This window comes from Haemaphysalis longicornis, unplaced genomic scaffold (genome assembly GCF_048455015.1).
Source record: "Haemaphysalis longicornis isolate Haplotype H1 unplaced genomic scaffold, Haemaphysalis longicornis Haplotype H1 scaffold_1, whole genome shotgun sequence".
Classification (NCBI taxonomy): domain Eukaryota; kingdom Metazoa; phylum Arthropoda; class Arachnida; order Ixodida; family Ixodidae; genus Haemaphysalis; species Haemaphysalis longicornis.
The window spans coordinates 121,351,459-121,495,637 of record NW_027526203.1 but is presented as its reverse complement, the minus strand read 5'-3'; the positions used below and the strand labels follow the sequence as shown (position 1 = coordinate 121,495,637).

Sequence of the window (144,179 nt, the reverse complement as noted above, 5' to 3'; positions counted from 1 at the left end):
AGACGTCCTAGGGTTGAGGGAGGTTCATGAGTGGAAGGGATGCGAAAACTGGGAGCACACGCAATATTTAGACGAACAACATCGCCAACACGATACCTAGAGTTCATTGCATCCACGTTCACTTGGAATTACAAACGGACCCACACGTGCGTGCATTTTTTCTTGTGCATTCATTGAGCCCACATAATTGTAGCGTCCACTAATGCTCGGGACCGCGAGGACTTTCATTTCCGGGTTCATGCGCGACGAACAAGCTAAGTCGCACAGACGACCGCGGCGACGGCGGGGAGACGATTTAATTTAGGTCCGTGACGCGCCATTTGTGGAAGCTGCGACCAGCGAGCAATTTCCGTTGGCGTCGGAATCCCGCGCGGCTTTCAGCGCTCGTGGCCTGCAGTGGGCACCATTTATTTTCCTCCTTAGTTTCTCGCCCCCGCTTCCTCCTCCTCTTCTCCGGAGCTGTGCAATGGGTAAGAACTTCTTGAGTAATTAGAGGGAAGTATCAGTCGAGGAAGTCAAAGCTAACCAGACTTTCGGGTGGTTCGTCTGGTAGTTTATCCTTTGCGGTAGATGGCTATATCATTTTCAGGGGACGGGGGGGGCATTCGCAAACTTTCACTTACAAAGGGATGAGACACCTTCAGCAAATTCTCATAGTATCCTGCACACTTCCCACCTGTTTGATATGAGTTGCACCGGCTTTATTATTTCAGGAAACTGAATATTCGCCTGCTGTCTCTTCTTACAGGACGTATAGGGCGATATTCCGCTTGTGGATTCTTGGAAGTTGCAAATAGGTCGAGCCCACATATAACGGCCCCACTTAAAACGAACTTTTGCTTACAACGAACAAAATCCGCGTGACCGTCAAAATATACGTTATTTCAATAGCATAAAATCCCACACAAAACGAACGTCTTTGAGCCCTGCCGATCGGTTACAGAGAACGGCCGGCGCTCCAATGTGGGTTGAAATTACGGCCTCTGCCCAACTCTGCCGGTGTAGGAGGACGCGCTAATGAAGTGATACGTCGACGCACGGGCTCGCAACGTACCAATAAGTGACCCAATTGTGCTAGTAAAAGCCAGAGACTTTGCATTCATGTTGGATTTTCATGACTTATACCCAGGCAATGGCTGGGTACATCGGTTGAAGGTGCGGCACGGCATTGTTTTTAAGTCTACTGTCGGCGAGGTGGCGTCCACAAGTGACCAAAATGTTGCAGCATGGCTTGAAAAAAACGGAGAAGTTATTTCAAGCTAGCGGAGCGTGACGTCTATAACGCAGATGAAACTGCGTTATGTTACAGATGTTGCCGGATAAAATGCAGGCTATGAAAGGCGACACATGCACTGGGAAAAAGCTTAGCAAAGTGCACGTCACAGCACTTCTGTGCACTAATATGGATGGCAGCTTGTCGATACATGCTTTGCTCGTACTTACATTAAAGTAGACAGGTGGGTATTCTGTCTCGCTTTAGATGATAACGTGATGTTGCACTCCTCCTTTCATTGGGGCCTGATCAAACTGTCCAGATGTTTAATTCAAGAATTATGGAAAATTTTGTAATTCAAGGGGGGGGGGGGGGGGTCCCAAAAACTAGGGGGGTCTGCACACCCCCTAGGGGGTGTGTAGGGAAATCACTGCTGCCTCGTCGGAGGTGACAGCCACTTGCGTGCGGAATTGTTTCCACAAGGCCAAATTCGTCGACACGCAACCTGAATCCGAGCCTGATGCTTCCGATGGCCAGTCCTGCGGCGATTTGTGGCAGCGAGTCATCGACTCTGACATGGGGGCCATGACCTCGGCTCGGACGATTTCGTTTGTGCCAATGAAGATGCTAACACTGCGGAACCGTGCACAGACAAGGGCACCGTTAATGAAGTGCGGGGCAAGAGCGATGCGGAGGAATCGGACGCGGACGCCGACGAAACTTCTGAGCCTGCGCCTATAAGCACGCCTGTTGTAATGGGCTATATAGAGGACCTTAAACAACTTGTTTGCGCGAAGGGCCTCAGCGAAGAGCACGCGGCTGCTCTAAATAAACTGGAGACCACCCTTATCAAGTCTGCACGGCAGAAACAAACAGCCATCACGGACTTTGCGAAAAAACAAATTGTGTTTTGACTTCTGAGTTTTTTTACTCTGGTTCATTTACTACGAACTTCCGGATTTAATGAACGGAGGCCGCGTGACGCTCAGGTTCGTTATAAGCGGGCTCAACAGTAGTCTTGATGTCAGTTTGTGATTCTCTGCGGCATCCTGAGCCCGAAGCTGGAATTATGCGATGCCAGCTCTTGTGAATGAGTTACGCCCAAAAATACATTTCAGCGAAAATATCGCGCTATAGGCGGATGTTAGTCTGATCTTTCTTTCGCACGAAGTAAAATTTATTCCGTATGTTAACTGATACTTCTAACTATTTTTACATTTAGTTATTGTGGACGTCGTACAAACCAGAATAAATTATAGTTTTAACAATGGGAAGAGGCTCTCGAAGAAGCCCTAATCTGTTAAACACAAAGGATATATCCTCAAGAGTGCAAAACGTAGTACTCGGTTGCGGCCGAGCGGATACGATCGGAATCCGCCGCATTTGAAATAAAACGTGTGAAATATTTTTTTGATAGTAGCGAAGGAAATATTGAGTTGAACCACATTTTTAATCCAAGATGAAAATCGCGAAGTTCAATGCCGTGAAGCTTATACTTTAAACCACAGCGGCAAGGAAGTAAATTGAAATCTCTCTATATCGTTTACAGCGGATGGAATTCATGTCATACCAGTTTCATACCGCACGAAGGCTCAGGAGAAGCCAATCAAAAATGACAGTCGTTCAATCTTCCCTCTGGGTCGATCGTCGCGCAAAACCAATCGAAGCATGGCTCTTTCGTAGATTCGACTCAAGAGAAGATACTTTTCTGGTGGAGGCAAACCGCGAAAACGAGATTCGGGCGCAATTAAAATTTGAGGGTCAGCGCAATGTGCCATGATGATGTCATCGCTGAAGATGTAAAAGGGCAACTTAGCTTCTGGGTCAATGGCTACTACAATGACGGGGATCATTATTTGCCACAAACAGGACGCAGATGGCTTCTAGCCGTTCTGGTTCTAGGAAATGTCACTCCTTCGAAGACACAAGGAAGCATCTCAGGCAATTTTAGGGTGTTTCGGGAACTGGAAAGGGGAACATTTCACACCAAAACAACAACAAAAAAAGACGTGGTTCGAAGAAATGCGCTGACGATTACGACACTTGTCAATAAAAATTTGAGCGGAGCCGTTTTGTTGTTTCGATTTTCTGATATACTGAGGCAAATAAAATAATTTCAGAGACATACCTGTATGTACCATTACAGACCACTTTTTTGTGTGATGATTAAGGGGGTGGAGTAAGTAGCGCAGCTAGCAGGGACGATGTGTTGTGCGCCACTCCCGAAACTGAGCGCAGTGTGGCGTGATCACCTCGCTAATCGGGAGATCACGAGAGAAAGCGCGTGGGTGATGCATGAGTGCGTTTCACAGCAGTCGCCGCAGACAGACCTCCCCTCATGCAGCACTGAGTTTCCACACTCTCCTGCTTCGCTTTTCCCCTCCCGGTCTCTTCGCTATCACCATAAATCACCCCCCCCCCCCCCCCCCCCCCCCCGCCATAGTTTCCACCGATAGATAGCTTTAGGTTGTGTTCATTGGCCGACTAGAAATAAAATCGGTCGGCATATTTTCTGGCTACAGCTCATAATTGCTGCGGCGCTCCTCTGGCAAGTATTTGCAGTGACCTAGCTAGCATCCTTGCTCATCTGATAAACATGAAGCAGCGTAGCATACGGCGTGTACCGCCTGCTACGGAACGTGTAAAACCAGAATTTTCGAAGCAAGTTTGTACGACTACCTAGGCTCGCCGAAAGTGTTGACCCTTTCAATGTGCAATTAACGTAGGAAACTGTCATCCCCTGTATGTGTTCTGTTCTCTTTTTCTGTGCTGTTTTTTCTTCTTTCAGTATGCGAGTTAGACGCTTGCTAGAGATTCCAGTCGCGCTCTTTTGTCTGCCTGCTAGTCACTCATACATGGTCTTACTTTCTGTTAATTAGCGTAAAACATTAGGGGCCAATCCACTTTGACGAGGGGGAATATTAGCGAAGCTGTCGTCGTGCTCCCGAATTGGTCCCCAGGCCATGATTTCAACCTGGTCGGGCAGCAAAGCCATACGACTGCACGAAACAAAACATGACTGACCGGGGCGTAGTCCACAGAAAACCCTTTGTTTTGCTAATTTCGGATTGAGCATAGTTCCAAGTAATGAGCTCAATGAATCTTGGAAAAACGAGTTTCATCCTGGCAGACCAGTATGGGGCGTCTTTTTCCCTCCCGTAGCATGCGGAAGTTCTACAATTTTGCGACTTCACTGTGAGCTAACTATGACAAGTCGTCTTAGTGGCCAATCAATGTATAATTTGGTGGATAGTATTGATAAAACGAGAGTTGTGGCTGTTTTCTACAAGCATTGGCGATATAGCTGACTTCATCGCAAGGCGCTTTTGTTCCCGATACAAACGGAAGTCGCCTTGGATACCCCCCTTCCCCCTGAAAATTCAATAATCAGGTCTGCGACCTAATGAGGGTACCCGATGAAATGTACAGTAAACGCTTTTACTAGGCATTAACTCATGTTAACGCCTCCTCCGCGGCCGCTACGCGCGGCAATTTTTCCGCAATCGACTCCCGCAGGACTTTTACAAATACAAATTTTACAAATACTATCGCGTGTCAAAAGAGAGCCTAATAATGCGCCCTTTATTCTTCTGTAAGGACAGCGCACGACAGCGGAGCGCTGGCTCATGACCTGGTTGCCCATACGTCGGTGAACGTCTCGTTTAATTAAAGCCTCGATCAACTGCGGTGCATCGATAGGTGCCGTCCCGGTCGCTTGAGCCTAAACCTATTTTTTATGATTGACGCTGTGGCAGCGACATCTGTTGTGCACGAAGAGGCATTTCCGCTCGTAATTACGCCCCGTCCCTCGCCTTAAATGTCGGAATCGCGGTTGGCTTTCAAAACGTCATGCTGGCAAGTCGGACGCATACCTCCGGTTTTTTCTGGAAGCGCGAGAGCCGTCAACGAACGCATTTCCACTTGTCCGGAGCTAAGCCACCCGATGCACTGAGGCTATTGCTGAAGATCGCTGTATGGTGTCAAGTACAGGAGATCGCTATCTGGTGTCAAGTACGCGATGGCAAACTGCTGTTGTTACTTCTCTGGCTGAGCTAGAATTTGGGGCGACTTGCAGGTATGCAAAAGGCAAAGAGACGGGAGAGAGAGAGAGAGAGAGAGAGAGAGAGAGAGAGAGAGAGAGAGAGAGAGAGAGAGAGAGAGAGAGAGAGAGAGAGAGAGAGAGAGAGAGAGAGAGAGAGCTTTCACCGGTGTACGGCACCGAAAGTTTTGCACTTCACATTTGTGCCCTTTTCATGGCTTGGTCTGTAAGACGGTTGCTGCAGCCGGTTTTTTTTTTGTGTATGTGCAGCCGTTTTTTGTGATGCACAGCGACGTTTTTGGGTACGCACCGAAAATGAAATTTGAAAAGCGGCGGGGAATCCGCGTTCCCAAAACGTGGTGGTTCGTACCGTTCAATAAGATGTTCCGATTGTGCTCTCACTATAGACGGTAGGCCTACCCAGTACGGCATACGGAAAGCAATCGTCGCACCGGAGCAGCATATTCGAACATTTTGACAAGCTGCGCCCATCTTCCGATGAGGAGTGTGAAGAGGTGTCAGTAAAAAGATGAACCTATACGAACCCGGCAGCGCGTATACGCGTGCTGCACACAATGGTATTTGAATGGAGCCGTCGACCTCTACGGTATCCTTCGACGATAAGAGCTATAAATCCACTCTTCTTACACTTACACTCAAAGAAGTTCCTACTTAGAGAAGAAGTTCACTTACACTCATACACTCTTAGGCAGAAAGGACTAAAAGTTCGTCCTTTTGGGGACTAACGGCTTCTGCCACAATCATTAATCCCTTTGGGGACTAACTGCGAGGGGACGAACGGTTAGTCCCCCACCCGGATGGCCCGTTCCGATACTCCCCAAGGACGAACTGCGTAGAGTCGCAGAAAAAAGAAAAAAAACGTTGGCACAAGCAGGGATCGAACCACCGACGCCCGGAAATATACAGAAGGAACCCGACGCGCTATCTGCTGGACCACGCCGCCGGGTGGTAGCTGCGGTTGATAATATTCAAGTGTACAGCGTGTAGTTCTGTGCATAACGCAACAGACCCATTGCAACTGGTGCCCGAATTTCTATCTGTGCAAGCGAACGTGACCGCGTTTTGCGCCTTGCTCTTAGCGCTTTGCTAGGTTTAGGGACTATTGCTCAGTTCGATTCGAAGTAGAGCCTCACAACCATAGTTTTTCTTGTAAATAACAATCAACTCGTCGTCGCCTAGTTGAGATAGGTAGCTGGGCGATCGGACGACTCATTTGTTTCCGCACAAATTAGCGCAAGCTAAGTGCTTTCTTAGTGTTCGATACATATGTTAAGTGCTCTATGTAACGTATGTGAAAGGTGTCGTCTGTGTGAGTGTCAGAATAAGGAAACATGACATATTTTCCTGCATCGGCGAAAGCGAATTCGGTGTTGCTTAGCTTGAATTCTTCAAATTCGCGTCGCTAGACGATTGCGACTGGGAAATGCAAGCAGGTTTTACAGCAGTTGCAGCATTGTCATAGCTGTGGTGCCCAAGGCAATTATGTACCGAGTGTAAAAGATAACTTCGAGACACTTACCTGTAGCGAGCATTTTTGTTTTGCAGTTGTCATCAGCAACATGCGTTTTTTCTCGTCTGTTAAACATATACATATTTATTACGCTCAGGAATCCACTTTTGCTATTGTCACTAATTTTTGCGTTACTGTTAAGGCGCTTGAAAGCTTTCGTTGGCCGTTATTACCTCGCACGAATCGTATGCAACACAGCGTATCAACATAACCTCGCCGAGAAGCGTATGGCAATCGCGCTTCGCCGCTCCTTGCCATTACCCGCCGCTCTACTAAGCCTAGGCGATTTTCTTATAACTAACATCAATATTTTCTCCCGTGGCACCATCTAAAGCACCCAGTGACTGCAATGGCTTGTGTTTTGGAAATATAAAACTGTTCGCAGACATATGCGCGAAAGGGCAACAACGACGCCATTAGGGGATTAACGGCGCAGCAAAGAGACTAACTGCATGCGTTTCGTCTTCCCGTTACTCCTTATAGATCGGCGGGGACGAACAGTTAGTCCGCATTTATGCACGTACTCTGCCGCAGATACTCCCCTTGAAGATTAACGGTCGCCCGCGAAGACTAACGGCTGTATTTTAGTCCCTATTTTAGCCCCTTTTGCCTAAGAGTGAAGTAGGTAGTCTTTACTAGCGTCACTAGATAACGGACAGAGTACCGCCCTTGCGGCACGCAAGTGAGCAACGGCGGCCATTTTGTTGTTTATCAATGTTGGCAGATTTCCGCTTCTGCTGCCTCACCCCGAACTTGCATGAGGTCATTTGTAAACAACACTGCGGAAGACGCAGCAACACGGCATTTACGGACACACGTCTGCAGCTGAAATGTTGCGACGCGCGTTATGTTTGATTCGCATTCGGAACGACGCTGGTCGCGCGCAGCCGCAGAGCAGGGAGGGCGAGCTGAGACTACCACAGTTGACTGACAGAAAACACATGAACAACAAAATGGCAGCGCCCATGAACCGTCGCAGTGTAAACAAGTGTCACGTAATGTGAACTGTCCAATGATCACGGCGGCGGCACGGAACAACAGAAGAAAAGAGTGCCGATACTCTGTAACCTTATCCAGTGACACTAGTCTCTACCACAGCGCTCCAGAATGGGCAGTTGAAGTGAAGAAGTGTGCAAATTCGGCGAATGACGAAGCCGAACATACGATAGGACTAAAAAAAAAGTGCATGTTTGCCGGGGTAACACGCAAGGCGCGAATGGCGTTTTGCATTGCGCAATGTCCCTGCAGATGCCCTTTTTCGCTCAAATTGAATGCTCGGCCACGTCATTCGGCGAATTAGCCCACTAGGTCACTTCGCTCGGTCGTTTTGGAGCATCGTGGTGAAGACGCCCTATAGCGACATCTTAGAGTGTACCCTCACTGGAAGTGGATTAAAAGATCTGCTATAGCACGAATCTCTGTTCGCTGACGCGTTTTGGTGGGGGCGATTAAAAAGCAGCGGAAAGGGGTTACCAACTTTGCATGGGAAACTGAGAGCTTTTCACTCTACGTAAGAAGGTCACACTTGATTTGATTGATTTGATTATGAGGTTTAACGCACCCACGCCACGCAGGCGATGGGGCGCGCCGTAGTGGAGGGCTCCGGATTGTGTTTGTACCACCTGGGAATCTATAACGTGCGCCGAAATCTCGAACACGCGGGCATCTTCGCTTTTCGCGTCCATCAGAAAAGAGGCCGCCGCCGCCCGGAATTGAACCTGCCTCCTTGGGCTCAGCAGCACAACGCCTTAGCCACCGAGCAACCGCGGCGGGTAAGAACGTCACAGTTGGCACAGATGCCGCTGGCCGCATATCCTAACGATAGCGCGATTTCTTTTGTCCCGTTCAAAAAGCGTTTCAGAACCACTTTAATAATAAATACTCTGCCTATAAAAAGTATGGCAGACAGTGAAACTGTCAAACAGTCTTTCGGCGTGGGTAAATAAACACTATTCGCAGTAGGTTATTTTTTGGGAAAGTACACGAATTAATCTGAAACCTCGAGATGAACTCAGGCAAAGAATCGCCAAGGAGTGAGGCTCATTTGGTAGCCCGTTCAAGTAAGGAGGGACAGCTTGGCATTCTTGCTGAAATGTAAAGCATATGCATACGTCCACTGCTCACGTAAGTGAAAGGAGGTCGCCGTCTAACCAGAAGTTTGAATTTACACCCGTGAGAGCTCAAAGAGGAGGAAGATTTTAGGCTTCAATGTAAGGGATAAAAAGAAGGCATCATTGGTCGCCTTTAGAATAAACAATATTGTGACTGAACCCAAGGAAAAAAAGACGAATTATGAGGGGCGTGTAATTTAATGGACAGGAAATTTGTGAAGGAGAGAAGTGGCTATCGAGGGAGGGTAGCAGAGGCAGACAAAACGCCTGATCAAATAATGGGTTCGACTAACGCAGGAAAAGTGTTTGGAGAAATTATCGGTAAAAACCGTTGCCCTGCAGTCCACCACGTACGAAGACGACTGTAATCAGAATGATAATGATTACGATCATGGCGAGAAAGAATACTACTCTAGATCAGAATATGTGCGTCCGGAACGTCTAACAGCAAAAAAAAAAGGAAACGTAATGAACAGTGCTAAAAAAATATCTTGCCATTCCGGCATAGCGAAAGTGGATGACCTGCGAAGCATTGCGTATGCCATGAGAGCATATCAAACGTTGAAGGTCAATTGATCACTCTGTGCTTCGAGGCGGATCTCGCGTGCTATCTAGGAATGCAATTTATTTTTTGCTCAGCGTAATTGAAGGATGGGATGCGCACCTACATCCCAGCTTCGCAATATTGAATGGTTTGATCACTTCCTGCGTCGTCTGGTCTTTGTGCGAAAAAGACACTTTTGTTTCATTAAACTTCGCTTTACAGCCAAAGTACCAGTAATGCAAGGAAAGGTGCCCCTGCGGGTCATTATCGAGGCTGCCCTTGTGTTCCATGAGGCGCACATTCAAACAACGGCCCGTCTGGCCCACGTACTGACGGCCGCACCTGAGAGGCACGCTGTACACTGGATCCGTTTTGCACTGCAGAAACGGTGCTTTGTGATTTACCCCGCTGCCTTTGCGCTTGCTTCTTGATGGCACGCCTTGTGCTCGAGCACGTATCAGCTCTTTGTTGCATGAATTAATTTTTTGTGTTTTAGCGACCCGGGTAGTATTATAAGCCCGTTGTTATGACATTGGAGCGATTTGCTGCGTAATGTGAGGTTGTTCAGTGCGGCGCAACTTGCGGCTGTAAAGACCCTCCTCCACCCGCCCTATCTTCTGCCAACCCTACGCCGCCCTCAAACCCGCCCACATTACCGGACATCGCTCACCTTAAAAGCCACATTCGTGATATCACCCAGTTCCTCTCGGAGCGCATAGCTGCCCTTGAAAGCCACTCTCTTCTCACCGCTTCTCCAGAGGCGAAACACCGCATCCCGCGGAAGCACCAAGCAGCATCAACCAGCTCCACACCAGTGAACGAACCTGACGATGAGCACTTCTCTCCAGAACAGCCACCGCAGTGAGTGCCGCGCTCCCTGGCACCTTTCTCTCTGGCAATAGAACTGCAGATCATATCGCAACAAGTACCATGTCCTTAATCAATAAGTTCTACCTAACCCTCCCACTCTCATTTCGCTTCAAGAAACGACACAGAAAACCGCTGCCTGCAAGGATATACCACAATCGTCTCCGGCTCTGCCAGTCGAACGGCCATATTACTGAAATCCCACAAGCTTGCCCAAATTCACACCCTTCCCACTGAGGTCGACTACGTGTTTGTGGAACTGCAACCGGGAACTCGCCATCTTAAACGCACTCTTGTCGTGAACATCTATAGTCCACCCTCTTACCTGCTCCCCCCGTTACTCCCCCTCATTCGTTTCGTGCGGCAACGCACCAAAGGCCATGCGCGGGTAACTGTAAGTGATTTTACACCCCATCATACCACATGGCGCAAGACAGCAAGAAGGGCACGCAGGTTCAAAAAATAACCTTCACCTATGCATTGCTCCCGGCACATGCACCCGTACTGGCAGCAGCGTAACTCGTGACTCTTCCCCGGACTTGTCTATGGCTTATAATGTTACAGACCCAATCTGGACATGCCTCGCAGACACACTAGGGGGTGATCAGCCTGCAGCTGCCTTACACAAAAGCTGCAAAAACTCACCTGGGCACTGCACGGTTAGCGGATTGGACACAATTTTGTCACGGAAACCATGTCCAATCTATTCATGACATCAAAGAATGGTCAGCTGCCATCCTGGATACGGCACAGACGTACACAAAAGAAATAATGCTAACTCCTAACACCTACTTTGGGTTGCCCGCCGTGGTCTAATCAAGCGATGGAAAACTCGAAAGACCAATCGGCGGCTCCGCATGCAGATCCCTAACCAAGGAGCCTGCTGATTATGCCCAGCACCTTAGCCCGCAAAATTGGGCTCAATTTTGTACGAAGCTTTAAGGAACGCCAGGGACGAACCTGATATCTCCTGATATCTCTAATGGGTAACAACAAAACCAAAACAGCAGCGGCCCACAAACTGCGCTGCCTCATACAAAACTATCCTGGCACGGAACAAGAACTTCTAGAGGAGATAAAGAAACCATGGGCACGACCAGGCGGGGAATCGTCCCTGCCCCATGCTTCTCACGCAGGCCCCGCAGACGTGGACCTCGATGCGCCCTTCACTCTTTCAGAAATTGATTGATTGATTCTAGGGTTTAACGCGCCGACGCAACGCAGGCGATGAGGTGCGCCGTAGTGGAGGGCTACGGATTAATTTTGACCACGTGGGTATCTTTAACGTGCGCCGAAATCTCGTACACACGGGCGTTTTTGCTTTTAGCCTCCATCAGAAAAGCGGCCGCCGCGGCCGGGAATTGAACCCGCGACCTCGTGCTCAGCTGCGGAATGCCAGAAATTGTGGCAGTCGTGCGAAACCTCGCCCGCATTACCACGCCAGGTAAAGACTGCACGCAGAAAAAATGCCTGCACTACCTTGATACAACCGCCATTGAAGATTTGTTACTGTACATAAATAAACAATGGAATGTAGATTCCGCAACTCTGGAGGCACGCGGGTATAACTCTGATCCCAAAGCGAAAGAAACCATCGACTCCAGGAATCCTTCGCCCCATCTCCCTGACATCATGTGCTGGGAAACTTTATAAACATTTAGTAAATAACCGCTTACTAGCACACATAGAGGATAATGATGTGTTCCCAATGGCCATGTTTGGCTTTCAACCCAATATGTCCACGCAGGATATTTTAATCCAACTTCAGTCGGACATTATTGACCCCCTCATGCCATCCCACAAACGCTGCATACCCACTGTGGACATCAAGGGTGCCTTCGACGACGCGACGACGTTTCAGAGTCGGCAATACTTGCACGACTCACATATCTCGGATGTGGACAGCGCATGTCAGTGCCTTCTTAACGGACCGCACTGCGACAATTGGTCTTGGATATCTTCGATCAACTCACGATTAAAGCGAAAGGTACCACGCGATGCTCGGTCATCTCGCCACTGTTATTCAACATCGCCATGAAGAACCTCTCGCCGAAATTTCAGTCTATTCCGCACATTAAGCACGTATTATACGAGGATGACCTTACCGCCTGTACGCCTACTGGCTCCATTGGAGAGCAGCAAGATGCCTGGCAGCAAGCGGTTACCGTTACCCTTCACTATCTCCAGACACGAGGCCTCCAGTGCGCACCCGAAAAATCAGCTTTGCTGACGCTCCACTCCCTGCCTTCTCACAAATCTCCTCGACATATACCTGAACCTAAGCTGACCATTGCCGGGCAGCCAGTCCAACGTCCTACACCTGCCGGTGTTGGGTCTCACAGTACACAAAAATGGCTCTGGACTGCACACAATTTCCGCTCTACATAAGCTCCTGTCACAACTGATGCACCTTCTGCAACTCATCTGCCACTGCCGTCGAGGCCTTAACAAGGAAGATACCCAAAAAATAGTGCAAGCTTTGCTTATTAGCCGCATCGCCTTCGAAACCCCATACCTTGCTCTCAAAACAACAGAAAAGGCTCCGCTCAACACCATGATTCGCCAAGCGTACAAAATTCCGCTTCGCCTCCCCGCTGCCCCTGCTACCCAAAAACTACCCGCTTTGGGAGTTCACAACACGTGGGAAGACCTGGAAAAAATCCATCATTCAGCTCAACTACGGTGCTGCGGTGCAGCCCAACCTCCATACTGGTATACACTTATCCTGTCCCGTGCGACTATTTTTTAGAGGGTTCCTCATAATAAAGAAAGTGCTGACAGGGACGCGATTCACAGATTTTGATGAGGAAAAAATACCGTTGTCGGCTCGTGCTCGAGTGTGTAGTACTGCAAGTTGGGTAAAGCTGGGAATGTAAAATTAATGTTTCCGGTTACTTCTGGGTCCGCACTCTTATGCTTGCGAAAAATACTCTTGAAGGTTTTTATATTTTTCTTCCTTTTGGGCTCAAGTACATAATCCGAAGTATGATAACCGACAACAAGAAGCCAAAAGCCAGTCAGTGCACTAAAGGTCCGGTATAATGTAAAACCCTCAGACTAAATACACTAAGAAGGGAGCAAGCAAGCGAGCCCTAATAAATGCGATGGCTGCTCGAGTGGACCGGCGGATATGGGGTGAAATGATATACTGAAAAAACTGAGTGTAAGCGTGAAAGAAAACCCACTTCCGAGCTTCATGTTCAGGGAGTATCCTCCACTCGAGTCGCTGGAGGGACAGAGTGAATTTTGGTTTCCGTGTCATCCCGCGAATGCATGGAGTTGTCAGGCACTCAATTTATTCTGCCAATACGTTCACCGATGTGAGCCACGTAGAGCGGAACGTCTCGTGTCGAGTCAATGCAAATGAATGAAACAGATAACGCGTTTCACACGTGGAGTTGCCGTGAGGTAAACAGAACTAAATCTACCGGTCTATGTGCTGGTACCTGGAGATTGGCGCCAAACATCCCATGGAAGAAAGCACCTGTAAACAAACGGCTGAACGTATAAAAACAGGCCAAATATAGCTCATATTGGCGAGAGGCAAGTGCATGTACGCAAAGTGGAGTAGTTGGGGCGAAAAGAAAATCGAAAAAATAGGGCATGGGATTCGAATCAGAGACTTAGCACGCATCTCTAACGCAACCACCGTTCGGTGACTCTAGCTGACTAGAAGGGAACGCAGTGAATGTTTTGTGGCCGTCGAGTTAGAAACGTGTTTTACATACATGTAACAGGGGCTGCATGAGTAACCCGAGCCCGAGCTTGATAATTTCAGACGCAGCAATTGCGGTGGTAGCAATAAACGTTCCTGCTAAATGTGCCCTTTGCTTGGCGATGCGACCGCGTTTATGTGCAGATTTATAGGATCCCAGAGAAAAATGAAAAAGACGCAAAGAGAAAACCACGCTTACAATAATGAGAGTTCCGGAATGGGACACTAATACGATTGCCGTCACTATCTCATAAGGAGAGCTTTTGTGTCCTCGTAATTTTTTCCCCTCCATTTCTGATCAACTTCAGGCTCTGACCAAGAAAGCACAGCGCGGAACACGTGCACCAGCACAGCACCGCCTTGCGTGAAGACGACAGACACCGAGGTCCTTCACTGCAGCGCTTGCAATGAGTGCTGAAGCCCGGCATTTTGTGCGAGTCGATGGGGCAGCTACTTTTATCGCCGGTCCTGTCCTGCCAATATTTATTTCCTCGTTGGCCGGTCGTGCTGCCGATTCCTTCGCGTTGCCTTCAGTCCGCTTGTGTTGAAGTTGCGTGCGCTTAGGATGCAGGAGCAGATGTACGCGAGCGTTCCGATTAAGGTGACTTCCGTCAGTGAGGGTATTCGTTTGACAACAATTACTTCGCCACTGTGAGGAGGGGCCGCTGCAGCGCATGTTGGGCGATAAGTGAACGCCGTAAGAAAGCCAAACGAGGCCCTGAAGGCATTGCAGTGGCCTGCGTGCGAGAAAGGCCACTGTGTACAAAAGGGTAGGAGAGGGGCCGGATTATCGGTTCCCGTGCTAGGGAAGGCAACAGTGGCGACGGACGCTGAGAGAGTGGGTGTTCTGGAGTAGCGGGTCACTGACTCTACGGCGGAATTACGAAAGTACGAGGAAACAAAACGGAAAGAGCAACCCGGCTGCGCGGATGGCGTCTCGGAGCGTCTTAGGCCATCGTCGTCCCTTGTTGGATACTTTGGCCGCCGCGAGCGTAAAAACGGGAAAGGAGGCGTGTGTGCCGAACGGGAACAAGGGCGCACTTCCGGGCGCCTCCGGAAGTGCAGGACGGCCCCCCAGGAGGGGCGCGGTCGGAAGTGGACGCTCGAGGCGGCCATTCCGCCGCATGCGCCGTCACCAACGTGGGGGCTGAGGGCAGTCACTTTCACTGCCGCGCAGCGCCTGCGCAACAAAGGCAGGACATTTTCTGCCCCAACGTCAATGCCTTGGCTATCTAGGCCATCCGACGTTCGAGAATGTCGGCCAATGACAAAATGCTAACGCGAACCATATTCCTTTCCGTTGATGACTCGCGGGTGACGCAGGCATCCAGCAGGCGTCCGAGCGAGGAGGCTGGCAGGCGAAAGGGAAAGTGAGGAACCCAGCCGGGCAAGACCGGCCGGTGTCCTTGGCTCTCCCCTTCGTCTGCAGCGGACTGAGGAGACGTTGGGCGCTCCTTGTGTACTGGGGTCCGAGGCAGCGATCCGATTTGCGAGGCGCGCGCGCACACTGCGCCAGTGCGTGCAGCTGTTCTAAATGGCACGCCCGATCGAGCAGACCACAGCAACGGAGACCCCTCTGCTCTTGTCTTCGTTCCGCTAGCGTGCAACAATCCCAACCACGGCCCAAATCGCTTGGCTTGCGGGGAGAGAACACTGACGCGACGCAGACGTCTGATCAATTCAGAGGTCGGCGGACTCACTCATGAGTCCACTCACTCAAACTCATTTGGGCTCAACCTCACTCGTGAGTTTGAGTTTTAGTGAGCGTGAGACTTGTGTTGCATCATGAATTTAAGCCCGAGTCAATTGGAGCCCAACTTAGTTTGAGTATATTTGAGCCCAAGTGATACTGAGTGAGTTTGAGCCCGCGTGATCCTGCGTCATCCCGATTGAGATTGTACCCGCCTGTGCCCGAGTGAATTTGAGTGCGGCTGAGCCCGAATGAGTTTGAGCCCAATTGACGGCGACTATGTTTGAGATGGAGTGAGTCTGCGTCTAAGTGAGACTGCATGAGACCGCTTGAGACAGTGCGACGTAAGTCCGTGTGAGACTGGGAGAGCTGAAGAAGGTCTTGCCTTCGGGCTAGTTGGTATTCCATAACGTTCATCTTAAGCACACAAAAAACACGGACACAGAAGACAAGGACAGGCGCTTGTCCTTGTCTTCTGTGTCCGTGTTTTTTTGCGCTTAAGATGAACGTTATGTGAGAGCTGAGCCGGCAGTCGTGTAGGTATGGACCTCAGTGAATTTGCGCCGGCGTGAATGTACGCCAGTGTTGTGCACATAAGACTTTATATTAAAGCCCAAGTAAATCCACCAGTTATAATTAACTAATCAGATTATTACATAGACCCCAGCTAGCTGCTGATCGTGGTTATCTCACGTGAATGAGGCCACTTTTCGCCCCGAATGATTTTGGCACCCGGAATGTCATTGCCACTGTGAGCGAAGGCTCGCCTTCCTTGACACCATGTGCGAGTGCGGCAGTGTAATGAAATTGGGTAACGCTGCCATGGCTCACTATAGTAGTTATGGAGCTCTTGATTTGTTTTGCGCTAGGGGTATGAGATCTTTTTCAGGCAGTCCATTTTGCGTTTTCAGCGAGATACGATTGTGCTAGGGCTGTAGCCCCAAAGATTAGGCATGTGCGTTTTAAGTCGTTTGTTACCTGCGTTGCTTCACTTATGTAATTTTTGCGCAAGTGTTTGCGTCAGGTACGAAGCACCTACGGTAGTTTCCTGTTAAGTTGCATGCGGCGTTCTGGGGTTGGAATTCGGGTTACGTGCGGGTGTGGTAGCAATCACGATACGCATGATCAGTTGGGGGGAGTTCTGATCTTCAAAAGATTCTTGTAGAATTGTGATGACGATCAGCACTTGCTCTCTACCACGTTCTAGGGGCTGGGCGTGTGACTGATAATCGAGGGGTGAGGCCATAAAAAAGGCTTATCCCATCTTTTTCTCCCAATGGATTTTCTAAGAAGGTGGGAGAGGGCGGTGGGAGAGCACACGGCGGCGCACGCTTTCGGTTGTTCCCCTGCTTCTGTGAATGGCTAATGATACGCTAGGGGTCAAAAAAGAAGATGTGAGCGCCGGGAGGAAGAGGAGGCGGCGGCTGTCCCTTCCGCTGTTTCAAATACGGTGTCAACTAACACCTCCGGGCGATGCCCACTTAGACTGAATAATGACGACATCATGAGATAGTCATGGTGAGTAGTGGATAAGGTAGAAATTAAAATTGAGGCCGCTAGGACATGTAGGGTACCAAATTAAAGATCTAGATGAAGGGAATCACGTGGGATAAATAAAATAAAATAATTCTTTCGGGTATTTTCATCACTAGAGGCCGGATTTTTAGGCATTAAAAAGCACGGTTTAGGCGCCAAAAATAGGCAGTCAATACAATATTTTAGGCCTCCAACATCGTTATTATAGGCGCATTAAACTTTGACATAAATGCAAATAATTTCACACGTAGACGTGCGTGACAAAGACGCCAACAGTTGAACATGGCCGTTCGGGTTGTCCCACAAAACTGCTGAACTAATGGACATCCATTGGCTTAATTCAACAGTGCTCACATTCATGTTCAACGGCCACTGCCGCTTGCTCGAGTGTCGCATATAGTGAAACAGGCCTAAAAAGAGCACTTGAGAGCTGGGAATACGGAATTGCGAGCCATATTATTGGGATTAAAACTCACCGTTATGCCACTGGGGCGTGTGGGGTATCAAATTAAAGGTCTCCATAAGGAAAACATCATGGAATAAAGAAAGAAATGCGGCCTACTTATCCTCATTATATAGTCACGGAGAGTCAAAGATTCGGTTAAAATTCAAAGTTATGCCACTAGGGCGTGTGGGGTATCAAATTAGAGGTCTCCACGAGGAAAATCTTGTGGAATGAATAAAGAAATGGGCCCTGGTTATCCTTTTTATATAGTCAAGGCTAGTCAAAGATTCGGTTAAAATTCAAAGTGATGCCCCTAGGTCGTGTGGGATATCAAAATATATATGTCGGTGAAGGAAGGTGGATCGAATACAATCATCGGAAATAATGACTAGTTAAGCAAAAAAACCTTATCTGGTGTCCCATAGATATAACTGTGCTCGTGAATTGTTGGCACGCCATCTTGAAAGCATGGTTGGTTCGACACATAGCAGCCCTCAACGTGAAACAGCTTAGCGAGTAATCAAACAGCTTAGCAAATAAAGTGCTGATATATTTTTCAGTTCATAAGGCATCAGCTACGCATTTGAATGGCTGGATTGTTGATGGACTGCGTTCACATTGGACTCTGTGTGCCCTGTGCAGGCGCAGGTTGTGCCGATAATGTTGCAGTCTATATTCTAGACTGACCTGCAGCATCCTAATACTTCGCTGCTGCATTCCGTAAAAGTAATTCATATGGCCCCACTTGACCAGATATGCATCAGCTGTGGAATAACAAAATATGCGTGGAAAATAAGAAGGAGCACGTATGTCCCACCCAAACAAGGTTGTGATTGTTCTTGATATTTTTACATCGGTTTTTTAGTCGCCAAGGCGGTATGCTCATGTGTTTACTACAAATGCGAACCTCCCAAGAGTTAAGTCCCATATTCGGTTTGACATAGCTGTTGAGAAGCGCACACGAATATTATGTAGACACCGAAGTGGAGCCTATATAGCAAGCTCGAAAGTCATGCAAGCTGTAGATGTAGCGTTCCGGAATTACCCACGTTTGCATAGCGCAGCTTATATATCAAAGCTAGCACTGCTACGTATGTCAAATAGGTATAACGAATTGAAAATTCAGGTTTTAATGGGACGAATTTGCCACTGGCCAATGAGGCACGTCGTAGTGAAAGGATCTGCATAAGTTTTGACTACAAGGGTGCCATTAACCTGCGCTTATATCTGAACGCACGGGCGTTTTCGCTTTTTGCCTCCATCAGAAAAGCACCCATTCACCCCGGTTGTGATCATACCCGCCTGCTTTGGCTCAGCACCACAACGCCTCAACCATTGCGGCATCGCGGGGAACACCAACCGTTCGCTGTGCTAATGGTCGGAGAGTATCTAAAGTAATGTACACCCTATATATCTGCTACACTGACGTATTTTTAGATCCAATGTATGCCATTACGAACTGATAAAACAAGAGCTTCTACTAATGTGTCTCGGGGTGACGAAAACACTATACTCGGTCACAGAAACATGATAGTCGCTTTTGTAAGCCGTTTCCAAGCCCGCATGTTGCTCTTTCCATGCGCACAACTTTATAGGAGCGGAGGGATTCAGCCGTTTGAAATGCTTCAGGCGAGGCAGGAAGTATTGGTCAGAGTTACTACGTGATGTTAGAATTGTAGCAACCATGTCTTTGCCAACCGAAAGCACCCTTCCCAATCATCATCAGATGAAGCTTTAACATCAGGACGCGAGTACTCGGCGCGCGATACAAGCTACTCGCCAGAGGACACACTCTCCCTGGTCGCAACCTGCGGGCTGACCAAGGTCCGCGAGGCCGTGTTGCCGTTGGGTTGCAGATGCAGCAGTTATATATAGGCGGTGCCACACTGCCTAATCGGCCACCTATACGAGGAAACTGAGCAAAAGCACCCGGCTTATTTTTACATTTAAACAAGCCAAAAATTCTGTTTCTGCAGCAGACGTGGTCTGGAGACATTTCTTTGGCACACAATGTTAGCAAACAGCAGGTGGAACTACATATTGCATGGTTCTGAGCAGCACCTAGAACTCTTTAAGAGACATTAACTTTGCGTTTTTTATGGCACAGCTTGTGAATATTGGATGCACTGAACCATTTAAATATTTTACGTAGTTTTGGCGGAAAGTACCAGCAGAGTGCACATCAACCTTAAGTCCCCTACGTAAAGTCAATGACAGAATCTGCGCCTGCGAGGGAATGCTCTGTATGTAATGCAGGCGCCGTGCATATTACAGATAATTATTTGCTGGCGCGAACAGCATCGGGTGCAGTGCCAAAACACACTAGAACGTGAATGGCTAAACTCTTTGGGAAATCGCGGATGAAAGGAACTGAGACAGAATATAAAAACAAAAGAATGGCGCGGAATTCCCAGCTATGAATTTCGTTCAGACAACGGTAATATGTAGGGCAAGTGACGCCGATAACTGATAGACACAAGAAATACCAAAATATACAAGTTATACAAGTGCGGTATTATAAACAGTCGGTGGCCGCGCAAGTTGACCCTTCCCGACATTTAAGAAAGGTTTTCGCTATCTCCATCTTCATTTTGCCCCTGTGGTTGTTCACCAGCCTTGTTTTTGGTGGCTACACCGCTTTTCTCCAGACATTGGGAACCGCAATGTGTCGACGAACCAACGTTCTAATGATGCCTGGTCAAACTTCGCCAGCGCGATTGGCGCTCTGAAGCTCCAGGTGAAGGTTTTTGAATATTGCCGTCCATCAAAGCTGAATTCGGCATTATTTACTGGCATGTGTTTGCATTAGTTGCACCCGTCTCCCTGGATGAAAACTACTAATTTTACCGCCCCCACGAGCTTACTGCACAACTCGGAATTTTTACTTATGAAGTGACGGGACATAATTAGCTTCCAATTCAGTCATTGCCTAGATTAACTTTGCGCCCTCAAAACCTTTCCTTTGACACTACAATTTCTTTTGTGCTCGCATTTTACCATTTGCAGTGAGTTCACTTCGTTTACCAACTCCTAACTAGTACTGATCAGCGGAATGCCTTGTTTATTTGCCCCAGGTGATTTTCCGCATCAAGACTTATGATTTCATACCCCACACATCCCCTCTGTATCGTTGAATTTTAACCTAATTTACGACTCACCATGACTGTCTGATGGGGATAACCAGGATGCATTTTTTTATTTGGTCCGCATGATTCCATTGATCGAGACCTATAATTTCATACCCCATAAGACCCGCCGCGGTGGCTCAGTGGCTAAGGCGTTGCGCTGCTGAGCACGAGGTCGCGGGTTCGATTCCCGGCCGCGGCGGCCGCTTTTCTGATGGAGGCGAAAAGCAAAAACGCCCGTGTGTGCGAGATTTCGGCGCACGTTAAAGATCCCCAAGTGGTCAAAATTAATCCGGAGCCCTCCACTACGGCGCGCCTCATCGCCTGCGTTGCGTCGGCGCGTTAAACCCCACAATCAATCAAATCAAATTCATACCCCATACGCCCCAGTGGCACCAGTGATTTTTACCCTATCTATGATTAACCATGACTATGTCATGATAATGACCAGGATTTATTGTGTATTTGTCTAGCGTTATTTCTCTAATCCAAATCTTTTTTGATACCCTACACGCTTAAGCGGCATCACTATGAATTTCAACCCAGTCTCTGAGTCACCATGACTATCTCATTAGTTCCCTCAACGAGAGCTACAATTTGATGCCCTACATGCCCTATCGGCACACCACTTTAAATTTTAACTTAACCCATGACTCACCATGACTGTGTCACGATTATCATTAGGAAGCAATTTCTTATTTGCGCCACGTGAATTCCTTCATCGAGACCTTCAATGTTATACACCACACGCCCTAGCGGCATCATTTGAATTTTAACACAATCTAAGACTCACAATGACTGTGCCATGACAACCAGAAATGAATTTTTAAAGACGATAGTCTTTCTTGGGCTACCTAAATGCAGAAATTTTGGACTGTCCATATGTCTGCTTGTGTGTCTGTGTCTCGATTCAACCACCCTGCCAAAGTGAACTAGAAGCTGCGCAATATAACTACAAACCCACACTCTTATATACCCACAGACAAATCTAAACGTCTAAGTCCGGTGGCAATGTTCACGCTTATCAACATTGTTGAACAAGACATAACGCAAATATAAGCTAGAAAATCAATGCGTAAGCGATATTTGCAGTGTTCCTTCAATAAAATTCATGGATGATTGGTTATTGCAATAGCAAATTAAATACTGCATCAACTTCAGAAAACCGTCGCCTGCTGTTGCCCGCGCTACTATAGCTCCTGGCGAAATTGAAGAAATCAAATGGCAACAGTAACGAAAGGTTGCACTAGATAGGTTCCACCTTCCGCTTGGAACGTTCGTGGAGTAGGGCAACGTGGTTTGTTAAACGTTAGAGTAGGGTGCCTCGATTCAGGCGCGTCTCCGCCGTGCGGCAGCGCTGGCATCGAGGTACCCTACTTGGAGCAGTGGAACGCGGTAAATTTAAATTGACTCACGCAATCCTCCAGCGTGTTATCTTAGGAGGAACGAGACGAGAGAGAAACAGCAGGAGAGGTGTGTGGGAAAGAGAAGGGAGGCCTTTACTTGGCAGAGGCACCAGTATAATTTCTCCTTTCGTCAACATTCGCAACAAAAGCAGCATATGCGCGGAAATTTTTATTTGTTCCATGTGAATACCCTGACCGAGCCCTTCAATTTGACACCTTACTCACCCTATCATTTTCACTTTTAACCAAATCTGACTAGCCATGACTGTCATGATGTGGACAATACTTATTCTAAACACGCGCCGCCTGGACTTCATTTTTGAAAAAAAAAAAAAAAACAAGATGTCCATACCATATGACTAAAATCATGACATATTGCAAGCGGTTGAACATTTAAACAGCTCTGAAACATGCACGTTGCACTGCGTACGCCATGACAGATCCAGTCGATGTTTGCGATTTTTGCACGTTGGGCGCGGTTGACCGGCGCCACCAGCAACACCTGTTTTAGGTCGGGCCCCTATAATGAAGCAAGCATGCCAACAAAATCAAAGGCGCACCCATGAACGCCTCGAGCTTCACGGAGTCGTGGGAACAGTTTGCTTTGCCACAAGGCATTTTTTTGAGAATGCAGAACCAATGGACAACACCTTAACCATAAACATCTTCGATGTAAGTGAAATCAGCGCACGACACCTTTCTGAGTGACCTTTGTTTCTCCCCCGGGTCTCAGCGCACGCTCGAGCTTAAAACCTCTTTATCATGTACAGCAGCCTATATCAAGGGTTTGGTATCCAACACATATGTACATTTGCTTGCACGCGGTGCTAGTCATCATGGGCTAGCAAGTATAGCTCTAATAAATCTGTAGCAGAAAGCATTTACGACCTCACTGGAGTTACAAGGTCACGTCTTTCTTACCAAACGTGAGAATTTTAACAAACGCGTTTGCGACGGTACGTTTCGTGAACCTGCTTGCATTTTCCAAACTCTTAATACATATGAATTCTGAATCTATTTTGAGATCTGAGCCCTAGTGAGTTCTGAGTTCATTTTGAGTTCTGCGCCTGAGGGAGTTTTCAGTCGATTTTGAGTTTTAAGCCCGAGTGAGTTCGGAGGCCGAGTGAGTTCGGAGTCCATTTTGAGTTTTGAGCCTGAGTGAGTTCTTAGTTTTGCGCTCGCTGTGACTTTGAATTTGAAAGCGAAAACGCCTGTTTGTTCGAGATTTCTGCGCACGTTAAAGATCCCCAGGCGGTCAAAATTAATCCAGAACATTCCACTACGGCGCGCCTCATCGCCTCTGTAGCGTCGGCGCGTTAAACCGCACAATCAATCAATCGAGTTTGAGTTCGAATGAGCGTAGATGAGTCGCTGAGCAATGAGTGTAAGTTTGAGTGAGAGGTGATTACAAAAATAAATTTGTGAGTGAGTTTTAGTAAGCCGGTCCAAGTTTGCCGAGGTATGCAACGATGCTGCGTCAGTTGCATTGATGCTTTACTTGCGCTTATTGCTGCTTTCTTTGATTTAGATGGTCTGATCGCATTCATGGTTTGTTTCATTATTTGTCGAAAAATTCGCCTTTATGTGTACTTTCAAACCAACGTATGTGGCTAGGAAAATGATTCGCGCGCCCGGGACCGGTGCCTCCGAGAAGTGGAAGGAACTTTGATATTTTATTTTAGCAAATACAAACGATGTCCAGGGAAGACGAAGATAGTGCATTTGTGTTGAATGTTAAGGGGGCTTATTTCTAAGGGAGGAAGCAGTGCAAAATGTGCCCATTGCAAAAGACGTTGTGCAATTACGGGTGCCTATGGGCGTAAAAACGACCTGGTGTCAACCAGCTCCACTCTATCTACGAAGGGAAAAGAATCTCCGCAGAAAAGACACGTTCTCATTACGAATTCCGAAATTGAAAATGGGGAGGGGCGGAGGAGCAGGCGCGAGGAGATATGAAATAACAGAAAGATAGTGTTGTGTACCATACAGTCGAGTGTAACGACGTAAGCATGGTCCACCAGTTAAAAATATCTTCAGCACAAGCTAGTTCCATCAGCGCCATTTTACACGAGAGAGAAAAAATAGCTAGCCCAAATAAAAAAAAGTTCCAACATTACTTTTCTTCGGATGTAGGTAACGGTGTTCTTTTAAGGGTTTTGCACAAGCGTCCATGCTTTGATATGTTAAGATAGTTCTGGTGAGTTTTCGCTTATGTACGCAGCGGAGCGTCCTTGAAGGTCCAGTTTGAGTTTAGATTTGTCAACAAAGCATTTAAGAGACAGTGGTGTACTCTTTCTTTCTTCTGTGCGGTGCTTCCAACAATATCAAGTTTTCTTATGTTGATTTTTTTCCATTTCACATTTACAGTTTCGCTATTTCGTATTCCTGCAAGTTTATTTAATTAAAATTCCATACAAACCCTATTACAGGACATTAAGTAAGGGGGTTACAAAAGGTAAGAAGTGTCACGGCACAGTAAACGAATAAAGCAACCAATGACGCGTTGTACGTCAGCACTATAAGAGCGATAAAATAAAATACGCACAAAAAACGTCATTGCAGGCTTCACACTGGAATATTGCAGATAATAAGTATGCAAAAAAATATAACTAGCCAAATACAATTGAGGAATACACAAAAAGAGTACCTAGAATACAGGCACCCAAGATTCGCGTATACAACGCGTTCGAAGCAAATTGTGTTGGTTTCGAAAACACACAAGTTATAGAGGATGATAAAAATGCAGAGCGTTATCTCGGACATACTATGCTAAGGACATTATTCAATACAAAAAAATGCAGGCAGGCAGAGAGTGCGCAGCTGAAGAAAAAGGCACGTGCTTTGGTACGAAACGACGCATGACCTAATAAATCTGAAAAAAAGAACACGTAAGAGGTATACAGAACGTGGTTAGAAGGAAGGTGTTGAAAAACTAGGGTTAAAGTCTTATGGCGGAAAGAGAGTGCAGAAGTTGTCGGTATTTGTCGGGAGACCGTTTTACTAACGGATGACGCGAGGACGAGAAGATGAATTGAAGGCGTCGGTTGATCATATAATGGTGTGAATGTTCAGTGATTATGCGCCTACGTGTTGTAATGGAAGCAATACCAAGGTGAAGTGGAAGTGGTTTGTCACTTTAGGCGTATTTGTGAAAGAGAAATTGAAGAGCAATGTCACGCCAAGTACTCAGTGGTTGAAAATACAGACAGAGCTTAATTTTAGTTATGCTGTCATGATAATCACAATTTCGTGAACTGAAACGGGCTTCCTTTGATTGAATTACTTCAAGCATGCCATTAAGGGGGCAAGATAAATGCGGCGAATTCAATTTGTGGGCGAACGAAGGCCTGATAAGCTAGTTGACGAACGGCAGTCGGACAGTTGTGCAAATTATGGCGTAAGTATTGCATTGATTTTGAAGCTCTTGCACGAAACCCTTCTGTCTGTATTTTTCATGCACTGAGGCTGGTAACGTTTTATAAATATGGCATCTTTTTCTGAGATATAATCTGTGTGCGCATTTTGAAAAATTGCTTAAGTACTTTCCGAGATGTGAAACAAGACTTGCATAATGCATAGCGAGCGGCGGTGATCCTTAATTCCATTCGGTGTACAAGATGCCTAAGGAATACCCACTGCTTACGACGTGGGCACAAGTAATGAACTAGCGCGTTGGAACGATGGCCTGGCCTATTTTGTTGCAGCAATGACGTACTCTCAAGAGCGATGATTTTGTTATAGACCAACAACCTTTTTGATTTTTAGCTTGTATAATAGAGTTGTTCTTTCAGACTGCCTTTTCGAGGTTTAGTGCCATACACCATTTTAACCATAGGCTAATTCATCGACTTTCCTTGGGACGTATTCCCGCGCACAACGACCGTGGCTATAAGCCGCGCTCATCAACCGTGCTATAAAGCGTCCGCGGAAAGACGTCATCCCCGCCAATCGGAAACTGCGACGGCTGCAGCCAGAAGCGAGCGCCCACTTCAACTTGGAATCGGGTGCAAAAACTGGAGTGTGGGGAGGAGGAAGCTTTCTCCGACAATGATACTATGCCAGAGAGGAAAGAAAGAATATGTGACTTCAGCGACCGCATTAAAGCTTGTTTCCCCCTCACATGGTGCTCGGCGCCTGTCGCCAGCCGTGTCGGAAACTTACACCATGACACTAAAACTCCTCTCCGAGTATAGCTGATGTCAGCGCAAACATTGCGTCGCCCATCTGCAAAATGTGCTTGCACCGGACTCAAAAAACCATTGACCCACCTCGGTTATGGACCCAAACGGAATAAAACACGCCACTATATGAAATGACACACACTAACTGCTATCTAATTAGATGAATTTGCAAATTACTTTTCGAATCTCCCGCGGCCCTCTCACCGCCGTAAGCTCTGTCTGCCAAACGATGGATGGCACCACGTGTCCAAACACCGGCCCCTCAACGACACTCACAGAATATACCGTTCTGAACACTGAAACTGTGGCAGTCGTGCTCGAACGCAGAAGCCCCCCGCAGCCGCACGTTCTCGCGGACATCTCTTAAAGGAGTACTGACAGGAAATTTCAAAGCTGAGGTAACCATGTAAAAAGCTTCCTTTGTATATTAAGATATCTCCCAGGAAGGTTCAACCGTAATGGTTTGGTATGACATACTTTAAATCAATTTTAATCTTTACACGCACCGAAGAGCTCAGAACAAAAACCCGTTCGACATGTGTGACGGCGAGTGCGACCACGGCTTGTCTGGACGCGTGCGTGCGCGCGTCAAGACCAGCCGTGGTGCGACGAAAGCGGGGGTATCACGAGCGCCCTCCTATCATGGCAGCCGCCTCGGTGTTTCTTTGGTCAAAACAGAAACCGACACGAAAAAACGAGACTGTAATAGATATTTGCGCGGCGATCTACCCTATATTGTGCTATTCCATGATCACTTAGCTGGTAGGCACGCATAGCAGCGAAAAGAACGAAACAAAAATTTCTTGTTGGGACTTGTTTTGAGCCACGCAAGCGTAGATGTTTGTCTTTTCCTCCCCACATATCAATCCCGTTTAGGTCACTGTTAATTATTTCATTTTCATCCTGGGAAGGAATATTTCCATACGCAGTCGTCTGCGAAAAGCCTCAAGCAGGACGTAATGCTATCAGTGGTTTCATTTAATTGAAAAAAAAGACCTAGGGGCAGACCTTTGTGGAACGTATGAAGTTGCGACTAAGGTATAAGAGGCTGCACCGTTTATAACTAAATATTGTTGCCTACCAGTAATATACGCTGACAGCCATGACGGAGTCTTGGGGTTACTACCACAGAATGACAGTTCCCTTAATAACAGCAGGTGATGAACTATATTAAATGCTTTCCTAAAACCCGCCGCCGTGGCTCAGTGGCTAAGGCGTTGCGCTGCTGAGCACGAGGTCGCGGGTTCGATTCCCGGCCGCGGCGGCCGCTTTTCTGATGGAGGCGAAAAGCAAAAGCGCCCGTGTGTACGAGATTTCGGCGCACGTTAAAGATCCCCAGGTGGTCAAAATTAATCCGGAGCCCTCCACTACGGCGCGCCTCATCGCCTGTGTTGCGTCGGCGCGTTAAACCCTACAATCAATCAAATGCTTTCCTAAAAGCGAAGAATCCAAAGTTCAGAGACGCGCAGGCGAAGATGTATAAACAGTGCAGGAAGGCGGGTTAAAATAATAAGGAGGTACCGCATTCGCGCTTGGGAACACTGAAATTCCGAATCTTTATCCGCGAAATAACGCTCCCCCCCCCCCCCCCCCCCCCTCCCCTCGTCATTTGTCATTCAAATGACGCGCACGGCGAGAATAGAAGCTTCGTTAGGTCTCGGCATTCGGTAACAGGCTCCTAATGTTCCTTTCACGCCTTTAATTTTTTTCCCAGCTTGGGGAAGAACGGATGGGTTTATGGCCCGCGGTGCTGTCAACTCTGGCTAGATTGTGGCCCGACAAATGGACGCTTACCACGCGACTGATGGCGAGCCTTCGCCAGGAAGACGCTCAATTTTTTTCACGTCTGCTGCTCCTGCTGCCATGGCGTCTTCAAATGCTTTGCAAAAAAAAAAGGGGGGGGGGGGGCGGGGTGGAACCCGGAGAAGGCGAGAATTACGATGCAACTGGGGAAGAATACCCGGCATTGTGCGCATTTTGATAACATCTTTTAACGACTAGAAACGGCTTATAGGAGCTGAGCTTGAAGGGAGGTTTCGAACACATTGGCAGTGCGCTCTCGCACTCTTTTTACTCTAAGCAGATGAAGGAAGGTGTCGTGTATTGGGTAAAATCGCGGGAGGATTAAAGAAAGTACACAAGCCTTAATTTATCGAAAAAAGTTGTAAACTTATAGCCACTCTCTTTTCTACCGAAATATCATTACACACAAGGAACAGAAAACCCAGAAATGGTGAAAAATTCTGAATTCCCTTAATATCAAATCAATTGCAATATTTGTGTTGACTTCTTAACCTTCGCTTCACCCCTCTCCTGCACCCACTCTTCTGTACACCCTCCCGTTACGCCACCCCTCCACTTTCCCAGTCCTCCCGCGAACTTCCACTAAGGGTTCACACCGCCAACAACAACGCCGCCGTGTGTTTTGAAGAATTCATTCTGGAGCTGAGCGCAGGAGAAATAAAAAAAGAACAAGTCGCAGTTTTGTACCTACGTATAACGTATAGTATTAACCAAGTGTACCTACAAAAGTAGAGGCATGAAATCAATCACCGTTTGATCATGTTTTCTGTATTCCCCAGTGGACTGAAACAAACGTGAAAATGACCCGACGTAAAGATGCCTCTCAGGGGTAGTTGCGTCACTTGAGTAATTGAGGCATGGCGGCACCAGAGTACGGAACTTGCGGGAAAAAAAATATCCCTGACCAAAGCGATGGAAGAAGAATCTTTGTCGATAGAAAGAATTGCGTGCATCGTCAGTGTTCAGCTTTTACTTGCAAAAAAAAGAAGTGTAGCACTCATTACGCGAGACGATGACGGAAATGTCAAAAGATGAACGCAGTTTGGCTAATTTTCAAGGTTTTTTTTTTCGTCTTGCACCTGTATCCCCGGCTGCCGGCTCGTTTAATAGAGCTGGCACAGTATCTCCCCTGGACGTCCGCAATTATTCAGCACAGGGGGAGTCATGTTTCAAAGACAGTTTTCCGAAATTTCCTAAGGTTCCAAGGGCCGCTGAGACCATTCAGCCAGGAATCTCTGAACTTCAGCAAACATATTCAATTGTATACCAGCCATGAGGCAATTCGTATAAACTGCTTACCAAGATACTTCGACAAACCGATCTTCAAATGAGACGAAGGAGAGGTAGTTAAGAGGAAGGTAGTTACGTTCGTTAGAGGTAGTTTTACTGCGGACAGGACTTCAAACTGTATACAAGACGGCAACTGCGCTTTTTGTCGTGGCTGATTTTTGCTCGGCGCAAGTGCTGGCTCTGATGGGCTGCTAGAAACAGTGTATTCATTCAAGTGCTGTGGTGGTGGCCGTTTTTCTCCCGTAGGGTAAAAAAAAAAAAAAAAAAACTAGATCATGAGATATCGGCGCATGTCGAAGAACCTTTGGTGATGTAAATAAATTTTGGGCCTTCCAGAACTTAGCACCGTACACCCTTTAAGTATTCCGGCGGGTCGGCTTCACTGCAGGGCATCTGAATGACCGATCACTGCCGGAAAAAAACTGCGTGGGCACGCGACGTCCTGGAATAAAGTGCTCTGCGCAGTGGCAGTATGCAATGAAGTAATGATGTTTTGCGATGCGTCAGGACGCAGATGAAATAAATACTGCTTGCATGAAATCTTTCTTTGTCGCAGTAGTTGGTGCACTGTGGCCACGGAGCAAGATTTTATTCTTGCTCCGTGACTGTGGCAAAGCCGGCGCGTTTTGAAAAACAACGAAGAACAACCGATGTGCAGTTTCAGTTCGTAACACTCCCGCTCACCCTTTTGTTCTCTGTTTTTTCTTTCAGCGGAAGAAAAGGAGTATCGATCTAGAATGTGCTGGCCCACTCCCCAACGCCACTTACGAAGGCACGTGCGCCATTATCCCGCGAATACTGCTGTTCTCAGCAAGTTCACACCATGTCATCACGCATTGAATGAGCGTCTTTGTCACCTGTGGTGCACTATAATAAAGCTTCTGCAGGTATTCTTCGCTCCGATGCACGCGAAAGCCCAATCACTGCATCCAAGGGCCTTATTTGGCAAATGATGAGGACCGCCATATGCTGCGTCCACAAAAACGTGATGCCATGCATTGCTATGCATTGTAGCGTGTCACGCAGGACACATTTTTCCAGTCAACTTGTATGCTGGTCCTCGTCCTTGCTCAACCTTTCAAATGGCAAAAAAAGATCAAAGCCCCTTTCGTAAGAGAACGATGGTTAAAACGCGAAGCTTTCTCCCGTGCAACGCGAGACAAAGTCAGAGTCCGAAACCCGAACGTGTTAGACCGTGTGGGCATGGCGCAATCGGATAGGCGTCGGCTTCGTAAGGCGAGGGACCCAGGTTTGAGTCCGACCACGGGAAGCGTGCCTTTGTGAAAACCCATCGCCATCACGAGCCCTCCACTTGTGTAAAATGGGCTTTCGTGCAGTGCGTCTCCGCGTACGCTCGCCATCAGTGAAGCCAAAAAAATCCCCTTTTTAATAAAAGGACAATACTGTGCTTTCAGTTGAAGCCGGCCAACGGGTGTGACGCCGACCAAGAAAATCACGGTGCTGGCGACAGCTTTCTCAGAGCTTCCAGGCAGGAAGTGTTTTATCCAGCTCACTGCAGGGATTGATCGATTATGGTGTTTAACGCGCCGACGCAACGCAGGCGATGAGGCGCGCCGTATTAGAGGGCTCTGGATTACTTTTGACCACCTGGGGATCTTTAATGTGTGCCGAAATCTCGTACACACAGGCGTTTTTGCTTTTCGCCTCCATCAGAAAAGCGGCCGCCGCGGCCGGGAATCGAACCCGCGTCCTTGCGCTCAGCAGCACAACGCCGTAGCCACTGAGCCACCGCGGGGGGTTCGCTGCAGGGAACCGTGGTTCGACCCGGTTCCAGCTGGACGGACGTCATCAGGCACTTCTGTCTGGATAGCCATTTCTTTCGATTATATATATATAAAAAAATATGGCTGAATATTTCTACAAATTTATGTTACCGACTTTGTATTCAAGATTAAAGCGTGGCCTATGCTCATAACACGGTCATATTGTATTCGTGAGTTTCCAAATACGTTGAAGCGAACCGATGATCGCGGAAGAGAGCTCTCCAACACACATGTGAGTGCATTTATCGATTTGTAAGCGCCACGACAGGCCGCCCAGACACAAAGAAGTGGACGCCCTGTAGCCGCTCACAGAGCACGCGTGCCTTGTGCACACCCTGGCAGAGGGCTTCACGGGCAGCTATCCACGCATGTAGGCTCAGCCACAGCACTCCTCAACGACGAATCACTGCGATTAATGACCAACATCTAGGTCCCCGACAAACGACACTGTTATAGAATGGAATCTGCGCAGGGGCATGGCGCAATGCAAAGTGTCACGCTTTACCCAAGAGAACCGGCATCGTGGGACATGTGCACGACAATCCACCCTCACATACGCGTTTGGTTATCCGAAAACGTTGTGGTCAGGCCCGACCTACTGGGAATTTTCCTAGAGTACTGTTGTCGTATAAAAAATGTCCGGAATAAAGTGGCCGTCAATTAACAGTATAGACACTTCATTGAAACGCATAAAAATTACGAGGATGGAATAAGTGTTAGGTGGATAAGGTGGATTTTAGGGCTTGGTGGTTTACGATCCACCAATGTCAGTTGGGGTTGTTTCGGCGCTTGCCCGTCAACCCCGCTGTCATTTCCGAAGATGCGCGGCAAAGCCACCCAGCAGTGACGGATACACTGTGGCACAAAGATGAGGACGGACCTCCCAGGAAGATTAGGGTGAGCTCACGACTCCTGTGCGAAGCGAGCCACAAGTACCGGGGATAAGAGAATGCAACAAAAGATAGCCACTGCCTCTTTAGTTATAACATAAAGACTTCTGCATAAATTCGGTTGTTAACCTTCACAGCGTCGCAAAACATGCACGTTGCGTAGTGTTCCGACACAAGGCGAGACATAGTTTCTTCACGTGTACCCGAACTTGTGTTGGGGTCCAGGATGTTTGACGAACGTTTCGAGTGCTGTCAATGGGAAAACATTAGTTCGAGTGTTCGGCCTAAATCCGGCGTCGTAGCCAAGAGATGGCCCGAAAAATGGCCCACGGGGCATAAATTGTATGTATGTATAAATCACTACTCAGCAAGGGGCATCCAGTGGCCCAAGAGAGTAAGGGGTTGTTTTGGAGGGGTGCAGGGCTGCTCGGGGGCCTATACTCTTCTGGCTACGTCCGATCTTCACGAGAACTCCTACAAGGAGAGCTACGTCTTCTTGGCGCGCTGAGAAGTGGTCGGTGTCGTCCACTCCTCTTAGGATGGCACTAGTCTGGCGTGCGCGTCTGCCTGATGTTGGCGGATGCACACACGTACACTTCCACGGCTCAAAAACAAAAAACAAAAACAGGTTAACAAATGCTTGGGCACTAAGTAGATATAAACGAAGCCATTTCAAACTACTAAAGAAGCTGGCATGGCTCATGCACATCAGTATTCTGCAGTGCAAAGGAAAGGTTGCATTTTTGAGGGAAAACTTGAGCACATTAATAGCGATGGTACTGGCGTTCCCCGAATTAGGAATAGACGTTGAATTGTTTTCTTACTATAGAAAAAACAACGCGTTAAAGATGGTCACAAAACGAGGTAAGATAAATGCAAAAAAAAGAGAAATAAACATCGGATGGAGCAGCTCTGAGCCCGAGAAAAAAATAAACAGGAATTGTACTGTACCAACAGGCACTGCCCTAGACGTAAAAACGAGGGAAAATTGAATTGAACTGGATAAAGTTCCTTAAAAAAGGGTGACATATGTCATAATCCCGGAAAATGAAAGTGCGATAAGAGGGTGTCTTTATGCCGAAAAAAAAGTTGCAAAAAAAAAGATGACGCCGGCAATGAAAGGATCGTTCGGCAATTGGACAAAATGCTTCCAGATTGAGTATACATCCTAAACGATGGTTAGGTCACCTCGCAATTTTTTTCATTGGTCATATTGGAAAGCCTCCGATGGCACAGAACCTGCGTCGCGACGGGACGCGTCATAATGCGGATCACATTTCCAAACTCTCCCCGAATATCAGTGCCGGTGGAACCCGCCGGAAATAGAATATGATGCGATTGTTGGACGGTCGACATTGTCACTTCGATCCTCGGTCTTCATTCTATTTAGTCTACTCCCCAGGCGTAGCCTTGAGAATTTACGGCGGTAATGTCTGCCTAGCTTGAGCGGGAACGGGCTAGTGTCCCCATGATTAAGCTGCCGTTCGTTGCGCGCTGCCATGTGCCACGCCACAGTGCACCGGCGGTTTCGACAGGCCTGCCCACAAAGCCTCGTTGCCTACTTCTCAGCGTACGGTATTGCGTTCGATAGGCTGATCTCCACGTTTGCCGGGTCGCACCAGCGAGCCCTTTAGATTTGCAAGGTGATCTGGAATGCACGGGAGACTCGAAGCTATCTAGCCCGGAACCGAGCATGCGACGAGAGAAAATATCCGAGATTGGATTCATCGCCTCGAGCCCCGCCACAGCTTCTTGTTGTTAGTTGCAATTTTAAGCCCCTTTCCGGTTGTAGTACACCACAAAACAACCAAGAGGAGTCGACGCTGCCGTAACCTTGAGATTCTCCAAGTTCAGTGCATGGGAGTGATATTTTCGCGAGGGCTGTCCATTGCACAGTTTTTACGCTATGTAAAGGGCGTAAAAACACCAGAAAATCTCCTGGCGATAAACCAAACATGCATATGTCATTGCGATTAAATTTGAATTGAATTTAGCGCAAAGCAGTTGTTGTGAAAACTGCGTTGTAGGCAAAGATTTGGCTGAGATCTTGTTACGTATCACATAGGTGCTGGCACAGAAGAACTTCTGGGTAATCCCATGAAATTAGTCTGTGCCATACTTTAGAGTCTCCTATGACTAATGTACTTCAAAGCGCGCCATGAAAAAAAGCTATTCAAGCTTAGGTCCTGATAGCGATGGTTGTTTCCGGGTGTTTATACCTTCCCGTAAGGGAAGCAATAGCGCGGCGCCAAGCCGACTCGCTGTAAATTACCAGCTCCCACACGTACCGTTAGATTCAGGCAGAGGCGCGCGGTTCTCAATGAACAAGACCAAGACAGAATTAAAGCAATTTTTGTTTTTGTTTCAGCGCTCCTTTGTCGACGTAAAGAGGCGCAAAGAAATGGTTATCTTTCATGCCTCAGGCATTTGGAATCACGCGCACTGTTTAGGGCTAGCGGTATCAGTCTAGCCAAGGGCAGGCAATGAAACTCCCATGGTGACCAGGGTTGTTCCGGGGAATTTTTTTTAACAATTGAATATAACACGTTTTTTCTTTGAACTAAAGAAGCTGTTAATATGTTTCAATGAATGAACGCAGATAACTGCGAAGAATGTCACTAATTTATGCACAGCATCAAATACTCCCAGGATTACGCTCCAGTACGACACTGCTGTAAGTATCGTCGGAAAAGGGTTCGTAGGGTTCTAAGCATTGATGCTGTCCTCTTTTCAAACGCGTTCGCATTTCTTAGAAAATTGGCAGAAAAATCTTCATTAAATCACGCGAGAAATGATTATCCACAGGCGTAAGTATGGTATTCGCCAATTTCTTCGTGCTTTCCCAGCTAGATGGCTTTCCTCTGCATGTTTTCCCTCAACCATGCAAGCATGCTTCCTGAAACAAATGGTTTGAGTGTAATGTGATAAGTTTTTTTAAATGTCTAAAACATTCAGCGTCTACCTCTAGCGGGATTTGTTAGACGTATCAGGTTTACAAGACGAGCCAAGATGAGAAGACGAGTCTCCTGGAACTGGGCTGCACGCTAGCTATTATGCAGGGCTACAGGATTGATGAAATAACTACGCCACGTACTAGGTCAATGGCACCGAGGCGATGTAAGCCCTAACAACTTTTTGGGAGACTCAGAGCTCTTCCCGCCAATAACTAATAAAGACGCTCCCGACTTCTCTCAAACCATCTAAAGCATACTTATTTACGGCTGCCATACCCTATCCTGCCCGCCCTTACCTTCAGACTCATTAGACTTCGTCCATGTATGTCACACTTTACATGTAAATGTTCAAGTTAAAACAGATAATGAGTATTTACGCTGTCGTGCTGCTGTGGAGGCGAAAGGCAGGCCGATTGTCACTTTCTAAATCCGCCGATCGTTGGTGCCTTCCACGCATACTTCCCTTCCCGTTTGTTATACTTTCTCCTCGGAGGAAATGTCCCCATTCGCACTGCAACCACGAGTGTGATGAATTACGCGGGCGTTTAGAAAATGGCCACGGTAATGCGCAAAAGACCTCACATCAACGATGCAAGACGCTGAGTGCTCGAGTTAAGCGAGTGCCGAAACGCTCGGCACGCGCTTTTCTCTTGAACACCAGCGTCAGCAGCAAGGGCAGGTGCAATGGGTCGAGAAGTGGGTGAGCTTCGCTCCCAGCAGCCCATGCCTACCCCCCCCCCCCCCCCCCTTCCCCCCGAAGGGCGTGCCTAGAGAAAATCCAGCGTACGAGTGCGGCGCACTCACATTGGAAGGCCCATCTCTTCAGCTGGCGGATGCCGAAGACCACCTTCAGCAGGGCGTCGCGGCAGTCCGGGGAGACGTCGAGCTCGGAGCTACGGCGGATCACCGTGGGCAGCACCTTCCGGATAACGCTATCCACCAGGTCCTGCAGGTTGAGTTCGAACTTGGACCACTGCTCCAGTATCCGCTCGTTCCGCGACTTGTTCGGTGGCGCTGTCACGCTGTCTTCCACGTCTGGCGTGGCCGTGGCGGTGTTCTGGAGCACGCCGAGGACGTCGCCGATGGAAGGGTCCGCGGAGGCCACGTCGCTCATGAGTGCCACGCCGGCCATCAAGAGGAGACACACGAGCGGCAGCATCGACGATGGCACCGGGAAGAGGCGGAGGACGTGCCCGGACGCCCGGGTGCCGGCTGGCGGGCGGCAGCCGTGTCGGCGCTCAGCTGTGGCGTTGGTGCGCATCGTACGGCTCGTGTCCTTCTTCTGGTCTGGCCGCCGCGCGGTAGACCTGTTTTTAAAGAGTGCTGCGGCGCCACCGCTCTCGGGGAGGGAGAGCGCGTGCTCGCGCGCGCGGATCGTGCTCCGGATTGAGCGGGCGCCATTGCGGCCGAGGTTGGAGCGACTGCGGCAGCTCTGTGCTGCTTGTTTTCCCGCGCTGCACAAGTGCGTGGCGAGAAAGCGCTTCATTTGGGACCCGCTACGTCAGGGGTCGGCAACATGCGGCCCGCGGGGAAGTACGTTTGCGGCCCTCGCCACAACTTCAGAACCCGCCTCCCCTTGTCACTACCTATCTGAAGGTTGACATGGCAATTTCAACCTCAAATGGGGTTAGCCCGAAATAAAGCAAGACCGCCTCTAGTTGCCCCCATATTCACAGTTGGCTTGAGAACGTCTTCACTTCATTTCTTTGCACCGGTCCAAAAAGGAAACCCTCCTGCCCCTCTTCCCCCTCGCCCTGATTTGTCGTCGGGCCCTTTACCTGTTGGCTTCATGCTGCTCGGTCCTCCACCTGGAAAGCTTGCCGACCCCTGCTTCACGTGAAAGATTTGATTCATTTATTTTGAGTGCTCACCAACAGCGGGGCATTCTCGGGTGATGCACAGTGTACACGGGGAATATCAAGCATACAAACAGACAGCATACAAGAAAGGGTAATAAATAATAAATGAGTAAAAATAAATGTGTAGGTATACTCAAAAGCGGAGTCTGAACAAAGAAGAAAAAAATGGTTTTCTGATTATAAAGCGCTCGGAAGTCGTGTGTAGAGTATGCATGAGTTAATACCGGCGAGCATAAGGAAGGCGTAAGACACACAACAAAGGGAAAAGTGCAGGTGTGACTACTCAATCGGCGTAACTAAAATATTATATTTTTCGAAGATCGTTTCGAGAAAACAGCGTCATTACAAAAAATGTCAATAGAATGTAAAGATGGGCTCCTAAACGCACGTTGGCATCGGCTAGCTGGTGCCAGACTCAGTGACTTTTTTACATGAAAGCAGCCGCGCGGGCGCAGTGGTCTTCTTTACACTCGCAGGAGACCCGATCTCACAAGACTAGGCAATGAAATTTTGCATGGATACAGTTGAAAAGAAAAACAAGTCCGCCTGGACTGCTTGGTAAATAATTGATTGATTGATTGATTGATTGATCGACTGATTGATTGATTGATTGATTGATTGATTGATTGATTGATTGATTGATTGATTGATTCATTGATTGATTGATTGATTGATTGTAGGGTTCAATGCGCCGACGCAACGCAGGCGATGAGGCGCGCCGTAGTGGAGTGCTCCGTATTAATTTTGACCACCTGGGGATCTTTAGCGTGCGGCGAAATCTCAACCACACTGGCGTTTTTGCTTTTCGCCTCCATCAGAAAAGCGGCTGCCACGGCCGGGAATCGAAACCGTGTCCTCGTGTGCTCAGCAGCAAAACGCCTTAGCCACTGAGCCACTGCGGCGGCTCTGCTTTGTAAATAGCTCATCCATATCCAGAAGCTCAAGAAGATCGCCGTGGCCATGTTGTCTCGGGGTTGAGTAACGACGAAATACGATTCGTGTGAACCGCTACTGATTCGTTTCCAGCCGGAGGAATGATGAAGGGCTTAAACAATTCTCAATTGCACTGACAAAGTAGAGGTTAGGTGAAATTAGGGTGCGGTAAAGCGTGGCGAAGTGTGATCACTCAGTCTATTCACTGGTCACCAGGGAAATCACACCAAGCGTACGGAGACAGGAGTTGGTCAGGCAGTGCATATGCGAGTTGAAAAGTAGTTTTCTATCCAGGATTATACCCGAATCACGGATTACAGTAGCGCGGTTTACGGGTTCACCGTGCAGAAAAAAAAATATGTAAAAGATGAGCGGGGGAGTCTTGAGAAGATATAATTTAACTAGGAACCGTAATTTTATGCAAAATGCCGATTTTTTGTCTGCTGTAAGGATCACGCCTGTTTGACATACAAGTGCAAACTAAGGTAATGGGAGCGTTTTAAACCATCTTTGATGGTGCTTATAATTGCCCATTTTGAGGTAACTCCTTATATGGGCTCTTTAAAGAATGAAATGTATTTTTTGTGTTCTTCTAGACCGCCTTGAGCACAGTAGCGCAAACAAAATTTACGATCATACTCCGCTCTTCCCAAGCTATGCCGGGAACCATTGCAGGCAGAAAAAGTTGCAACTCGGTGAATCATACGTACAGATTTAAGAGGACACGAGAACATTGACCGGGCATCTAGTTAATCGTGTCGTAGTTGGAAGGCTGGAAGCTGAACAGAAAAGTATGACCGCGTGTCTGCCCACTTCCCTGCAAATGTGGACGAAAAACGATCTGCCGCCGCTGCCAGGTACATGCCCTCGTCCTCTCCTTCGCCCACCTCTCACGATCGTTCCTGCCGTCTCGTTCCTCCCACGGTAAACACGGTGGAGGGTTGCTCAAGTCAATTATTTATTCCCGCGTTCCACTGCTCATGCGCTATCTAGCGGAACGTTTCGTTAGTGTTGGACGTTTCGGAAACACGTCACCAGGTCTTGGATCGTGCGCGAGCGCTTTTTGTATTTTTGTGTCAATTCAACGTTTACAACGCGTATTTCTTTGTTGGCCATTGCAATAATCAAACAGCCATGCATTTTTTATTAACAGGATACTGCAAGCACCCCTTATGTAATCATGTTTTGACTCAAATATGTTTGTTATTTTCATTTTGTTTACAATGTTAAAGGGACACTGAAGTGAATTTGTCAAGCTCCCGTTTTTGCTTGCACTGCGTAGACTGGCTCAAATTAGCACACTTTTCATCGTTTATCCGGTTGACAAATCGGTAATTATTTTACAAAGCGCGAAAGAAGAAAAACTACCATGCGCGGTTTGCGGCGGCCGCACCAACTAAGCTGTGACGTTGGGAGGAGCGGGCACCGTGATTGGACGATGCCCAAGGTGAGCAACCAAACAAGTGTCGGTTTCGGTTTCGGTTCTGTAAAACACAACCGGTGGCGTTGTTGGATGGGCATTCTCAATAGCTCAGTAATCATCGTACCGCGCTTCTGCCATGTTGTCAGCTGTGAAAATGCATAAAGATAAGCCTCCCTGGATGGCTTGGAATCGTAGCATTCACTAGCCGAGGCCTACGCAGTGCATGGACGCCCTCCGCGTACCCGCAGACGCCCAAATGTCATGCGCTTTTCCCCCATATTTGGAGCTTGCCTCACTCATGCCTTTATCGTAAAAAGCGTGTTCGCACCAGGCCAAGGGTCTGTTTATTCTGGCCTGTGCCCACTGCCCGCAAGCAGTCGGTGCTTATGGCAACAGCACGCCAACGAGAACTCGCTAGAGCGCCAGTGCCAGGCTGCGCGAGTTCTGCGGACTAGTTCGTGGAGCAGTGAACGTTGCGGTCCAAAAAAGGTGAACTCAGGATAGAAAACATCGGCGAAAAACGAAAAAGTTACTTAAAAAAAAAAAAAGCTTGTACCCGCGGGGTTTCGAACCTGTGACGGGCAAAACACTTGCGATGATATACCTAGCGCTCCAGACCACACGGCCACGGGTGAGAGCACTGCCGACAATGGAAATATAAGGTATATAATGTATAACCAGTTTACCCTTTTATTTAGTTTTAGTATTTCAAGCAGCTTAGGTGACTATTTGTTGTATCTCGCTCGTGCAGTAAGCGTCCCCCGAGTTTCCACAATAGCTCACGTCTAGCAATTGCATTTCTTAGACGGAAAAGCGTTCGCAGATGCGTAGTCGTGCTGCTGACCGCTGTGCTTGTTCGCCCAGCGCAAAAACGTGCTTCCCGCACCCTAGTTTACGCTGTACGGTAAAAATTTCAGTTGATTTTATTTCCTTAGTACCTATATTGACTTCGCTGACTCTTCTACCCCTTCAAGAGGCCTTATATTTTCCTACTGGCGTACCAGTCAGCGAAGCGTCACATGTGCGCTTGTGCAGCGCTTGTGTGAAGTGACCTTGACTTGGAGCTAGATACAGAGTACAAACTAAAGAAGTAAAGAAAGGCACATTCTTCCATTCACAAACGTGTTGTGGCTTAGTTTCAACTGATCGAGCGAATTGCCATGACCCGTCGGCGGCCGGCGGACTAAACGTTGGGCCGACTGACTCGGTCGCGGAAGGTCGGCGAGCCGTGCAGTAGCGCAGCCAATTGCCAGCTCCTCTCCTGCTGACGTCACACGAAAACGCCAAAGAAAATGGGCGAGAGTGCAGAGAGGACGACAGCATTTTCGAATTGATTTTTCTACTAAATAAATTCGCGTAAACGCGCTCAGAGTGGTCGAAACAGGGCCTAGGGATTCCGGACTACAATTTGCGCTCGTAATCCCGCATTGTTTACAAATCACTTCAGTGTCCCTTTAAGTATGAAACCTTTTCCCAGATTTAGTGGTTTGGAAAAGCTTTTTTTTTGTATAAACTTCCCCTTTCAAAATTGTTTTATTTTTTGGCTGGGTGGCTGAATCGAGGAACAGACAGACAGGTAAATAGACAGGCGATAGCTTTGCCGTTTAAGCAGCCGAGGAAAAATTATCGTCTTTAAAAAAATCTCCAGATATTAAGCGAATTGTCTACTAATGCGTTGCATTCTTATGCCACTTGTCTGGATTTGGACCTCTTTGTAGCCAGACTTGGCGATGTGTAGTTGAAGAAGTTGAGTTATTTTATTGTTTCACAGATAAGCGTTGTACCGCTACCCCCCCCCCAAAAAAAAAAAAAAGTTCTTTCGCTGCCATTGGTGTCAACAGAAAACTCCCGCGAATAAATACAAGAAATTACTGGCACCGCCAGTAATCTAACCCGGAACAAATAGAGAAACTAAGCGAGAGCGCCTTGTCTTTATGATTGAGCTACGAGCCGACGCGTAGACGGGGGAGACAGGCGGTGCGTTCACCGAGCACATCTGGGGGTTTACCTCCAGCATTTTCGCGGAAAGCCATATGTTAGCATCACACAACGTCTCGCGCTGCTGTGCGCTCCGCCAACGGCATGTGCAGCGGCCGTGTGTGCGCTTTGCGCATAAGCAAGCAGTTACTAAAACTAAGAGGCTCACATCAACGCACAGCACCTCACATTTCCATCGTCTCTGCCGCCGATCTCGTCGCCTCCGTCGGCGGCGGCAGAGACGGAGAAGATGTGAGATCGTCTAACACCATGTTTGAGCGTCCTTTTTTTTTCATAAAAAAGTTTCCACTCTTGTAATTCACTAATACAACTCAACCAGCCAGCATTCATGGATGGTGCATTGATTTAACCTTAGCAAAGAATATCTCTTTGAAGGAAGAAAGGTTGTGTTTCAGTATATTTCACTTGTCTCTGGTTTCACTCCTTGTAGAGCGACATGTGTGAATTCATGTTACGTCGCATGGGTAATCGTTGTGGGTGTCGTTTACAACTTCGCTTTTCAACCACCTTCACCGTGTGGATTGGAGCTCATTTCTTAAAGTTTTTTTGTTTCTGTCCGCCAATGATACAAATTTACATTTTTATAGCGATTAAGTGACAATGCCTTGCAATTATGTATTTTTTTGCATATGCAGGGCGTACTGCCGCGTTGTTTCGTTTTTGTTATTTTTATTTGCACTTGTTCATTGTTCCCCGCGCATATAAAGGTTTAGCCTTCGGTTTTTGGAGTTCATGTTAAAGATACATCTTTTTCGGAAATTATTTTCGGAAACAGTTTAGTTTTTTTTCGAATTTCAAAAAATTCTGTTCGACGATCTCCATTACGGTATTATAACAATTAAGTGCGTTACTTAGGCCAGTTGTAACTGTTCGTGGAAATGCAGGGCGCTACATGGTTTGCTCATTTTCGCAATTTTTTTATTCGTATTTCGAACGTTCTTTTGTGGCATTTTTTATTTCTTTTTGGTTTTTGGAGAATGGGTACAAGATACATATGTTTGTTGTCGTCATATTTATTTTGCGATGATGATAAATTCTTTTATTGCGACTGGGAGGACCGAAGGTCGCTGGGAGGGAGTGAGGCACACGCCCACTAAATCACTCTCACCAGGCCACCGGCAACGCCGAACTGGGCTAAGGTCACCAGGGGGGGCTGGTTTCTCATTGCTTTTATAGCTTACTGCCCAATCGCTGTGTCCAGTCTAACAAATAAAACAAAACAAAAAACCCAAATACAAAAAGTGCTTTTCGTGCTCTCGAACATTCGTCAACGTTTTGGTACGTTTTTGGAAAAAAGTGGGAAATGATGATGATGATTGATGTTTAATGGCACAAGGTAAACTAAGGCAAAGTGCGCCAAATGAAGGTTACATAATGACAGGGGTGTAAACGTGAATACTAAAATTTGTCAGTAGAAATAAATGTGAAATGAAACGAAAGGCAATGAAATGATTGGTGTACAGGGCCACTTATGTGTGATCAGAAATGAGGTGTAAAAATGTGGTATCTAAAAAACTCAAAAAACTTTTATTTATTTATTTATTTATTTATTTATTTATTTATTTAAAATTCCTTACAGGACCCTTTACAGGACATTGAGTAAGGGGGTAAATGGCGAAGTGTTACAGATCATACAAAATTAATGCACGCTTTACAAAGCATAGCAGCCCAACGAATTGCGATGAGGTTTGCAATATAAGTTTAAGTTAGCAGCCGATAACAAGAAAAAAGAAAAGGCGATTGCATAGTGCACACACGACAAAGTGAACCGAATACAATCAGGGTTGTATATGAAGGCGACATCAACCAAAGATAGCCGACTTTACCCACCCGATACGCACCAATCAGTTGCCATAATTTGCAGAACTCACAAAAGAAAAAGCACCAGAAAAAAGGCAGAACCAACGCCCATACGCAGAAAACATTTTCAGTATACAACATTCATAATCGGGCACAAAATGCGATACTGAAAAAAAAAGAAAGCACGTGCTGTGCAACAGAGACGACTGGTTCTGTGGTTTTCAAGTACATTTTTAGAGGTACACAGGAGAGATACAGGAAATGGCAGAATAAAAAAAATGTGCGAAACAGTGGTAAGACTGCAATAGGGTACGCATTTGGGCTGGTTGGTTCATGATTACGAGTGAAAAAACAGCGCTAAAAGACAGGACAAGAAATGACACAGGACCACGGCGCTGTGGACCACAGCGCCGTGGTCCTGTGTCCTTTCTTGTCCTGTCTTTTAGCGCTGTTTTTTTCACTCGTATTCAGTGGTAAGACCTTATTGCGAAAAGAGAGTAAGCAGCAACTGACGGAAAGAATTATTGTCTGATACTGATGCGATGTTATCTGGAAGACCATTCCACAAACGAATGGCGCGAGGAAGAGCAGATGAGTTGAAAGCATCAGTTGCCCCGTGAAATCGCTTGAAACTGAAGTGATTATGCAACCTACGTGAAGTAATGGAAGGAGCATCACGGTGAAGTGGGAAGGGACTGTTGGTGTACACGTATTTGTGAAAGAGGCAAAGAAGGGAAATGTCGCGACGAGTGCTCAGGGGTTGAAGCGAAAGGTTGTGTTTAATTTGCGTTATGCTGCTGTGATAGTCATGGTTGCGTGAAATAACGGGCCGGCCTATTCTGAATAGCTTCAAGAATATTAATTAAGTACTTGTGATGAGGGGACCAGATAGGAGCGGAATTCAACCAATGGGCGGACAAACGTTTGATAGGCTAGTTGAAGAACGTGAGCGGGACAGCTATGTAAATTACGGCGTAGATATCCTAAAGACTTGGAAGCTTTCGCGCTAATGCTGGTGATGTGGTGAGACCAGGAGAGATTGGGTGGGAAATAGACTCCAAGGTACTTATAGGAAGATGCCTGTGACAGTGAGGAATTCTTCATAGTGTAGCGGAAGGTGTAAACGTTTCGCTTGCGCGTAAAGGAGATTATTTTACATTTGTCCGTGTTCAGGGCATTAGCGATTTATTACACCAGTCATTAATGCGGTGAAGGTGGCAAGTTTTGACTCGGACAACTGAGCAGGACGCCTTAGTTAGTGCTACTGAAGGTGAACAAATATTTAGACGCTTTTGTGATGTTGCAGAGCTGGACCCTTCAGGATCTTTGGAGCCTGGATCCTACTAGGCTGTTTTGTTTCGACGTAATTTATATAGCCCCCCCACTTAATTTTTACATGAAACAGGTCTTGCGATTTTTATATAATAAAGGCAAGTAGGAGTGTTTGCATGACATGAATGTGCTTGCTGCGATGTCTTTCCAGTTGACTATTCCTGAAAAGGTAGCAGCCAGCGTGCGCTGTTTCGCTTCTGTGCAGAATGGGCCAAAGTCTGGGTGCGTCGATATTCGCAGATTGACTCCTTGATGGCAAGCACTGTTCGAAAAAAAAAACCGACAGGGACATTAAGGGCAGAAAGGCATTACAAGCTTCCAAGGTAGATACTGCACAGAGCGGATATGCATTCATTCTTGCGTACTGTCGTTTTCACCATGCCGTGCAAGAGCTTTAGCAACAGAGAATCTGGTTGTTACGGATCAACAATAATAAACATCAAAGCTGGGCTAGTTCGTTTTCTGGCATTTTCCACTCAGCATTACGTGGACGGGACAAGATGAACAAAGACAAGTGAGCACTGTTTGTCGTCGTTTATTAATCTTTCCTGTCCTGTTCAGGTCAAGCTTTTTAGTCCCAAATGGTACTGATCTGCTGCGTTCTGCTGAATGATAAGAAATACCATTGTTCGGGATGGCTTGAACAGGTCATGATTTTGTTTCATCACAGGAATACTGAAGCTTTGGCAATGACCTTGCCGGAAAATAGCTGGGTTTAAGAAAACACTTCCGACGGTAACCATGTCTGTAATCACAGAATTCTGCTTCGCCGCATACGAACCATTACCAGTTCGTGATCAGTTTTAGAGGAAGCCATAGAATACGGCTTCGCCTAATTGAAAAAGTGGCATTGCTGACATTTGACATTAGGTGCTTCAGGGGAGAACATAAAAGAGCAAATCTCGCCAACCGAGCGAGAGGAACCAGATAATATGGGAGAGTAGGGCCTAATTTAGACTAACTTTTAGATGGCCAATTTGTACTGTCTGCAACAATGACTTGTCCTTCGTAGAAACACAGAAAAAAAATCGTAGGCTGCTTGACTGTCTTCCAACTATGGGAAGTCGCAAGAAAGTCGGTGGGTCGGAATGTTGGCAAATTGTCTAGAACTGTCAGGGTTGTACGGCGCCACTGTTTTTATGTTCTAAAATGAATCAAAATGGTTTGTATAAGTGATATTTTTATCTTTAATAACAACGGAATTCTTATTTGGGGTGCTACCAGAAATTACACCTTGCACCCTTTCACGGTTTTGTCGAAACGAGTGACCCATTTACGTAGTAAACATCCTTATCTTTCACACAGCATATATGCTTGTTTAAAATGTTTCGTAATTGTTCCAATTGATGTCCTGCGTAAACATCAGCTATATGATTGTTATAAATAACGACGATAGATTAACAAGTCTTGCCGAAATAAAAGTAAACCTTGGAATACATTAGACTCGTAAACGTAATACATCGTAAATAAATGTCGCATGAACTAGGAAAACAGATGTTCTAGTACTTAATACCAACATTTATAAATAGTTGTTTGATAAAATGACAAGGCGCCACTTCAACGTTTTCGTTCATACCGTTGCGTGGCATGATGTGTAAGCCTGTAAGCCGAATCCACCCTAGTGAAATTTGTTTTCAGGTTGTACCCCACCTTTCTGATTACTCCGAATTGAAAACTCAATTAACAACTGAATTACACTTGTTACAAAATTCTTTTTATCAGGGTTGCCTTGCTGTTTGGAATACAAGTTCTCAGGTCTGTTCAAGCAGTTTCAAGAGCTTTTTTTTGCAGGTCTATCCTGGAATTTGCATTTCAAATAGGTTCAATTCAACTAAGTCTAAAGGAGAATACATCTCTGATTATAGGGCGTCGGCCAGTACCCAACTGCAGGTATGCGTTGCTATAGTGGGTATGTATAACATTTGTGTGTGTACGTGCGTACACGTGAATGCTACGTGCGTACACGTGAATGCTACGTGCGTACGCTGAATGCTACGCACACAGGAATAAGTGTACGTGTACAAACTTCTTGTGATTCACCCTGTTAGTGGTTGCCTCCCTAGTGACCTATTGAGTCATTCATTGATTGCTTCCAAGGTGCATGGCCCAGCATACGTTCCTCTATATGAGGAGTTGTGCAATGCAGCCACGTGGGTATGTGCTACTGAGTAGGTATGCATGTCGTTTCTAGAACAGTTGCAATTTCTGGGTATGAACTGAAGCTAAGGTTTTACGTTTCGCTAGAAGGTCTTGCGACTTGAAACGTTATCTGCAGTTTGACGTAGAAAGAATGCTGTAAGTAGTGTTCCCAAGAGCTTCCGGTTAACTACGTTAGGCGTCAAATCGGAACGTTAGGCCTAACGTTAGGGCCAAGGTTAGACACAAAGTTGGGCCGTCGCATACCTGCATCATTTACTTCCTCTGCACGCATCACTTTTGCGCAAGCGGTTTGTTAACTGGAAAACATGGGAAGCCCCAAAATGAGGCTCAAAAAATGAGGCTTCATCCCATTCATGCGAATAAGCCAACGCAGGTTAATAAAGCTTTCGCGCTAAACCTTAGAAACACAGCAAAACGGTTTCATTTACCGGCCCTAGATTTTTTTCTGTGAACTCTGCATAGTGTGGTTGTTAGCGGAAGTCAAATGTTACAGGTGTTCGAAAAGCACGTTTTCGATTTCAATCACAATGTTCAGCGGCAGGATCATATTTCAGAACACTTTGATCAAGGGAGCTCCTGAGACCTTGCCGCACACGGTGTGCATAGATTGGATTTCAAGAAAGAGTGGTTGTGATGTTTAATATTTAGCACTTAGTTTTTTTGCCCCTCTCAGAGGTGGGAAAGAGCAACCAGGAAAGGGTCAGACGTTGTCTAATTTACTTGAAGGAGAACAACGCCGAGAGCAAATTCCAACAGGGAACTGACAAAAGAAGGAGGTGGCGTTCTTGACCTTTGAAGATAATTTTTTAAGTGGAGATCGTCTGCGCGACGAAAGCACTTCAGTCGTGCTTCTGCGCCATTGAACTGGTCGTTAAACAAGGTACTCTCAGATGTTTTCTCGGTACGATAGCACTTTCAAATCTAACTTCGCAGACTGCTTCGGCAGATTACAGAAAAGTGTGGCTACAAACTATTCCGAGCGAGGATTTTTTTTTTGTGGCTGCCACAAAATAATTGTGAGCCATGTCTGGTGGAGTGACGTGGAGTGCACATTGTTGACTTGGATACATCAAGGTATTTCTGGAGAGCTAAGTATTACTTCGCTTTTTAATACGTAGCATTCGTTGCCGGCTACCCTCATAGCCAGGACCGTTTGACGCCCTTCATTTCGATCAAAATTGAGATATCGAGCAAGTTTCATCTGTAGCCGTTATAACAGCGCAAATTACAATAACTTGTCGAATGAAATTTCGAAAAACTAAAAATATTAAAAATACCAGAAAATTATGGCCAATGGCGAACCGTTCAACGCCCTGTATTTCCTAAATAACGGAGATTTCGTGGAAGCTTCAACTGTGAGCGTTGTATAACGTAAATGGAAATATTTGCTGAACGAAATTTTGAAACACTAAAACAAAAAAATAAAAAAAATGCGGAAAATGGCGAACCGTGTAAGGCCCTGCATTTCCACAATAAACTAGATTTCGCGGATGTTATAGTGGCCTAAATGGAGTTAATTGGTCGAACAAAATTTTGAAGGACTGAAAACTGGGAAAACAAAAATATGCAAACAATGGCAAACTATGTAACGCCCTTAATTTTTTAAAAAATCAGATTTGATGCAAGTAACACCTGCAATCATTATAATAGCGCAAATGGAGATAATTGGTCGGTCAGGATTTAGAAAAACCAAACTATTTGCTGTAAAGGACTCACACTGAAGACAGGCGGCATAAAAATACTAGACATTAGAGGATAATTCTCTGAATTTCTGCGGATTTTTTACCATCTGCGCACTAAACAATTACGGTTTGATTATCCTTTGCTGGGAAATTTTTTATATCAAAATTGACTTTGTCACGTATCATTCCGGTTCCTGATTTTTACAAGACAGATGACCGGGATTATATTGGCGCTTCACTATTAAGGGTTTTAAAATGCAATCTTTTAAACTGATGTCAGAAAACTTAAGTGAAGCGCTTAATGCACACCGTGCTGCTTTTACTGAGATACTAGTTACGGTGGTTTTGTTATTATAGCGATTTTTACCGCTGCGCGCCGTGATCGCGTTTTATAGAAGATACATTTTTTTGTAAGCAATTACTTACAGTTGAACCTTGCGGTTTATCAAAACAGTGCATCAAGCAATCGGCTCTGCCCCCAGCGCAGCGATCCATTCACTTGTAATGTGGTAATTAATATCATCGAATGATGAAACACTGATTCATTGATCAAATGATTGAATGGTTGAATAAATCAAAAGTGATTGGGGATCGATTGGCAAACGTGAGGTTTCTGCATGGGACATAGATCTAGTTACCTACCCTCGCTACCATAAGTACATCGTTGAGGAACGGTAGATTTCAATGCAAGAGATTTCAATGGGCGGTCTAGAATAGGACTGTTTAAAATAAACAATTTTTTTTCTCTGTCCCTTTTCAGGCCACCGAGAATATTCGGAAAGAGAAAACACAAGGCAGACAGAGTTGCCGGACCATTATTTAGAGGTCGCCTTCAGCCGAGTGTTTTCTGCAGCGTTGCCCCGAGGTTCTCTACGAGGCCCCGTATTGGGGCGTCGAGTGGGAGCAGCAGGCCGCCCAGCGTTGCACCTAGACCACCGAGGTTGTCGGCCAGGAACCGCCCCACCAGGTACAGCGTATACGTCAGGAAACACTGCGTGCCAGCGCAAGAAGAGAACATGAGCGAGGTACGAGGTAAGAGCGGGTTGAACTCTCAGGCCATTCCGTACTGAGCGTGCAATCAGAGTGAACGGGGCCGTGAGAGAAAGAAAAAGCAGAGGAAAGTCTAGACTTTGCTCTGTCAACCGAATCATGAGAACGTAAGATCGGGCCACTGGTCATTCGGGCCGAAGAAAGACATACAATTTGGAAACCAAGCTGCCCTGTAAGAGTTTTACTGTTTATGAAAAGCAAACAAAAGCAAAAAATTTAGAGACACTTAAGGCTGCTCACACGTTCTAGAGAGAAAACATTACAATTGATTTACAGCTTTGTGATCCTCCGTGTCAAATAGAAATGTCTGTCGTGAATATGTTATATTCTGTTGCAACAACGTCGTCGTCAGTAGAAGAACTAATGTCTGGCGTGTAATCTTCGCGTCGTACCGTCACGGTGATGTCGGCTGTTGGCGGTTTTTGGCTGCAGCGAACGCCCGCCTCTTTGCTTGCCGTATGTCATATTTGCGTTTCTTGCATCTTTTTATGAGGAGTCCTTTCGTGGCGACTAGGTCTCTCCCCTGTCGCTGAAGTAGAAGGTTCCGAGTACATCGCAGTAACCGACAGCACAAACGTGTCCAGTAGTGCGATCGTATCCTCTCATTACCATCGTCATGATCTTTTTCTAATGCGTCGTCTTCCTCTACTCTGCATTAATTTATACTGCGAGGCCGGCAAAATTGCCCTTGATAGCCTAACATACAATCCCTTAGCGCAAAAAGATCCTTTAATCATGTAGGCCTTAGTAGATAACACAGGTTATGAAGTCAAGGTACACAATATATTTACTAGGTATACCCTATGATACTCGCAACGGGTGAGGGCAGCCAGAGGCGGCTCTGCCACATTCATGCAAAAGAGCAACCAAAGAGAAAGAGCCTACAACAAGTATGGGGAGCGAAGGTGCTGCTGCCGGCCGTCGTGTAAGTGGGATGAACACGTAAGCTTTCTTTAATGGGCGCCCAAGCTTTCTGAAAAGGGCGGTTCCAGCGGATGGTTAGAAAGCCTGTAGATCTTGGGTGAATCGGCTGGCGCCTGACATTTCAGAAGATTATGAGAAGCAAAATATACCTGGAGCCGAAGGTCAGTTGTCCTCAAAGAATCCGGCTGTTCTTCTGGCATTCGGGGAAGAAAAGCCCGGTTATGGGACCAATGGACCAGGAGGTGGTGTTTAAAGTTCTAGACGGGGTATGGCAAACGTCACAGCAGTGCAGGTAGCTACAATGAATGTAATGGGCTGGCTACATAGGTCTCGACAGCATCAGATTATGCAGCTACTACAACGGAATGATTTAATTATTGCTCCCATTCAAGAAACTATGTTGTGCACGGATAAAGCCATGACTGCTGTGTTAGAGCCTTGTCGAAGCCACTCAATTAGCCACTAAGTTGACCTGTTGGGTGGCTGCATGCTTATCCTAAGTAAATGTCTCATTTCTGTCTTTTGCGTGTGATGTAAAGAATTTGGGGATGCTTATATGCTCTGAGTTTGATGCTGTCGCAGATACGTTGCGGGCTGTTTATGTGTGCTCCCCAAATATTGCTCATAACTAAAGACTTTCATTTCTTTCACTGGCTGAGTTTTCTAAAACGGAGCGCCGCACACTAATTACGGGATACTTTACTTGCGTCTGCCACTCCAATAATCGGTCGGTTTGTACTTTCCGGTACGGTGCAAGGGCAGAAACACTGAAACACTTACTGACAGAGTACGGCCTTGAGGACTCAGTTTACGCTTTTCAGCGTGCTTGTGACGCTCGCCTGGATAGGATCAACGCTTCTCCTAATCAATTTGCTCAAGTGTGTAAACACATGGTATAGTCTATATTTTTCAGTAATCGTTGCAGGGCATCGGATTTCCCAGGCCCATTAAAAAAACCTACACATAGGTTTCAGGGGGAGTTAGGGAAGCTTAGTTCAAGTGTTAAAATTTCAACCCAGTATTTCTGCTTGCCTGCATAATATTTTAAAGTGCAAGGGGTTTATCAAATTACAAAAATGAGATATGTTTAAACGGGAAAATAAAAAATTAGTCTTTAGATGGTTCAGCTTGGGTGGCGTTTTTAAAATATCATTACTTCGCAGAACTGTATGGTATATTGAAGAGGCTGGTTGAATTCAAAAGAAATTTTCAGGGTGTTTATTGGTGATGCCCGTCACGTGAAAGCCCGTGACACGTGACACATGACGAAAGCCCGTGACGTGATGACATGGTCACGTGACAGCAAAGCGCCTTTCTTAAGGCCGACCTCCATGCAGCAAAATTTGACGGCGAAGTTCTCGCGGCGGCCGCCGAGGATGAACGCACAGCGCAGTTTTCGTCGTCCTCAACCTCCAAGCAACATGAAGCAGGGAACGCCGCCGACCAACAAGCTCCTCGTATCTACGGTGCCAGATGTCAAATGCAAAACAAAATGCGCGTAAATATATCTCTGCTTATAGGTTGACTTCAATAAATACTAACTATTGACTAATAAAACTTGATATAAACGACCTAAATAATATTTCTTTTTTTGCTTATTGGGAGGGAGGTGTTTTTTAGAAATCGGGTCATAGCACATAAACATTACCAAATGGCAAAAATGAGTGGAACTGTACGTGTTGTTCGTTTTCTTGATAGCTTTGCAGCTACTTTTAAGTTTTGTGCGCTGAACTTCGCTGCAATGACCATCAATTGTTCCGTTTCAGCTACACTTTTACCCACCGCGCTACTGTGGCACTTTTCTGGCAGTTTTCTCGACGTTGTGTTCACGAGAAAAGAACCGTTCGCGGAAAAAAAGGTGCGAAAGGAGCGTCTGCTCTTTGGCTGCCGAGTACGCAGGCGCTCTGCGCAGACAAAAAGTACAAAGCTGTGATTGGCTGCAGCTTCAAAATGTAGTTTGCCTCCTCCGGTCGCGTTCGCTGCTTCCGGTCGCGTCGGTGGCAGCTTAACTCTGCAGTGGTATTTCTCACACCAAAGGCAAGTTGTGCTCATCCGCAACCATTGGGGTCCCGCCGTTAGCGTTACGTCACTGGCGAACGTTTGGCAGGAAAACTACTACTAACATGGGCGCGCTCGCTTGCCGACCGCCGTTCCGCCGTCGCGTCGTCAAGCGTCAACGACCTTGCCGGAACCAAAGGGCTGTACGCCATTTGCGATTGTGCGGTAGTGCATCAAGAACGCGTTTGTTCCGTGATCGTTGTTTGTTCCGTGTACGTCTTTCTTGTCGTGATTTGTAGATCAGGAAATTGTGGTGGTCTGTTTTTGAGCGCAACGTCGTCACCAATCACCCGAGCACATCAAGGCTGCACTATTGCTGGTGTGATTGTGGAAAGTGTGTTTGCGTAACGCAACCTCTCTGAGGGAACCTATCTTCTACGACAGTAGCGGCGACCAGTTGCAAGGGTTCTTTTTTTCGTGCTGTGAACGCTGGCGGCGCCCGATGTTGAGCGCTAAATCTAGGTAGTTTGTGCCCGTATGGCCAGAGGCCGTGCCGGGTTGTGCTTGCGTGTGTGGCGTGTTGTTTTTGTCGCCTGCGTTTGGCTGGCCGTACAGATTTACGCGTCATTATTTGTCGCGTTATACGTCACTACTAACAGCGAAAGGTACCTGTCTTTACTGATTCGCATCGACTGCGCATGTTACTCTGGCTGGTAGAGGTACAGCCGGAGCAGCGATCTATTTTTTTATTTACCTGAAATAAGCAGGCTTTATTACAGCATTATTGTAGAGACGCGAGAAGAACGAAACATTCGCGCACAGTCGTCCGAGACTCCGTAGCTTCACAGACAAAAAAAAACAATATGAACGAACGCGAATATTGATCAGGTAATCAAATGCAGTGACTGGATTGCGGCTGCTTGAAAGAGGGTAACTACACATTCGGACAGTAATATTGCTTGGTATTTAACCCCATCATTTAATAAAGCTCTAAGTGTGTGGTCCCGCGGCAGGAGTTCACGTGTCTTCGATCCATTGAGAAAAATGCTCATTAATTGATTGATTGTAGGGTTTAACGCGCCGACGCAACGCAGGCGATGAGGCGCGCCGTAGTGGAGGGCTCCGGATTATATTTTGACCACCTGGGGATCTTTAACGCGCGCCGAAATCTCGTACACACGGGCGTTTTTGCTTTTCGCCTCCATCAGAAAAGCGGCCGCCGCGGCCGGGAATCGATCCCGTGACCTCGTGCGCGAAAAATGCTCATGTGGGCTGCGTTGTATATGCTGTTGATTTGTATATGCCCGTTGCTAATCAAAGCGGCATCAAAGGAACTGATTGTGTGGACTGAGCACAAATTGCCTTGTATTATGTCTGAAGTGTTGGAATTTTTCAGAAGTCCAAGCTATTAAGCTTCTGTTAAAATAGCTGCATTTCGGATTTCAGATGACTAAACCCAGTTTATCTTGCCATCGTCTTTCAGCAGAGTTTGTGTGATGGTAATACAAATTTTTTTATGGCAGTTGTGTTTCATAGTGATGGCTCTGATTTAATGCTTACGTTCTGGTGCTCCTGCACTGAATAATTTACGGAGTTTTACAGAAGAGTTTATATTCAAGTTAAAGGGGTTTACAATGTGTAATGGCAGACATTCAGATTTCCATTGCTTAGTCATGATAGACCATTGTTATTCTACAGGATGGCGCAAATGTTTGAGAGTCTTCCCATAGCGTGTTAGTTCATTTTGATTCAGCACCTCTTTCCCCACACTTCCATGTTGTTATTGCTCTAGAAATGGTGAGAAGATTAGGATAGGCTTCATAGAGTGGGTTGAAGGTTGTTTAAATTGATGAGTTGTAGTAATAATTGCCAACAAGTCTGTAGCAGATAGAGATGGTTTACGTCACCCCTTAAGAGTGCCATGTCGCTGATTTCCAAGCACGCACTGTTGCTTCTGGTTATACAGCTGCGGCAAGAATAGAAAACACCAATGCAGCATATCAAGATAATTCAACTTCAAGCCTTCATAGTGTCATGTCGCTGCTTTTCAACCACACTCTCTTGTTTCTGTACGTAAAAATTGGAAAAGTTTGCTTAGAAGGTTGCAACGTTTAGATGTTACGTCTTTCTTACGTTAAAATGAATTCAGGCCTTCATGCTCTTAAGTCGCTGCTTGTCATGCACAAAGTGTTGCTTGTGGCCGTAAAGCTGCGGTGAGAGTTGAGAACTACCCAGGATGGTTACAGAGTAGCTCCGTACTTTATTTATGCCCATGGAATGCCTACTGCGAGACCAGCCGTCAGGCGTGGGATGTTTGCAAACTGCTCAGAACTATTCTGGACTGGCAAACGGGAGAGAGACAACTCTATTACGCAATAATGTGAGAGTGGACCACTTGTTTCCTTTCACCTGCAGGCGATTTTGCTAACTGGAAGATGCGTAGCCCACTGATAGTGCAATTGATCGTCTTTCAAAGAGCACTAAAAGCTAAATAATTTGTGTTTTAACTGAAAGATTATATGTGTCATAGCTCTCCCAGGTTTTTTTTAGGACTTACAATGACTTGTTCGCTGACAATTGAACCTGACGTTTCTGTCTATTAGTTCCCGTCCGTGTTTTCAAGGTGATTGCAGCCAGTTTTATTTTGTCCTTTTCTGTTGCATGTATACACCAGTGGTAAGCAGGTACGGTAGGCTCGGATGTTGACCCACATGCATGCATATTCTGGCTGCGCTTGTATGCAAGATGAAAAGTTTTAACAAAAAACTGGAACAACGCTACCCGCTTGGACTGAGACATCCTGTTTTATGTTTGGAAGCTGGGCTTTGCATCCTTTAAAAAAGGGCATGAGTAAGTTCCCTCGTACATTAATTTACGTTTTCATGTGTCTGACTCAGTGTTAGGTTCAGAAAAAATGTTTCGGCAAGCTCCACCAATCCTGTGATTCACGATTCAAGATTTTTTATCTCACAAAATGCAGTGTGGGAAAGTGTATGAGGTAGCGATACCTGTTTTCATGCTTTTCGCTTTTTGTGTAATGATAATGCTCTGCTGCTGCTGTGAGTGGCATGTTTGTACAAACGACACTCTGCTACTACTTATACGGGCCAACTTGCCTTTACACGTCAGTGCAGCCCTAAGGAATTGTGATTTCCGCCATCAGAGTCAAAACCACTGGCATCGCTGCTAAGGGTGCAATGGTTAGATGTGTATACATATTATAATGTTTTCCACAACTAGTTGTGTGGTTATCTTTCTGTGGTGTTCAAACGTATCAAAGTACTCTCTGGCTATTTCATAAGACACTGTTCTTTGTTCGATTGTTTAAGTCCTAGATCATTAAGTTTTTGAGAGAACACAAGGATGGCTGTCATGAAGAAGCAGTCCTGCCAAACAAGAATTTGGTAGCCTTTAAAAAGGCTATTTTATCATGGTGATGGTGGAGACGGTTGAGTGCTGGTGAGGGCAGGCACCAGAGACGTTGTCGACCCGCTGCAGTGGGTGAGTGGCTAAGGCGTTGTGCTGTTCAGCCCAAGGATGAGGGGTCAATCCCAGCCACGGTGGCTGCTTTTCTGATGGAGGCGAAAAGCGAAAACGTCCGTTCGGCAAGAATTCGCCGCACGTTAAAGAACCCCAGCTGGTCAAAATTAATCCAGAGCTCTCCACTACAGCGGGCCTCACAGCCCAGGTGTAGCTTCGGCGTGTTAAACACCACCAACCATACTACAGCTGAGGTGGTTGTGCCATTGTTGGAAGTTCTGTCGTAATCGTCTTCAAGGCTCATCAACAGGCCAAACACCTGAGACGTTGCTGTCACAAGCAGTGGCGTCGTCGGATGTGCTTTCGTCGTCTTCCTCAAGCGGGATGACGTTTTGGTCAATGAAGTCACTTCCTCACATGACTTGCTGAAACTTTGTCCCTAGTGTTCTCACATGCCTCACAGCCTCCCGCCAATGTGCGGCTGTGACTTCTGCAACCTTATCTTTCAGCAGTTGTTCCACATGTGTAATGTTAAACGTCGTGTTGGCTGCTGCCACAGCGTTCTTTACTTGAGCCCAGATCAGTTCAAATGGATTGAACTCGCAGTGGTAAGGCGGCAGCCTTAACACGATAAAGCCAGCCTTCTGTACAGCCATGTCGACTCCGTAGCTGATGAAATGTGGCTTCACTCGAGCAACTATCTCCAACAGCTGCTTCTTGGTCAGCCCAGCGACGTACTGGATGCCTTTGCTGTCCAACCTCTCTGCGATCGTTCCCTTGAGGGAATTCGTCGTTGGCACTGCCTTGTTCCGCCGTGAGTGGTAGGAGGCATTGTCTATCACTATGATGCTACCACTTGGGTGCCTCTGCAGCACACTGTCAAACCGGCCCTCGAAGCGGGGGCCCTCCATTTATTCGTGGTAGTTCCCCGTCTTTTTGCCACGGAACGCATCGAGACATTCATCAACGAAGCCATCTTTGCTGCCTATGTGGGTTACAATGACCCGCTGACCTTTACCTGAAAGCTGCTTCAGCCCCGTCGTCAGACCGCGCCTGAAGGCGTCTGCACTGGACTTCACAGTGGTGTCAGTCCACACAGTCGACGTCGTGTGTCCTGCCGTCACCCAGGTGTCATCCAAGTAGAAAATCTGCCGATTTTCCGCTCGGTACCGCCGAATGTTACGCAGGTACTCGTGCCGCCATGCGAGTGTCTTACCGATCAAGTAGCAGAGAGTTCCGGCTTCTTTTCTCCCGCTTGAACCCGATCTTTCGAAGCAGACGAGGAACAGTCCGCGGCTTCATCGACGGGTCACATGTACGGTCCGAGAACTCCTTTGTGGTCTTTGCCACCGTCGGTATCTTGTTGCGGCGAAAAAAGTCGTGCACGCAAGACCTCAGCGCATTCAACGTGAAGCTGTCGTAGAAGGCACTGCGTCGCTTCTTCTAGGAATTCCGCGAGCGTTTTGGAGACGGCGTTGAGCGCACTCCACCAGTGGCTCCAGCCTCCTTCTTGACCGCAAGCACGGTCCGCGAGCCACTTCGGAGCATATCGGCGACAAATACGGCAGTATCTTCCACGGTGCATTTCGTCTGCCTGGCCCGCCAGAACTCATAGCAGTGAAAGATCAGTTTCCGCGCAGTTCTGTTGAACACATTGCCACTCTTGTTCTTCTTGCTTAGGGTTTTCGGTGTAGCAGTTGAAGCTCCACCAGACTCACCAGGCAAGAAAGAATCGTATGACGATGTTGCAACGTGGGGATGTATCACGGAAGAAAAGCCACACAACGCACTCAGAGAGCGGACGAAGGAACGCGCGGTGCAAGTGGTGTTGGGGGCACACTATGTATACGCGAATGCTTCAATACCTGACGTAGGAACTAATGGGCGCGTAACTTACCTGACACGTTTTTAAAGAAACTTGGCTAAAATATTCCGTTATGCACCGACGGCAACTAAAAAATGAAACAAATTATATACATTCTCCCAAAAGCTAATTTCTTTTTTAACAGGTTCGCATTTCCCTTTTTTCTGCCGCACCACGTTTTCCATAATATTTTTAAAGTTGTTTCTGCGTACCATCTAACTGAAGTAGTATTTCGTGCCGGAAAAACATTTCAATATGGATATAATTCCCTTCATTGTAAGTGATCATTTACACGCAAAACAACATTACCATTACGGAACTACATTCTTAATCGCAGAAGTCTCCCAAGGCGACCGCACCACACCCGTGGGCGGAGCTTCTCCTGCATAGTTACCCTGTCAACATTTAAGACGCCGGCGGCGTAGCGGCTGCCGCCGGCGGTCGTTCGTCGCTTTTTCGCCGACATTTCGCTACATGGAGGTCGGGTATTAGGAGAAAGATAGTAAAAAACACGAGCCTGTATCCGTGCCAATTGAGTCAAAGTCCAAAATACGAACTGCCGAAATCTAAAGCCAAAGTCCACTTGAACTCAGCTGGTGTCCAAGCCAACGCCCGCAGTAATGAACACAAAGCAAATGCTGAAATACCCAAATGCGATTATGGCGCATTCGTATAGGCATCGGCTTCGTAACGCGAGGGACGCAGGTTGTATTGCGATCATAGGAACCATTTTTTCTCGTGGCATCATCATCGTTTGCCGTCCCATTGCGTAAATTTGGATTGCCAGCAGTGTGTTTTGGTTACCACACCACCATCAGTGCGACCGAGAAAGCTTTGCTTGAATAGTACATTGCAGAAAAATATAGGGCCGCAATTTGGTCAAAGAGCACCGCGAGTTTTTGATGGCCAGAGCAGGAAATGTTCATAGGTGGTAAGCAGCAATCGGCGCTTACCAAAGAATTTTCCGAAATCGAATGCAATGGAAGCGCCGATATCGATAATTCCGAACGTTTCCAGGCCTTTCATGATCATTAATCATAACTCCTGGACAGCGGAGCTCGAGTCAGTAGATATTTTAGGTTTACTTGACCCTTACCCCAACTTAGTGAAGAAGAGGGGGCTCTTCATGGAGAGTGTTGGGACTGGGCATCCCACCGCAGTCACCAATGTTGGGACTGGGTATCCCACCGCAGTTACCAAGGTTGTGACTCGCATCCCAGCTTGTGACCAATGTTGGGAATCAGCCATCCCGACGCTGTCACCGCTGTTGCGACGTTGCCTTGCTCCTGTCCGCTATCGGCGTGGCGCAGATCAGAGCGATGAAGTTCTCGAGCCGACGAAAAGTTGAAGCAAAATTTATATACAGTATATACAAGGGTAACAACAGCGTTACACGGTGCGCACAAAGGCGACAGTACCTCTCTTCTCGGTGCCTCCGAAAAGTGCCGCCGAATAATGCCTCCGAAAAATGCCGAGGATAAGTTCCTCCGGGCGGGTTTTTATACCCCCAGAAGTCCATTGTGGCCCCGAGAAGTTTGAATCACTCCAACCACGACTCTCGCTGGCCGAAGTTTGAAATCCGACGAATGAAAGCGAAGTGGTTGCGTCAGCCGAGCCGCCCGATGGGGAAAGGGTTGGCGACGCCCACGAAGTCTCCGCAAAGCCGCCTCAAGGCCCTCCAGGCGTGTGACGGCATGCCGGTTGCCGGTCGTTCACCCAATGCATGATTCGGCTGAGCCGCCGTGACGCAGAAGGATGAGGCGACTCTTCGGCGGTGCAAGTTTGAGCCTGTCGGCCGCGGGCGGCTTGGTCTGGTTTGCATGTACGAGGCGTGAATCGGCCCCGCTGTCGGCGCGTCGCCCCGTGCAACGAATTTGGGCCGGGCGCTCTGGCACAGCAAGAGGCAATTACGCTAAGCAAAGTAGGAGACGCAATAAAGGCTTCCCGAAGCAATAAATCCCCCCTTCTGGACGGCGTTAGCCCAGAACTTTATGAAACATTTTGTACTCCCCTACTGCCTGTTCTGCTCATAGTTTTTACACAGGGATACGATGTGGCTGCCCTCTCGCCTACGTGTACTGTTTTGTCATATTGTACTGATGCCCAAAATCTCCGTTGAAAACAGCTGGAAAAATGTAAAAGGATACCGTCCAATTTCTTCGACAATGTTGGCTACAAAAGTTTCGCAAAAATGTTGTTTCATTGGCTGCAACTCGCCATTTCTATCCCAATTGGTGCTTGTATACATGAGGAATCCGAAGTCCAAGTATGGCGAATAATATTCATATTTCTGACCCGCCGCGGTGGCTCAGTGGCTAAGGCGCTGCGCTGCTGAGCACGAGGTCGCGGGTTCGATTCCCGGCCGCGGTGGCCGCTTTTCTGATGGAGGCGAAAAGCCAAAACGCCCGTCTGTGCGAGATTTCGGCGCACGGTAAAGATCCCCCAGGTGGTCAAAATTAATCCGGAGCCCTCCACTACGGCGCGCCTCATCGCCTGCGTTGCGTCGGCGCGTTAAACCCTACAATCATCATCAATATTCATATTTCTAGTTCAGTATTAAAATGTATTTCAGAGGAAAGGAGGAAGTTGCTCTGGTGCCAATAGACCTTGTAAAGCGTTTGATCGAGTTGGCTCAATTTTAACTGCGAATCTGTATATGAATAGCCGAAACGTCCATCCGTGCCTAGGAGGGCCTTCCGCAGCCACCAGTACGCATGCGGAAAAAAAAAACAACGGAGTCGAAGAGGAGTCGGGAGAAAGGGGATAGGAAACGCCTCTGTGTTTCATATTGAAGTAACACGTGTTCGTGAAGTATATACACCCAGGAGTGTCGGCTTGGAGTGCACACACGCCAAGTTTGAGGGTGCAAGAGAAATGGGTAGGTGTGGTTCCTTCGGTGCGTGGGTGTGGCTTAGCACAGGTTGACAGTGCGGAGACGCGAAGTGCAAGGGAGTAAGGGGAGAGGGAACATGGCGTAGGGGAACGATGCCACGGACAGCGCCAGGAGTCGGGCCCGCGACGCAGTTAGGAAGCGTGAATGTCAGGCCTACTGTGCAGTCCGTCATTTCGTGGTGGTGATGGGAAGCCGCATGGGCGGCATATATATAATGCGATAAACACAAGACCAACGTTCCCGTTTCTTCATTGCAAGGCATTAAGGGGTGGGCAAAGGGAGAAATAATTGGTTAACATAGTTCAGAAACACTGTAATACACTCACGTGATGAACCTTAAGATACGCACCATGGCCGTCCCTTTTTTATTTCTCTGGGCAACCATCTCCGCGGGTTGTAAAAGCCGAACTGTTTTTTTTTGTTTTTTGTACAATATCATGCCGGAAGTGGGGACGTTTTTCTCGAAGTTATCGTATTGTGCTTCAATAACTGGACAACAAAACTCATCGTCACGGGAAGCTTTCCCCCGCTGTTAGCATTACATCTTCAAATCGGCAAGAATGTCTGTTATCTACAATACTATTTGGCATATATCTCGAACCGCTATACTAATGCTAAGGGTTTCCCGCTGGAGCACTAAGATGTGAAGCTCTTAGCTTACGCGAGCGGCCCTGCCTACTTTTGTAATAAAAAAAAGTGTTTTTGAATCGCTTAGTTTGACAACGGAGCTTTGTGAAGCCTGTGACACTGTCCTGGACCTGGTTTCTGGTCGGCTACTGGAGTACTCGACCCAAATTTTTCGGAGATACTACGCGGGGAGGGAGAGAACCTTAATACCTTGGAGTACCTCTTCATCACATAGGATGCAGTGGACCTCACTGGGGTGAGCTCGTTCGAGAATCAAACATAAATAGCAGTCATAGATGGGAAGGGAGTTATCGGTGTTTGCATGTGCACAAGTGTGCAAAGTTTTTGTTTTTGCAAACATTCCTTAGATCCTGCCAAGTCGCGCTCTGACTTTCGGCTTGTCCCTACTTTGGTTCAACTCGTTTCTTGGCTCTTTTTTAAAATGTGGATAGCCTCATTCCATGGCTAGTGCTTCAACTTTGTTTCTCCGCACATCTGTAATTTTTATTCGCTTCTGTAGGACCAACGCTGTCCAACGCTCCCTAGGATTTGTTAAGAAAGTTATTGATATATAAAGTTTTATCAAAGTTTGTTTCTCGCTACAATAGATGCATGATCACCGCGGGAAAGAAATAACCCGTATATTGCTAGACCACTTGTTTTTGCTGCCAGTGTATAGTCAATAATTCTTGCATGCTATGGTTAACAGTGTTATCCCGTTTCAGAAGTATACGCCTTCAGCCTCCTGAAAAGATATACTTCTTAAATTAAACACGTCAACGTTGCCTGTTAATATTTCCTGCTAATAAGGTGTATTTCATAAAGTGGTCTGTAAATCGTCGGTTGTGCTATCAATCTGAAACCGTGCCTCATTGCTTTGTGCGGCGTAGAGACGCAGTGCATTTCTGGGACATCCTGGAATAGACACTGAAGACAGACACAGGCGCTACGCCCTATTTAATTAGATTTATTCCACAGGAAAAAAACTGTGCACTCCCACATGATCTCTTCCTTATGAGGCTGTTCTATTTGTGAAAGTGACGACCGTCATGCTTATCTTGCCCGTTCAAAGAAATCACTTTTTCCGGAACAATGCACACGGGAACGTAGCATGTACGCCGCCCAAAGTGAGCCCCCCGAATACGTTCACCTATTTGGTGTCTGTGGGTGTCTTCAGGACTTTTAGTGAGAACGGTTAAGTGTGCACATTCTTCCAGATTTTAAGCGCACACTTCAGAGGTGGCCCATTGTTGCCGAATTTTAGTGGAGACTTTTGAGGGGTGGCCATTTTTTCGGACTTTTTTTGAGAACGTTTGGTGTGTGGAAATTTTAAGATTGTTAATCAGACATTAGATTGCTTATAGTGTTTGCCTTTTCTTGCGTATGCGCATAAATCACGTTGATTTTTCATATGTATTATTTTTATTCGTTTTTTATTTACTTATTATTTATTTATTTATTTGTACTCACAAGGTAATACATTACAGAGAGGAGCGGGTTTAAGACTAAAAATCATGAAAACAGGCAGGTGTTTCCAAACGCAAGACCGAACTGGCTCAAGCAATCTACAAAAAACACTTCACACATTTCTACAGACATATGGATTTGTACGCGTACATACTTTTCGGGAGTAATACACAAATGTAAATACATATCACGCGGAAAAAAGTGTGCCTACACAAAACAAGAATTACTCAAGTAACACTGCACAATGCAGAGCGAACCAAATTGACATCATTAATTTCAACAATGTCTCGTGGAAGGTGGTTCGAGTCATTGGCTATACGGGCGATCAATGAACAAAATAACCCTTAGTAGTACAACTGATGACGCTGACTGCGCGTGTCATCTAGACGCGATGATACATATGAGGGCGAAGGGATTAGACAATCTCGTAAAGTGGTGGTGGGGGGGGGGGGGGGACTACAAAATCGACAGAGACATGCGATATTGCGACGTTAAGTTAGTACCGGAAGGCCCAAATTGTTTGTCATGGAGGCTACGCTCCCTGTTCGGTGGTAGTTTCGGTCAATGAAACGTGGCCAGTTGTTCTGAACCATTTCCAGCGAATGAGTAAGAGTGTCCGTGAAAGTATCCCATATAGATGAAGTATACACAAGTTGAGACCGTACGATACTTTTGTAAAAATAAGTTTGACGGACGACGGGGCGGAATGAAAGTTGCGTTTTAAATAACCAAGCATACGCTTAGATTTGTTGGCGACGAATTCGATGTGGATTTTCTATGCGAGGTCGAATGTAATACGAAGGCCTAACAATTTGTAAGATGAAACAGATTACAGAGGTTAGCCGTTTGAGTGATAGGATAACGTGTTAGGATAACAGATTATAATTTATTTGCACTTGTGAACGTTTAATGTCATCTTCCACTGACTACACCGGGAAGAGAAAACGTTGATATCATCCTGGAGCACATGCGTATCATTAATAGTTGCTATTTCACAGAAAAGCACGCAGTCGTCGGCGAATAAATGGACCGGGGAAGGAATACAGCAAGGTAACGTCATCGGGAAATCTGAGGTTGCTGAGGTATTCTCCATCAAACTTTACCCCCACGCCTCCTGTAAACATGCTGTGAATACCATTGGAGAGATTGTGTCTCCTTGCCTGACGGCCTTCTTTATATATATTTTACTGTTCTCCTTATGGAGGACTATGGTAGTTGTGGACCCATTGTAGATATCCTCTAGTATTCTTACATAATGCTCATCTGCGCCCTGGTTCCGTAATGCCTGAATGACTGCTAGGGTTTCTACCAAGTCAAATGCTTTCTCATAATCTATGAAGGCTATCTATAAGGGTTGAGTATACTACGCGCTTTTCTCTATCAATGATTGATTGTGTGAATATGGTCTATTGTTGAACAGCCTTTAGGAAACCCTGCTTGTTCATTAGGTTGACTGAAATCTAAGGTGGCAGAAATTCTGTTAGCGATGACCTTGGTAAGTACATTGTAGACGACTGACAGTAAGCTGCTCGGCCTGTAATTTTTAAAGTCTTTTATGTCACCTTTCTCATGGATCACGATGATGTTCGCGTTCTTCCAAGATTGTGGTGCACTATCGGTCATTAGGCATTGCGTATACAGGTTTCCCAGTTTTTATAGTAGAATTTGCCCGTCATCCTTCGAGAGGTCTGCTGTTATCTGATCCTCACCAGGTGCGTTGCCCCCTTGCATTTCTTTCAAAGCCTTCTTCGATTCTTCTGTCGTTACTGGTTAGATGTCGACCTTCTCTGAACTACTTCCTCGTTTAATATTGCCCTGGATGTCGCCGTTACTGTATATATCTCTATTCAACTCCTCGGCTACTACAACTATTTTATCCGTATTTGTCATGTCATTGCCTTGCTTGTCTTTAAGTGTATACATCTGATTTCTTCCCATTCCTAGACGCCTTTTCACTGCTTCCGGGCTGCCCCTGTTCTTTACAGCCTCCTCAATCCTCTCCATAATATACTTCCGTATCTGAACTGTCCTACGCTTATTGATTACCTGCGAAAGCCTCGCAGGTTCTATTCTGTCAGCTGGGGTGAAAATTGTCATGCTTTGCCGTTTCCTAATTAAATCTTTCGTCTCCTGGGAAAGTTAACCAGTATCCTGTCTAGCGAGCGTACCTCCGACTTCTAATGCACACTCCGTGGCAATGCGTGTAAGGTTGTCGCTGGCTTCCTGTATAAGCCGCGCAGGTTCTATTCTGTCAGCTGGGGGGAATATTGTCATGCTTTCCCGCTCCCTAATTAAATCTTTCGTCTCCTGGGAAAGTTGACCAGTATCCTTTCTAGCGAGCGTACCTCCTATTTCCAATGCACACTCCGTGGCAATGTGTATAAGGTTGTCGCTGGCTTCCTGCATAGTAAGCTGTGCTGCCTCGGTTAAAGCTGAATATCGTTTCTGCAGCGTGATCCTAAATTCTCCAACTTTCCGGCTTACTGTTAGCTCATCGACTGACTTCTACCGTACTAGTTTGATACGGTGCCTCCTGAAATCTAGCCTATTTCGAGATCGTACCATACGGTGGTCACAACACCTCACCCTTCCAAACACTGCCATATCCTGCACGATGCGAGGATGTGGACGTTCCGGGATATATATATATATATCAGTGTGTCGAACCGAAAAAAATACCGGTTCGGTTACGGTTCTGGTTCAGGCGAAATCATTTCGTTCCGGTTCAGTTCCGGTTCGACAAAATCACGTACCGAACCGGTTCACGAACCGGTTCGGGAGCTTGAACCGGTTCGCGAACCGGTTCGATGAGTTCAATTATCACTCAAATTAGAAAAAAACATTTAGTAGTTTAAAACAACAGTCAAATCAAAATACAGACAAAAATTCAAAATGCTGCTGTTCCCCAAGGGCAGTGGCACAATTGCAAAGCACACATTAAACGATTACGAGATATCAGAAATACGAGATATTAGAAAAACAGATGAAGTATCGACGATTTACCACCTAGTTTCTCGCCCAGATTTCATGTTGTCCTAGCGAATATTCATAAAGCCACCGCCAAGAGATATGATGGTGGGATATATTTTCTGTCCTTTCCTTTTTTGTTGAAATCGCAATCGTCGCTATGGAATCGCCCATCACGCTAACCTTAAAGCCTTAAATACCAGCGCTTAAATACCAGCCTTAAATACCTTGAAGCCTGCGTACCAGCGCTTAATACCAATGGCGCACATTTTTATATTTGTAACAAAAACGAAAAATCGTACAACAGGCACATAAATACTACCAATGAATTAGATTATTTGGTCACCCTGAATAATTTGTTAGCTGTCACCTTATCGAGTGTGGTAGCCACACTTTTGTTAAGAGTAAGCTTTAGTTAACGCTCAGTCGCTGCATTATTGCTCTGGCCACTGCATTTCCTTTTGCGATAGCTATACCGGATGTGTGCATTCCAATCAGTATGTCATCGTACCGCCTGACCCCCGGCCATCGTTCCGAGTGCTACTTTGCGGAATCTTATAACAGATTATGTTGTTACAAATAACAGATTATGCTGTTACAAAATGAAAGGGAAATTCGACCCGCGGAGCATGAGATGGGACGTTTTTAGGCAGACGCTCTTTAATTCGTCCACAGCAGTACTCCCCTCCAGAACGAGTAGCAGTAGAAGTAATGTAACGACTTGGGCAGTCAGCACAAGTGCACCTTCGAAAAAAAGCAGATCTGAAAGAGACAAAACTGCATCAGCAGCAAACGGCTTCGCCACTGAGCAGCTCCTGCGGTCACACTTGTCAAGTATTAACAATTTGCAGGTGTCGGACCTTTTAAACAAATAACGAAATGCAAAAAGTTTGCATACATCGGGTGTGGGCTTTCGCTGTTGCGCAGTGGAGCACTCCTGCAGCCTGATTGCTCCAATAAAGTCGCAGCTAGGGAAGGGTGAAGTCGTTTTATATCCCCTGCAAGCTGCCGAGAATGAGATTTCGTTTGGTCAGCTTGCACTACGCTCGCGCTTCCAGCAGCAACAGACCATTGCTTACATTGGTGCTCATTCATTTCCCCTGTTGTTAGATAGAGCGTGATAGTATTCAATTGTCTGGAGGGGAAAGTGCGCGAGCGGGTACGAAGTTGATGGTACGTAAAAAACAAAGGCTTGAATTGCACTGACTGTGCAATATCAACAACGAAGGATCGAACCGTTTCGGCATTAACCGATAACCGTTATTTATTTTTTCGGTTCAGTTCCGGTTCGGGTTCAGCGTGCTCAAAAAATACCGGTTCGGGTTCGGGTTCAGTTTCGGCAAAAATACCGGTTCAGTTCCGGTTTTCGGTTCGGTTCGGTTCCGGTTCGACACCCTGATATATATATATATATATATATATATATATATATATATATATATATATATATATATATATATATATATATATATATATATATATATATATATATATATATATATATATATATATATATATATATATATATATAGCGAATCAGAATAGCAAATGCGGGGCTCGTAGAAATAACACAGAAATAAGGGTTGGCAGCCAAGACAACCTTGGAAAGCAAAGGGGAGGTTGTGGTAGGTCATCGAAACAGATAAAGACTTTGGAAAGAAAGAAAAAAAGCGGAGAAAAAATTCCCGCCAGGTGGGATCCGAACCCACGACCTCCAAAATACCGTTCTGGTGCGATAACCACTACGCTACTGGCGGGGCGATTTTCCCCCCGCTTTCTGGGGTATTTATGTAATGTAATTTTTTCCTGTGCTTGGGGGTGGTAGCCAGCGCCACTCTGACTTCTCGGGGTGAAGGAGACCTTATTTTAATCCCCGCGCCGTGACTCGATTGTCTACGACATGTCGAGACTGGTCAACCAGCGTTAAACCCTCTTAAGCTCCCTATGTCACCCAGACTGCCAGAACAGAGGCCCTCGCTATGCATGCAGCGACTCGGAATAGAAAATGAGGGGCTCGTAGAAATAACACAGAAATAAGGGTTGGCAGCCAAGAAAACGTCGGAAAGCAAAGGGGACGTTGTGGTAGGTCATTGAAACAGATAAAGAATTTGGAAAGAAAGAAAGAAAGCGGAGAAAAAAATGCCCGCCAGGTGGGATCCTAACTCACGACCTCCAGAATACCGGTCTGGTGCGATAACCACTACGCTACCGGCGGGGCGATTTTCCCCCCCGCTTTCTGGGGTATTTATGTTAATGTACTTTTTTCCTGTGCTTGGGGGTGGTAGCCAGCGCCACTCTGACTTCTCGGGGTGAAGGGGACCTTCTTTTAATCCCCGCGCCGTGACTCGATTGTCTACGACATGTCGAGAGTGGTCAACCAGCGCTAAACCCTCTTAAGCTCCCTATGGCACCAAGACTGCCAGAACAGAGGCCCTCGCTATGCATGAATCAGAATAGGAAATGAGGGGCTGGTAGAAATAACACAGAAATAAGGGTTGGCAGCCAAGAAAACCTCGGAAAGCAAAGGGGAAGTTGTGGTAGATGCCCGCCAGGTGGGATCCCACCTGGCGGGCATTTTTTTCCGCTTTCTTTCTTTCTTTCCGAATTCTTTATCTGTTGCAATGACCTACCACAACCTCCCCTTTGCTTTCCGAGTTTTTCTTGGCTGCCAACCCTTATTTCTGTGTTTATATATATATATATATATATATATATATATATATATATATATATATATATATATATATATATATATATATATATATATATATAGCATACATACTTACAGGTACAAGCTAGTGCGGAAACACTTGGAGAACACTCACCCAGCATTTTATTTGCCCAACACTTTCGAAAGGCAGGACTTTCTTGTGCGGGGATTGTGTCACAATGGACAGAAAAACTCTTATATACACATTGCCCTGAGGGATTCGTTTCCTCCTCACCCTCGCCAAGGAGAAACCTCGGAGAAAGTAAACCAGCGGGAAAGTAACAATGACATCTCGTAACTATACGGCGGATGCTACGCAATGTGGGGAGAGGGAAAAAAGAAGGAGAAAAAGAACAAAAACGAGGAAAGGAAAAAGAGAAGTGGAGAATGGGAAGGAGGCGCAGCTGCGACTGTGCTAGCGAGAACTGACGTATAAAGTACAGCTAATGTATGTCTGCAGAAAAAGCGGCGCGCTGTGTCTGTTTGAGGAAGAGTCGAAGCTTGAAAGCCCGAACGAAGAGGCTTTGAATGGCAGAGAAGCATGCCAAATTCTGCCTGCTGGTAATAATTGGTGACAAAGAACAAAAAAACAAGATTTGTTAATTGTGCTTTTAGAGGGTTGTAGACAAGTGTCACATGGCCAGGAGGTGACCGAGGAAAGCTTATAGGGAAACGAAACAGACTTACAAGAGATGGCCAGGGAAGGGCCAGCGCGCTGAGGATCATACAGTCCGCCTTAGTAAAATGGCACGGAAAGCTTGCGTTAAAACCGATTTATGCCTCTTAAAGAATCACAGGATGAGAAGGATTTATTGCCTCACCGCCGTCGGAGACCCCGATACCACGCTGAGCGTCCCGCACACTCCCCCACCGCGTCCCCCTCGCCTCACAAATTCCGCCACAAGGGGGCCACGAGAAGAGGCCAAGGGGCGTGATCTAACAATTAAAAGAGAAGAAGAATGGAATGGAATGGATGACTTTATTACAGGAGGAGGCCAATAGGCCCTGGTGTGGGGGACGGGGAAAAGGGGAGGGGAAGATTGTTCGTATAAAGTCTGCACTGCACTGTGAGCGTTCACTTAGCACGATATGCACAGGTGAAGTTGTGACGAGGGCACTCTACTACGACCATGATTGGGGTATCCAAAAGGAGCCGTTCAGGAGCCACAAGGGGTGTGTTTGGGGGTACATCTAGAGAGAGGGTGAACGATCCGCCATCATACTACTTTATAGAGACCTGTTTTGAGACCGAATTCTGTAATCTTCTGTAAAATTTGGGGGTTGTTTCTGACGTGTTGGACATGTTCTTCAGAAGTCGTCGGGCGTACGTGCGTCGTAAGGAACTGGTCGCGGTCAGTCGAGTAAGCTGAACAAGCCCAGATGAGGTGGAAAAGATTCGGTGTATTGTTGCTGCCACAGTAGGGGCACCGAGGACTAGCAAGGTGCCTATGCGTTGTCCATTTGGAGATGACGTCCGGAGTGTAGGCCGAGTCAGCGTAGACTTTATTAGCGAAAATTTCTCCTGTTCTTGGCAGGGACTGCAGAGGAGCAAGAAAACCAGGTGGTGAGGCGTCGGCAAGCCGTTGCCGGCTGAGGTTCTTAATTCGACGGTATTTTTGCTGCCAGTCCATTTCGCATGCCTGTTGGGGCTCAGGTCTTCCTTGGATGGACACGGGAACCATGGGAGGATTGCGTAAACACTCCCGGGCAGCATTATGCGCCGAATGGTTTCCGTCCGCTCCATATGTGTGAGCAGGAGTCCAGACCAGGCGTATCTTGAACCCTTCGTGAGTGAGGTCACGAATTTTGTAAAGAATGTTGGTGGCCGTAGAATTGGGCGAGAAGGACCTGTTCAGTTCCCGTAGAGCGACATGGGAGTCAGTGATGACACGGAACTTGTTGGTGGTGATTAATGAGGTCGCACTTTGTATGGCCTGAATGGCGCCGAGGATTCCGAAAAGTTCGGCTTCATCAGTGAGACCGTATGTGTTTGTTATAATGCGAGATCCATTAAGCTGGGGGACGTCAGGGCAGGTCCAGGCCACCGCTGCTGTTGTTCCGTTGATGGATGCGTCGGTAAAAATGTCTATTTCATCGGGAGCTTTGTCGTTGGCGAGAGTGCGGACATATTGTTCCCGTACGGCGCGGTTACGGCGAGAAATGGGTCGGCGCCTGAGGTGGCCCAGGGCGGGTCGCTCCCAGGGTGGAATAGCAGGTGGAAAAGTGTCAGCATTAAAAGTACTGTTTAATGTGTCCCACTTCAAAATAGATTGTCCTTGAGGCACGTGTTCAAGGTGCTTCTGAAAGCGGAGTGTCGTCTCCTCTACCAGGTTAGCGATGGGGGGAAGCGAAACTGCTTCCGACAGTACGTCTGTTTTGGTATGGAGTGGAAGCCCCGAGATGGTACGGATTAGATGTCTGTTGAGGATGTTCAGCTCGTTTAAATGGCGGGGACGCAATTCATAAACGGGGAACCCGTACGTCAGTCGTCCGTGCGCAACGGCACGAGCAAGCATGAGACATGCATTCTGACGTGATCCGCCATATTTTCCAGAGATGCGAGTTATTAAGTGTAATGTGGAGCGCCAAGTTGTTCTTAAATGGCGAATCCACGCAGCAGGACTATTACAGCTGCTTATCTGCAACCCCAGGAGCTTAATAATGCCATTTTTAGAGGTAATAACCTTGTTGGCCACTTGAAGTTCGATGGTTTGATCCGGGTTCGTCGCGCGCTTGCCGTCCACGCTGAGGAATTCTGTCTTATTAGGAGATAATTGCAGATTGAATGTAGCGAGGTGCGCTCCAAGCTGACACAGCAGCTTGAAGCTCAGTTTTGCATACCTTCCTTGGAGTCATAGTCGGCAGCTTCTGTCCACACGACGATATCATCTGCATACATGGCGAACCGTGCAGCAGAGTCTGTTTCGAGTGTGCGAGCAACGCGGTTCATAGCCAGGTTGAATAGTAGAGGTCCAAGAATCGAGCCTTGAGGAACGCCTCTGTCAAGGTAGTAGGTTGTGGGCGTTGCGTCCCGCGGGTTGAGACGAATGGGTCGGTGCTCTAGAAAGCAACGAACCCATTTCTGCGCCTTGTTACTGGGGAAGGCAGCGGCCAATTCTCGGAGTATGCCCTCTTGGCTGACGTTGTCGAAAGCCTTGTGAATATCGAGAGCGACGATGTAGTCAGGAGTACTCTGCGGGATGTTCGGTTCACTACTCGACGGAGAAGCCAAAGATAGTCGTGCGTTCCCAAATTAGGGCGGAAGCCAGTTAAGGCCGGGTGAAACCAACCAGTCGTCTCGAGATAATGTTGAAGCCTGTTATTGATCATTCGCTCTATTAATTTGCATAGGACAGGGGTTAATGCAATAGGCCTAAGGTTTTCGGGTTTACGAGAGTCTTTGCCCGGCTTGGGTATAGGATGAATGATCGACGTTTTGAGATGCTCAGAAACTTCTCCAGTGTCCCAGGACTGGTTTACGAGAGCCAAAAGTGCCTCTTGCCCATTAGGTGGTAGGTTACGGACATCCTGCCATTTAATTTGGTCGTGACCTGGTGCTGACTTCGGCTTTCCCTGTGACATAGCGACTTGGAGCTCGCTCAAAGTGAATGGGGAGTCGAGGTCTCCAAGGGTCGTAGGAATCTCGATAACAGGCAAGGAACGAAGAGCCGCTTTGTCGGTAGTAGCATGGAGGAAAAAGGTCGTTATAAGAGTTTTTTCAACTTCAGGGTAGTCATAGTGCAAGCACATTTCCTGTACGATCTGCAGTCTTGCCTTTGCCCGACCGCTTAGACTTCGAAAAAGGCCCCATAGGCGCGAAAGACCTCTCTCCTGTCCAAGGCGTTGACAGAGATTGTGCCAATTTTCAGACTGAAGAATTTTCTGGTATTCATTTATCTTCTTGTAGTGGCGTTTAAGTTTCATGAGATCTTTGTGGCGTTTTCCGTGTGTTCGACATTTTTTTGTGAGGCGTTCAGCAGTACGCAGGAGTCTGTGCATGTGCGCATCCGGTAGATCGACTTCGACGGTACTAGTCACGGACTCTAGAGCCAAGCTGCGTGCTTCATTCAGGGTGGCGACAAACTCAGATAGGTCAGGTTGAGGAGCCGTATGAAATAGTGAACGGAATACATTCCAGTTGACGGCAGTAAACGTATTCTTAGGCCGTAATTTTTTACCGTTTAGGTGGATTAGAATCGGGAAGTGGTCGCTGCCCCACGTACACGTCAGGGCCTGCCATCTTTTTACTATGCCCGGTGTAGCGATGGTAAGATCCGGAGTGGTATCTTGTTGTGAGCTGTGAAGACCGACTCGAGTAGGAACGAAAGGTTCATTGCACAGTTGTAGGGGGCTAAATTCCAGCGTTTGTTGCAAAAGCTTTCCACGGAGATCACAATGGGAGTAACCCCATAGTGTGCTTTTAGCATTAAAATCTCCACCAATAATAACCGGGCCGTTAAAATTTAGAGAAAATATATGCGAAATCCAATCATATGAGTCCCTTGTTCCTGAGTTGCATTGCGGCCGGTAGTAGACTGATACTAAAAATGAACTATCAAATCTACTGCTTACCCACTCATTCTGCCCTCCAACAAATCTCAGGGTGGTTACGTCAGATTTGAAAGCAAGTTAATCAGCCCAGTGGTCTCATGCATTCCTTAGGCAAACGTTCGAAATTTATGTATTGTAAGGAAACAGGACGCTTCGCTCCGAGAGGCACAGATCGCTTGGTTGTCTCATTTACTTGGCGATCGTGAATCAGCATCCAAACCACTCATGATGATGATCATGTACAGGTGACGATTATAATTGTTATGTACACGTGAGAGATTGACCACACGAATGGGCGGTGGATAGACAGTCTGCAGTAGTTCGACGACGCAGTTTAGTCCACAAATGCACGAATAAGTGCTCACAGTAAAAAGAACGATCCTCTTTGTTCCCGCTCGCATGTGGTGCAGAAGCCTGACTGAATTAAGACGGTCTGTATTTTTTCAAACGAGTGGTCTGGGAGTCGGAGATTCCTAGAAGAGGGAAGGTCGGAGAGGCCCTTTACTAGCGACTTGTGATTGTTCAACCTTTTGCGAAAAGATACTTTTTTTGGCCAATATATTCTCCCTCATAGGCAAGGCAACGGAGTTTGTAGAATATATTAGGGGTGTCGCAGTTGATGTTCTTTCATTTCGTATTTAAAGGAGCAATGAAGACAAAATACAAGTTGGGTTTATTAGAAAGACTGCTTACTATGATAGCAATATCATCTCAATCTTCGAACAAATAACCGAGATATTAAAGAAAACGTGTGAAGCAGTCGCGACCCGTAGACAATTTCCCGCAACTTTTCTATGACGCCATGCAACCTTGTTTGTGCGATTGGCGGCCGCCTAAATGACCTGTTGCGACGACACATGACTGGGCGTCTGTAATGGGGCCTCTAGTTCCATTTGACCTCATCACTTGAATGCTAACGTGCAGTTAACGCACAGAGAATTATGTTTTATTGTTGCCCCGTATGACGTCATTCTTGCTATGAAACGTCACTGTGGCGCAAAATTTGAGCGTTTTTAAATACGTCTTGCTTTTTTTCGTTAAAAAACATCTTTTGTGGCGGTAATGGAGCTGAGTGAGATACTGAATCCTAGTTTTTTCAGAAGTTGTATTTTCTCTTCATGACTCCTTTAAAAATTGGCATGCTGGCCTGGGCAACGTTTGGGGTCGATACGTGGGGACAAAGTTCACACGGCCGCTTGCCGATTGACCAGCAGCCTTGGTTCGCTCAGGTGGTTTTTTTTGCCCTGTTTTTGCCCTGCTCTGTTTTTGCCCCGGCTAAAAGTTCCTTCAAGTTGCTGCCCCGTCTGTACACAACACGGGGGGGCTGCTCAAAAGCAGCCGACAAGCGGTCATTCTACCTTATGCTATTAAAATGTCGTCTCCAGATGTTGTTCACTTTGGAAGTTTTGGAGAGTGCATAACCACCAAGGTGATCTCATGGTGGATTTCTTTTCGGCTTTCAGTCAGAATGTCTCCTCTTTGTAAATTGCGTGCTCGAATCGCACCGTAAATAATTTCTTCGGGATATTTCTGACGAATCAGGGAGCTCTCAGCTCATGAGCCCGTTTTTCAAAAGTGCCCCGTACAGGGCCTATATACTACGATATATACTACGATACCCCTAACGTTGCCCAGGCCAGCATGTCAGTTTTTAAAGGAGTAATGAAGAGAAAATACAACTTCTGAAAGTAAGGTATACCTGTTTTACAATGGCGGGTATGGCTGCTGTACATGTGCAGATATTTTTGGCAGTCAGTGGGCTTTCTGTACAATGTTGTTGAGACGCTCCCTTGCTTCAGTATGAGCGCGACATCCAAAAAAGTATGGTTTCACTTGATATCTGATAGGTCAATTTGATTGACCGATGTAGAGAGTTGATTTCTGAGATAAATTTCCTGAGGCTAGCATCATTATTCCAAATGAAGAAGGTGACGTCGAGGAATCACTTAAAATTTATCTATTTCTTGCAGCGTTTGGTTTCCATACGAGCTTTCCTCGGCCACCTGCTCGCCATGTGGCACTTATCTCTGTCTAACTCTCTGAAAGCGCAATGAACAAATGCTATTTTTCGTTCTTTTTCAGCATTTACCACCAGCAGGCAGAATTTGGCATGCTTCTTTCCCACCCAGAACCTTTTCTTTCGATGTTTCAAGCTTGAACTCTTCCTCACCCAGACGCTGCTCACCGTTTTATCTGCAGACATGCATTGGTGGTACTTTACGCGTCTGTTTTCCCTCTCTCAACTTCGCACCTGTGCTTCCTTCCCATAACCCACTTTTCTTATTTCTTTCCTCATTTTTTTCTTTTTCCCCTTTTTTCCACCTCCCCACCTGCGTAGCCTCTGTATTATAGTTACGAGATGTTATTGTTGCTTTGGCGCTGTTTTACTCTTTTTGAGGGTTCTTCTTGGCGAAGGTGAGCAGAAATGAGATCCCCCGGAGGCAAAGTGTCTATAAACGTTTTTCTGTCCATTCCAATATAACCCCCGAAGAAGAAAGGTCCACCTTTTAAAACTGTTGGGCATAATAAAATCCTCGTTCAGTGTTCTCCAAGTGTCTGCACCCTATTTTTGACCTATTACAACACTAGTTCGGAACTCCTTACCTCCTGACCAGTCTGTGAGCCTCGGTAAATATAAGTTCCCGCTGGAGTCGAGGGCGGAGGTCGTGGGTTCCATTACGGTTTCCGACCATGACAGATGTTTTCTCGAGTTTGATTTCTTGATCCCTTTATCGCGAAAAATGAAAATTAACTTATTCTGTGCTACAAAGAACCTTCTAGTAGCCGAATAGCACTGGAATAAGGACAGCATCTTTGATGTGGTCGTACGGAATCTCTCGCCCCATATATTTCTGTTCTGCAAAAAATGCATAACGAGGGTCCTGCTACAGCAGTACGGTAATGCCATTGGCACTTACCCTGACTTGCGACCACGTTTCACGTGGAAGCCGCCCGGAGCACGAAAGACGCTCCGCGTCTACCCTTGTGGTCGAGGGGCGGCGCTACTTGACCGGTCTCTGTCCCTTTCTAAATATAAGCCCCGGCGGAATTCGAGAGAAGATTCACGGCCGGGATAGCACAGTTGGTAGCGCACCGCACGTCTTATGCGGAAGTCGTGGGCTGGATTCCTGCTTCCGACCACGGCAGATTTTTCGTCAACTCTGATTTCTGTATTTCTGTATCACAAACTGGATGAAACCATCATTTTCCTGTGGTGCAGATAGAATTCCAGCAGCCCTCATGAAGGCTTACGGCAACATTTTTGTGCCTGTTTTAACTTCCATTTATATTAACTGTTTACTTTTCGGCAACTTTCCTGGTGCATTGAAGGTTGCTCGAATTTTTCCAATATTTAAGTCTGCTGATAAGTCAGCCATTACTAACTATCCCCCGATCTCCTTCCTTTGTGTCGCCTCAAAACTCTTTGAGTCACCTCTGCACAAAGTTCTTGCTGCCTGCGTCAGGAACGTTCTGATACCAAATCAGCACGGCTTTTTCTCGGGCCGATGGACGGTTACAAATCTTGCAAGCGTTATGACACACGCTTCGGCTGCAGTTTTTTAAAACGACCAGTTGGACGTCATTTATTTTGACCTCAGTAAGGCGTTTGAAGTGGTGACCATCAATGATTAATTAACAAGCTTACTGCGTGTGGTGTAGACGCAACCCTTGATGCGTTGTTGTCCAACTATCTCCTTGACCGGTCTTTTTACGTAGATGTCAACAACAAAAAGTCTGGTGTTTACACAGCAACATGTGGTTTACCACAAGGTTCCGTGCTGGGTCCACTATTGTTTTCTATCTTTATGAACGATGTGTCATCATTCTCATTAAAATCTTAATTTCTGCTCTATGCTGATGATATCAAACTATTTAGGCACATTAGCGTTGTTTGGGACTGCGGTGTCTTGTATAGAGATGTGTCGGAATTATCAGTCTCGTGGAGCAAAAACTGCCTAATTTTGAACCCCACTAAAACAAAGGTTTTACGTACAGCCGGAAAACAGCCGCTCTGCTGTTTTCCTACTTTGAGGAAGCTCCTCTGCAAAGGGTTGAGGAGATAAGGCCCCTCGGGGTGCTTTTCAACAGTACCCTCTCTTTTTCTCCTCATAGTAGGCTCATCACCTGGCGAGCGTTCCGCAGACTTGGAAATGTGTGTCGGATTTAAAAGGAATGCTCTTCTCCAGATCCATTTCTAATGCTATACAATACAATACGTATCCATTACTTAGAATATGCTTCTGTTGTCTGGAACGGCATCTCCAAATCTAGTAGTGAATTATTACAACGTGTGCATAAGGTTTTATTCATAGTTAGGTACCGTCCTCACATTAACCGTCCGGGTCCTGATTCTGACTTACCCCAAGTTCCTTCCTTCCCTTCCTTGAACTGCAGACGTATGCGTGCATATCTTACATTCCTTCACAAAATTGTTCATGGTGACCTTTGTCGGCAGACTTGCTAAGCTGCTTAGGGTTTAGGGCTCGACAAAGGCCCACCAGGTCGCATCGGCCGTTCTTGACCGCTGCGCAACTCGAATCATTCTCCTGTCCAGAGAATACAGAATTCTTACAACCGCTTCTTTGAACGCCTTGGCACTTTTCAAAGTTCATTTAAAAGTTACCGTACTGCACGATTCAATACAGTTTTCTAGACATCTATGATGTCTCTGTCGTTCATTTTTTTTCTCGATTGCTGTAACTCAGTTTTCCCGTCGGTCAGTTTTAACGAACTGATAGTTGCCTATTTTTGATATTCTGTCCTGTGAATCGTTGGTCTTTTCATTTGTCTCAATACTCTTGCCGCTGTTTTTGTCGTATCACTGTCAAACTTTGTTGCTCTGCTTGTTGTGCGTGTTTTACGACAAGCAGAGCCACAAAGGCGTCTTTCTTTCTTTTTTACGTGTACCACCTTCCTCTCCACCTGTGTTTTATTTATGTCATTTTCGCTACTTCAATTTGTGTGTGCCTTGTTGCTTGTTTGTTTCTTGCAATATCTTTCTTGTCTTTTGTTTTTATGTAACTATCCGTGTGCCAGCACTCAGGCCTTTTGCTGATACTGGGCACGTAAATAAACATGATTGATTGATTGAATTCTTGATTTATTGATTGATTGTTATTATTATTATTATTATAATTATTCCTAACAAAAAACGCTTGCCATGGTGGGAAGGGAACCTGGGTGCCCCGCGTTGTGAATCGACGCTCATCCGATTGCGCTAACATCGTATTCGGGTCGCTCAACATTTCCGTTCGGTTTGTTGCGCAGGCCCTGGCTTCGGACTTTAGCTGTATTGAAGTGTACTTTGTCTTTGGGCTTTGGAAGTTTCGATTTTGTACTTCAAGACCGTGGACGGATGGGGGGCCTGAACTTCCTCGTGAGTGATTTGTATGCTGTCGTCTGAGTTTGGACTTCTCGCAGGCAGTTTACGCAAGTTGATCGTTGGCACTTTCACTTCACCCTCGTCGTCGTCACACGGAGCGGATGTGAATTTTTTCTGAACAATTTAGACCATTGTGATGTCTGGTGAGTGGCGCTTTTCGGCTCCGATGCCGATGGATGCTTAACCTCCTGATTCAGGGCACTCTTAACATAAAAATACGCACGTTGAACCTTGATGTGTGCAAGTAATAATTAGAGCGTCAAAATGTCAAACAAAATGTCAAAACGTCAGTTAGTAGACCTATTTGCTGTCAGACCTAATACAGCCAGAAATATTTGCCAAAACAGGAATGAAAAGATCAGAGGTTCCCCTGGGATTAGTGTTTGCTGGAGTATTCATTTTTCACGGCATAGTAAATGTTGACCCTTTCAATAAAAACGTCTTAAGGCTGGTTATATAGCCCTCCACCCGTAGAAATCTAAATAACAGAACAAAAGACAACTTCGAACGTCAGAAATAGAGCCCGCTTAGCAAAATCACCGAAAAAACGTTTACTAACGTGGCCATATCTACTTAGTACAAGGGACGACTGTTGTAGAATGAAAAGTTGTCACTCACGTCCAAAATTTGGAGTACGGATCCCAGGACATCACCGACCTGGAAAGCCAAAATAAAAGTTGCAGATGACATCTACGTTTACCTCTTAAGGTGTGCGACGCGGTAGTGTTACTTCAACGCCCAGGGGGCGTTTAGGAACAGAGTTGCTGCGTTTACAGTCTATACAATGCTTCACGCGGCACTGAAGGCCAGTGAAGAGAGAAAGACTAGCAACGAGGCTTTTTAATCTCTATGGCTAAGGAGACACAGAGGCCCTTAGCGCTTCTCTGGCTTAAGATCGGAGCCAGAAAAGCAGCGGCTGCGGGTTGTTGGTCAGTTTGAGCGAGTTGAGGGTGTCAGTGTTGCAAACTGTTTATTCTGTAATGTCTTTAATGGAGTGAACATTTTTGCTCTTCTGCTAAGAGAGAGAGCGAAAGGGTGACAATCTCTGTCGAGGAAGATGTACTTGGGATTTAGGAAAAGGGGATAAAGAGTTGTCAGGAAGCTCACGGGTGGAACCTAAAGTCTAGGGCCCTTGATTCATTAGCTCCTTCCCTTGCGCTCTAAATGATCTGCCCTTGAGGTAGCGAAACTGGTCAAAACTGCTTCCCTTGTCTCGATAGAAGTGGAATATGTAATGCTTGAGTTGTTCCCCGTGAGCCTATCTTGGACATGGTTGGGTTGCGCGGAAGAAGGTAGATGTTTCCCCGAATTTAGCACAATTTTACATTATTGTCTGATGTTACCATCGAACCTCTTCAGCCACCTTGATGTGTTGATACCTGTATTAGTTTATGCCCCCCCCCCCTCCCCCACAAACAGTTTGCGATTATTCTTCATTGAGAACCCTTGTCGCACAGGGAAGAATGGAGTTCGCACGGGAGTTCGCACGCGAGGCCCGCGCTTACGTGCGCGTCCCGGCATTCTTTTTTTCATTTTTGTAGTTCTCTTACAGCAGCAAGGCTTAAAGGAGCCATGAAGAGAAAATGCAAGTTGGTTTTATTCGAAAGATTTCGTGTTTTATAGTGCCCCCAGCGCTTGTCCGGATACAAACGGTGCTTTATTCACTGAGAAATTAAACAATTTAGGTTAAAATTTTGATTTTCCCGCTCAATCGTGCGTTTTCGTGGTCCCAAATGACATCACAGGAACCGACCGCTCTGCAGCCTAGAGTACCTTCATTCACGCATCCGCCGTACAGCGTAGAGACACGTATACGCTGGCGCCGCCATTTTCGGTTGCTCGCTCGCCGCCGAAGCAAGTCATTGTGTCAAAACCGCGCTAAAATTATCGCCGCAACGCGGTTTACTGAAGAAGTTTGAATCATATTGTCTGTTTCGCGTTGCTAGGTCTCGTGGGAAACGAAAAGAATAACGCGTTGAGCCCGTTGGCCCAATTGCGGCGGCACGGGCCCGTTCAAAGGTTGTCTCCACCCTGTAAAGCGGTGTTGGTTTGTTCCCGCGTTTCTTTACGTTCCGTAACCTAGATGGCGCCACCATACCGTGGCAAGCGTTTGGTTTGTTTTTGCCCGCATTTAAACCTGGCTTGTTTTTGTTCTGGGAGAAAATATTCGTTCCCTGAAACAGTGCTCGCTCGACAAATGGGATCACGTAAGACACCGTTGCTTGCGTCAATCGGCCAGTGTCGTCTGAGACAACCCCAAGCCCCGTAGTGCTGTGCAGCTAAACCAAGCATTCTGTGCGCAGTACGACAGCAGAACGCATCAGTACTTCTATGTTTACATGCGCTTTCGTAACTCCCACTGTTTGTCCCATCATTCTTATTGCTTTGTAAAGAATGTGCCCTAAATTTAAGCGCAAATCGCTCGTTCGTCTAGTTTGTAAGCTCTACCTAATTTGCGCCTGCTTCTGCCAGCCTCCACCAATCGCAGAGCTTAGCTCATGTGACATCATAGGTTCTGTTGCGGGAAATGAGCTGGTGGGTCGCATGACCATTCCCGTTTTTCCTAATTATGTAGCTTATTTGAGCGAAGTTTACGTTAAAAGTGGTGTCAGTATGATTCTAACGAGACAATCTTTTGAATGAACCAAACTAGTGTTTTCTTTTCATGGCTCCTTTAAACGACGCCGTAAGACAAGAAAGAGGAAAAACGCTACTGTTGACTACACCTTCGCTACCTTCAAGTCTCACGCACTAGTGTGAGCTTCCTTCATTTTTAGGGGCGAAGCTCCTTAAGTCATGGGTCTGTCCATCCCTTGTGTCTCGTGGTACATGACCGCCGCATGCTTTCGGAGATGTCGCAAAGTGGGCCGCATTGCACGCGCAAGAACCGGCAGCGCAAACTCGGCACCGGGAGCGCGAGCTTGTCTGTGTTCGCCAACGGAGGCGCGAGCGCACGTGCACTGCGAGGGGGAGATCACGCAGGAGATCACGCCACGAACGCAGGCAGTCGTTCTCGGAGATCGAACGAGACGCAAGGACCTTTGCTCGTTTCCTCTCGTCTTGTTCGGGCACAAGTTCGCCCTAAATAAAAGTTCTTTCTTAACCGTTGTGTCCCATCCTACGTGACAAATTGTGGTGGAGGTGCGGGGTAGTCCTCGATGGCGCGGGGTCTTCCACCAGGTGTGGGCCTGGGAGCATTGACTCCGAAAATAAAAGTTGATTTGTACAATGTACGCACACAGTCTTACGTCTTCCTTAATGATGGAATGGGCGAACTTTCACGGGAGAGTTACGGTTACCGATGATCTCCCCCTCTCGAGCTTCGCCCCACTTATCATCATTCATTCCGTGGATATGGCGTGATTTTTTTGTACCCTGCTTTTTCGGCGCTGATCTTCAATCAATAACATTATGCATACTATACTGACCGTGTTTTCATTGCTCCTTCGGGTGCTAATGACGCCACCACGGGGAATACTTGACCGAGCCTCCGAGCAAAACCACGCGGAAAACTTGGCCCAGTTTCCCAGCATAACCACACGCATAAACGTAGCCGAACCAAGAATAAACTATGTGAGCCCGCAAGCTTCGCGCCCAGTCTTCGCGCCACTAGAGCGGAGCTGTCCCAATTTTTTTACTCATCGTCATCAGCTTGCACATCCGAGCTATATAAACTTCAGAGAAAGACGCGACCTTGTTCTGAGACAGTTTCGCAACCTTTAAGCTTTTTCTCTGCTGCACGCCGGAATCGAGGTACACACGTGGCGGCCGCTTTCTCACTACTGCTCTGAACTCGTGGACAGCCGTACTAAAGATTGAACAGCCCAACCCTGACTGTGCTGACTGGTGTGCTAAGCTGCACTCACAGATGGCTAGATGGCGACACCTGTTTTGTCCTAAGTCTACATGAACCGGGTTCAGGCGCTGGCAGTAGAAATTTCCCGCCAGGATTGCCAGAGAAACCACGTGCTAGTAAAAAGTGGGTTAAGAAACGTAAATAATTCAGGAAAACCTAAATGTCAGCCATTCAGGTGCTGCCCACACTCTTCTACGGTTGTCTTCCTTTCTATGATCGAGGTTGCCAGACTGGCTGTTCATTTAAAGAAAATTGGGAGATCCCACGCACAGGTGGAAATCGACATAACGCTATTTTTAGATTATAAGAACCCGAGATGGAATGAACTTCCATGTTGCATTTTTCGCGAGAGGTATCGTGTTTCGCGTAGTTGCTGGCTTTTCAGAACAGTGAGCCGTGGCAAGTGCGTCGAGAAATACGAGGTGTAACGAGAAGCCAGAAGCATTTAATGTCTTAGTATCCCGGGTGAACACTCTACCAGCTCCAAGCAAAGAGAGCGTGATACACGCAATAAGTTGTACTCACTGGCGAGGCACGCTTGCAGGCAACCATGTTAGTTCGCTGTCACCGTTTACGTCGGGCTCCGCAAAATGGCGCTACTTGTCCTTGCTAAGTACATGATGTGTGTTGGACGTTCCAAACTCAGCTTCGCCGAATTCAAAGTAACGCCTCGACTTCAATGTAAGGGCGATTAATAACATCTCCATTGACCCCATCGTTGAGAATCTGGTTGAAGTTCAGCAAACGAAGCACGCCGGTGTTTTTTTCTCTATGGCGTGCGGGCGCAGTGGCACAAGCCGCGCCATGTCTGTGGCGCTTGGGCCATGTCCGTGGCCGTTTCCAGTGTTGCCAAGTTAAGAAATTGGCAGTTAAACTTTTCAGTGAATGTCATCTATAGCTTGGGCTTTCCTTGGCGCTGTTCCACGAGTCATTTCCGCGGCTGGCCCCTCAGGCGCGGTATCTGGTATAACTTCCCCGGGCGCCTCCCCGACGCCCGAGAGTCGCTTTCCCGGAGCCGAGGTGCGGCACGCAGAGGCAAGCATTATCTTCTATAAGCTGAAATTCAGCAGCGCACCTGGAAAGTATGCCAGCACAGGGAGCTGGAGGAATACCAGGAGACCAGGCTAATAAATTTTCATTAAAAAAGACGTCGCACGCCGCCACCCGACTCACGTGGCTAATGTCTCAGACACATGACTGATACCAGTAGCTGTGACACCCTGTCGGCGGCTTTAGTCACCCACTACCGGTCGAGGTCAATCGGATGGCTGTTTCCTTGCCCGCTCTCCTGCGCCCGGTCCATACGATACCCTCATTTATTAACTAAGGCTAGAATAATTGTTCCCATGCCAGTTTTTTCAAACAGGCTTGCTCTATTTCAGACTGTAAAACGAAATTTCGGACAGAGCGTTGAGGCGCATTAGGCGCTCTTTCGGCCGTATACATCGTGAGTCTGTCGATCGTGACAGCAGTAGCTAAAATTGGCACTTACCGAAATTGTCATCCCGGGCTGAGCACAAATGTGTTGGAAGTTTTGGAGGCACTGCATACAGAAAACGGCACAAATTTACAACGACAATCAATGAATAATTAACCCATTCAATAACTCATACCTTATTGTTTGATCGCTTACACTGTAACCAGTCTTCGTAAATCGTCTGCGACATAAAACTTCAGAATGACCAATCAATACGACTATGTGCACCAAGTCGACAAAAGACGAGGCGCAGCGAATAATATTACCTTTATAAAATAAGATCCACGCAGGGAGGGACAGTACACGATACAAAGTGTCATGCACGGCATGCGCGGTGTACTTGGTATCATAGCATTTTTGAGAAGTCTCATACGCTGAGCCTCGGCATTTGCCAAGGTTCCAAACTTTGTCGCGTTGATTCTCTATTCTGAAGCGGTAATTGTTTGCAAGGCGACCTACGGGACTTGCTATAGTGTATCTACAATCTTAGCCGTAAAAATATACGTCCTTTACAGTCCGTTCATTACCATCAACAGAAATGCTAAGCCAATACCACAGACGAAAAAAGCGTGCAGAATTGTCGCATATGGGCACAAATTTCCACGCTCTGGATAGAGTTCAGCCCGGATAGGACAACTGAATTATGTTTCAAGCTTGAAAACGTAAGCAAGTGGGCTATGCATTCGCGTCCCGAGCTTTACTAGAGAGCGATGTCTTGTTTTGAAAGCAAGCGTGGCGGTACACGGGCACCCACTTGTAACCTCTCCCTAAGAAAGTACTTCGCTCTCCTGGTTAGCCCGACCAGGCACGGGACTTCCGGTCCCTGCCAACCAACATTTTCCCGAACCGATCTCGCAACTGTCATTTTGCTCTCCACTCTGCCGCCATCGTGGAGCCATTGGTGCACTCCAGCATATAGTGGGTCAAAGTGGCAGTTCGCGCTTTCCTTCCCTTATGACCCGTTCAATACACGTGAGCTTTGGGAGCACGCCCTCGCTGTCCAACAACAGCTGGTGGAGAGGCCGGTCGCCCCAGCGAGGAGCTATGCAGTACTGGAAGCCACGCTGAACAAAATGTTTCAGTGCCACAGGAATGAATATGCTTATCCTGGTATTCTGAGTCCTTCCTCCACTTGAACCTCCAGTGGAGGATATACGTAAAAGTGATTTACCCATGTATAAGCATTGCGGAATGCTCTCCACAGATGAGTGGATGGAGAAAGTGCAGTGGAGGAGGGACTCAGAATACGGCTCTTATTCTCTTTCTTTCTTCTTGGGTCCGTGTCAAAAGCTTTATTATTGAAGTAACCACGATGCCCGACTCCCATCATTAAATGTAGCAAACATTTGCTGTAGTGGGAGTGCACACAAACCAAAACCTCACGAGGCAATGAACTAGGTGCCAGGGGTATTTTCTTTCGAAGTTAAGGCGGACATGAAATATACCCAGATGATCTAGAATATTTCATATGTCATATGTAGAACACGTAAACGACCGCTCGGTGTAGGTTGCGCGGGGACCAGCTCACTTGCCACAGTCCCCCTGTTCACGGAGAAACTGATCATGCGGAAACCCATCTCATCGGCCTTTTTTGTGCTTTCATCGAGAAGAGGGCGTTCTCCGGGTTAGTGCACCCTCAGAATTCGAATTTTCGCTCTATTGCCACATCAACTGCCAGGTTAGGGTGCCACATGCTATTGAGGACGGTTTTGTTGCTGGAACGGGGTGTGTTGTATATAAAATTTTTAACACCTTTCGGAAATGAGATACTGACTGATGAGTACGGCGCCGACTGAATGGAGATCCCCGAACATGCACTTGTACTTACATGAAAAACCAAATAAAATGATTTCATCACGTTTTATGCTTATGAGAAGATCGAGGGGAAGAGAAAGAGGCTATATTTGGCGTTTCCGTTGCCTGCGGAATACGTCGACGATGGCAGAAGGCTTAATTGGCAACTCCTGGCCGCTGAACCCTGTTGCCATAATGAAACAGGCTCAACAATTGAAGGAGGTAATGGTCAGCTGTACGTGTGGCTTTTTCATTTTAAATTGTACGCCCAAACGCCAGAAAAACTGCGAGTCTGTAGAACGGAGGTAACAACCGAAGTAGTAGTCATCTGGGTTCAAGAAAACAGGTAGGTGGAAATGTCGTGACATGCCACAGTTAACCGAGATGGCTAGACCGAAGAAATTCCCTATACTAGTTGCACCTGCCTAATTTGTGGAGGCAACCTTGCTGAGTAGAGATACATAAAAAGCACAGAGAAAATTTTTGGAAAAATACAACCCCTGCAAATTTTCTAAGATACACAGCCTAGATGATGCGATTTCGATAAAATAACTTGGTTTAAATGTCGTTCTATAAACTGTACAGAACCCAACCAGCACAGTAATAAAAAAAGTGCAGGGGTAGTGCAGGATTTCGTATTTATAAAAATACCTTCGGGACTACATCTGAAGCAAGAGGGGAATGCGGAGAAAAGCAACCTTCACTTTTCTTGAAATAGCTACCGCAGTGCCTGTTGCATTGGCGATGCTGAGTGCCCCCCTCATACAAGGGGTGTCCAACCCCATAGATATACCATCGGCGCTGTATTGAATGATTGATTGACTGTTTGATTGATTGTGGCCTTAACGAGCAGAAGCTACCCGAGGTATGAGGAGCGCCGTATTGCATGGCTGCGGAGTAATTTCGATCACCTGGGAACATTTAACATGCTAATAAATGTGGACACACGGGCGTTTTCGCTTTTCGCCCCCGTTAGAAAAGCAGCCACAGCTACCGGAATTGAACCCGCATCCTCAGCCATCGCGGAGGGTGTCGTCGTTCCATTGACACACTTGCGGCCTTTCTTCCGTGTTACAAATGGCACACTCTGATTACGACACAAAAATGTCAGCGGTGCGTGGTTGCATTGCTCTTTATTCGTGGTTAAGGAATGCAACCCCCACAAAAATGCATTAAATGCTCTGTAACGGCAACTCCGGTGTCTATGGAACATCCCGAAAAATTTACCCGCGCGGTAGCCAGTGGCTAAGGCGTTGTCCTGCTGATCCGAAGGACGCCGGTTCGATCCCAGCCGTGGTGGCAGCTTTTCTGATCGCTTAGAAAATTGAAAACGCCCGTGTGTAGAGATTTAGGCACGCGTTAAAGATGCCAAGGTGGCTTAAATTATTCCGGAGCCCTCTGCTACGGCACGCCTCATAGACCACGAATAGCTTGAGCGCGTAATGGAGGCGAAAAGCAAAAACGCCCGTGTGTACGCCCGTGTGTACAAAGATCCCAAGGTGGTCAAAATTAATCCGGAGCCCTCCACTACGGCGCGCCTTATCACCTGCGTTGCGTCGGCACGTTAAACCCTACAATCAATCAATCAAGCTTGAGCGCGTAAAATAGCACAATCAGTATTCAGCTAGAGATATCATCGACACGACATAACCGCTAATCTCTGTGCCCGCTGAAACGGTGGTTTGGGCTCTGGTATTATTTATATGAAACTGCTTACGTGATTTTTATTATCAAGCGAAGGAATGAACAGCGTAAACGCGAGCGTCATTGCTCTGCGGCCTACCTGTCGCGTGCGCTGGCAAAACCAGATAACTTTACTGCTTTAGGTGCAGGACATGTGTTCCACAGAAAAACCCGTTTTTTAAAGCAAAGCTTTTTACCTCTACCCCCCAAGGGTTCTTTCGCGACCGTTGGTGTCACCAGAAAACTCCAACGAACAAATAAAAGAATTTACTGGCACCCCAGGGAATTGAACCTGGAACTAACCGACTAACAAAGCGAGAGCCCGTTGTCTTACCGATTTAGCTACGAGCCCACGCGAAGACTGGGAAGACAGGTGGTGTACTCACCGAGCACATCTACGGGTTTACCCCCTGCGTTCTCGGTGAATGCCACGTGCAAGCGTCGCGTGACCACTCACGCCCGCCTAGTGGCCCTGTGCGCACCTTGCTCATGTGCTACGAGTTACACAAATTAAAGGAAGCTCACACCAATGCATGGCATCTAACTTCTAGTACGCCAATGTGCTAAACCCTGTGGCCTCCAGTGTTCACGTAAACAATCACAGCTCCTTGTCGTCCGCCCTCACGCCAAATCAAGTTATACATTCAAATACTCCTTGATGGCCAGGCCATCACTCCAAGCCCCAGCATCAAGATCCTGGGCCTACATCTCGAGGCTAACACCACGAGTGACGTCTTCTTGCAGCGCCTCAAAAAAAGCATTAATCAAATCATACACATGATCAGGCGAGTTGCCACCAAGAAGCGAGGCCTAAAGGAATCCGGTACCATTCGATTAATTGAAGCTTTTGTCCTCTCGAGAGTTACTTACGTCAACCCCCTGCCTTTCTCTCGACAAGATGCTTTATATAATGATTATAAAGGCGGTCGAGCAGGCCATTGGTCTTCTCATGAGTGCGTCCCCACAGAGGCAGCTTAGCACGGGGCTCCACAACACGGTGGAAGAGCTGATAGAAGGCCATCTTTCTAACCAGAAGGTCCGACTCAGAACTGCGATGGGTAACCGCATGCTTCACCAGATTGGCTGGACAGCCCAGAATGTCACTGCGCTTGACGTACTCCCAGACTCTTGGCGACTAAGACTAAAGATGCTCCCTTTGCTTAGAAATATGAACCCCTCACATGACGAGGGTCACCGAAAAGCACGGGCTCAAGCGCTAAACACCAGCCTCGGTGGGGATCACGCAGTTATCTACACAGACGCCTCCAAACATCGAGGGCAGCAATACGCCATCATCGTGGCTACCTCCAGAACCAACCTCCTTGCGTGTACCTCGCTTAGGACCCAAGAAATGAAGGCAGTAGAAGAGGCAGCCATCACCTTGGCTCTCGCTCAACCAGTGGTTCGGAGGGTAGTTATCGATTCCCAGCAAGCCTACTGGAATTACCAGTAGGGTTGGGTGTCCTGACCTGCACTGCGCGTGCTAAAAAAACACTCCCCAAACGGTTCCATTCAGCTGATCTGGACACCCCCTCGCTCTTCAATGTAGAGCAACAAATACGTCCACCCAAAAAGCCTGCGCTTTTAGCTCTCGTGCTATAGAGCTGCACGAGGACAGTTACCCGCTTGTCACACTCAGGGAGATAACCCAGTATTATCGCCTTCTGAGACACACCATACTTTCGTCTTACCCTGACCTTTCCAGAGAACAACAAACTACCCTACGGCTTATACAATCCGGGCTCCTTCCCACAGCCTACGCGTCTTCACTTAGTGTATCCGAATCGCTACGACACTGAATGTAAATTTTGCGCAGAAGTAGGAACACTCCGCCCCGTAATCGGGGTGTGCGACTTTAGCCCTGAGCACCCTCCTCACTTTCCGTCAACTACCCAACAAGAGCAATGGGAGATGCTGCTGTCTATGCCCTCTCTACCTACCCAGCTTCAGCGGGTGGACAGAACAGAGTCCGCGCGGACTGCATATGGGCCCCACAGAAGAAGGAATCACTCCCCAGGGCTGCTCTCTGGGCCGTTCAGAAATCTGAACAGAAGTATTTCTTCCTCCTCCTCCTTCTCTGCCGCAAATCTCGTGGCCTCCGTCCGCGGCGCAGAGACGGAGAAGACAGATCGTCTAACACCGGCTTGGAGCTTACTTTAATTTTGTAAAAAAGGTTTCCACTCTTGTGCTACACCAATACAACTCAACCAAACACCGTTCATGCATTGATTTAACCTTACCAAGAATATCTCTTTGATGTAATAATGGTGTGGTTAAAAGTGCATTCCACTTCTTTTAGGTTTTACTATTTGTGGAGCGATGTGAGTGAATTTAAGTGACGTCGCATGGGTAATCGTTATGGGTGCGGTTTACAGCTTTGATGTCCAACCACATTCACGGGGTGGATTGGCGCTAATTTTTTTCGTTTAGTGCGAAGCCTCAAATAAAGTGGACTGTACGAATAACTGGCGAGGACTGTGGAAGGAGGGGTGATGTCTATTTAGTTCGTTAACAGAAACTTCTTGCACCCCAAGGCACCCATCCGAACAATCGCCCGTAAATTTCTTTCCTATACGTTGCTTAGTGGAATAACGCCGAGCGAGAAATGCGCAAATACACTAAATAACGGTGAAACAAAGTCGTGAAACGATAATCGTGGCGACAACGCAAACCGGATTTTCACTGTTTAAGTGACTTCGGTACCTTTGAAGCGTCATGATTTTGCGACACGCTACATTGCCACCGCCAGGAGTGTTTTAGTGGAGCGTTTTGTGTGTTTTGCGTTGCCATACGCTAGCGCTCACTGCGACATCTGTTGAAACAAACTGAAAGCGACTGTTTGTGCTGTCTGGAGCATCTGTCGAACGTGTTATGAAAGGACTCGCCCATCTGACGTGACGAGCACCTCGCATTTTCTATGTCTTGTCAAATCAGCGAAACCAAACGCCTTCCCGTTCATATTGAATGCAAAACGTGCAGAAGATAATAATAATATCGTCCTATATAGGCAGACTCCATTACAGAAGCATCAAAGCGCGGAGGTGCTTGCTTTGCGCGATCGCACACACCGCGCTAAACCAAAAGGCCGGCTTTGACGTATGCGTTTTATTAAAGTTCAGAACAACCCGCCGCGGTGGCTCAGTGGCTAAGGCGTTGCGCTGCTGAGCACGAGGTCGTGGGTTCGATTCCCGGCCGCGGCGGCCGCTTTTCTGATGGAGGCGAAAAGCAAAAACGCCCGTGTGTACGAGATTTCGGCGCACGTTAAAGATCCCCAGGTGGTCAAAATTAATCCGGAGCCCTCCACTACGGCGCGCCTCATCGCCTGCGTTGCGTCGGCGCGTGAAACCCCACAATCAATCAAATCAATCAAAGTTCAGAACAATGCAGATATCAATGTCGAACAGGGATTCAGTTTTGAATGCAGAGATCAGTTTCTCCGTCATGTGCCTAGCCAGAAGCCTCGAAGTGGCTTTTTAAGAAAGTCATTCTAAAATAAAATCCGCCCGCACCGACTCTAATTATGCTGGCAGCCGCATAAATAGAAATTATTCTTTTTTTTTTTCGAAGCCGTGCTCCGTTTGCATTTTGCTGCACCTGTACATACCCGGTGCTGAGTTACGTAATCGCTATTGAAAAAGTAATTGCAAACATAGTAAGCACAGTCCGCCCGCAGCAGCACACCGTTGCATTACGCCGCGAAGTGACCGTGTCAAGAGCAGACACAAATCCTCAACCTCCAGCTTGGCAGGAGGATATTTGTTCGGGCAGTTAGCGCTGCCACATTAGGATCGCACATCGTGATTGCGAAATGCAAGGCATGCGATTTCTTTAAAAAGACATGGGAGGAAAACGTTTCTATAAGATGCAAATTACTGCTCACAGAAGAGCGTAAGGGATAAGGCGCTAGTTGCCGCCGCGTTTGAGAATAGGGATACGCAGGCGCCATGCGCACACATGCCACCAGGCTGAAATTGTATCCTTTCTTCTTACGCCCGCTAAACACAAAACTAAGATTGCGTGCTGCGCATGCACAGTGAGAATGACGGAAAGGAATAGCGAACGCTAACATTTTGCGTTTGGCTTAGTACACTTTACTACAGCTTTCTATTATGGGAGTGGAATGTCAGTTTGTTTTTCAGAGTGCGAGTTCAGGCTGTCATGCCGCCAACAAAGGCATAGCTTGTGACAGGGTTTCGTTCGCTTTTATGGTTCGTCTGCAGGCACACACCTTTCGTACTGGTCTTAATACACGAAAGTGTTTTAAAGCAAAGCTTTTTACCTCTACCCCCCAAGGGTTCTTTCGCGACCGTTGGTGTCACCAGAAAACTCCAGGGAACAAATAAAAGAATATGCTGGCACCGCCGCGAATCGAACCTGGAACTAATAGACTAACAAGGCAAGAGCCCGTTGTCTTACCGATTTAGCTACGAGCCCACGCAAAGACGGGGAAGACAGGTGGTGTACTCACCAATCACATCTACGGGTTTACCCCCTGCGTTCTCGTTGAACGCGTGAAAGCGTCACGCGACCACTCACGCCCGTCTAGCGGCCGTGTGCGGACCTTTATCATGTGCTAAGAGTCACAAGAATTAAAGGAAGCTCACACCAATGCATGGCATCTCACTTCTAGTACGCCAATGTGCTAAAGCCTGTGGCCTCTAGTGTTCACGTAAACAATCACAGCTCCTTGTCGTCCGCCCTCACGCCAAACCAAGGAATACATTGAAATACTCCTTGATGGCCAGGCCATCACTCCACGCCCCAGCATCAAGATCCTCGGCCTACATCTCGAGGCTAACACCAAGAGTGACGTCTCCTTTCAGCGCCTCAAAAACAGCATTAATCATATCATACACATGATCAGGCGAGTTGCCACCAAGAAGCGAGCCCTAAAGGAATCCGGTACCTTTCGATTAATTGAAGCTTTTGCCCTCTCGAGAGTCACATACGTCAACAACCTGTCTTCTTCTCGACAAGGAAGACATAGAGATGCTTTATATAATGATTAGAAAGGCGGTCGAGCAGGCCATTGGTCCTCTCATGAGTGCGTCCACACAGAGGCTGCCTAGCACGGGGCGGCCATCTTTCTAACCAGAAGGTCCGACTGAGAACTGCGGTGGGTAACCGCATGCTTCACCAGATTGGCTGGGCAGCCCAGTATATCACTCTGCTTGACGTACACCCAGACTCTTGGCGAGTAAAACTAAATATGCTCCCTTTGCTTAGAAATATGAACCCCTCACATGACGAGGGTCACCGAAAAGCACGGGCTCAAGCGCTAAACACCACCCTCGGTGGGGATCATGCAGTTATCCACACACACGCCTCCAAACATCGAGGGCAGCAATACGCCATCATCGTGGCTACCTCCAGAACCAACCTCCTTGCGTGTACTTTGCTTAGGACCCAAGAAATGACGGCAGCAGACGAGGCAGCCATCACCTTGGCTCCCACTGAACCAGGGGTTCGAAGGGTAGTCACCGATTCCCAGCAAGCCTACTGGAATTACCAGTCGGGTTGGGTGTCCTGACCTGCACTGCGCGTGCTAAAAAACCACTCCCCAAACGGTTCCATTCAGCTCATCTGGACACCCCCTCACGCTTCAATGGAGGGCAACGAATACGCCCACCCAACAAGCCTGCGTCTTTGCCTCCCGTGCTATGGAGCTGCACGAGGACAGTCACCCGCTTGTCACGTTTAGGGAGATAACCCAGCGTTATCGCCTTCTGAGACAGACCTTACCATCGGCTTACCCTGACCTTTCCAGAGAACAACAAACTACCCTACGGCGCATACAATCCGGGCTCCTTCCCACAGCCTACGCGTCTTCAATTAATGCATCCGAATCGCCACGACGCTGAATGTAAATTTTGCTCAGAAGTAGGAATACTCCGCCCCGTAATCGGGGTGTGCGACTTTAGCACTGAGCACCCTCCTCTCTTACCGTCAACTACCGAACAAGAGCAATGGGAGATGCTGTTGTCCAGGCCCTCTCTACCTACCCAGCTTCAGCGGGTGGACAGAACACAAGCCGTGCGGACTGCATATGGTCCCCACAGAAGAAGGAATGACACCCCAGGGCTGCACTCTCAGCCGTTCAGAAATCTGAACAGAAGTATTTCTTCCTCCACTTCCTTCTCTGCCGCAAATCTCATCGCCTCCGTCCGTGGCGCAGAGACGGAGAAGTCAGATCGTCTAACACCGGGTTGGAGCTTACTTTAATTTTATAAAAAAAGTTTCCACTCTTGTGCTGCACCAATACAACTCAACCAAACACCGTCCATGCATCATACATTGATTTAACCTTACCACGAATATCTCTGTGAAGTAATAAATGGTGTGGTTAAGTGCATTTCACTTCTGTGTGGTTTTATGGTTTCTAGAGCGGTGTGAGTGAATTTAAGTGACGTCGCATGGGTAATCGTTATGGGCGCCGTTTACAACTTCGCTTTCCAACCACATTCACGGGGTGGATTGGCGCGATTTTTTTTATGAATAAACACGTTGCCTGTGAGCACTTCCAACGTGTATTTCGTTGCCGTTCCCATCCTACAGCGTTCTTGTTTCGTTTCAACTGCAGTGTGAACCACCTCTCGCAACAAAGCATTCTTCGAAATGGCATTGAGAGGTCGATATGCGGGACAAGCGCAAGTTGGTCTTCCTCCTTCACATTTTGGCTGCACATAAGGAAGAGGACACAAATGTGTAGTATTAAATCAAACTCTGCACACATCACATCATACTAACGGCGGCGCAGTTACTGGCACAACAGCCAACGTTCTCACGTAAGCATCTTTCCGACTTTGTCATCGGAGGTCAGCTTTTATGCATTTTAGTTGTGACCAAGTAATTTAATTGTACATTAAGAAATTTGGTAATGTAGTTGTATACTTTTGCTTGGCTAGGTTAATGCAGATTTTTCGCTGTCTGTCAGTTATAGAACTACGCTTATTTATGTATAATTTTATACACTTATCTTTTCACTGCTTACATAATTTTGCTTACATAAACAGTGCATACTTTATTCAATCACATGTCCTTGCACGCATCGATATAGCACATAAGCATAGCCTTGCCTGAACGCTGTTCGTTGGAGCTTTTTGGGCAAATATTTCTGCGCAAATAAACAACAAACAGAACGGCGTACTTGTTGCAAAGGAGGCCCAGCATGCCTTTTGTACCTCTATGACTTTACAGAAACAAATCGTGCCTTGAATAAATTTCTTAGGCAGGCTTAGATCGGCGGCGAATGGAGCCAATTGGGTCAGGTTGTCCTGTTTCCGCCCTCAGCGAGGCATTTTTGTCCAACAAAATAGAATAACTGTCTCGCGCGTGTCGGGGGGCTTATGATAGGCGTTTCGGGAATCCCGCTAACTTGGATGCAATCTGGCGCTAAAGTACGCTCATAGTATAAAAAATGATGCAATACTTTTCGTGTGATTGAACGCTGCTCGTTAACGGCAGGTGACAGGCGTTTAACAGAAACCAACTATGGGACTCACACGTCCTATACTACGAAGCACGTGACACTTCCAAGCTTTTTCAGGGTAAATTTACATCACAAGTTCTGTTACCTTCATGTTTGTTCCTTTACGGTGGTTGTACCTTTAAGTGACCTAAATATTTCACGTATACCATTTTACCCCACATGTTTAAACAAACACTGCTCCAGTAATTTTAAGCCTGCAATGGCGGCTTGAACCACAAAAAAAAGAATCTCTCTTGAGGAGATTTCAGCGCTTCACCACAAGTCCTGGGTGGTCCCTGCACTTGCGGTTTGTTCTTTATTTCTCTAATCCTGAACACCACCATGTAAGTGTAGGTCAGTTCCTCTTAGTACGCGTCAGACTTGTTTATAAATTTTGTATTTGAACTGACCGTGGCTGTTTCGCAGGAGGAATCTTCAGTTGCACAGACACTTTCTGAAGTGTTATTGCTCATTTTATTACCAAATACCGTGGTACTCAAATCAAACTTTGCCAAACTTAGCGATATCGAGACAAAATATCATTATTTTGGAGATAGACAAGAGAGCTTCTCTTTTCAAAGTGGTCACCGCTCAGCCTAACAATATTTTTTTTCATACGGTAATTTCTCAAATTTGTAAATGAAGAGACTTGTTTACGCTTTGCTATGTACCATGCAAAGGAATTCTCCCCACGAAATCTATAAAGTGATATGTCGCTGATTTTAGTCAGTCGCCGCCAAGCTGACATACTCCTTTAGGTTTTCATGTGAGGGAACCAAAGCGTTTCGTCTAATCACACTTGGTCGGCTCGGCGATTTGTTTCTGGGTCCAAAACATTTCCGTGGTAAAGTATCAAGGCTCATATCTCCTCCGCCATTAAGAAAGCCAACCATACCATGGCCGTCGAGCTACTTTTTGTCAAGTTCGAGCCCTGACTTTAGGTCCCGCTTTGTTTCCTTTGCGCAGTAACCCCGCCACACTCTAGGTAATTCAAGGAGACATTCAGATTTTTATTTGCTGTTTTTTATATGAGTGGCTGGTTCATTCACACAAGAAACAGCTCCCTGTTGCTCTCCCGCCTTGTTTCCATGTTCTGACATTGTGTTGGGGCAATGTCAGAACAATGTCTTAATGTCCCGATTCGTGCTGACACACCCACAGCAGTTCCGATGGCAATTAAACACGCGCGGTAAGAAACACAGAACAGACGCATGTGTGCCAAGTTGTGCAAGCGATATATTTAAACATAAACGTGACTAGACAATGGTGCATTTCAACCGAAGCCCCCTTATAGAGCCCCATTAATTTCTTTCGACATTGAAAACAGTCGGGAGTTTTATGTTCCCTAACTAGCAGCGGCTGCGAACGTCCGTAGAATCGACGTTTGGACGAGTTGTTATCGCTTAAAGAGCATGACGGGTGAAGCACAGAAGACACTTGAATACACGTCCTGTATTCTTCCTTTCTCCTCGATTCGGCGCTTCCCTTCAGTAACTTGGGAGGGGGTTAGCTACGCGGCATTCAGAAAACGCTGTCGCACTTTTTTGTGTGTAACTTCCAGGGCTCAAACTTCGGCATAAGCACGATGTCAGCACTCCCGTAGCCAGTCGACCTCCAATTTGCAATATTTAAGAAATATTCTTGAGCACAAGCGTCGAGATGCAAATTTTAGTTTCTAGACTGCTAAAGTCTAGATGCTAAAAGTCTGGATGCTGAAGTCTAGATACCTTTTAGCATCTAGACTGTATGCTGAAAGCGATATACAGTCCCCATGAGCCGTCGAAATAAACAAATGTTTCCTTGCCCTCACTTTATAACATATGAACGAAGGTTTGGGTCATCTTATTATTTTACATCACCCATATTTGGAAATTTCAGAGTGCAGTATTTTTGTAGTGGCCTCTACGAAGATAGCAAGGCGCAATTAGCGCTGAAGGCACGGGCACAGAATCAATTTAAAAAGGTCGAGCAGTGATGTAGAATCGCAATATTTTTACTCACGCTCCAGGTCAACGGACAGAAAGAGATGAGGAAACAGTACATTTTAGTTCCATTGACGTGAGACTTTGTATGTAGTTGAACGTGAAATCATTGGACGAATGTATGCGGCCGACGTCTTGATACACTAGAGGATAATATGAGTAATGCACAAGGGCCATCCAATTACAGGCGATGGAGAGGTAAATTTCACTTTTATTATAACAATGAGAACCATGCGGGGTTACATCCTAGTAGGCCGCAGAATACTGGTTTTATTCTGTTTAAACAGGAGCGGTACTTTCAGACATTAAAATTAGTTGTAGATAGGTACACGTAAGCAATCTCTCGTCCACACAGACAGGACAAGCACGTGAGAATGGGAGGAAGACAAACGTGTATACAATAAAATGAGGCGCCATCTGGGTACCACAAATGCGAGAGCCTAGAGAAGATTACCATGATACTAATGCTCGAACCTTTGAACCCTGTTTAAATTAAGAGACTATCTCGGGCCTCAACGTCAATGAAGAGGCAGTCAGCCGATTGGCATTGGACTGTCGTCGTAGAACTACGCTTCAACCATCGATGTTGACATCTGCTGGGTGGCCTTCCAAGTCACCGAAGCGCAGTAAAAGGTTTCAAGGAGAGAATCACCAACATAAAAGATACGAGACAGGATGTTAGAATACAAGGATAGATGTATCCTGAAGACGGGCAGACGGAGTGGAAGAAGATTGGCATACACCTACTTCACACAGGATGTCACAGAGCAGAGGCTGCGCCGGCGTCTGTAGGGACCAACCATCGAAATGATGACATAAGCAAAACATTCGCGAAACTAGTCATGACGTCCGTAGGGTCTGGCACCGAAACAGCGGTTGGCGCAGACGTAGCAGCCACCTGCGGGGATGCTTTCTGCCCGAAACGATTCTGTCCTCTTCGGTGTGTACGCGGTAGTTTTCTTCCCCATGCATCGTGGTAGCATTAGTGCTTCTAGAAACAAATTCAAAATTTAAAATGATGCTTGGAAAGACGGCGGGAGGAAGAAAAAGATGTACTCACCTAGGTGGCTGGTCCTTCCTTCTTTCCACCCTTCCTTGTGCCATCAAAGCAGACATGTGCGTAACGCGTTACAAGGAACCAGTTACTTCTACCTAGTTACTATTTTCGGTAATGAGTGACGTGTTTAGTTACTTTTTAAAAAAAGGAACTGGTAACGTACTTAGTTCTTTTTGAGGCCAAGTAACGAGTAACGGTATCTCGTTACTTCGGAGGAGCAACGTGTACAACACCGCTTAAACGGCCTTGTTTTTATTTAACCTGTGCATGCGTTTATAGGCACATTGCGCCGATGTTTGCCTCGAAAGCAGCAGCGCCTTTCCTACATTCTGGTGGTTCTGGGCGTCATTGCTATAGTAAATTATGCCACGCTTATGACGGCCTCATGTCGTAGTATTGAATTTACGCAAGTGTCCGCGCACCTCCCGATATACCAGCAGCCGTTATTATCACGAGTCGACCACGGGAGCCCACACAAAGAGGCCTGATGGCCTTGTGCGGGATGGTTACCCGCTGACTTCAATAAAGGCGTAGTTCCAGAATATTCACCAGCTCTTCCATAAGCACAACACTTCCGTTCCTTCTAGCCCCTCGGTAGAACGATCTTCAGCGTCGCCGGAGATGTATGTTCGAGGAAGCGGGGAAACATAACCCGTGAAAACTTCGAGTGGCAGCTAGATACTGCTTAAGTGCAATGACTACTAGAAATCAAACAATGAGCCATAAAACAAAACAGTTGTGCGTTTGGTCGTCACAGCAATGGGAAAAGTAACTCATTGCTTTTCGAGTAACTAACGCGGTCCTTTTGAGACTCGTTAACAAGGAACGTATTTGGTTACTTTTTGAGCGACTTACGAATAACGATATTTAGTTACTTTTAGCGGCAAACGTTCAGATGTCTGCTGCAAATCTTAGCCACCTGCCTCTACCATCGATAGGAGATGCAACTTTTTTGTCGGAGTTTGGTCTGCTTTGTGTCACTTCAAATTTACCAGGAGCCGACTGTTTTTGCGGACACCGAAAATTCGGACTTGCTGGATATTCCGGACTTCACCAAGGAACCGCCAGTTGTCCTGTAGGAGTAATCCTATATGAACAACAGATATTTCAGACAGAATGAAGCCAAAAAGTTCGATTTTACAGACAAAATGTTCCGCGACAGAGCCACGGTGCGACTCAAACATGACGCCATTTTGAACCCTAAGCCACCTAGCTAGCTTCGTATTGGACGGGCATTGGCTTAATTACGCCGTAGTAACAAACTTTGATCTTGGCGGCCATAACTGTGCATGTTGTCTGCGGCGGAAGAAGTCTCCAAAGGCAGAAACGGGTCATTCCTGGCCATTTTTTTAGACGCCACTTCTTTTTAGGCACGTGGTGATGTTGATTTATAAGGAATATCGTCACCAGGTTTGTCCTGTGTCCCGCGTCGTGCAAGTTATTCCTTTACCTGGTCGGTATCCATTGCGGTGATTGTAGTTCACAGGGTTCACCGCATCGCCTTTGCACGGTGCAGTGTTTACGAAGAAAAAATTGACGCTTGCCTAGATGCAAGGAGATATTCTGACACGAAAGCGGAAGTTAGGGCAATGAACCATGCGGTACTTGTTGAGTCCTATTCAAATGAAATAAATTTCGTTTTTGCTACTCGCGAATTTTTCGGAATATTTTTCGTTCCCCTCCAGGTCCGAGAAATCGGACGGATACTGTACAGGGGTTATTTAAAAGTGCCCACGCCCTTGGATAAGACAACCAAAATTAAATTACGGGTCTTAAACCTTCCCAGGTTGCAACTACACTGTGAGGTTCGCAGTTCTGGAATGCTAGGAATCCATTTGTATTCCCCCCAGCAATATTATTTCCGACAAAATCACACAAGCACGGCTTCTTTTTTGACGCTTTCATCATAGGCTGCGAACAGGACCTGCGACCTCATGCTCAGCAGCAGAACTCTTTGGTTCTTGGTGCACTACAACGGGTTATTACCCAATTTAAAACAAACAAAACGACTAGTGGAAATGTTCTTACAGCTTTATTCTTGGAAACATGGCAGCTAAGGTAGCACGAAAAAAGCAGTTTTTCGTTGGTCAGATACACGGAACAAACAAGCGTTATTCGAAAGGGCGAAGTTTAAAAGGTTCTCCATTATTAGGCTTCAAGCACAACTGGCCGTTCTGGACGCTAGCATACCTGCATGGGCCGAACGGCAGTCGATCAAGAGGTGTTTTGAAAAACTAGCTTATAGGAGATGGTGTAGAAAAAACCACGTTAGATACACTACGCCAAGAAAAGCAACGACGATAATGTTATTCCAAACCGTTTATTGACCTAAAGAAGGCACTAGGCAGCGAGAAGTATAGATAGGTGGCGAGGGGATTCAAGTTTGTTGTTCTTCGGTACTAAGCACCATGAAGCAGTCTTCAGTTCTTTTGAAGAGGCTATCCGCTTGCTTGTAGGCCAACACTCTACCAGTCGTGTTAATGCGCTCGTGCACTTTAAATGTGCAATTTAAACGATAGTGTATTCTTCCAGTGTGCTAAGATCTACGGGAGGGGTGGTGTCAAAGCAGTGGATAAGAAAGTTCTGTATTTTTAAAATTTTCGGCACTTCCAGGCGATTTGATGGGAGTACTCAGTGCTGAGTGTTTTGCAGTAGTGGTACTTGGGAATTAATCAAAGGTAATCCCTGATCCCTGTTTGGAGTCTCTCTGGCAGAGCTCGGCGGACTCACTCATGAGTACACTCACTCAGGCTCATTTGGGCTAAAACTCATTCGTTAGTTTGAGTTTGAGTTTGAGTGAGTGCGAGGCTAGTGTGATATCGTGAGCGTGAGCCTGAGTGAGTTTGAGCCAGAGTGAGCCTGAGTGAGTTTGAGCCCAAGTGATCCCGAGTGAGTTTGCGCACGACTGAATTTAGTACGCGTGGGCCCAACTAACTTCTGAGCATACCTTGAGTTGTAAGTTTCTTTTGAGTTTCAGTTCATTTTGAGTTCCGAGTGCATTTTTAGTTTTGAGCTTGACTGAGTTATCAGAACATTTGAGCTCTTAGTTTATTTTGAGTTTTGAGTCCGTTTTTGAATGGTGAGTTCAATGTGAGTTTTAAGTCCATTTTGAGCCCTGAGTCCGAGCGAGTTCTGAGTTTGTCACTCACTGTGAGTTTGAGTGTAGCTAAGCGTAAATGAGTTGCTCAGCAATGTACCTGCTTGAGCATGAGTGAGTGATTCCAAAAGTAAAGTTGTGAGTGGGTAGAGACGGTCCAACTTTGCCGAGGTATGCTACTGACAGTAGTTTTATACAGTTCATAATTTGTATATTGCACTAGCGGGACGTGATTTCTTTTCAAGCAGTACAGTTTGCGTTTACAGCGAGATACGAAATTGCTGGGGCTGTACCCCCGAAGATTACCCATGTGCGTTCGCATGTTGTTAGTTAACTGAGTTGCTTCGCTTACGTGGTTGTTCCGCAATAGTTTGCTTAAACAATAAAGGGGCTATGGTTCGCTGTTAAGTTTCATGCGTCGCTTTGGGTTCAGAATTGCGGTTGCCTGCGGGCGCGGCAGCATTCACGACCGGCATGATGGGTTGGGGGTGGGGTGTCTCATCTTAAACAGATCATTTTAGGATTGTTATGACGATAAGCAGTTGCCCTCTGCCACGTTTTAGCGGCTCGGCGTGTGATCGATAATCGGCTGGTAAGGTCATAAAAAAGGCTTATTTTGCATTTTCCTTCTGATGGATCCTCTAAGACGGTGTAGACGGTGGTGGGAAAGCACACGGCTACGCTTGCTTGCTGGTGGTTCGCCTGCTTCGGTTAATGGTTAATGATATGCTAGGGGCTAAAAAGGAAGACGTGAGTCCGCAGGTTCTACCGCGCGGCTATCCGCCTGCAGCGGGAGCGTGCGCTTCAGTTATTGTCTGCTCGCAAAACAGTTTCGAACAAGGCGTTGCATGACCGTGCGTTTCGTATATCGTCAGCGTGGCAGGCAGTTTCCTTCTAGGCGTTGCGTGACGCGCATTTCTTGTGAAAACGTTACTGACAGGATAACGTATACGTATTACCAGAGTCCGTCAATGCTTTTTACATGTGCAATCAACAGCACGTGTCTATTGTCAGAGGTGATCTCTGCACATTTCAACGAGTTTTTTTTCCAGCGTCACCGTCGAGTGGCTGGAAGCGGAGCATGGAAACCGAGTAAAGGAGAGTTGAGAATTAAAGTAACTGCGTGACGCCAGAGGGAGGGTAAGCGGGAGTGGGAAGGGCGCAAAGGAAGAGCAGGAAGTGTGGGAATCCAACTTTATCAAAAAAAAAACTACTGTGGAGAGCTTAGTTCAACAAGAGCAGTGAAGAGAAAAGAAAAGAAGGCAAACAAATCTTAGACGTTGTTGTTGCTGTCCCTTCCTTCGTAGCCCATGGCCACTTGTGGGATTGGCCCGCAATTTGGAGCTTTGAGGTGCTAATGTATTCACAACACTGTGAATTTGAAAAGAAGAAGTTGTATGATAGTGCGTGCCGCGTGAAGCCTGAACGTGATGTCAGGGGAGTATACAGGTGCACACCACCCTCGTAAAACACCGATTCTAGGGAGGCTGTGGCGTGTTCGTCTGCTCGCTGACGTAATTAACACACCAAGACGGACAAATCAAAGAGAAGGAACGGACGAAAAGACGTTACAGCAGAAAAGATCCCATTCGAAGTAATCCGTTGCAAAAGAAAAAGAAGCGAAAGCGAGTAAAAATGCGCAAGTACAATGTATCAGAACAGAAGTTGCTAATACGTATCGTCAGGCTTCGGCCTTTAAAGCACGTAAGCTGACCTGAGTGCCCGGAAAAAAATTTGTATCGAAAAGCGGAGGGTTTGGAGCAGCAACTGTTTTGAAAATGGAGCGGTTCCATCACCCACTTTCTTTTTTTGCCAGGTGACCATAGCACGTGATTGCATTGTCAGCCACCGGCGGCTGAAATGGCTTATTAGGACGACAAATTTCAACCAAAAAGCTCATGTGACTGGCTGGACTAAAAAATAAATGAAATTTGTAGGTAAATACAGATTAATAAAGTAAAAGTGCAATAAACTAAATTTTGGATTTGCCTGGCCCCAGTAACCACTGGTGCAAAAGTAGCGATAGAGAACTCCCTCAAAGCTGCACCGGGCCCTAGTCGCGCCTCCTGCAAACATTAGAAATCATGGCACTGAACAATTACCAGCTAAGGAAAAAGTGTGATCCGATGCCCCAGATGTATAAATGTCCTCGTAAATTGTTGGTACGCCAACTTGAAAGCGTGGTTGGTTTGATGCATTGGAGCTCTCAACGTCCATCAATATTCGTACGTTTCCATGAAACAATATAGCAACGAATCGGTTGACATATTTTGTCATTCATAGGCGTCAGTTGCGCGGCTGGCTTGATCATGCATTGCGTTCACATTCGACAGTGTCCCCCTGCCGGGGCAGGGTGAGGCGTTAACGTTGCACGCTATATTCTGGACTCATCTGCCACCCTTTAATGTTTTTCGGCTGCGTTACGTGAAAGTAATTCATATGGCCCCACTTTAAAAAAATATGCATAAGCTGTGGAATAAAAGAAAACATACGTGGTAAAGAAAAAGGACCAGGTTTGCCCTACGCAACAGACGCTGTGATGTTTCTTCCTATTTTTACTTCTGTTTTTTTTTCGTCGCCTAGGCGTTGTGCTCATACGTGTAATATAAATGCGAACCTCCCAAGTGTAAGGCGTTATACTTTGTATGAGATAGCTGTTAAGGAGCGCACAATACACATTTTCTTCGCACCGAAGGAAAGCTCAAAACCCATGCAAGCTGTAGGTACTGCGTCGCGGAATAAGAACGTTTGCATAGAAGCGTTTGTATATCAAAGTTAAGACTGCTACGCGTGTGAAATAGGTACATGAAATTGAATGTACAGGTTTTCATTTGCGGAAGCTACCTTTCGGCAATAGGATGCCCCATAGTGGTAGGGTATGGATAAATTTTGAGTACATTGGTATTGTTAAGGCGCGCTGATATCCCGACGCACGGGCGTTTTCGCTTTTTGCCTCTATGAGAAAAAAAAATATCAGCAGTGGCTAAGCACGGCTGTGCCAGGATATACGTAGCGTGAGCTAAAGTTCAGCTGGTTATTTTTAGCTTTCCTGGTTGTCTATGATTAGCGTGATTATCATGCTTAATGCTGCTTCAATGACACACACACACGGTAAACGCATTAAGTGACATGTATATTTATCAAGCGGCCCCCTCGCAACGTCACCAATCGCCCCAGGGTTAAGCTGGTTCCACAGGCGCACGACGGTGTTGCTGCGACGCACGAGCTATCGGTTCCACACCCGGCCACCCCTCGCATGACCATCAAGTGGACCGGGCCGCCCCGTGCGGAAAGGAGGTCGGCGAAGACGCTGGGCGCGTGGGTGTGTGAGAGACGCCGGGCAGCGAGCAACGTTCTGTGCGCCGTGTGACGTCACTGCTCTTGGCGCATGCGCAGCATGGCTCTGCAGGAGCCACGAGAAACTGCTCAACCTCGGCCAGTGTAGCTCACGCTACAAAACAGCCATGCACCCCGACTGCTATCGAGCCCCCCCCCCCCCCCCCCCCCCTGCTTGTGCTCAGTACCGCGCAACGTCTTAACCACTCCGCCACCATGGCGAAACACCAACAGTTCACATTGCTAATGGTCACAGAGTATCTAAAGTTATTTAAACCCTATATGTCTGCTACATTGATGTTTTTTTTAAAAATCCAGTGTATCGCATTAAGAACTGGTAACACAACAGCTTCTGCGATGTATCTCAGGGGGACGAAAACACTATACTCGGACGCAGAAAGATGATGGTCACATTTGTAAGCTGTTTCCAGGCCCACATGTTGCGGATTTCATGCGCTCAACTTTCCAGGAGCGGAGGGCCTCAGCCGCTTGAAATGCTACAGGCTACGGAAGAAGTATTGTTGAGAGCTAGATAAAACAACCAATTGGGCGAGATTAGAACTGTAGCAGCGCCGTCTCTGTCAACCACAATTACCCTTCATAATGATCATCAGATGCAGCTTCAGCATCAGCGGCGCGTTTCGTCAGCTAGAGAGACAAGCTACGCGTCAGAAAACACCGCTCTGCGTGGTCGCAACCTTCGCGCTCTCCCGGGTCCACGAGGCCGTGTTGCCATTGAGTTGCATATGCAATTACGTATAGGTGGTGCGAAACGGCCTAATCGGCCACTTATAGAATAAAAAAAGCGCTCCGTTTATTTTCATATTTACGAAAGCCAAAAAATTTCGTTTCTGCAGTGGTCAGAGGTAGTCTGGAAACATTCCAATGGCACACAATGTTATCCAACCGCAGGTGGAACGTAACGTTTTGCACGGCTTTGGGCGGCACCAACAATTCTTCAAGAGACATTTACCGGGCATTCTTTCATTTTCTTCTACAGCTTACAACAATTACAAGCATGACTATGTTGTAAAAAAATGCATGCGAAGCTTACGTTCACTCAATTTTTTCCAGTCTACCTACATGTCCTTGTGCCAACTTTAGTATTCATAAACACATCAGACTCCTGGACCGGAAAATACCGGAAATTTTGCACAATTGCCGAAAAATAGAGCTTCAGTCATACGCCACTCCTCTTCCAATTTTTGAGTTTGAGTTTGAGTTTGAGTAAGCGCAGATGCGTTGCTCAGGAATAAGTCTGAGTATGAGTGAATGGTGATTCGAAAAATAAATTTGTGAGTGAGTTTGAGTGAGCAGGCCAACTTTGCCGAATTATGGTATATGCGGGGTATGATGTATCGGGAAGATTTTGTTGATAACTATTTCTGGTGATCTGTTTAACGAGGAAACGAGTGTGACGTTATCTTTTGGTGTGTGTTGTTTTGGCCTAAATTTCTCGTTGTTATGGTATTTGTTAATACAGGATGATGGGGAAAAACTGCAGTCATGGGGAGAATTCGTGAATTTCGATGGGCAGGCGAGGAGGCGAAGAGATAGGAAAGATGATTGAAACGCAGAGGCGCAAATATAGCACAAACTGGCCTGAGGCGGAAAGCGGTGCTAGTTATCGTTAGACGTCAATTAGCACTGAAGATTCAAAACCGGCACATGAAGAATTCGTACAGTTATGTTAAGTGAGTACAGGGTATACGCACAAATCAAGGGTATACGCACAATAAATGGCTCGTGGTAGTGCCCGGTGATGCAAAGGTAGGCCAGTATTCCAATGCGTATAGCACATTTCTGTTTATTCATTTCTTATCATAATTAGTTATGACACTATGGAGTTGCATCCTATCAGGAGTTTTGGTCTGGTGTCAATGTATGGGCTCCTGCTGAAGGCGCGCGAATAAAGAAAACGGAAGGTACTGGTGTTTTTCTGCAACGATCCCGGAAACATTGTGTACGACGATTCTAATGTGTGCTGAAATGACCACATGTCTATGGGAATGTTGTTTTTTGAAACATGAATCCTGTTTTTTGCGCCATTCGTTACGTTATATCTGTAGTTGCTGTGTGTGTGTGAGCGTGTGTGCGTGCATGTGCGTGTGCGTGTGTGCGTGCATGTGCGTGTGCGTGTGCGTATGTGTGTGTGTGTGTGTGTGTGTGTGAGAGAGAGTGTGTGTGTGCGTGTGTGCGTGTGAGAGCGAGAGAAAGTGTGCGCGTGTGCGTGTGTGCATGTGCGTGTGCGCGTGCGCATGTGCGTGTATGTGTGTGCGTGTGCGTGTGTGCGTGCGTGTGCGTGCGTGTATGGGCCCGTGGACATGCAACATGCTTGTGTACAGAGCCTTCAGACACATCTGCCTCATCCGTCGTAAGGCACAGTTGTTACTTTCCTACATGTACCCACGTTCTGGAGGAGCTTCCTGTTTGTCAGAACCAAGTGTGTGTGACACTGAAGTCCTTCATAAAAAGAGGAAACATCGCAACTACACGTTTAATATAGTGAATGGCTCAAAAAACAGGACGACAGAGGTGATCCGGTAGCCCTTGTTTTTTAGGGGGAAGGGGGCGAGATTAATCGTAGCGCTCAACATATTCTCACAAACTCCTTTTTCGTGGAGGTGCGAGAACGTGAGAGAAATTTATCTACACCCTTCGTTATTCTGTAGTGACTCCGTTCGGTTTGCATCAGTTTTTTTTTTTCAAGCGCGGTGGCCTGAAATTGCTTTCCCGACAGAATGAACAGCGTGTAAATTGAAGTAAAGGTTGGAAAAGAAACACGTGGTTTTAGCAGATAGACGGGCGTTGGGAGAATTGCATGGAGGTACTTTGCGCCTTTTCAGTCGATTAAATGGGGCGTACCCGACTTTCAAACAGCTTAGAACTTTTTTTTCGATATTTGGAACCTAGTCTGCGAACTCGTTTACTTCCTGGTCGTATTTTTTTATTGTTGCCTTGTTTACGCCAGGCCGAAATTCCATCGTAACTCGCTGGCATGCCGTAGTAGAAATTGCCGGCAGTTTCGATACCGGCAGTGATCCTCTTACGTTTGTCTATCCCCCACCCTCTTTATAAGTATGACATCTGGATTGTTTTTTGTCCCTGAGAAGGGGTGACTACCGCGTCGTGTAGTATATCGAGCACCTCAACCACTAAGCTACAGTTGGCGCCTGATCTCAAACCTCATTTTATAATATCTGTGAGCTATAAGCGGCTCACAGTCTTATGCAGTGCGCTTTTTGCAAACACGAAACGAAATTCCTATCAAAAGCATATTAATACGCCAGGCTGTTGCGTATTTTTTTCTCGCTTTTTTCATCCCCATTTTGAAGTCAGGATTTCTAGGTACGGTCTAAGTTTTGCTCGCACCATCCTCCTCATACCAAAAACGTCTGTAGCCGCCTGTGTCACCTGAAGGACGCTCTGCACACGAGCTGAACGGTAGCACTGCACATGGGCCCGTGTTCAACCAAATACGCAAAATCCCCGCCCCCCTCCTTCTGTCGTACCAGAGGTAACATTAGACTCAACTAGTTGATTAAACGATCTCACCGATACCACGTTTGACCCGGCAGATATGTGTTCGGACATTTAAGACGCAAAACCACTTGCCGGGAGTGCTCCGGGAAGGTATTTCCAACTCCCGAGAATGACGGGCAAAATTATTCGTGTAGGTAAGACAGCACTTCACTCGCATTAGCCCTTCATACAGCACTACCCGAAGTTAGCGAATGGGATATCACAGGACTGAGTGTTATGAGTGAACGAAGAGAACGATTTAACTTGAGGTAGTAACCCGATTTTAGCGCCGATGCGAGCGCGGCATTATCATGCCGGCAGCCACCGCAGTAGGCCTACCATTCCACCACAGGGAAGACGCGCGCCACTGCAGACACGTAAGCCACCTTTTTATCCTCTCTCGGTTCTCCAAGATTATTGAAACCTAGTATTTGGCCCTCAAGATCATCAAGCCTCGGAGGCGTAGAATATGTCGAAATACGACTATAGCCCTACTCAATGGGAATAACATTAGTTGGCTACAAGCCAACCTCAAGCTCCATTTCGACTCAACACAAAATGCGGATACCATGAAAACACCCTCGGCGGTAGCCGCTAGGGTCGTCGTTCCAGTCAAGCAGAGAACCCTCGGCACCACCTTTCAACTGGTATAACTTCGCGGGCTTCCTCTCAATTATGTCACGAAGGGCGTAATCCTCGAGGTTCCCCTCTGTTTTACAAAGCATGAGATCGTTCCCAACCTGAACCAGACAAAGTGCAAAATATGTACATAACGTAACCTCTGCCAAACCGCGACCGTGACCCTGATTTTGCAAGAACGAAGGTTCCATACAGTGTACCCCTCTTAGTGTCGAATATCCTTGGTCGTTACGAAAAAAGACAGTTCCAGTCTGCGCCACGGGCCACAACATGCCATGGGTCCTTCAGCTCAACATTCGCATAATTATCTGCCGAGGGCCCTGAGACAGGTCCCAGACTATCCGTGCCCCCCCCACCTGCTGCCTTTCTGGCGGACCTCCTATCTCGGGCTCCCGTGTCTGTACAAAACGCTCTGCCGAGCTCTAAATCACCCGGAAATGGCTGTTCCGGCAAGCTAATGCGGCCAGCTGGAATAAAAATAGTGACCCCACCCCTCCATGTTGCAGCAGAATGGAGTGGTCCACCACTTCAATTCGAGATGCCGGAGAAAAAATAAAAGCAAGGGGCGTGGCGGGGCAACAATAGAGCCGACTTTACACAAGCATGACCTAAAGGAAGTAAGCGGTGATCAGCAGATATCCCGCACTGCGTTAGCCACAACCCCCCCCCCCCCCTTATACACAACCCCCCGGCTAAAACACAACGACATCAATTCTCCTTCCTGATTTATATCTTTGAACAGTATAATATTATGATAGCTTCTATAAAGTCCCGTCTGAAACGTTTCGAACGTACACCTTCGTCGCTTAGCCAGACAAAAACAAAAACAGCAGGCTTGACCTGGCCTCAGGAGTCTTTACCCAACTAGTCGGTGATGCAGGAAATTTGTGAGAAAAAAACTTACGCTCAGATAATACCATCCCCAAGAAATAATTACAATCCCTCCAAGATGATCTTACCAGCCTCAGCCAGAAAGCGTGAAGGCTCTTCATAAATTGCGGAGGTATTCTTACAGCACGCCCCGGCGCAGACCCCCATAAAACAAGACAGTGCCGGCGGCGGTGGCTCCCGTCTCTATCGCCGCGGAGTATACCATCCGCGTGCAAATGCATGAAATCTAACCCCCAACCCGATTACAGGTGACTGATTGATTATGGGGTTTTACGCGCCGAAGATACACTTGGGCAATGAGGTACGGCATAGTGGATGGCTCCAAGAATTTTGACCTCCTGGCTTTGTCTTTGATAATGTATGTGAGGACCGACAAAAGTTCCGAAGACTGGATTTCGTTATGACCAGTAAAAGTTTTGTAAACTCTTTATGTTTATACCTTGAAACGGCACTATACACCTTCAGCGAAATTTATTGAAACATATACGGTTTCAGAGAGCCAACACGCCCTATAAGTAAGATTCCAGTCACCCTGCAATAGAATTCTCTAAGCTGCGCGGGTAAAGCAGCCATAGTACAACACCTGTTTACTCTGAAGTCACTACGATATATTATTAATACAGAAAGCCAATAGCCGTACCAAACTCGAGGACTACCTATGCAATAGACGTGCCTTGTAGAAAGCCAGAGACACCGTGTTCCGAAACTCCATTGCGGCCACACAGCACCTCACGCCTCAACCCGGCTGTGAACACACGCTTGTGGAAGTCCGCTTCTCTTCTATCAAACGTATGTCTAATCTATTTATTCTGAACATTCAAAGGCAATCTAACCTGCATTCCTAATGAAAAAAGGCTGATACTCTCGGTTATGTACCTGTGTTTTCCCTGAAATATGCCTAAGGTTTCTTTCTTTTGCGGTGAATAATAACCGCATGTTTGAGCCATGCCAACAATTGGAGTAGTCTGGAACGGTCTTGTTAATACATCTTCTGCTGCAGGAATCCTATTCACTGCTTTTAGTTGGGATGCTTCAATTGAGTGTCAGCCAGTCACACAAGAAAGGTAGAGAAACAGGACAAAATTTTTGTGTTTAGATATTGCCGCGAGCCATGCATGGGGTTTGTTTGTTTATGTTTTGTTTTACCGCCCCCCTCCTCCCCCCACGGGGCCGGGCTATGTTATCTCTGTCGCAAATGCAGCGCATGTTCCATTCGGTATTTTTTATGCCGCACGTGTTATCTCCTTGGATAGGGAGAGTGTTTCAAACTAGTGTTACCAGCCTTGAATAATCTTCTTTGATCTACATTGTTCCGGATGCAATTCGACGTTTCCAGAAACACTCGCGGGGAAGGATAAATGCCCATAGAGCAGACACCGCGGTCTTCGATTCGCCGACACCAGTCTGCGCACGTCAGTTTGTTGACTGCTTTTTCGCAGCCTGTGTATTTTTTGAGTTATGAGGGAGCACAAATTCGCTCCGATAGACTTGCTTTTTCTTCAAGACACCTCCGTTGTCTTTGGCTACGTGACAATATTCCGAGAAAGACCACCTTCATTAAAGTATTTTAATGAGGTAAAAATTCCAGCATAAGAGCTTTGTTCGTCCCTGAGGACTGGCAAAACTACGGAAGGGTGTGTTTCATTACGACCACTAAAATCTTTACAACTCTTTACTTTCAAACCTTAGAATTGCGCCGTACACCTTCAGTTCACCAAATTTTCTTGAAACATTCTCAAGACGTAATAGTGAGGAAATGCATAGCACGAATGTACAACGTGGCTTACAACCTGTTACTAACGGGTCGGACAACCCGCTTTTTAGACCATTCCGATTTGTCTCCTGATCAGATTTAAACAAGTTACGTTTGATAAAAACTGATAGAGCGAATAAGAACAAATGGGCACAGTTAATTTTGGCTCAGGAACTTAAAAGAACGCCAAAACTAAGGAAATATACAACAAGGCTGAGCTTCATATGCATTTGTGAATCCTCTGCACTAGTTTCTTTCTTCCTAAAAAATCTCGATACTGTAAATGTGGCGCACCTGAACTCGGAACGCTACAGCACTCGAATCTATGACCTATAACATAGTAACCCATAACACCAGCGCGTCGTAACACTGACAAGTCGCATTTCTCCGACGAAACGTTATTGGGCAACTTCCAGGCTACTCTTTTTCAAAGAAGCCGCCAAAATCTGTTTGTCCCAACTACAGCCCTTACAGCCCTAGTGGCGCCATCTCTGAATCAAAACTTTTACCATATACCTTCCTTGCCCGGGCGGGAAATTTGTCTACGCCGAATATACTGTATTCTAGGCACCGTAGTTTGACGGAGACTGCGGTCGATGAGGTGGGAGGGGGGGGGGGGTTCTACAAGTTTGAGGTAACAAAAATTGCCTTAACGTTGGGGCCTGTACCCTTTAATAATAACTGTTACCTAAAAAAAATTGGCTCCAATTCACGCTGTGAAGGTGGTTGAAAAGCAAAGCTGTAAACGACACCCACAACAATTATCCATCCGACGTCACTAGAATTGACAAACGTGGATCTACTAAGAGTGAAACCGGAGATTCTGCCTGCCGTTACCGTGAATTCGCAGGTGCCGTGTCCTGAACGCAGAAGCGTCGGTCACAGGCGGGCTAGAGCGGCGGACGACGCCGCCGCTGTAGGCCGGCCGTGAGTCGGGATAGTGATCAAATGTAGCGCAGTTGAAACACACGGGACGGAAAGAATACACACGGACGAGCGCTAGCCAAGTCTACAGCTTTACTTAGTGAGTCGGGAGAAAGAAAGCGGGGAGGAGCGTCTTTCGAAGGGTGAGACAGAGGAACCTAGCCATCCTTGATTGATTGATTGATTGATTGTAGGGTTTAACGCGCCGACGCAACGCAGGCGATGAGGCGCGCCGTAGTGGAGGGCTCCGTATTGATTTTGACCACCTGGGGATCTTTAACGTGCGCCGAAATCTCGTACACACGGGCATTTTTGCTTTTCGCCTCCATCAGAAAAGCGACCGCCGCGGCCGGGAATCGAACCCGTGACCTCGTGCTCAGCAGCGCAACGCCTTAGCCACTGAGCCACCGCGGCGGGTAACCTAGCCATCCTGATTTGCTTCCTAGGGGGCTATACCATCGCGCGACACAAGCGTAGACACCGAAACAATTCCGCTTGTGAGCTTAGTGATTCTTATTTATACCGATTTAAACTACCTCGTTTAGTAAGTTCGAGAATTGCGAGAAAGCTGAGGCATCTTTTATAATCGTTATTTATCAGAACCAGTTGCTCCTTTCACTGCTTTCACTTTCATTCCCAGGGTGTCGAACCGAAACAGGAACCGAACCGAAAACCGGAACCGAACCCGAATTTTCGGCCGGAACCGGAGCTGAACCGGAACCGTATGTTTTCCGCCATTTTGGAACTGAACCCGAACCGGAACGAATCGAAGGAACCGTTCCGAACCGGTTCCGGGGCCTCAACACTGTAATTTCAAGTTTTCCATTTCGGTGCCCTACCTTGGGTCTGAAGATATTTTTACCATTCACCAGACGGCACCACGAAATATTTTCCTGCAGTTCCCTAGGCCCATAATGTTCTCTTATCATAATCATCATCATCATCATCATCATCATCACCACCCTATCTACGCCCACTGCAGGGCAAAGGCCTCTCCCATTATTCTCCAATTGCCTCGGTCCTGTGCCAACTGTGACCAATTTATCCCCGCAAACTTCTTGATCTCATCTGCCCATCTAACTTTCTGCCGCCCCCCTGCAACGCTTGCCTTCTCTAGGGATCCACTCTGTTACCCTTAATGACCAGCGGTTATCTTGCCTTCGCATTACATGCCCTGCCCACGTCCATTTCTTCTTCTTAATTTCTACTAATATGTCTTTAACACCGGTTTGCTCCCTGACCCACTCCGCTCTCTTCTTGTCCCTTAATGGTACACCTATCATTTTCCGCTCCATTGCCCGCTGAGTCGTTCTCAATTTAATTTGAACCCTCTTAGTGAGCCTCCAAGTTTCTGCCCCGTAGGTGAGTACCGGTAAGATGCAGCTGTCATACACTTTCTTCTTCAGCGACAATGGTAGGCTGCTATTCATTATCTGAGAATGTCTTCCATATGCACCCCACCCCATCCTTATCCTTCTAATTATCTCTGCCTCATGGTTGGGGTCTGGGGTCACAACTTGGCCTAAGTAGATATATTCGCTTACCACTTCCACTGCCTCGCCACCTATCTCAAACCGCTGTGCTGTCCCGAGGTTATTGATCATTACTTTAGTTTTCTGCATATTAATTTTCAGGCCCACGGTTCTACTCTGTTCGCCCAGTGCGGAAAGCATGCTTTGCAATTCGTCCCCCGAGTTACTTAGCATGGCAATGTCATCAGCAAATCTGAGGTTACTGAGGTATTCTCCATTAACCCTTACTCCCACCTGTTCCCAATCCAACGTTCTGAATACTTCTTGTAAACATGCTGTGAATAGCATTGGAGAGATTGTGTCTCCTTGTCTGACACCCTTCCTTATAGATATAGATATATTCTTATTCTTCTTATTATAACCCTCAATTTAATGTAAAGTTGTCCTTATATACTATCAGTTTGCGTTAGGTACTGCCCATATCCCCAATTATCTTTTACATTTAGAATGTCTTAAAGGAGCCATGAAGAGAAAACAAAAGTTTGTTTTATTCGAAAGATTAGGTGTTTCATAGTACCCCAAGCGCTTTCCCGGAAGCAAATGATGCTTTATTCACTGAGAAATAAGGCAATTTAAGCCAAAATTTTAAATCTCCCGCTAAATATGAACATTCCGTGACGTGTACAATGGCGTCATAGAGCCGGTCCATGAAACAGATACTTAGTATGTCGACTCCATATAGCACCCACACGCGGGAGTCGATCGAGACGGCGGCCATTTTAAAAATATTAGTAAAACCTAGTGCACCCGCAGCCCTAGTCATGGAATCGCCTGATCCGGAGAACAAAACTCTCGCCGAGGAGCTCGGGCTTGCATTTAACAACCTCACACCACTAAAACGCTCAATGCTTCTAAGTGCACGAGCGGCAAGAGTTGTGGGATACGCGGTGGACGGGAAAGCGACCATTCCGCGATAGCCACAACAGACGAACGCCCAGCCGTCGGCACCGCTGCCTCGTTAGCCCCGTCGCGACGGACGAATATAGACTGGTACGTATGTGCCGTATTTTGATTACGGTTAATAATAGTTCAATTTCAGTAGCAGTATCACTTATGCCAGTTGGCCGGTGTCGTGTATGGAAAGCCGTTCGCGCGAGCTCTCTGCTTCGACCAGAAAGATACGAGCGTCAATGCGCGGTGTTTACGGCATTTTTTTCCCCAAGGTCAGAGCGATTTGACGAAGTCGGCGACGAGCGCCAGCATGTCCCAGGAGTGAGCTAACGTAAAGGTCCCTGCCGTAATCACTTCCTCGGAAATGAAGCGAGCACACTCGTACTTCCTTTAGCTCTCTTTCTCCTCCGTTTGCAAAGTTCACAAAACGTAGCCACTTGCTTCGCCGATATTCGTCGTTGGGCAGCACATGAAAGGAGATCTCCTCACTGGCGGGGATGTCGCACTCCCTCGACGATTTGCCCGTACTACATGGGCATTTCAAAACGCAGCAACGAAATTTCATTGTAAAGTACTCGAACAAACTGAAGTTTTCAGTGGTTGTAAACTGGAAACGAGCTCGTAACGACAGCAGCAAGCCAACACCATTCGAAACTTACGCGACGACTGGCACTATTTCGTCGCTTCTTGCTGTTCCTGACTCCCCTCGTTTCTATTTTTACCTTTTCTGGTGGGCGATATGACGGCCAACCTCCTGTGAAGGGATTACGATACGAAGCAAGGTCGCGGCTGTGCGTGCTGGAACGGTTCGTTGGCCCCGAAGAGCCTCGAACCCGAAAATTCGTCTGCGCGACGGCGAGATGTCGAGCTCGGCCGGCGCTAGTTTCGCACGCATTGGCGCACACGCTTACGTGTTCGTTCGGACCTTCAACCGTTTACTCCACCGTTCTTTGTCATAAAAAGAATGTGCAGTATGTTTCACGGGCATTTAGCTCGCTATGCAAACTGTAAGCCCTGCCTAACATGCGTTTGCTTTTGCCGGCCTCCGCCAATCGCAGAGCATTCCCAAGTGACATCACAGGTTCTGTTGCGGAAAATGAGCTGGTGGGTCGCATGGTCATTTCCCTTTTTCCTAATTATGTAGCTTATTTGAGCGAAGTTTGCGTTATAAGTGGTGTCGTTATGGTTCTAACGAGGCAATCTTTCGAATGAACCAAACTTGTGTTTTCTCTTCATGGCTCCTTTAAGTTAGAACGCATATTCCGAGGTGACATATCATGAATATATTCGTCAAGGTTTCTATCTACAGGGTGTTTAAAATCGTGTGAAGTTTTCAATGTGTTGTTAATTCGAATGCACCTATTTCCGCTTGTGGAGGTCTTCAGGGACACCATCAACAATAAATCCATATCTTCCACTTACTTTAGTTTGAGTGAGTAGTTATATACAAACAGCACTAAGACACAAACGCTCACAGTTCTCTACGTATTGGTCGACAACCCAATGCTTTCGAACAAGCATGTTTTTCAGTTTTTTATCAGACGTCAAGTATTTACAGCTTCTTTGATATGATGCATAATCATCCTGGCCCTATGCACGAGCCATCTTCTTGGATTCGCTTCACTTTTGTTCTTACTGAGACAATTTAGTATTTAATTGCACATCTGTCATCAAATAACTGATCTTTGGCGCTCTTTGCCCTTGTTAGCCTTGCGCCATTAAACTCAAACCATCATCATCATCAGTTCTCTACATCATCATTATTTTTTCTTGTACAGTGCCGTCTTGTCTTTTGGTTACTGCTCTAGGAGAACATGAGAAGTGAAAAAAATTTGGGGCCTTCTTATTTCCACTTTTAAAGTAGATGCAATAGCATTATCATGTTATCTTGAATCTGCTCAACCTTAAAATTAAGGGGCGCATGGATTAAAGTCGATTAATGCTGATTAGTCGGTAGACTGGGGTGCGTTAGTGAGATGAGTGAATGAGCTAATGGAAATTAGTTGGACTGGTGTGTCGATTAATTAGGATTACGGGAATTAGCGGGTCAGTTAAGGTGGATTGGAGGGTCGGGCCAAACATGAAATTTTTGGGGTCTTTGGCATTTGGAAATTTTGCAGCGTTCTCCTTCTCGACCAATCAGGAAATTTAGTTACGCACAAAATAGCCGGAAAGTTATGCGACGACCACATGAATGCTATAAAAGGTCTTTCTTTATACACGTATTGCGTTGTTGGGTTGTTTCTCGCGTAAGATTGACATTTCGCACTGAAGTTAATAACTAATTGCTAATGGATATCTTATATTCACCAAATGGTTTTCCAAACGTGTGTATATATAAGGTAAGAATGTAGGGAGCAACTGAACTGAAAAAATTGAGGAACTATCAACTGGTTTGATGCGAAAGACACCCGATAGCATTGTTCAATACCTTCTCTTTCTTTGTGGTACCGTTGTGCAGCCTTCCACCGGTGTAGTATCCCGACCCGCGAACACAGCCCCCTAAAAGCTGAGGAAGCGGCGATAGCGCGTGCGTTTAGCCAAAGCGGCGCCAAAACTCTCATTACAGACTCCTAGCAGGTGTGGCGCAACTTTGCCAACGGTCGATTGCATGTCACAACACTTCGAGCGATAAATCAGAGTCCACCAACGAGACCAGCCAGGATTGTATGGGCACCAGCTCATACTGGCATCTCCGGCAAACAGGATCACCAACCTCGTGGCTCGAGATTTGACCCGCTTAGCCAGCGCTGATGAAGCCGAGCCCGAACGCATGCATCCTGTAGTCACCTACCAGGAAATTACTCAGCACTATAAATGCTCTCCCGTACAACTCATTACTCCACGCACAAATCGCTACCGATTAACCAGGAAATACTATTCCGCGCCCTGCTGGTTAACACCTTCCCGCACACAACCAGACTTCACCTCTTTGACCGGACACTATTCTCTCCACTTCGCCGCTACTGTGGAGAGCCAGAGAACCTCTTACACAGGCGGCTGCGACAAGTCTACCCTAGATACGCCCAACCTCCAGCTTTCCAAAGAGATTTGGGAGAGAGCCTTGGCCAGCTCGGGCCTCGAAGATCAGCTGCACTTGATGGAAACGGCTGTCGACTCAGCCGCCTTGAATGAGGACGCCTCTCTGAAATTTTTCCTCGATTTAATTAGAGTACATTTTCTCTCTCTCGACAAGGGATCATTACTACTGCTTGTGGCTTCATTAAGCTATTATCTTTGCTAGACCCCACTCGCTGTCACCTGTCGCTGAAGTGCCATTAGCAAGTTCCTATCTGCGGTGGTTCCCTAGCCAATGCCGTCCTATACACGCCGTCCAATGAGTCATTAAAGGGACACTGAAGTGATATGTAAACATTGCGGGATTACTAGCGCAAATTGTAGTCCGGAGTCCCCAGGCCATGTTTCGACCACTCTAGGCGCGTTTACGCGATTTTATTTAGTAGAAAAACTAATTCGAAAACGCTGTCCTCCTCTCTTTACGCTCGCCCATTTTCTGTGGCGTTTTCGTGTGACGTCAGGAGGGGATGAGCTGGCAATTGGCTGCGCCACGGCTGCGCTACTGCACGGCTCCCCGGCCGACAGAGTCAGTCGGCCCAGCGTTTCGTCCGCCGGCCGCCGGCGGGTCGTCGCAATCAAGGAGGTTAAAAAAAAATTGCTTGGTCGCAATTCGTTCGCTTAGTTGAAACGAAGCCAGGACACGTTTGTGAATGGAAGAATGTGCTTTCTTTACTTGGTTTGTTTGTACACTGTATCTAGCTCCAAGTCAAGGTCGCTTCACACAAGCGCTGCACATGCGACGCTTCGCTGACTGGTACGCCAGTAGGAAAATATAAGGCCTCTTGAAGGCGGGAGAAGAGTCAGCGAAGTCAATATAGGTACTAAGCAAATAAAATCAACTGATATTTTTACCGTACAGCGTAAAACTAGGGCGCGGGAAGCACTTATTTGTGCTGGGCGAACAAGCACAGCGGTCAGCAGCACGACTACGCATCTGCGAACGCTTTTCCGTCTACAAAATGCAATTGCTAGACGTGAGCTACTGTGGAAACTCGGGCGACGCTTACTGCACGATCGAAGTACAACAAATAGTCACCTAAGCGGCTTGAAATGCCAAAACTAAATAAAAGTGTAAACCGTTGTACAATATATACCCTATATTAGCTAAGCATTCGCGCCCCGCTCCGTGGCCTAGCGGTCTGGGGCGCTAGGATGTCACCGCAAATGTTTTGCGAGTCACGAGTTCGAATCCCCGCGGTACGTGCTTTTTTTTTTTTTTTGTAAGTTAACTTTTTTGTTTTCCGCCGATGTTTTCTATATTGAAATCACCTTTTTTTGGGCCGCAACGTTCATGGCTACACGAACTAGTTCACAAAACGCGCGCAGGCTGGCACTGGCGCGCTAGCGAGTTGTCGTTGGCGTGCTGTTGCCATAAGCACCGACTGCTTGCAGGCAGTGGGCACAGGCCAGAATGAACAGACCCTTGGCCTGGTGCGAACACGCTTTTTACGATACAGGCATGAGGGAGGCAAGCTCCAAATATGGGGGAAAAGCGCATGACATTTGAACGTCTGCGGGTACGCGGAGGGCGTTCATGCACTGCGTAGGTCTCGGCTAGTGAATGCTACGACTACAAGCCGTCCTGGGAGGCTTATCTTGTGCATTTTACAGCCGACAACATGGCAGAAGCGCGGTACGATGATTAGTGAGATATTGAGAATGCCCATCCAACAAAGCCATTGGTTATGTTTTACAGAACCGAAACCGAAACCGAAACTTGTGTGATTGCTAACCTTGGGCATCGTCCAATCACGGCGCCCCTTCTCCCAACGTCACAGCCTTAGTTGGTGCGGCCGCCGCAAACCGCGCATGGTAGTTTTTCTTCTTTCGCGCTTTGTAAAATAATTACCGATTTGTCAACCGGATAAACGATGAAAAGTGTGCTAATTTGAGCCAGTCTACGCAGCGCAAGCAAAAACGGGAGCTTGACAAATTCACTTCAGTGTCCCTTTAAAGCCGTTCTTTCTTTCTAATCGGCCTGTTAGCAGATAAAAGATTAGCCGAAGGAAATCGCTCTAAACGCCACCAGCCACGCTTGACAGTAGGATCTTGACGCCGACGCCGGACTGTTTTTTACTTCTGAAGCCCTACTAATGATTTCGTGACAAAGCTAAAGCGCCATTGAAACAAGGGGTACATGAAAAGCGTAGCAAACCAACCAATTTATTTACAATGCAAAATTTGTTGCTTCATTGTGCGAAAATAAGGGGGCGTTAGCGCGTGCCTGCGTAGACATTCGATGGATCAAAAAAAAAAAAGATAGCGGGCGCGCAGGCTCTCCTGCCCGCCAAAAAGACTGCCCGCTTGCCAGTAAACTACCTTCCCGCCTGCTTGCCAGGCAGGCGATTCCTGAGAGGATGCGTGATTTGGGGACGAGGGGTGGTCCGTCACGAGACGCCCTGGGGGAGGGGGGGGGGTATTCAGATGCAAAATGCCGCACCATGGCGACAATCGAGGGCACCAAAAAAACGATTGTAGACGGACGCGGTCGTCCGCTTAGTAGGACATGGCAATTGGCAGCCTGCAGGGAGGCTGCCCATTGCCAGAAGATTCTGGCGAGGATGCACCGGGGGGGGGGGGGGGGGGGGGGGGGGGGGGGGAGGCGTCAGGGGCACCAGGGCGCTGCCCACTGGCCAGGAGGCTACATGTTTGCCTTCCAGAAGACTGTGGCGAGGATGCGTTATTTGGTGACGATGTGCGGCCCGTCACTGGTCGGCGAAGGGAGTGGACACAGGGCAGAACAGCGGCGGCTATATAGAACCATGCGTTACAGCGAGCGCAGCCCTGAAGCGCCCGCCCATGTGGTTTCGCGTAGTCCCTCAGCGTCAGCCTCGTTGCAACCGAGAGAACGAAGACGCCACCGAAGATAGAGCGAGCAGGAAATCGGAGGATGACAGTATGACGAAAGTATAAGCGGGAGGGCGGAACTCCAAGACCGCGCGAGACGTGCTTCAGGGCGACGACGCCTAACGAGATAACGGCAGAGTACCCCGCGCGCCATCGTGCATTTGCCGATGACGCGATCGCTTTTCAGACACAGCAGCTATGCACCGTTGCCGAGAAGACTGCAGTTCGCGCTGCAGTCAAATTTCGCATTAGCGAGTATCCCAATCGCCTAGTAATATTTTTTGTTTCCTCAAGAAAACAACTGCGTGTATAAAAGTGCAGTGTTATGAGCCAAGAATAAAATAAAAAAATGAACAAAATTCAATTAATAAAAATACAGTTGTGGCCATAAAGAGTAATGCTTTCACATTCATACAAATACACGCCTTAAGTGTTCCAGCGAATTTTTATTTCGCTTCAGTTATTGTTGTAATCGTGGACCTACCATAGAAAACATTTTGCAGTAGATTGTACTGTTAAAGGATCTCTTCAACACTTTCGATCAATTCTTTCACTCTTTTCTGTGCATCTCCAAGCATTGCGAAAGCTATACCTATACCACAGACCAGCAGTCGGGTGATTTGCTCGTCACAGCAGATACACGTTCATTTTCTGCTTCGCTTTTGTGGCTTTCTTTTTAGAGTCGCAACTTAAGGAGAGCCGGAAAATAGCCGCTACACTACTGTAATGACATCATTACAGCGGTAGAAGAAGGCCAATACTAGGAAAGAGAGAAAAACATTTTAAGCAAGTTTCTAAGTTATCTGATGTGTACAGAGCAGTAATTTTTGTCTGAGGCACTTTGCGACCCCCTAATCTTAGTACTCGATGTCTAGGTTGACTACTTTCTGCAAGCATTGAATATTTAGAAAAAAGTTGATAAAAGTGTTGCAGGATCGCTTTAATTTGGCCAAAACAAAACATTTGCACAACGAAACCTGACAAGGGAACTAATACCGATCACAAAAAAATAACAATAAAAAACACGCCTGCATTTTTTTATTCCGAACCCGTTTGAACCCGTTTGAACCGGTTCGAACCGGTTCGAACCGGAACGGAATGGTGCTCCGGAACGGAACCCGAACCGAACCCGAAAGGCTTGAACCCGAACCCGAACCGAACCCGAAAAAATTCCGGTTCGACACCCTGTTCATTCCTTTCACCTGTTAATACACAACCGAATTAGTAATCACCAATTTCGAAAACGGACTCCCATTCGTGGCAAGCAGTGCGCAAGAGGTAGTGTTTGTTTAGCGGCCAGATGTCTGTAAGTGGTCTCAACATTTTGTTTGCGTGCCCTGCAAAAGAATCTTTAACGTATCGTTGCCGTACGACCACTTAAAGGGACACTGAAGTGAATTTGTCAAGCTCCCGTTTTTGCTTGCAGTGCGTAGACTGGCTCAAATTAGCACACTTTTCATAGTTTATCCGGTTGACAAATCGGTAATTATTTTACAAAGCGCGAAAGAAGAAGAACTACCATGCGCGGTTTGCGGCGGCCGCACCAACTAAAGCTGTGACGTTAGGAGGAGCGGGCACCGTGATTGGACGATGCCCAAGGTGAGCAACCAAACAAGTTTCGGTTTCGGTTCAGTAAAACACAACCGGTGGCGTTGTTGGATGGGCATTCTCAATAACTCAGTAATCATCGTACCGCGCTTCTGCCATGTTGTCAGCTGTAAAAATGCATAAAGATAAGCCTCCCAGGACGGCTTGGAATCGTAGCATTCACTAGCCGAGACCTACGCAGTACATGAACGCCCTCCGCGTACCCGCAGACGCCCAAATGTCATGTGCTTTTCCCCCATATTTCGAGCTTGCCTCCCTCATGCCTGTATCGTAAAAAGCGTGTTCGCACCAGGCCAAGGGTCTGTTCATTCTGGCCTGTGCCCACTGCCTGAAAGCAGTCGGTGCTTATGGCAACAGCACGCCAACGAGAACTCGCTAGCGCGCCACTGCCAGCCTGCGCGCGTTCTGTGAACTAGTTCGTGGAGCCATGAACGTTGCGGCCCAAAAAAAGGTGAACTCAATGTAGAAAACATCGGCGGAAAACGAAAAAGCTAACTTACAAAAAAAAAAAAAGCACGTACCCGCGTGGATCCGAACTCGTGACTTGCAAAATACTTACGGTGACACACCTAGCGACCTAGCACACCAGGCCACTCGGCCACGGGCCGGGCTCTGCTGGCCTTGGTAATATAGGGTATATATTGTACAACCAGTTTACACTTTTATTTAGTTTTGGCATTTCAAGCAGCTTAGGTGACTATTTGTTGTATTGCGCTCGTGCAGTAAGCGTCGCCCGAGTTTCCACAATAGCTTACGTCTAGCAATTGCATTTCGTAGACGGAAAAGCGTTCGCAGATGCGTAGTCGGGCTGCTGACCGCTGTGCTTGTTCGCCCAGCGCAAAAAAGTGCTTCCCGCACCCTAGTTTTACGGTGTACGGTAAAAATATCGGTTGATTTTATTTCCTTAGTACCTATATTGACTTCGCTGACTCTTCTCCCGCCTTCAAGAGGCCTTATATTTTCCTACTGGCGTACCAGTCAGCGAAGCGTCGCATGTGCGCTTGTGCAGCGCTTGTGTGAAGCGACTTTGACTTGGAGCTAGATACAGTGTACAAACTAACCAAGTAAAGAAAGGCAGATTCTTCCATTCACAAACGTGTCCTGGCCTCGTTTCAACTGAGCGAACGAATTGCGACGACCCGTCGGCGGCCGGCGGACGAAACGCTGGGCCGACTGACTCTGTCTGAAGGCCGGGGAGCCGTGCAGTAGCGCGACCAATTGCGAGCTCGGCTCCTCTCGACGTCACACGAAAACGCCGCAGAAAATGGGCGAGCGTAAAGAGAGGAGGACAGCATTTTCGAATTAATTTTTCTACTAAATAAAATCGCGTAAACGCGCCCAGGGTGGTCGAAACATATCCTGGGGACTCCGGACTACAATTTGCGCAAGTAATCCCGCAATGTTTACATATCACTTCAGTGTCCCTTTAATTGCGTCGTGTCCGGGTTACCGAGGAGGTGCTGTGGAACAGTTTAATCAAGACGTGCGAAGGAAGCGCGCAATGAAAGCGAAGTGCGCATAAACAGGCCCAAAACAACCGTCGCTAAAGCAAATGACACAGTCGGTTCGCGCCGATGCGCCCACCGACGTGAGCGCGCAGGGAACGCTGGGTAAATTCGCCGCGCCATCTACACTGTGCTCTGTGAGTGAAAACCGCCCTTCCCTCCGCAGCCGCGTTGGGAGTTTCTCTTCCATCACGCCACGGAAGAACCGTTGGCTGGTATAGGTAGAATGCTATACTTTAATAAAAATTAATGATCCTTTGATGTTGAGTTTGTACTGCCGAGATAAGCTGACTGGTACGCCAACATATACACCCACAGAAGTAGGGCAATAAGACGGCTCACTAGAATTCACTTTGGTTAGGTAGCGGACACTGCCGCTTTCTACACCCCCCATAATCACTGTCTCCAAGATCTTCCTCGGCCCATTTCTCTCTCGTAGCGCCTTATTTTGGCAAGCAGTGAGACAGCTGCATTATAGAGTTCCTCTGTTGGGTACTTTTTTTTTAATTTCTTGCTGTCCCATGGTAAGAGGCCTACTGTACATATAGCCACGCCTCGTTCCCCGCACTTCTCGCGCCCTTGCTGTCGCGGTCATCTATAGCAGCGTGAAGTCAGGCTGTATTACGATAAAGGCAAATCCACTTAGCGAAGCGGGAGTAGTAAGGTTCTTTATTGTTTTCCACGTGTGTCCGACTGTTCCTTCTCCCTATGTGCATGTGAATGTGCATGAGTTCATGTGTGTTTGTACGGGTTCGTCCATGTGTTGATGTGTGCGTATGTGTGTGTGCGTCCATGCGTGTGCGCGCGCGCGCGCGCGTGTGTGTGTGTGCGTCCGTTTGTGCGTGCACGAGTGTGTGGGCGCAGGCATGCGTGTTTCTGCGTGAGTGTGTGGGTGCGTGTGTGGGTGCGAGCGGGTTTGTATTGCCTTCCTCCTGGCCGGAACAAAAAATAATGTGTGCCACCAATGCAACGAGTCTTGACAAGTTGATCATGAATTCAACGAAAGCTGCCAACTACTACCGGTCCGTCAACTGCGACAAAATGTTGTCAACTATGACTTAACCACGACCGGAAATGTTGTTGCAGTGTGTCCCCCTAAATACGCAAAGGGGGGATTATTCACCGTTGCTTGCCGCATCATGAAAACGCCCCCTCATTTTTCTGTCATGAGGTATCATCCCAGCCTACCCCTCGCACTTTACCGCCTCTTATGTGAGTCTTCTCGGCTTATTTCTGCTGTGTTCGGGGGCATGAGAGTTCCGCACCACTGATAATGTGGTACGCTTCCCTTCCCCAATAAGTGTAACGGGTCTTCATGTGGCACCACCATTCCCGGTGACGTCACTTCTCGTTGCGATTTGACACCTGCCGTTAATAATCAGCCTCAACTACCCTTGCCGATAGCAGCAATTGTCACACCAGTGAATTTTCATTGTTCTTTCAGTGGTCTTGATACATCTGGTACAACCATATGTCTTCACGTGGAGGAGAGATACATGCGAGCTACGGTCGCACGGACACGAAACTTTGAAGTTATCCCCTCCTCCAAAGTTGGATTTGCCGGAATCTGTTCCTTGCGGGAAAAGCGGTACGTTGTTTCCGGGAAATTTGAAAATTCCGCTTAAGTATACCGCTATTTCTCTACATATCCTGGCTACGTGGCGTGTGTTTAATATTTCTCAAAGCACTGTATTGGTCAGGACGCTTGATTATAAGTTTAACATGCCTTGTAAACTTGAGGGCACAGTGAACAATGTGCGAATGACCCACTGCGTGCGAAGGTAAGGGCGCAGCACCTAGGCCACCACGACTGTGCTTTGGCGGCGGCGACGCCGACGGCGTTTTAACCGAGCGAGCGACGGCAGAAAGAAAATTTCTAAAGAAATTGTAGCGAACGTGTGAGGGGGAGGTAGTGTGTTGACATGACATGACATGACAAAGACTTTATTAAATCGCCTGTTTACATTGAATATATTTGGCATTTAACGCCTGAACCAACACCGGCATGCATTGCCTTCTTTCGTGGCGGGATGCGCAATTACGTCGACGATGTGGAAGTTGCGAACAAGCACAAACGTCATGAAACCATTTTTATCTTAATGGTCTGCCTAACAGATGTGGACGTCAGGCAGCGGACGCGCGAACTTTGCACCCAGCAGCAGTAGAGGCGCAAAGAGCTCAGCACGGCGAAGCATGGTCGCTGATTTGTCACCGTGGTACGCGAATTGCGTACAGCACGACCGCGCGTGAAATGTTGTTCTATGCCCTCTGTGGGTTTAACGATAATTGATGAAATTTTAGGTTAGAACTTCACCTTCACCACGTTGCTGATATGGGGCACCCGGAAGGCACGGAGGGTGCAGGTGAACCGATCGCCGTTTCCTCCGCTCGCAACATGGCCACTTGAATCAGAACCACTCGTACCGGATCCAGATATGCCTCGTCCGTCTGAACCAGATGTACCTGTAGAAATTTCGCCTCTGTTAGGTCCACATGTACCAGTTTCGCTGGTTCCAGCTCTGGACAGTCATTTCAGAACCGGCCGAGCCAAATCCTCGGCCCGAGGAACCGGAACCTATGGTATCAGGTCATCTGCTACCTGATACACTATTACCAAGCCGAGACGTAGCGGATGCAATTGTGCTTAACAACCTAAAAAGGCTGTCATGTTCCCCCAAGAAGAGCGGCGCAGCTGGCGTCATGGCCTCGTGGCCTATGGCACCAGCACTGCTAAATACGCCGCATGCATCTGTGGTTTTGGCTGCCTATGGATCCGCCCGTCTAGACCCTGCGGACTGCTGTTTATCCGTCCGCTTTAACAAACGAAGCAAACGATCACTTACACACTGCCACCTTAAGCAATTGAATAAACACACGCTTTGAATCCCGTAAGCAACTTTCCTAGGAATCATCACTAATTATTTTGCTGATGGTTTCCGGCTGGACAAACATTACGTTTGAGACTTTCAATTCAAAACTCTCATTAATAATATTTTGCTTGCTTTAGAGGTCTTATCCATTAACCTTGAAGGCCCAGTCACTAAGCCGCTGCGCAAGAGAGTTGTGCTTCACTCGTTTGATTCCAGAATTAGGTGCCTGTTTTTGTGGTAAAGGCGAAAAACAAACGCTAAAATGGTTGAGGTTTTGTCTAATGTGAAACATTTCCCTACTGGTCGAAAGTACTCGGTAGTTTTCCATTACCCTGCGCACTTTCTTGTCCATGGGCAGTTTTGGCAATCCTGGCTGATCTCCCAAATTTGGACGTTTTTCGAAACAATCACAAGGACACCCGAGGAGGAGGTGTTCTAATCGTCACCACCAAGTTACTATCATGCTCAGTGCTTGATATCAAGGCTGACTTAGGAAATCCTATGGCTTCTTATTCGGTCTACACCAGAAACACTCATGCTCGGAGTGTGCTATCGGACCCCGCAAAGTAGCCCAGACTTTCCACAGAAACTTAACAACATATTGATCTACCTCACAGTTAAACATTCCAACGCGCGTGTCCTATTTTTTGGCGAGTTTAACTATCTCGATATTCTGTAAAAAGACCAGGTAGCTTTGGCAGGGAGCCGTGGCGAAACAAAATATTTCATCCATTCGTGCCTAAATTTTAATATCACACAGATAGTTTCGGAGCCAAACCCAGTGACGATCAATTCAGCGAATATACTGGACTTGATACCAACCACACACCCTGAAAGTTTATGCTTCACATACATATCTTCACCAAATCAGCGGCCACAAGGTCATACCAGAGTCCTTCAATGCTTCTCTGGTCATGAAACTCCCGGTCAAGTTTCGTACGGGGACAAAGGCTACCGCGAGTGGCGTCACCGCAGATGGGAGGGCATCGGGCGGCCGCCGCTGCTCTGTAGCCAGACCGGCAGGCAGGAACGCAGTTCCTGAGCAGCATGCCCGTTCGCATCAAATTTTTGCACCATTCACAAAATGATGAGTCCATTTGAAAGGCCCACGACACGTAAAGCGAAAGCGCACCGCTGATAAGGCGACGAGCGTCTGTTTTATCCTACTCCGTGGTCTGTTCCCTGCCAAACGCGCTATGATCACGCCCCCGGCTGCCCTCCGATCAACACCAGTTCCGCGGCGGGGCAGCGAACGAAGCTCTCCCATAGCGTGATGGCGAAGTTTCATGATCAGAAAGGCATTGAAGGACTCTGGTCATACACTCGGTCTTCAATTTCAACCGTTTGTCCCGCCTAGGAATATCAGTTTGTACGATAAGGGGAGCTACGAGGAAATAATTAGCGAATTTCAAAGCTTCTTACCGGACTTTGAAGCAAGATTTTGGAAACGATCAGTAGAAGAGAACTGGACAATTTAACAAGGACGTTCCTACCGACAACCTCATTTCAATTTTCTTGCAAGAAAGCATGGTTCGAGAAAACGTCGAAAAAACTCGAAAATAATAAGAAATGATTATTTCTGACCGCTAAGGTAAAACAGAGTGCTCAAAATTGGGATAAATACTGTGCTGCTGGAAAAAGATATTCGCTTGCGATACGCAGCGCGAAGCACTGGATTTATCACTCAGGCTTACTCGAGATTCCAAGCAAACACGCGAAAAAGTTTGGGCAAATTATTTATCCGCAGGAAACGCGCACTGTTACATTGAAGAATAAAGCTGACGATGAAAAGAGTGATGCCGACAGTGCTGTACTGTTGAATACTGCCTTTTCATCTGTTTTTATAAATGAAAGTTGTACTCAGCCTTTTATGCCGCCTGTAACATTTATGCCAGCGGGTATATTGTATGTTGTCGATAAAATGAAACTGTCTCCTTCAGCAGGTGTGGCTGACAATAATTCTAAAATGCTTAAATACTTTAAATGCATTTCGTCAGTCATTTTGTCGCTAATATTCTCACCGTCACTTTGCACAGCCCCTTACCGGACGACTGAAAGGTGGGAAGCCCACTCCTGTGTTCAAAGTTGGTAACAAGGACAGACACTTAAATTATAGCCCTATCTCTCTAACAAGTGTTTCCTCTGAAATCATGGTACACGCCATCTACTCCCAAGTAATTAATTTTTTTGACACGCACAACTTAGCCCACCCTGTGCAGAACGGATTCCGAAAGGGCTACTCTTGCGAAACCCATTTCGCCCTTTTTGTCCAGGATTTTCTTACAAGTCGACAGTAACCTGCTGACAGACGCAATATTTCTGAATTTCTAGAAAGCGTTTGACAAGGTACCTCTTAAGCGACTTCTAATGAAACATGCATCTTTAAATTCATATCCTGACATTTTAACAATGGTTGAAAAGTTTAGAACTTACCGCTCCAGGCTTGTTTCCCTCGGTGCAGTGCCCTCTACTCCCCTTCAAGTAACCTCAGGTATCCCACAAGGCTCTGTTGTCAGGCCCCTTCTCGTCTTAATTTATAGTAATGACTTAGCTCGTGCATCTCGTTCAATTCTCGTTTGTTTGCCGATGACTCTGTGATCTATCGCTCAGTCACTAACCCCACTGATCAAACCGCTATCCAAGAAGACCTTAGCCGCTTGCAAGAATGGTGTGACCGCTGGCTTATGAAACTTAATCCTAACAAATGAAAAACAGTCTCATTACAACACCGCCGCCATTCCGTTTTATTGCCGTACGTAATTGCAGACGTCGCCCTCGAACACGTGCAATGATATAAGTATCCCGGCGCCACCCTACGCCCTGACCGTAACTGGTACCTGCACATTAGTAACATTATCTTTACTTTTTCTTAAACGTCCCCTTCGGCCACCACAAAGAATGTGAAGCTACAGGTGTACAAATCTCTTATATGGTCTAAATTGTAATATACGTCTGCAATATAGAGCCCTCACCACGCATACCTAATCGACTCACTCGAGGCAGTTCAAAACAGTGCTTTTAGGTTAATTACTCTTCGTATTCGTATAATACCAGTGTATCATACCTCAAAAAACAACCTGCTGTTTTGAACGCTGATGTCATCCGCCGTATTTCCAGCTTGTGCCTTTTTCACAGCCCCCTCCGTCATCCCTACATTATCACACCAGCCCGCATATCCCACCGCACGTGTCATCCACTTCAGGTCATCCGACCACGTATTAAAACGACCACGTTTTCCATGTCCTTCTTTATACCAACTACGAATGACTGGAATGACCTTCCTCAGGATGTTTTCGCCATTTCCGGTCCATCAGCATTTTCGGACCAACTGTATGCTTATCCTTCACAAAGAAGAACTCATGGCAAAAAAAGATTTTTTATCTTGTTAACCTATCCCTTATGTGATACCGCCTCGAGGGGACTTTAAGGAAATAAAGTGATGTGACGCGATAAAGAGTAATTTGAACTCCAAGGTTCCATTGACGGAAAGATTGGTGATATTATTGTGATCGTCTTATAGGCCGTGGGGACCCATAACAAGCAAAATAAATAGGTTTAACTGATTTCGTATGAAGGCGGTGTCACGCCTTTTTTAGGTCATTGAACCCACTATGTGACATCGCAACATCGAGTTTATAACAACACGCCTTCGGAGGTAGGTGGCACTCTCAGAATGTGCAGTATTTGCCAAAATTTTCTGGGCCTTTCCAAAAGTGCATTCGCCCCAATACTTCAAACTACCAGCTTACCTTTCTAGCGAAGCTGAGACGTTGTATGCCCAAAATCGTTCTTTCTTACTGTCACTAAATAATTTGGTCGCAGGTAAACGTTCAGCTTTTGCTTTGAATTCCTTCTAGCCTGAAACATTTGGCGTGTCCTCAGAACATTTGATGAAGACTGTACTCATTGCATTGCTGGAGACAGTGAGTGTATACTCGCACATCCGGTGAGTCTTTATGATTATTGTCCTGCTGTCCCTGCTTACAACTGAAAGTCGTAACCTTTCCGTATGTGGTATGTCCTGAATTGCCCTAAACCGTGCTGCTTAAGGGATTACATGTACATCTACTGTAATGGGCGATAACAAGGTCAACCTTTGTCGGTAGCCAAATGAAGCTATTTCTTTCGCACATATACGCTTTTTACAGCTTGCTTACACATTTGCCGAGGTCTGTGATTGTACAGTGACAAATGTTAGTACCTTATAGCTACTAAATGCCATAATCATTAGTCAGTGAATTTCATGGTGAATGAAAAAAAATATTCTGCCTTACTCCCATGGTGAGGTATTTTTGTCCTCTGCTGCAAAATTGGTTCGGGTGCTCAACAAAACAAATAATTTGTTTACAGCAAAAGCAGGTATACTGGATGATTTCACTTACTCACTACGAAGGCAGGTAGAAAAGGCATAAACGCTAGAAGCCAGAGGCTCATAGAAGGTCCGCAGAGTGCACTGCGAAGCATTGTTTTGCTCGAGTGTGTCGGTCCAAGCAGGGTACTTCGCAGACGGAACTAAACTCTTTGATATCAGCTCACTTCTCGTGAAGCTTAGTGTCAGTGGCCAATCTCCGCTTCGCCGATGTATTTCAGTGTCATAAAGAAAACCGCAGATGGTTTCGTCACCACCACCGGGGACTGGGCAGAATATTGCCAGCAGAAACCGAAGTAGAGACTCTCAAAAAATACGATTGCGAAACGTATAAACGTATACTCTAGGTAGGAAAAAGTCGCCCTTCAAACATCGGCGTACACAGTCTTATCCACCATTGAATCTACATCACATGCATTTCGTAGGGGTACACTGGCAACGCAGTAGAGCTTTTCTCAGAATATTTACGTCGATCCAGAGTAACAGCTGTTCATACGGACTGCTTTCTACATGTCTGTGTACGTGCGTGCCCGCGTGAGTTTGTGCGTGTTTGGGTGCAAGCGGGCGCTGCACACGAATTCGGAACATAGTTCACCCGTGAGCTGCATGTACTGCTAGGCCGCATGACTCGTGGCCCTTTTTGAAATATAACACTTCCTGGTGCATAACTTTTTAGGCGAGCTGCCTGCATGCCACTTGAAAACCCACGTTTATGAGCCACTTGAGAGATACTTTATCGCATACGGAAACACGAGCCACCTTTCCATATATGCTTCTGTGGTAGCGCCAACTCTACGCAGCGCAGCATTTTACGTGTTCATGCTAAGAGTAGCGAAATATTTTAAGGCGGATGCCCTAAGTTCACCGTTATAAGAAAGTATGACCGGTATCGTTGTTGTTGTGCGGTCAAGAAAATGGCCACATCTGGAAATAGTAAATCAATAACATATGTGTTCTCCGGTAGGATTTAAATGCGGTGGGATTGAAACCCACCAGCAGCCGAATGCGCTGTGGTAACTCTGCACGTTACAAGCGGGGAACAAAATGGTTGTAGCTGTTGTTGCGGATTTTATCGGCACGTACCTTGGGGGATTGGCCGGGAATCAGGAACATTAGCTGGCTAATCTGCGCACTTGGCGAAATTTACGGATCTGTGAACAGGAAATGAAAAATTTGTAGGATAGGTCGTGCCACGTGACACCCGAGTGTGACGGCATGCGAGTGGAACAGGTACACACCACGCGTGCAGAACACCGCTTCTAAAGAAGCCGTCGCGTGTGCCAGTCTGCTTGCTGACGTAATTCGAGCCGCCAGACAAAAAAACGAAAGCGAAGAATGAGACGGAAAAAAAGGTGTGGCAAAAAAGAGGCACGGCGCACTAATTCGCACCGAAAGACAAATAAAAATACGAAAGCCAATATACGAAAGGCACCTTTAATGGTTAAACTTGTTGCCTATTAATCTCTGATTAAGCCAAACTAGAGTCTGCCGACATAATATGGAGCCCCCACCAAAAATATTTAGTTTACAAAGTTGAACCCGTAGAGAACTTGGCTTTGCGTTTCATCTTCTCCAACTACTCCCGGTTTACTAGTGTTTCCTATCTGCGAAAACGGGCTGACCTCCGAACTCTCTCTGACTGCAGAATGATATCCAGATGTAAGTACCTTTAACTTTTGTTCCACGATCATTATAAAATACCCCGAACTAACTACCTCCAAGCTCCCTTCAGGCATTCTTCGCGCACAAATCATAATACGGCTATTAGGGAACCTAATAGCAATATAAACACACATAAGTACTCTTTATTTCCATCAGCCGTCGGACTGTGCAACAAATTACCGGCGGAAGTGGTCAACAGCACATCTGTAGAGTGTTTCCTAAGAGCTATAATTGATCTAGAGTTGTAACGCATGATGAAAGTAAAAGTTGCATATTTAGTGTTTATATAATTTCTTTTTGTTGACTAAATGTTTACACTGTATATCATGCTTCTGTCCATGTGTATTCTATATTTTTCTCGTTTCCCGCCTTTTGAATACCTATGTTATCCCCAAGTTGAAAACTTTAGTCCATTGTAACCCCTCCTGCATGGGCCCTCAAGGGCCTGCAGTATGTTGAAATAAAATAAAAAAATAAATAAAAACGCAAATATTACATCGCAATAAAAAAGCTACTAAATGTCGCTTTGGTTTTCGCCTGCAAAACACGTAAACCGATTTAAGTACTCCGAGTAATTTTTGTTAACCTTTGCAGATCGGCTAGCTCGGGATAGCTCAGCTAGATCGGCTAGCTCGGCTAGCACTCTCGCTCCGATCCCAGGCGGTACGGCTCGCGTCCAACCAAATTGAATAGCGGTGCCAGCCTTCGGAACACCTGTTCCGTACCTTCATCATTTATTCGGCCTGGACCCCAATATTCGGCTGTACATGCCACCCGACAAAAACGATTGCAAAGAAATTCCGCACACCGAAAGACATTATTGTGCTGGAAGATTACGTGCTGGGACATGCGGGTCGCGTGGAGCCGACTCGTGTGGTTGAGCAACGATTCAAGCCTCCTCTCCAATCCATCGTACTGCGCCCCCAAGCTCAGCCGGACCTTCCCCTCATGAATGGAAGAACCGCCTCCGAGCAAGAGGGTAATGGGAAGCTCTGTAAAGTCACGCAGCAAGGCCCAAGACCACTGCTGGTAGGACTTCACGGGGGAGCACAAGCGTTGGTACACAAAGTTGCATTCGGTGCCCCCTCACAGCAGAAGTGTTCGCCAAGTGCCGAGTGTACGTTTCCGCAGCTTCATACGCCTGAATATAAGAGAACTAGAAGACAACTACCATGACGTACCTATCATTCATCCTTTTTACTAAGAATCCTGATTGTACCCCCCCCTTCCCCCCCCCCCCCCCCCCACCCCCGTAGCAGGATACCCGGGAGTTTGCGGTGGCGGGAATCGGAGCCATCTTCATCCGAACATAAAGAGTCTCCTGCAGCGGACATGCTTTACTCGACGGGGCAGAAAGAGACTGGCAGGTACCTGTGAACGTGTTTGAAACTACCGTGTGAGACGATATGATGAGAACGCTAACGTATCCTTGCCACACTTTCCCCTACCTGCCTAGAGTCTCAATTTATTCTTTTAAATGTAACAAGGCTCACCAACCAACTTTGTTGTCGTGACTCTTCACGCTCTAAATTGAACTTCAAGTCAAAGAAGTTGAGATTTTCATGTTAGTAATGCGCTTGCGGAGTCAAGGTTTATTATAATTAGATTTTTGGGGTGAATATGCGCTATTACTGCCATGTCGCCCGCCTGTAGTGCCCTAGCAACATCCCATGTACATCTCTTTGTGGTAATGCACTCCCCCGACAACGATAACTTGGGAGATTAAGACATCGTTCAACTGTTTAGTTTAGGGCTGCCTAAAAATTTCCTCGAGAATGAAGCAATCCTTTTCACGAGTTCGTAATGACATTTGCACTGTGAAACAGCACTGCTATTTTCACTAGACAGAGCCAACCAGTAGCTCAGACATCAAGTATGTTGTTTGAACATGTGAACATTTTCCGCGGTAAGTCCGTCTCTAACACATTTTCCACCTCTATTTTTATTATTTGTTTTACATGTTTGCTCATGGTTTATGTATTGCTCATGTACTGCAATACAGCTATCCATCTTGACAGGTTATATACGTTTTATGCACTTTCATGATACACGCCAACAGTGAGGCATAAAAATATGACGAAATTCTACACTAAACGACTTTATTAAACTGAATTCAACACAGAACGACAGCTGGGATACGGTGGACTCTAGATAAACCTAATAACTAAAAAGACATGCTCGGCCTTGTGCATATAAGCATGTCCCAGGAAGCCTTCACTCAGCGGCAACGTTACTAGGTAAGTATTTATTTCTAAACAGAGGAAACAGTATAAATATTTTCATGCATCTCTACAGAATGTGAAATTGGCGAAGTTGATTTATTTAGTCATTGTGGTTGCAAGATCATTTTGAAGAAAAAATTATAAAGAAAGCAGCTTTACGCATGCAGAACTGGCGCCGCATCTTTTCCAAGTGCTACGAGTTGTGCCGCGCCTCCGCCAGATGGCGCCACGGGTCCCGCGACCGAGAGAAGACGCAGTGAAACATCCCCCTTGCGAGGGGCACGATCAAATGCAGAGCATTTCCGGGGGCGCACGACGTTAAGTAGTTTGCGTTACGTTAATGTTGTTGCACTTGTGGCAACAGCAGTAATTTGAATGAGTCAACGATATAAGGCGTGTTCGTAGCGTCCCCTTCTGTGTCGGCTTCGTGGCGCAGTGGGTAGAGCACCATGTACATTGCGTTGCGCCCGCAGGGTCGAGGGATCGAAACCGGGCGCCGGATAGTGTTTTTTTTATATAGTAGGGAGAGGTGCGGACTACGGACGTCAACGCGGGTGACATCGTGAGTTACTGAAATGCTCTGCATTTAAAATAAAAATGGCTGTTTTTGGTTTTAAGTATCTTGCGACTTTTACTTGAGCCTGTGCACCGACTCAGTGCACGTAAGTCTGGGGCATAGAGTTTCATACAAATATGTACTAGAGGGAAATCTGGCGCTGCATTCGCGGGTCGCCGTGGGCGGCGCCATTGCAGCTAGCGACGTTCTTCGCCTCATTGGCTTGGTTATCCACATGGCTTCTTTTTCGTCTTGAAGACAAAATCAATAAAAATGGGTAACATTGTTTTTTGTTCATCTTGCATGAAGCTTCAAATAATACCTGTAAAATCCATCTTTCTGTAGCTTTAATTTTATAATAATAAAACAAATTCGATTAATCTTGTGCAGTAATAGTGTTGCATTTTTGCAGCTAGAGTCAACTTTTCAGCCTGTTCGTGAGCCATGCCAATGACAATTGGAACGTGCCTGCCCGGAAGATGACGGAACGCTCGCTGAGCGCGGCTCCCCTCGACAGTGGCGCCAGATTTCCCTCTAGTGTATATTAGTATGAAACTCTATGGTCTGGGGTAGGTGCACCGGTATTTCCTACACACAGCGTCAGCTACAAGTACAATTTGTATGTCTATTTTGTTACTGAATATGGCATAATTGGTATGTAGCAAGGGCCAAGGCATATCGTCAGGGCAAACGAGATGAATCTTCTTAAAAGCGTCATGTGATGTATTTACTTGCTATCTGCGATGGACCGATTACAGGTATGTGACCCACTAAGCAGGCACGTAGGCAGGGGGGGGGGCCCAGGGGGGCCCGGCACCCCCCCCCCCCTCCTGAAATGCGTCCAGTCGGCCTTTAACGCCAGAGAATCTTACAAGTTCTTCGAAAAACGTTAGAAAGCGACAGGTTCCTTTCCCCAAGCAATTGCGCGCAGTCACGCAGCTGTTTCGCATGCTCAGGAAAACGGAAAAAAATAATGTTACTTTCGCTGATTTTTCTAATACAGATACTAATGATAATAGGTCGTCAGAGATAAAAAGAAATAATCAACCGTAGTATTACTGAAAAGCTACGCTTATTCCGGCTATTATCCCACAGCTAAATAGGACTTTATTTTGTAAGGCCGCTAAACTTTCCACAGACTTAAAATAACGCGGAATTAAGAGCAAGAGCATGTTGTTGCGACTGCGGGGTATCGTGGTCGAAGTGGACGAGGTTGGTGTCGTGCCGGGGCAGTCATCAGGACCAAGTCGATCGAGAAAGAAAGCTGTATACTAGTATTTACATGTTCAGGGTCTGAGTGAACAGGCATTGCGTTCCTGGTGGCGCGAGATTAATAGACTTTGCTTGGTCCATCCCTGTTCTCCCTGTCTCCAGGCTGTGGTGCGCGGACGTGCGCGGACGTGCGCGGACACGCACGTGCGCGGACACGCACGCACGTGCGCGGACACACACTACGAGGGCATCTTTCCCCTTCTAGTAGCTGAAAGTCTGTCGCCTCTGGTGGCGCTTTCTGCCGAAGGTCGACGTCCCCGGGACCACCAATGTCCAAGTCCCGGAAAAACATCTCCTCCATTCCCACGCTCTGGGACTCGTTGAACAACAGCTTTTCGGGCGTCGGCCACATGCCGCCAATGAGGGAAACCGTCAGCACGCAGCACGCCGACGAAAGGGAGATGCCGCCCAGGGCTTTTGTCATCACCTACGGTCGTTAGGGCCGCATTCGGCCAGCCGAGGGTATGGGGACTCGAAGTCGCCGACAAGCGGATTAGCCACCGCAGCACGGATCGCCGCCGTGAGGTGGTGGCAACTTGGAGAGTATTCAAGTGCTTTGTTTGACTGATAGCTGCGCGGCGTGGGAACACGCACGCGTACGGCTTTGCTTTTCCGCAGACGCAGAGTTTTTCCGCGACCTGACGGCGGAAGCTAACCGAAAGCTAGGAAAAGGGGACTTCCGTATGGAAAGCGACGTCTTGAGGGTCCATTAACCCGTTCGACCCCGCTGGCGCCTTTGCGAACCCCACCAACTTTCGTCCGCTGCCTGTGTCGTCGGGCAAGGGCCCGCGTGGCGGAAGGAGTAAACAGGAATGAGTGGATATGCGGCTCTCCAGTAAGTGTACACGGGCGGCGTCGTCTCCTCTTACTTTGCGCGTGTGGCCGCCTAAGTACGGCGGTGACTTCGCGACTGATTGCATCTTTAGTGGATGCACAACATGCCAAAGAAAGCAAAGTGCGGGATTAGTTCTCAGCTGGGTGACTCCGTTGAATGCCGCGCCGCTGTGACGCGCCGTCGGCGCCCGGAGGTTCGTTTCAGCCGCGAGTCGGCGCGAGCAGTTCATATCTCTCCAAGTAGGACTCTCCACTGTCCGCAGTTTGAATTCGACGAACGGACTTGCTGGGGTCCGCCGAAGAGGGAGAAGGGAGGGCGACTCCTCGGCACTCCTTCCCAGGTATGTATATAGGGGCATGTTCGCCGCGGGCTGGCACAGCGAGGCATGATTCAGCCGATTCAGCACCTCTGTTCGGCGCTCCTTCAGACCAAGGAAATTTGTGCCGGGGCGCTCTGGCGCAACAGAACGCAGCCATGGGGAAAGAAGGTGCCAGCCATGGTTCAACTTCAACGGCCAGGAAGGGACCAGGACAAACGATGAAATTGACAAGCTTCTTCGCTAAAGTTCCAAAGGTGGGTCCTGTGTTTCTTATTGTCTTTGCTTGTTACGCCCGCTTTAGCGAAGCGGCAACTTAGTAATTCCCAGCTTGTGAGCTTCTGAGCAATACTATGATACTGGTTTTGCCATAAATGTCTATTTCTGAGATGACTATTTAAACACGATGCATCTGTCGAGGAGTGCAATTTTCCTCATATAGCGCGAGTGCAGTCATCGCATCGCTTTAAATATCTTGTATACTTGCTACGTGTATGACTGCACGACGCTTTTTTGTTTTCTTATCACTACAACCATGCCACTTTCTAATCGGGCCATCAGGAATGATGTCTCCATGACCGCAAACGATGGCCCCGTTACGCCATCCGTAAAACACGCATTCTATTCCAGCCCAGACGGCCGAATTTACTCCAGTCTAACGCAAACCAAATTTTTGCAGTTATGCACTTGAAAGTATTGGTAGCAGATTTTAAAAATAATACTGTACTATGCCCCTATGTTGACTATTTAAAAAGAAGACAAAGATGGAGAGGCATGTAGAGTTCAGCCCTCTTTGACTGAGCAGTTTTTCTCCTGGCAGTTAAATTTATTGTATAATACAGTTCGCGTGTTAATTCAAGGTCTTTTACCTTGACAGTTCCATCTCCACAGATGGCAAAAGTCCGCTAGTGCGTTTGTGTTCGAGGCACGGATATCTGCTTTTGCGCTACTCACAGTCACCACGACGTCGGGCACGCAAAAACACGCGACGCAGCTGTATTAAACATGCTAAATGCCTTTTCTTACACGGCAGTTTTCACAATGAAAGCGGCGCACCACCGTTTACAGTTCATTGGAACACTAAACGAATGTTCGCGTACTCGCAAAAATAACCTGTGTCGCTTTTTCGTAATGACGATGAGTCGATGACACTCCATTTGAACCCTTCGATGAGATCATGGGAGGCTGTTACAAAACCCGCGAACGTGGTTGCGGTTCAATATTCGGTTTCAAAGTGCAGGCAATTTTTGGACTCGTATAAATTGGAGAAAAGGTGCGCATTAGATTTGAGTAAGTTCAGTTCCAAGGGCGAACCGCTAGGGAATGAAAAGGGTTCAATGCCATGATAATGATAAGTTTTCACCCATTAGAATACAGATGACTTCCACAGGACTACAACGTCAATTCTATATAATCGTGTTTGAATTAACGAGACTCGACTGCACCTAGTCTAAATCAAAGAGCAGTATACACAGGCACATATGGCGCGAAAAGTGCAATGTATTGAATGTACGGATACTCGGAGTCATTTTTATTTAGGGTGCTTGTAAAAGCGGAACTTGGCATAAGTCCTACGACAATAATTAATTGAAACATGAAGTAAAAACTATTGTCAGAAAACTTACGTATGATTATTTTTTTATTTCTATCGTGCATCTAGGAATGAAAGCCTTCTTTTATCAGAAGGCGGCTCTACCTCCGAAAACGTCACAGTACCTGCCGACTTGGATGCCGAGAGAACGGATGACTGCGAGGACGGTGTGGAAACTGTCAGCCCTCTTTGTCACAATGATATCGGAATGTTTGTCAATAACACTGACATACCCGATGACATCCGAGAACGGGTATACTCTAACGTATGGGTGCCAACCCCGAGCTACAAATTTGAAATCTCGGTCGCCAAAAACGGGAAAAGGCGCACGTTTCAGTTTCACTGGCTGCAGCGATATGAGTGGCTTGCATTTTCTTATGTGCGGAAGGGAGCTTTCTGCAAAACCTGCGTACTTTTTTGTCGTAAGAGCGGAGCGGGTAAAGGGTCTCACCAGACATGTAAGAACCTCGTAACAGTTCCGTTTACGAAGTGGAAGGATGCCCTTGAGACATTCGAGAATCATGCACGGACTGAATACCACAAGACGGCAACGGTTGACGCCGAATGATTCCTCAGAGTCGCCAGAGGAAAATCAAGCAGTGTCCACGTACAGCTTAATCAGCAAGCAAAGGGCGAGCTCGAAGACAACAAGGCAAAGTTGCGCGCGATTGTCGAGACAGTTTTACTGTGCGGCCGTCAAGACCTCGCGCTGAGAGATGACAAGGATTCGGGGCGTCTTTCTCTTGAGGAACCCTTACAGAACGACGGCAACTTCAGGGCGCTCCTACGTTATAGAGCTAATGGCGGAGACATCATTTGGACCAAACACATTCGCACAGCAGGCAGCAATGCTCTTTACTCCAGCCCGCACATTCAAAATGAAATTATTTCGATAATTGGCAAGCTTACACAAGATAAAATTGTAAGACAGGTAAACGAGGCCGGATTTTTTTCGGTGCTGGCAGATGAAACAACGGATTTATCACAAACCGAGCAGTTCTCTTTGCGCGTACGCTACGTCGATCCTACTACTTCGAGCATTCGGGAAGATTTCCTCTGCTTCGTACATGTTGACGGCGTCAGTGCGTCTAGCCTGGTTGACACACGGAAAAGGGAGCTGCAGAATCTTGGCCTGCACTTGGACGTGATGAGAGGGCAAGGATACGATGGAGCAGCAGCGATGAGTGGGGCATTCAACGGCGTGCAGGCGCTCATCCGGAACGGCTTCCCAACGGCGTTGTACACGCATTGCTCGTTGCACTCCCTGAACCTTTGTTTGAGCGACGCCTCAGCTGTCCAAGATATTCGACGGGCCTTTGGAACAATTAGTGAGGTATGCACTTTCTTTCGGCTATCACCCAAAAGGACAGCGGTCCTGAAAAAACATCTGGAAGCGTCTACAAAGTCTTTCCGCCGGCTGCGCCGATATTGTGAAACAAGGTGGGTGGAACGTCATGATTCAGTCGCATTGTTTGGAGAAGCACTTTCTGAGATAGTTCACTCACTTGAAGAGTTCATGGGCACCTCCCCTGATAAAGCAACAGCGTCCACCGCTCATTGCCTCCATCAGCGAATCTGTTCATTCAACTTTCTTTTATGCCTTGCTGTTAGTGAGACATTCCTAGGCCTCACACACCACTTGTCTGTGTATCTGCAGAGCCCAGCTATTCACATGAGCGTCGCCTTGGAGCAGGTTGACCTGGTGCTGACTAAACTCGAAGAGATGGGCACTAACGCGGAGGCAGAATTCCACAAAATATGTTTTCTATATCAAGATAGAGCGGCGGAGTTCGGAGTGAAGTGCGAGATTCCACGGGTGGTAGGAACACAGAGATACCGGGCAAACTACCCTTGTAGTTCTGCGGAAGAGTACTACAGGCGAGCCACGTTCATTCCATACATCGATGACCTGAAAGCTTCCCTGAAACGGCGCTTTGCAAACCATGGGAAACACTGCAAAGTTTGCAATTTGTATTGCCAAAGCACGCCTCCAAGGGCAAATTTGAATCTGTGCGGCCGGCCTTCGATTTTTACCCCAGAGATATGACAACAACGCATATCCTTACACTACAAGGTGAATGGGAAATCTGGAAAACTAAATGGCAAGCCATGCAAGAGGAAGAACTTCCCCGCTTTGCGACGGACGCTTCAGCTTAATGCGGCAAAGGCCTCTTCCCGAACGTTCACACATTCCTGAAGATATTGGCAACGCTCCCAGTGACTACAGCTGCTGCAGAACGCAGCTTCTCGACACTGAAAAGAGTGAAAACATATTTGAGGAACCGGACGGATGAAGAGCGGCTTAATGGCCTGGCCCTTATGTCCATTCACCGATGCAAGTCAGTGTCGACGAAGGTATCGCTGTGTTTATGGAGAAACCACGACGTTTGAAAATTGCAGCGTGAACCGCTCTTTTCGGCCAAGCTACGTGTTCGTTTTTTTTTCTTTTGCATTGACTTTTACTATATAGTAAAACAATCGCAATGCCATTCTTTAAAATTGCTTGCTGTAGAAAGGAATGTTAGCATTTTGCATCTTTTGTGATTATGAAAGCATCCGTGTTTTCGTTCTTTGTGTTCAATAAAACTGATTTCCCGAATATGCCTGTTTTTGTTTAAGAATTGCTGTCATAAAATGGCTCACGTTCTTCTCGCCAGCCTGTTGTTGAGACACCGAGTGAGAATTCGGGTAGAGAAAGCGTCCGACAATTTTTTTTTTATTTGCCGCACAACTCCCTGAGTAGGCGCCTGATTCCGTTGCATCCCCCCCCCCCCCCCCCCTTTTTTTTGTCACTCCTCTTTTCGTCACTGTCTCTGTACGGCCCTTCTTGGTGGAGATTATTTGGATGGAAAGTGCACACGCACTAGATTTATTGCAGTGTCAAAAACTTGCTTTCCATCTCGGATTAACTCGCCTCTTTCACTGCATTCCCCTTTGTTGTCGTCCTCTTCTAATAATTAGGCGCCTCGTATATTTCTGGGTAACTGTTTTTCTTTTTTTGCCATCTAAAGAGCTTGTTTCGAACAATTAGGCCTTGGGGACCCCCCGAAAAAAAATCCAGGCTACACGCCTGCCACTAAGCATCATCTTCTTCAGAGCTGGGACCATGGGTTTCCGCTCCAGTGTTCACTGCGCATTCTTGTGCAATAGATTCAGAGTCAGAGTCAGTTCATTTAACATTGTGGAGATTTTGGGAGCTCCAACAAAACGCCTACGAAAAAGGCTTGATTAGTGTCGGCGGACCCGACAGATCCGTGGTATTTTTAGTGTAGAAAGAACATCTTGGTGTACAGTACGTACATTTATAGCAGCAAACATCAGAAAAAAAGGAACAAAAGGTTAAATCACAATTTACGTCTTAAAATGTATAACGCGATAGCTTTACTTTGACGTGGAGTGAACGTTTTGGATTGGAGTTCATGCATTTACGATTATTGCTGTCTATTAACGGCAGTTCAGCGACGATACCTAGAGTAGCAACAACGATTTTTAAATCTCTGCGGTACAGGGAAGGCACAGGCCATTTACGCTTTTGTGACTTACGATGTTGGCGTGAGAGGTGGCGGTTTCAGCATGCTTGTCACTTTGAGGAAGAAGGTGACACTGTGAGTTAATCTTGAAACTGGGTTGCACTATCGCACAATGAATGAAAACTGGTGTATATTTCGCGACGAGCTAAAAGAAATACAAGCATCTTGTGTTCCAAAAACGGTAATAAGCTCTAGGCCGAACGACCCATGGTTTACCCGTGATGTCAAACGGCTTTTAAACAGGAAAAAAAGGGTCTACAGAAAGTCAACTCGAACCAACGATCCTGATGACTGGCAGAATTACAAACAGATTTCTACTTTAACTGAACAAACAATACGTGAGACAAAACAGAAGTATTTTAATGTTACGCTCCCAAGCATTATGAAAACTGACCCAAGCAAGTTCTGGAGTATTATAAACCCGAAGAAAAAAAACACGGTACCCGTCCTAACCAATGCAAACGGGCATAAGGTATCCTTGCAAGAATGTGCCAAAGAATTTAACAGAGCCTTTGCCCAAGTTTTCACTACCGAGCTGCCTTTAAATGGCTCTTTGGAGCCGTCGCAACCAAGCATAGCTTCTAGTTTTACGCCCATTGTAATTAGAGCCCATGGCGTGGCATGCGCTATCGACCACCTAGCTTCTAAGACTAGCCCCGGGCCTAACGGTATAACAGCGAAGCTCTTGAAAATAACTTCTCCTTACTCAGCTTACTTGCTTTCGTTGTTATTTCAGCAATCCCTAGATTCAGGTTGCTTGCCGGGCGATTGGAAATTTGCCCATACACTACAATTTTTCAAATCTGGCGACCGGCCTGATCCCCAGCTATAGGCCTCTTTCACTTACTTGAATCAGCTTGAAGTTGCTAGAACATATTTTTTCCCGCATATAGTAACCCACCTTAACCAGAATAACTTCTTCATTAGGAAACAACACGGATTTAGGAAACATTTCTCATGTCAGACACAACTTTTTGAGCTGGTCACTGATCTCCACGTTTCGCAGCACAGGTTGCTTTGTACCGATGCCATTTTTGTCGATTTGTCTAAGGCTTTCGATCGGGTTCCACATCAGCGTCTAATGCTTAAAATTTGTAACCTTAATCTGGATGACAAAACAACCCACTGGGTTCGCAGTTTTTTAACAAACCCTTGGCAATCTGTAAAATTAAACAACCATGTTTCTAACCCTGTGGGTGTCTCATCGAGAGTCCCCCAAGGGTACGTATTAGGCCCTTTACTATTTCTAATTTATATAAACGACCTCGCAGGTAACATTTCATCGTCAATCCGTCTCTTTGCCGACGAATGTGTAATTTATAGAGAAATAGTAACTTCCGATCACGTTTCTACACTCCAGCATGATTTATTTACTCTAACTGAATGGTGCGAAAAACGGCTGATGAAAATAAACGTGGAAAAAAGAAAGCATGTGCAATGTTCTTCTATGACAAGATCATAAACGTACAATTACTTAATCGATAATGCCAAAATTGAATCAGTTTCATCCTTCAAATATCTTGGTGTTACATTCACCTCCGATTTAAACTGGGCCACCCATATAGAAAAAAATCACATCAAAGGCGTGTAAAAAGCTCGGCCTGCTCAAGCGTCGCCTTTATCTGGGTGATTCAGAGATACGGCTTCACACTTACAATACTCTTATCCGCTTTTCACTACAATACGCGCAAATCATCAGGCATCCACATCAAATGTGTCTGAATAGCATGCTTGAATCCGTACAGAACAAGGCCACCCGCTTCATTCTATCATCGTACTCAAGATACCAGA

General features: G+C 46.8%; 2 protein-coding genes across 2 annotated transcripts in view; both read right to left on the bottom strand.

Moving 5' to 3' along the window:
• The window catches only part of LOC144179557 (nose resistant to fluoxetine protein 6-like), a gene marked incomplete in the record, with an annotated part of 454,840 nt that extends 418,446 nt beyond the window's left edge, over positions 1–36,394 (bottom strand). The window contains 1 exon segment of the mRNA XM_077707960.1: positions 35,929–36,394. Within this exon segment, the coding sequence (XP_077564086.1) occupies positions 35,929–36,385 (457 nt within the window).
• Positions 36,395–44,543: 8,149 nt separating this feature from the next.
• Positions 44,544–130,757, bottom strand: LOC144165763 (uncharacterized). Its single transcript, XM_077695543.1, has 6 exons — positions 130,418–130,757; positions 125,480–125,628; positions 83,574–83,624; positions 78,844–78,882; positions 49,125–49,302; positions 44,544–44,731 (listed from the first exon to the last, which is right to left on the bottom strand). Exons 1-5 carry the CDS (start codon positions 130,497–130,499, stop codon positions 49,144–49,146), a joined length of 480 nt encoding a protein of 159 aa, XP_077551669.1. The 5' UTR covers positions 130,500–130,757; the 3' UTR covers positions 44,544–44,731; positions 49,125–49,143.
• Positions 130,758–144,179: the final 13,422 nt, after the last annotated feature.

Coding starts and splice junctions, on each gene's coding strand:
- LOC144165763 (XM_077695543.1), bottom strand. CDS start 130,499: ATGCTTCGCAGTGCACTCTGCGGACCTTCTATGAGCCTCTGGCTTCTA. Junction 125,629..130,417: donor TCTACCTGCCTTCGTAGTGA/GTAAGTGAAATC, acceptor AAATTTCTACAG/GTACATCTGGTTCAGACGGA. Junction 78,883..83,573: donor AGCCCGGGATGACAATTTCG/GTAAGTGCCAAT, acceptor TTGGCTTTCCAG/GTCGGTGATGTCCTGGGATC.